This window comes from Perognathus longimembris, chromosome 5 (genome assembly GCF_023159225.1).
Source record: "Perognathus longimembris pacificus isolate PPM17 chromosome 5, ASM2315922v1, whole genome shotgun sequence".
In the NCBI taxonomy this organism is placed as follows: domain Eukaryota; kingdom Metazoa; phylum Chordata; class Mammalia; order Rodentia; family Heteromyidae; genus Perognathus; species Perognathus longimembris.
In genome coordinates this window covers 37199003-37343181 of record NC_063165.1, presented here as the reverse complement: position 1 = coordinate 37343181, position 144179 = coordinate 37199003, and the positions used below count along the sequence as shown (strand labels likewise).

The 144179-nt window shown below is 39.4% G+C and overlaps 1 protein-coding gene across 3 annotated transcripts; it reads left to right on the top strand.

The window, feature by feature from the left end:
- Positions 1–61519: 61519 nt before the first annotated feature.
- Positions 61520–112450, top strand: Cd47 (CD47 molecule). 3 transcript variants are annotated; one of them, XM_048346560.1, is made up of 11 exons: positions 61520–61730; positions 76617–76964; positions 85988–86077; positions 97476–97583; positions 98698–98790; positions 100159–100251; positions 101674–101766; positions 108089–108120; positions 109452–109476; positions 110112–110144; positions 112206–112450. In XM_048346560.1, the coding sequence occupies exons 1-11, from the start codon at positions 61685–61687 to the stop codon at positions 112208–112210; spliced, it is 966 nt and encodes a 321-aa protein (XP_048202517.1). In that variant the 5' UTR covers positions 61520–61684; the 3' UTR covers positions 112211–112450. The 3 variants fall into 3 exon arrangements, with proteins under 3 accessions (XP_048202517.1, XP_048202518.1, XP_048202519.1); XM_048346561.1 differs by lacking the exon at positions 110112–110144; XM_048346562.1 differs by lacking the exons at positions 109452–109476; positions 110112–110144 and having other exon boundaries at positions 61521–61730.
- Positions 112451–144179: the final 31729 nt, after the last annotated feature.

Here is a 144179-nt window from a genome sequence, read left to right as displayed (position 1 = left end):
AACCATAAATAGCTCTCTGACATCCATAAACTCCGCAACTGAATCCACAGCACAAAGAATTGACCATATGGAAGCCAGAATTTCTCTCTTGGATGATGATGCAGCTGATAAGAACCAGAAAATTACCATACTCCAAGAAACAGTAAAGCTCCAGGGCAGACTAATCCAGGAGCTAGTGGACAAAGACAAGAGATATAATCTGTGCATAATTGGAATAGAAGAAGGAGCCGAATACCAGAGCAGAGGGCTTCAAAATATTCTCAATAAAGTGATTGCAGAAAACTTCCCCAATCTCACAAGGGACCCCATCCAGGTAACCGAAGCCTATAGGACACCTGGCAGACCAGATCCTAGAAACACCACACCAAGACACATAATATTCAAGACTTCAGATCTCAAGAATAAAGAGCAAATTTTGAATGCAGCCAAAGCGAAGAAAGAAATTTATTACAATGGGAAGAGGATCCGAATAACAGCAGACCTCTCCACACAAACCTACCCATGCGCGAAGCGAATGGAAGAACACCATCCAGGTCCTACAAGGCAACAATTGCCAACATAAAATAAAATATCCAGTGAAGCTGGAGTTCATATTCGAGGGGAAAACGAGATCTTTCCATAGCAAAGAGGATCTAAAGGAGTATGTGAATAAAAACCCAGCCCTACAGCGAATTCTAAGAGGGGAATCCCACCCAACAGAAACCGTACAAGACACACAGACAGAAGCAGAGAGACACTACAATAGCTAGAGCCCAACAGAAAGAGAAGCTCACTAAAGACAAGAAAAAAAAAGGGGGAAAACAGCCCAACAAGAAAATGGAAGGAGAAAAAAACACTCTTATCCTTGATCTATTTTAATATAAATGGTATAAACTCTCCAATAAAGAGGAGCAGACTGGCAGAATGGATCCCTAAACAAAAAGTTGACATCTGTTGTCTACAAGAGACCCACCTTACAGCAAGGGATAAAAACAGGCTCCGAATGAAAGGATGGAGCGAGATCTTCCAAGCAAATGCACCTACCAAAATGGCAGGAGTAGCCATCCTGATCTCAGACAAGCTGAACTTCTCATTAAAATCAACTCAAAAAGACAAAGAAGGTCACTACATTTTAATACAAGGAAAAATCCAAAATCAAGACATCACGGTGATAAATGCATACTCACCGAACAAAAGAGGCCTTACATATGTCAAGCAAATTCTCACAGAACTACAGAACAAGATAGACCCAAACACAATCATAGTGGATGACTTTAATACCCCACTCTCTCCAAGAGACAGATCCAACACCCAGAGGATTAGCAGGGGCGCTGAGGATCTAAGTAACACCATATCCCAAATGGATCTGACAGATCTATACAGAATCTTCCACCCTACAGAGTCCCAATACACCGTCTTCTCAGCAGCCCATGGATCATACTCCAAAATAGACCATGTCATAGCCCACACAAAGAACCTCAGCAAATACAAAAGTATTGACATCATCCCATGTAATATATCTGACCACAGTGGATTAAAGGTAACCCTCAATAACAACGGTTACCACAGAAGGTATACAAATTCTTGGAGGCTAAACCCCACACTGTTACCGAACACTTGGGCCACAGACCAAATTAAAGATGAAATTAACGAATTCATAAGCCACAATGACAATGAAAATACATCACAAAGAAACCTATGGGACACAGCTAAGGCAGTACTAAGGGGCAAGATCATCGCCCTGAGCACTCACATTAAAAGAATGGAAACAGAGCAGGTGAATAACCTCACGATGAAACGAAAACAACTGGAGAAACAAGAAATGATCGAATCTAAAATGACTAGGAGGAGAGAGATCACAAAGATTAAAAAAGAGATAAATCTGATTGAAAATAGAAAGACCATTCAACAAATAAATAAGACTAAAAGCTGGTTCTTTGAGAAAATAAATAAAATTGACACACCCCTCACAAGACTTACAAAAAAAAGAAGAGACTCATATACGTAAAATCAGGGACTCCACCAGAAAAATAACAACAAGTACACACGATATTCAAACAATCATAAGGAACTATTTCCAGAACCTCTACTCACTAAAAAACAATAATTTTACAGAAATGGATCAATTCTTAGAGAAGTATAAACTGCCCAACCTGAACCAAGAAGAAATAAATCAACTAAATAAACCAATAACTGACAGCGAGATACAGGGGGTAATCAAGAACCTCCCAACAAAGAAAAGCCCAGGCCCAGATGGATTCACCAATGAATTCTATAAAACATTTATTGAGGAGCTAATACCAATACTCCTCAAACTCTTCCGTGAAGTAGAAACAGAGGGAGAAATCCCAAACTCATTCTATGAAGCTAATATCATACTCATTCCCAAGCCAGGCAAAGACCCAACAAAAAAAGAGAACTACAGACCAATATCACTAATGAACATAGACACAAAGCTCCTCAATAAAATATTAGCTAACAGGATCCAGAAACTGATCAAGAAAATCATACATCATGACCAAGTAGGCTTCATCCCACAGTCACAAGGATGGTTCAACATCCGTAAATCAATCAATATAATTCACCACAGAACCAAAATCAAGAATCACATTGTTATCTCAGTCGATGCCCAAAAAGCCTTTGACAAAATACAACATCCATACTTATTAAAAGCTCTGGAGAGGGCTGGGGATATGGCCTAGTGGCAAGAGTGCCTGCCTCGGATACACGAGGCCCTAGGTTCGATTCCCCAGCACCACATATACAGAAAACCGCCAGAAGCGGTGCTGTGGCTCAAGCGGCAGAGTGCTAGCCTTGAGCGGGAAGAAGCCAGGGACAGTGCTCAGGCCCTGAGTCCAAGGCCCAGGACTGGCAAAAAAAAAAAAAAAAAAAAAAGCTCTGGAGAGAACAGGAGTAGATGGAACATTCCTCAAAACAATAAAAGCCATATATAACAGACCAACTGCTAACATCATATTAAATGGAGAGAAACTTAAATCATTCCTCCTAAACTCAGAAACAAGACAAGGATGCCCACTCTCCCCACTTCTGTTCAGCATAGTGCTGGAATCCCTAGCCATAGCAATAAGGCAAGAGGAGGACATCAAAGGGATCCACATCGGCAAGGAAGAAATCAAGTTATCCCTATTCGCAGACAACATGATCTTATATCTGAAGGACCCAAAAAACTCAGTATCCAAACTCCTACACCTAATAAACCATTTTGGCAAAGTAGCAGGATACAAAATCAATCCACAAAAGTCAGTAGCTTTTCTGTACACCAAAAATGTACGAACAGAAAAGGAAATTATGGAAACAATTCCATTTACAGTAGCCCCCCACCAAAAAAAATTAAAGTACCTAGGGATCAACCTAACCAAGGACGTGATGGACCTATTTAATGAGAACTATAAAAATCTAATAAGGGAAATCAAAGAAGACACAAGGAGATGGAAAGACCTCCCATGCTCATGGGTAGGAAGAATCAATATAGTGAAAATGGCCATATTGCCCAACTTGGTATACAAATTCAATGCAATCCCTATCAAAATCCCAGTTACATTCTTCACTGAAATAGAGAAAGCAATCCATAAATTCATATGGAACAGCAAAAGACCTAGAATAGCCAAAGCAATTCTAGGCAAAAAAAAAAAAAGCAGTGCAGGAGGTATCACAATACCAGACTTCAAGCTCTACTATAGAGCCATCATAACAAAAACAGCCTGGTATTGGTATAAAAACAGACCGGAAGACCAATGGATTAGAATTGAAGATCCAGAAATAAAACCGCACTCTTACAGTCAGCTAATATTTAACAAAGGAGCTAAAGACATGCAATGGAATAAACATAACCTCTTCAACTATTGGTTCTGGGAGAACTGGGCAGCCATATGCAGAAAACTCAAAGTAGACCGAAGCCTATCACCATGCACCAAGATCAACTCAAAATGGATCAATATCAGACCTGAATCCTTGAAACTACTGAAGGACAGCGCAGGAAAGATGCTAGAACTTATAGGCACAGGAAGGAACTTCCTGAATAGAGTACCAGCGGCACAACAAATAGGGGAGAGATTCGACAAATGGGACTACTACAAAATAAAAAGTTTCTGCACAGCTAAGGACATAGCCACCAAAATAGAAAGACATCCAGCCATTTGGGAAAGGATCTTTACCAGCACAGCAACAGAGAAAGGCCTAATATCTGTCATCTACAGAGAACTAAAAAAACTAAGCCACTCCAAGCCCAATAAACCAGTTAGGAAATGGGCAAAGGCACTAAAGAGAGACTTCACAAGAGAAGAGATAAAAATGACAAAGAAACATATGAGGAAATGTTCAATATCCCTGGTAGTAAAGGAAATGCAAATAACAACAACCCTGAGATACCATCTCACTTCAGTGAGAATGGCCTATACTCTAAACTCAGGCAACAACAAATGCTGGAGAGGGTGTGGGGAAAGAGGAACCCTTATCCATTGTTGGTGGGAGTGCAAATTAGTACAACCACTTTGGAGAACAGTACGGAGGTTTCTCAAAAAGCTCAATATAGACCTACCCTATGACCCAGCCATTCCACTTCTAGGCATCTATCCTGAACAGCAGGTCCCAAGATATAAAAAAGACATTTGTACTTCCATGTTTATCGCTGTACAATTCACAATAGCCAAAATATGGAAACAACCCAGATGCCCCTCCACAGATGAATGCATCCAAAAAATATGGTACCTATACACAATGGAATATTACATAGCGATTAGGAATGGTGAAATATTGTTATTCTCAGGGAAATAGTCAGAACTTGAACAAATAATGTTGAGCGAGACAAGCCTAGAACACAGAAAACAAAGGGGCATGATCTCCCTGATATATGACTGTTAAGATGGGGTGACGGGGAGACAGTAGAGACCAGGTCTGTGAAACCAAAAACCTCTTGTCAAATGGTATTTCCCACAGGTTTGGGTCAGCAACCCTACATTATGTAACTAAAACCAAACAACTACTCAACATATAAAGGTCAAAAATTGCCCTCTCAGTGGATCACAATAACTCAAAAGCTATGTATGTACGTTCATATAAGACTATTGTTGACATACTGTCTATTGTCGACATTACATTTAAAGACCTAGGCGAATTTTCTTTGGCGTAGGCCACGTGGCTACTGTATATGTTCATGGTACATTGTGTATTATATATATGTCTACCTGACCTAGGGAAGGGAAAGAAAAGCATGGTGTAAGATAACACAAGAAATGTACATACTGCCCTACTATGTAACTGTACCCCTTTTGCACAACACCTTGTCAAAAAAATTTTGTTTAATAAATAAATAAATTTTTTTTAAAAAAAAGCATCACTCCTTTTATTTGTCCTATAGAAATTTCTTCCTTGGCTTCAAAATCTCCTTCTATCCACTATCAGAGTATATTCACATGTGTTATCCTAAAACCAGTTATTATTCTACAAACCCTTTAGAAATTTCCCTGTTGCTTTTACTGCTTTTCACAGAAGTTCTGATTCCTTCTAAGATACTTCCTTATTTCTGTCCATTGCCTAAATTAACTGAAATTAAAGCTTCTCCACTTGTAATTAAGGTGACTAGGACTCCATTACTTCCTCCTATTTAAATCACTGATCTTCCCTAACTATCCTTCGGCTCCATCTTTATTTGTTAACTCCTTTCTCTCACAAAATGTTCATAAAATGGCCATTCTACATCAAGAAATTACTATTTTTTAAATCCTAACAAGCCAAGCTCTGGTGGCTCATGCCTATAAACCTATTTACACAGGAGGCTGAGATCCAAGGATCGTGGTTCAAAGCCAGGCAGGATATGAAGGTTTCTGAGACTCTTATCTTCAATTAACCACCAAAATCCAGAAGCAGAGTTGTAACTCAAGTGGTAGAGAGCTGCTATCCATGATTGAAAAGTCTAAGGGACAGTATCCAGGCCAAGTTCTGTCACACACACACACACACACACACACACACACACACACTAATGATAAATTAATCTTTCCCATCCCTATCCTTCCTTTCTCCTGTTTCTCTTCCTTTTATATCTTCATGGGAGAAGGATGCTATGTCTGTAGGCCTATTACTGTGTTTCCTAAATGATGCTATGTCTGTAGGACTGTTTCTATGTTTCCTAATTCCAGCCCAGATCCTACACGTACCAGTGTACTTCCTGCCTCTTCCCTCTCACTTGAGCTTCTATTTGCCAAATACTATTCTCCATTTAGATTATTTTCATCCCTTCTGCAATGTTATAAACAGTGTGAAATCATTTATACTTGTCATAGATCACATGTCAACGTCTAGCATCCCTGTCCTCTTACAGTCTCATCTCCAAGGAACCCTGAGGATCTCTCACTTCCTTTTAGAGATATACATACAACCACCAAAGCAGGTGCTATCAGGATCTTCTGATGTCCCCTGAGACCCTTTCTTCGAATGACCATCTGTTCAGTTTCTCTAGAATCTCAAGGCTTTCCGAGAGGCAGGATTTTCAATGTTAAGTGTGGATAGTCTTACAAATTGGCCAACTAACCTTACCATTTACACAAACACACACACAGTGTGTGTGTGTGTCTTTCAATGGCTGCTAGCTGTATCTCCTTTTTACAAAACTTCCCTTGGGCTATCCCAATTGCTGCTCTTACTCCCCAAAGGAGCCAGAAATAACCATTAATTTACTCATTCCAGCCTAAAGGACTGCTCTGAAGCAAAGACTGAAGGATAATGGTAGGTACTCCAAAGCCTTTAACCATGGTGATGACTGAGCAGGGTTTACACTGTTTCCCAACCTCCCTGCCGAATCTAGTCAAACTACCCCTCCACTGGTCCCTCCTTGCTTGGTATCATATTCTCAGTTGGATTGCATCATTTTGTTTCCTGCCCCACTTTTCTATGATGATTCTAACTTCTCTGGGGAATATGTCCTAATAATTCACTTCCTTACCTCAGAATTTCTCTGAGGAACTCAAATATTTTGGTGATTAATAATTGCTCTGCAGTCAGCAGACTCACAACCTAGTGGTTCAAGCAATGATTTTGTGATTTCTCACTACTCAGATTAATTTGGATTGTCTTCATGGTGCATCTATGCCATGTGATGACAGTGAGGACTGTGATGGTCTAGGGCTTTACTAGGCTGGAATGTATCAGACATTTCATGCCAAGATGTTCATTGTCTACGAGCCCTTGTGAACTCTGTTCAATTCCCTTAGGGTCTTTTATGGTGCTATGATCAGATAGAAGCCATGCTACAGTTACCTAAAGGATTAGCCAGGATGATGGAACAGCTAATTTTTATCCCCTTTCCATATAGTTTCAAGGTCTTTCCTTTGCCACAGGGCCACCTGCGATGATGTGCTACAAAAGTAAAGTCCTAAGCCATCAAGATGTGGACTCTCACAGCTCATCTGGGTAGAAATCCAAAATCAAGGTATCATCAGGATCAACAGGCCTCTATATAATAGTTCTTTGACGCATCCTAGCTGCTAGTGACTGTCTACCATCCTTGATGCCTCTTGACTTATAGATGCAGTCCCACAAGGCCTCTATGTTTACCTGTTGTTTTCTTCAAAGGATACCAGTCATTAAGACTTCAGTCCACTTTCTCCAGTACCACCTCATTTAACTTGATTACATCATGATAGGCCCCAACCCCAAACAAGGCTGCATATGGACAGAAATGTAGAAGAAACATTATCCACATAGTCCCTTCATAAAGACTGTCAGAGAAAAGAATTCACAGTCATTCAAGTTTCTCAGAAGCACAAAAGTAAAACTTGTCAGGCCCTCTGAAAACACCAAATGCTTAAGTCTCATTGGCTTTATTTTACATGGCAAGATTACAGTAAAGAACAACATAGGCAAGAGGCCCCATGTCAAACATCTAGAACTGTAATCAAGACAACATGGACTATGCCCCTTACTTACAATTCTTTGAGTAAACTCTTTAGTAGCGTGTAAAGAAAAATGGGCTACATCTGACACCTGGACTCTAGTTCTGCCTTGGATTCCAGAAAGAATAAAACATAACATGGCCTACTTCTTGCTTCAATCATGTCTCTGAGCATCCATTTCCTCATTTATGTAATAGAAAGTCTGACCAATTTCAGGTCCTTCCAAATCAATATCTCCACCATTGTACAAATGGTACTCGTATAAAGTGCTTTTCTTTGTTCAAATGACTTGCCAATTTTTATCTCCTTTATAAAGTCTTTGGAAGTAACTAACACTTTGAGGATGGGTAAAGAGCAGATAAAAACTCATTAAGGGGAAGAGAAAAATAAGGCTCTTGGGAAGTTCAAGCTGTCTGTCCACTTTCTTCCGTACTTCTATAACTTTAAACTGTGACACTTGCCTAAATTATTAATAGACAGATGGTCAATTTGTGGTCTCCATCTCAACTGACCCATTTGGCAGGAGTGACAGGTTGCAAGTTGTGATCTGGGCCAACATCATATGATTTTTTTTTTAACCACTGCTGTCTCTGGCATACACCTGTTTCAAAGAGCACCAGGTGTTAGTCAACAGATGTTTCTTGGATTCACAAAGAAAAAACAGGTAATGGCTCCTCTATCTTAGCATAAAAGAACATAATGGTACCCATTATTAAAGTTTAATGGAAGTGCCCTGAGGGAAGCCCATGTGAAGACTTGTGTGTGTGTGTGTGTGTGTGTGTGTGTGTGTGTGTGAAAGAAGTCAGTAGATGAGAACACAGAAGGGCATCTTTGTTGATTCTCTTTTGTCTTGTTGTTCTGGTTTTCAAATGAGGGTTAGCATTGTTTTTGAATTTTAAATGTCTCTGCCAGCTTTACTTAACTGCAAATTGAAGACCATGCACATCACAATAAATGGGCTTCATTAAAATGCGTATTTCTAGGCTAGTCTCAGAGAATCACAACTCATAGGCCTGGTACTTAACAATTTTCCCAGCACTCCTTGAAAATAGGAGTTCCTAGAAACATTTCAACCTCCCATGTGTGTCTCCTTACTCCCTATTTGTTCTTCTAGACATTTGAGATTTCCGCTCAGATCTTCACACGTGTCCTCCTGTTAGGATCCAGAAATTGGCTGAGCTATTAGTGCCAAAGCATTATCCCCTGCCCTAGGGAATTCTCCTCCCTCACCTCCTAGCCCTCTCAAAGCTGTAGAAGCATAAAATCCAAAGATAAAGTAAAAAAGGAAAATAGGAAGAATCACCTCAACTAAGGAAGTCCTGACATAAAGGCAGATCTCTGGGAACCTCAGAATTGGGAGATGCAAAGAGCAGTAGCAGGGTGAGTGTGGTGGAAAAGGACAAGCAGCCTGTGCCCCAGGGACCATGGACTATCACCGTACACACATTGAGGAAGACCCAGCACTGGCAAAGATCAGATCACATCATTTTGTCATATGCCACTGAAAAAAGCAAAAGAATGAGCCAATAAAGGCTGAGTTAGTTAGGGGTGTGGGACTACAATGGATAGTCAAGGCATGTTTAAAAGTTCCTAACAGAAGAATAAGATTTTTGAACCAGAAAAAATTAATTACCCTAAAATTTAGTATGACCTCTCAGATTTCAATTTTCTAATCTTTTTTTCTGAGTATCTATCAAAGGTCTACAGGGAATACAATGTTCAGCAAAAACAAGACCTTTCCCTTATAAAGTTTATAATATATGAGGAAAGCAAGTCAACGAGTAAATAGTCATTTAAGAATAGCAAACTTGGGGCTGGGAATGCTGCCCAGTGGTAAGAGTGCTTGCCTCCTATACATAAAGCCCTGGATTCCACATGTGGTGCTGTGGCTCAAGTGGCAGAGTGCTAGCCTTGAGCAAAGAGAAGCCAGGGACAGTGCTCAAGCCCTGAGTCCAAGGCCCAGGACTGGCAAAAAAGAAAAAGAATAGCAAACTCTACTTTTTATAGCAGATAGATTCTGATTCCTGGTGTAAGAAAGGTGTGTAACAAAAGAACTTGACCTAACCTTGGAGTGGGACCAGGAAAAGTGGCCAGATAGAATTGACATGTGATCTAGGAAATGAAGACTAAGTAAAAGTTAACCAAAGTTAAAGGTCAGAGCATTTGGGAGGGCAGAAATAGCATGTGCAAAGACTCTTCAGTGGGATTTTTCAAGTCTAACTAAAAGAATTGATATGTGCTAAGGTACATAAAGCAAAAACCAGAATGGGATGCAGGTAAGTGTGGAGTTCTAAAGAGAGACTTATCTTTGGAGAGTCATATATATATATATATATATATATATATATATATATATATATATATATTGTCCTCTAAAAACAACAAAGACTAAAAATGAAACTAAACCTTCCAAGCATTGAGGATTGTTTATACGTTTACTTTGAATTTTTAAAATGACTCTTAGACTTCTATGTAAGAAGCAGATTAAAAGAAATAATGGATTTAAGGAACCAGTAAAGAATTTTGGTAATTTATGTGTCAATTTGATCAGGACTAAGGAATATTCAGATAATTGGCTCAAAACAAAGTAAAACAACAACAACAAAAGATTCCTAAGTATGTCTGCTGAGGGTGTTTCTGGAAGAGACTAGCATTTGAGTCAGTAGAGTGAGTAAAGCAGGCAGCCCTCACCAGTGTGAATGGACATCATCCAGTACAATGCACTGAAGGCCCCTGGAGAACAAAAAGCAGAGGAAAGGTGAATTCACTTTCTCTACTTGAGCTGGATGCTCCATTTTTCCTGCCTTCAGACTCTGGGGTTACTTGACACTGTTGATTCCATCATTCTCAGGTCTTTGTGCTGCTAACTCATCAGTTTGCCTCCATGATCACAGGGAACAATAATGTCTGTAAATCACTTCCTGAACCTTTACATATTATAATATATCCTATCCTGCATATTCTATTGGTTCTGTTTCTCTGGAGAACCTGGAGATGAGTACAAGTATCTAAGGCACTAGCTTGGATAAGATATAACGACAGCGTGTACAAGTATGGTGGCTATGCAGATGAGAAGAAGGACTACTTCGACAACATATTTCAGCAGTATCAATGACAGTGTTTAAATATGCATGGAAAAAGTACTGAAGAATTGGGATGATCTAGTAGATACCAGGTTAGTTGGTTGGGTTTTATTGTTGTTTTACCATGGTGACAAACAATTTAAAAAGAGGAATGATTTCTCTTGGTTCATTGCTTCAGAGGTTATCATTTGCAATCAACCAACTCCATTGTGCTGTGGGGAGGCAGAACATCATGATGGAAGGATGTGAACGAGAAAAGTTATTCAGCCATAAAGAGGTGGTGGGGTGGGGAGAAAGCAAATCTCAAAATACCCTTTAAGATAGGCTCCCAGTAAACTGCTTCCTTCAGATAGGCCCTACCTGCTGTTTCTACCGGCTCCTCAAATTCACTGGGAACCAAGGTTTCAACTCATGAACCTGTGAGTGATATTTCATATTCAAACCATCTGGTTCATATCATCAAATGGAAAGTGATATCCAAAATGATGACCAAAGAATGCTTAAGAAGACCTGATTTGGAATAGGAAGTAGTTGAATTCACTTTTGTATGTACTTAGTTTCTGAAACATGTAAATGGAGACCGAATAGGTAAGTAAAGTTTAGAAGTCGCCGATGCTTTGAAAACAATTGAATTCTTAGGTGTGAATGAAGTTACCGTGATGTTTATACTGGCTACACATTTTGTCTCACACCTGAAGTTTCAGCTACTTGGTGGTAGAGATAGCAGAATTATAGTAGAGGCAACTCAGGCAAAAATTAGTAAAAGTGCTTACTTGAAGCATGAAGACCTGAATTAGAAACTTTAGTACCATCAAACTCAATGAACAAATAAATACAGATTCAGAGCAAGAATCCTGAAATGAAGCTGCCTGTGTTTACAGCCTCACTGTGATATTTTCTAGCTGTGCAACCTTGAAGAAATTATTCAAATGCTCTAAACCAAATTTCTCTTATTTGTAAAAGAAAGCTAACAATATTCTCTAATATTCTCTACTTCATAATGCTACTAGGAGTATTACATGTCATAATTCTCTTAAAGCTTTTCAACATGGATATCAAATCCCACTTTTCCCAGAGGGCAAAAAGAGTTAAGTAGGACTCTGGGAAAAATTTGAGAAATTCCAATGCTTCATGGCTAGATAACAAAGAACATCTAAGTTATGACCTAGATCTGTTTTGTTCAAATCTACCTGCCAGAAAAAGAGAGAGAGAGAGAGAGAGAGAGAGAGAAAGGAGAGAGAGAGTGTGTGTGTGTGTGCCATGGCAAGAAAACTTAATTAAAACCAAATTTGGATTGGGACCAAATATATAGCAATAGAATTTACATTATTAGATAAAGTATTGATATTGGCTCGTGCTCCTAAAAGTCTATTCTCATTATTATGATAGCTTTTATTTTTCCCATTAGATTGATGAATTGCTGAAGGAAGCAAGAAGCAAATTCAACTTGGTAAGCAAAAATCATTTCAGCACACATGAATTTCTTTTTGGTTCAACCTCAGTGCTGAAACAGTTGCAGATTGGATATCAAATGGTCTCTAGCGTAGGCCATTATCAAAGGCAAACACAATACTTGTTTAAAGGAAGAAACAGTGTTGTCTGAAACCTAACCAAGGTCTTGAGAAATATTTAAATAGACTGAATCTACTTCTGAGTTTCTTTTCCCTGAGTAGAATGTTATTCTGAAAGGTCTTCAGGTTGACATTGTCTGTTTACTTATTGATTGGATATTTCCCACTGTGCCAACAGCAGGATAGCCTTAGGGATCACTTTCAATTGTACCTTTTATATTTCTTTAATTAAAACAATGTACTAAAAGCAGGTGGAAACTGAAAAGTAGCTGTCCTTCCACACATACCCATAGGTACACACATACTTCAGTGATATTCTCTTTCTCATGATCAATCTCCTTGCTGCACTGGCTCACTTCAGGAGCCCTTGCTTTTTGCTGAACTTCCATTACCTCAATCACCCATCTCATCCACCAATTCTCTGCAGTTAAGAGCCTGGTGAAGGGAGAAAGCAGAGGATCAAAGCATGCTATCAGCTTTACCCTGGGTAAAGCTAGATTGAGTAACACCAACAATTCCAAGTACAGTATTAGCTTTACGTAATGGGCCAGAGATCTCAGGACTCTTTGTGAAACCAGACAGAAAATACAACTGGATCTGCTTCTCCTCTATTCAATGTCTGTACCTGAGAAGCCACTGGACCATGATTTGTTACCTGCCTACAAGTGAGTTCAAAAACAAGCGTCTTAGCTGGACCCACAAGGCACAAACTGGCCATGTGGAGAATGGAGACAAGCATGTATAACTCCCAGGAGCACTGAGGCCTGAGCTACCTAGGATACAAAATATAAACAATAAAAAAGTTAACCTGTCTATACTTTTTATTGTCTACTAAAGAGTTGTGGCCATCCTATAGAGATTTCCCCTATCTGGCCAATCAGAAAAACCCTTACTCTCCACGCGTGGGGCGGGGGCAGGCGGATCAAAAGTTGAGCAAGCATAGAAGGAAGAGCCTTTTGTCAGAAATGCCACTGACAATTTGGGTTGCCTGTAGAGACTCTATAGTATTTTGCCACTGGGAAAAACTTACCAGCTTTATTTCCTCTTTCGTATCCAAGCACTGGTTATAGATGGCCCAGAAATCCATACTGGAATGTAATTACTGAGGTAAAGTTTAATTTTTTTTGCATTCACTATCTTGGTGATTATTAGCCTTCTTTTTCAACTGGAAGCAAAAAAAAAATTCTAGAGCTTGGCTAATTTAGTCTCTCTGAGAAGCTGATACAATTTGTTGTAAATGTGTTTTGCTTCACAGACAATAGTGCTGTGATGGAATGGTTTAGTCCATGAGTCTGTGAATAAATGAATAAATCACACACCTGTTAAATTGTGTGCTGCATGTAATAAAGGGGCTGTGATTTTTTTAAAAGCAAAATGTTGCTCCTCTCCATTTGTTGCTTCTAAACAATTTCCAAACATAATGTTTTATCTACCTCCTTTTTTAATGAAACTCAAAGTACTTCATAGTGGGCACACTTCTGAATTCTAAGCCTACTTACTAACCCTGTCCACTCTAAGAGCTGCAAATATTAATTTATATCTACTTCTTTCCTTTGACTACTTTGGCTAAGGGTTTGCAAATTTCACTCGCGCGTGTGTGTGTGCGCGCACACACACAACAATACTGGGGCTTGAGCTCAGGATCTTATATTCTCACTTGGCTTTTTCACTACCACTTGAGCCACACCTCCATCTCTGGCTTTTTGTTAGTTATTGGGGAATAGTAGTTTATCAAATGTGGTTACCTGAGCTGGCTTTCAGCCATGATCTTTAGATCTTTGTCTCTTGAGTAGCTAGGATAAGATATATGAGACATCAAAACCTGGCCTGTAAATCTTTTTGTATCTTTTCAAAGAGCAACCTTTCTATTTCATTGATTCTTTTTATCATTTTTATTCTTCATTTCATTTATTTCTTCCCTATTCATCATTATTTCCATCTATTTTCTGCTGTGGTGTTTGGCTTATTCTTATTTTTCTAAGATCTTGAGATGCATTTTATTATTTGTTTGAGGTCTCTGTTTTTTGGTTTTTTTTTTTTAGTTGTAAGCACTCATACCTAAAATCTTTCATTTTGGCATTACTTTTGCTATGTGCCAAAGGTTCTGATGAGTTGTATTTTCACTTTCATTTGATCGTTGAGTCCTCCTCTTTACTTTTTCTTTTTTCTTTTTTTTTTTTTTTTTTTTTTGCCAGTCCTGGGCCTTGAACTCAGGGCCTGAGCACTGTCCCTGGCTTCTTTTTGCTCAAGGCTAGCACTCTGCCACTTGAGCCACAGCGCCACTTCTGGCCGTTTTCTATATATGTGGTGCTGGGGAATCGAACCCAGGGCTTCATGTATATGAGTCAAGCACTCTTGCCACTAGGCCATATTCCCAGCCCCTCCTCTTTACTTTTTCAATGACTCACTGATCATTGAAGAGTATATTGTTCAGTCTGCATGTGTTTTCATATTTCCTACAGTTTGTTGGTTCTTTTTCTTTCTAGTTTTGTTCCATTTTAGTTTGGTAAAATATGGGAAGTGATTTCAATTTTCTTGCATTTATTAGGATTTGCTTCATAGCCTAAATTATAATTTTTTTTCCAGAAAGTTCTCTCAGCTGCCAAGAAAAATATGCATTTTTGTGGCTGTTGGATAGAGTATTCTGCAGATATCTGTTAGGTCCATTTACTATTTAGTATTATTTCATTCTCTATTTTCTTGTTGGTTTTTGTTCTAGATGACCTATCTAGTCATAGAAGTAAGGCATTGATATCATCCACTACTGCTCTGTTGGGCTCTGTGTGCACTTTTATACCCAATAGTATTTTTTTACGAAATTGGATACACTATAATACTCAGTGCATATATTTGAAATGATTATATACTCTGGACAGATTATTTCCTTTATCAATATAAAATTATCTTTCTTATATCTTCTGACTAATTTCACTTTTCAATCTGCAGCTTTAGATATGAATATAGCTAATACACTTTTTTGCTTTGCAGATCCATTTTGTTTAGAAAATCTTCTTTAATGTTACATTTATGTTTGTTTCTCTCAGGGAGATATAGTTCTCAAGTACAAACATGGTTGATTCTTGTGCTTTCTTTTTTCTTTTCAGTCCTGGGGCTTGAACTCAGGGCCTGGCCCTGTCTTTGAGCCTCTTTGTGCTCAAGGCTAGCATCCTACCACTTGAACCATAGTACAACGTCCAGCCTTTTTTGAGTAGTCTAATGGAGATAAGAGTTATACAGACTTTCCTTTCCCGGCTAGCTTTGAACCTCGAACCTCAGATCTCAACCCCCTGAATAGATGGGATTATCAGCATGAAGTACCAGCATCCGGCCTGTGTTTTAATCCTACCCAATAGTTAATATCTTTTGATCAAATATTGAGACCATTGACTTCTAGAATTATTATTGAGATATCTAGTGAGATATTTTTCTCTGTATTTTCATGATTTCATTTATCTTTCTTTTCTGTGTGTCTGGTTCCTTTAAAAGTCTTCTGTAGTGATGGATTACTGACCAAAAATTCCTTTTGTTTTTGTTTACCATGAATGGTTTTTATTTCTTCTTCAATTATGAGAAATAACTTTGCTGGGTACAGTAATCTAGATTAGCAGTTGTTTTCTTTCTGGGTTTGAACTACATCATTCCATGACATTCTTGCTTTACTGTTTTTATTGAGTAATCTGTCATTTTGATGGGTGACTTGATGGTTTGTCCTTTCAGATTTCAATAGTCTTTCCTTATTCTGTATACTTATGTTTTAACTATAATATGGCATGCAATGTTTCTTTTCTGACTTTATTTATTTGATATTTTGAACTCCTCCTGTACTTGAATCTTTTTCCCAAAATTTTGGAGTTTTTCCTGATATTATTTTATTGAATATTTTTTCTATGCCTTTAAATATTTCATTTCTTATCCCACTAATCTTATTATTCAAATGTTTGCTTTTTTAAAGGTATTTAATAAACATTGTGTATTCTGTTTTTACTTTTAATGGTTTTCATTATAATCCTCTGAATGTTCTAATTAATCTGTCTCATCCTCAAGCTGTCATTTTTAATTTATTTTTATTATTAATATAAAAATGATATCCAAAGGGTTAATCAAATATAATGAGTACATTTCTCTTCTTTTTTCCCCCCCTATTTCCTAGAATTCATTTCAATATCATCAGATGCACATAGGTGTTGCACCTTTGTGTTCCTCTCCTAAGAATATTCTCCTTGGGTATGGGTACTTTTCTTTTTGGACAATGTAAGCCCTTCTGTTGCTCTGTCCCCATTTTTCCCTCTCGACCACACTCACAAATTATACAGCTCATTTTCCACATTGTATCTACTGAGTACCACTGGCACATTTGTTTGCCCTCTGTCTCTTCATTTCTATGCCTCCCTTACAAGCTGTAATTTTTGTCTTCAACTTGATTTGGAGAGGCTCTAAACTGAGATTTTAATTTGACTTATTTGGATATTTGCTTCCACAATTTCAATTTGACTTTTGTTCTCAGAATCTGTATATCTTCACTGAATACTCTTTTCACATCCCACATCATCTTCCTTATTTTATTCAGTTATTTGTTCGTAATCTCTTTGAACTCATTCCAGTATTTATTTATGTTCTTTTAAACTTTATTTGAAATTCATGATAAATCTTTTGAATTCTTGTCTGAAATTTCACTCACTTTTCATCATTAAAGTGTATTATGGAATTTAGTACTTTCAGAGGAATTGTGTTGTCTTATTTTTTCATATCACTGTGTATCTGCATTGGATTTATACCTCTGAGACCAAGTCATTCTTTGAAACTTTTCATCAGCTCTCCTTTCAGCTGAAGAATTCTCAGAGCTCTGGCTGGGCTTTGTAGGGATAGTGTTGAAGTGTAGTTTTTCACCAGTTCACTGGGGGAATTCAGTAGCCAAACTTGGCCTGTATGCTCAGGGCCAGATTGTCAATACCGTTAAGATAAAAGAAAGACTAGTTGGAATCTCTTGTAGTTCCAAACATTGCAATATGAGGGATGAAAGAAGGGTCATCAGAAGTCAGTTGCCATCTGTATTTGTATTTTCTACATTTCTTCCAGGCAAGAAGTGGTTGAGTCTTACCAGTACTAAGCAGTAACAAGTTGATGTCTATTTTCTTACTAGTGTGGGGACACAGCTAAGTAATCAAACTTTTATATGAGCTCAGAGCATCAAGCTGAATGTCTAGCACTAGTTAGAAAGAGGAAATATACCTAGAGTTTCTTGTACTTCCAAGTATACAGCTTGGTGCTGTATATGAGCTGAGAGTGGGTCCAGTTAAGGGTCAGTTGTCTGCTTTGGGGCTTCATTTATTTTACAAGCTTCCCTTTGTAGATGGGGAGTATCCGCAGGCTGCAAGTTTATATCCTGGGACTTAGACATTTTCCCCCTGCCCACAATTCATGTCCCCACCAACAGCAAATGTCAATCAATCCTAGGAATGTTTCTCAACTATATTACTGTGTGAGAGGAGCAAATAAAGCACTGAGTTCTAGACTGGAGTCTGGGGTGGAGTTTATCTGAATTCGGGAAGGGAAGAGGAACATAAAAATGGTGAGACAAAGGATAAAGGGCATACTAATGCAACAGTGATATTCACAAGACAATATGTTGGAAATTAACTGTACAATGGGGGAGTGAAGATGGGAGAAAAGTGAGGGAGGAGTTAACAAGTATGATAAGAAATGTACTCACTACTTTACATATGTAACTGTAACCTCTCTGTAAATCACCTTGACAATAAAATTGAATTTAAAAAATAAACAATTCAGGCACTCCCTTTTCCAATCTCAGCATTGTCATATCCACTTGTCCTGTAGGAAAGAATGCTAGAGAACTCCCATGGTCTGCGGGACCTGAACCTAAAGCTCAGTCCTGCCGAGTAGCAACGACCATGCAGCTGATGGCAGAAGACAAGCACTCTACAAGCCACAGACTCCAAGCCCAATTCCATTGGGGTCCTCAGGAAATACTGTTCACACATCTATAGAGAAAATACTATGGGGTCACTAACACCTATTGTCCTCATTGTCCAAGCTCCTCACAGCTTCAGCTCCCCACTGCTTAAACTTCTCGGTAGGTCAATATCAGACTTTCCCTCCTTTTCTTTTATAGCTATTTCCCTCCCCAATACTGTGGCAAGATGTCCCCAGGCTTTCTGAGGCATAACTGTTCTTTGTTTTTAGGTCCCTAGAGTAGCTTGGTCTCAAACAACAGGATCTCCTTTCAAGATAGTACCTGGTTATGGCTTTCTGAGATATGGAGAGTCACACCAAATCCCTGAAGTGGGTCTAAGGCTTGGGGTTTATCTTATAAACAGGTCTGCCAATTTGCCCCCTAGCTTACCTTTTGATTTTATCTTTGGCTTCCTCTCCTCCTTAGAGAGCTGTGGTTGGAGTTAAGATTTTCCTACTTTTCTCTGTCACATTGTGGTTCCTGCTGGTCTTCTCTTTCTCTCTTCAGAATATAGTCTCTTCACCGTTGCCTTGACTCTTAGCACAGTCAAACAAGCTATAGAACATTTTGACCCTGTTCAATGTTACACTGTAAGTAAAAGACATAGGATTGTTTGAAATGATACCTGGGAAGGTGCCCATGGAAATCCATTAGATATGCAGGTTGCTGGAAGAGACATCAAAGTTTTAGTGATTTAGACCCAATATAGGAACATCTACTGTGGCTGAGATTTCCATGCCAACAATGTGGCCAATGTGTCTACTACCAAAGCCATCAGAAAAAAAAAAAAAAAGAAACCATGAAATTTCTGTAAAACTTGTTCATACACAATTTCTAGGGCTTTGGTTGTATTTTATAGTAAAATAACTAGCAAACAATGTGTTCATTCAGAGTGAACAAATTATGACATTATCTAAGTCAACCAATATTTACAACATTAATTTTTACCTTTTTTTTACTTTTGGTACTTACTATCTCCAGATCTTCAAGAGAAATGGTGTAGCCTTGGAACTACACTATTTAACTTCAAATTCTTTCTTGATATTCTTGTTGTTTGTCAAATCACTTAGCTAACTTGAATTTGTTGGCTAATATACAACAATGTACACATTAATACTTTTTATTAGTATGATAGGAATTTGCACTCAGGACTTTGTATTAACTAGGCAGATTCTCTATTACTTAAGCCACATCTCCCTTTCTGCTCCAGCTATTTTTGAGATAGGGTATTGCTGTTTGTCCAAGAGAACCAGGACTAGGATCCCTCTATTTTCACTTCTCACCATAGCTGAAATGACAGTCAAACCTACCATGCCCAGCTTTTTCTCTTTAAGAAAGGGGTCTCAGACTTTAATCCTTCTAATTTCTACCTGCTGAATAACAAAGACTGTAAATGTGAGCCACCAGTGCCCGGCAAATAATGTGTGTGCAAAGCATGTAACAATCAGATTGAAACAAATACGAAGTTGAGTCCTTTTACTGGGCTCTGTATATACTTTATGTACTTCTTACTTTTTGGTCTATCCGGTCCCTATATAATTACCTATGGTACCATCTGAAGATGTTGTTTAACCAGAATCATCATTTTTTAAAAAAAAGATGAGAAGGAAAGCAATAAAAGAGAGGAAAATATAGGAACTAAAATAAAGGTGGAAAAGAGAGAAAAGGAGTAGGACTTGAAATGAACTATAAAGTATTTCACTGAGAAGCTCCTATGGTTGGCTATGGTTGCCTAAGCCATAGTAACATTTGATTAACTATTGCTACATATAGTATAGATAGCTCTGGCATAGTTGCAGTTTTCCTCACTAAGTACTCAAGAAGACTCCCGTGGGAAAGCTTAATAGAATAATCTGTGGACTGGGATAAACTTTCCTTTCCTTCTCATATTAATTCAGCTAAGCCTTTCCTGCATGCTCTGAGAGGTTGAGTTCCTCTTAGCCACTCACGTACTCAGTATTTTCTCATTGACTTCCTCCAAGTCCACTTACTTGAAGAGCCCTTATCACAGTGGTGCAAAACAGGTTTCATACCCTCACTGAGGCAAAATCCTTCACACTATTTACTTGTGATACCATTGAAATACTTCTTTTTCATATTACTTTGTTTCCCTGAAACCTTTTTTTTTTTTTTACTATTTCTTACCTGAACATTGCATCATCACTATAGAAATAAGATTTTAATTTTTGTTACTATTTAATGCTCCTTTTGGTGAAAGGAGTTACTTCTATATTGGTGTTGACTTAAGCAATGTGTCCTCTTAGTAGATAAAACCTGACACTGCCTGTATAATTCGTGTATATTAAAGGTACCTATGTCTAGAGAAGATCAAGGCTCTACTCTTATCCATTTACAGCTAATGCTGCATGGACTTCAAAAGCTCTTGAAAGTATATTGAAACCCAGCATTTTCAGGTTTGTCAGCAGGACTTTCTAGGCTTGTAAAATAACTCAGTAGGAGGTATCAGTGAAAGCCATCTGTCTTCCTCTCCCTCACCTCATTAACCTTTTTTATGGTTTCTGTTATCTTCAGCATTATTCATTCATTCTTCAGTCAAAGATACTTACTGAGATTTCCCAAGTGTTAGATCAGAGCTGGGTGGTAGGAATTAGTATAGTGCTATTTGTGTATGAATATACATGAGAGAGTACACACACAGACCTCACAGTTGAACAGGAAGAGAAACAATTAAAGAAGTGATCAGAAAGATGGGTGCCAAGTGCCATGACAAAGAAAGCACATGGGAAGCCATGTCTAACCTGTGGGGGTGGAGATAGGCAAGAGGAGCTTTTTGGAGGGAAAGATGTTCTCAACAATCCTCTCACTGATTTGTTTGAACCATAGAACTCATTTATCCTTGTTACAATACAAACCACTGTCCACTTACCCAGGAGACTAATACTTTTAAATAATAAAGACTCTGTGTTTATTAGCAAAAATGAATGTCCACAAGCTGAAGCCTTGGGGAAATAAATATTAGAACTGTTAAATTTTAGATGGCAGCAAGAAAGAGATCATGCCCAGAGCTATGTTTAAAGAGTAGGGAATCACTTCTCTAGGGAAATGTGCATCTTCAGACACTTGGAGTGCCTTGGGGGTAATGATTGGGCTTAGGGCCAAGGCAGTGAAAGAAGATGCAGGCTACAGCAATAATTTCACGTATATTACAGTTTTGCCTAAAGCCTGCTTTACTCTGGAGCTAGTCCTTATAACTCCCACTCACCGGGAAAAATGCCTCAGCTTGACTTCTCCAGAGTGAAAGTGAAGTGTAAGAGGAAAATATCTATAAAATCTGATGCTATGTCTAAAGTGGTTGCCTGTCAAAACAAGTTTGACTGGAAGAACTCACCTCATGTTACCCTACAGGGTCTGTATTTAACCCCTCCTTACATATAAATTATTTATAAGTTTGTGATTCAAAGACTCAGCATAAAAATTGGTTATTCTTTCACATGAATATATACTAGCATCTACCCATCTTTCTTCCTATGGTACTTCAGAAGTGCTAGTAAATGAATCTCCTATTTATTGCCTAGACAAGCTTTCATGTAAAAATCGTCATAGTATAATTATACGGGCACTTGGAGATGTGATTAAAAAAAGAAAGAAAGAAACTTCTAACCCAAATCTCAACTGTGTCCTTTTTTGATCCATTGAAGAACTTCTGTCAAATGGTTAACAGGTACCCTCTGTTAAGCAAATGCTAGGAGGTGTTTTCTAGAGTTCACAAGTTACAAGTACCTAGAAATGCCGTCTTCTTGCTGTGTGCGATGCTATGCCTCTGTGATATAGGGTCCCTTTCTTTTCTCTTGCATATGTGCGTCCAGACACACACTCACATTTGAGCATAGAGGTGATTCATCCAAGAGTTGTCAGGATAGGCCACAGGCCTGTTCCTTGTGACTCAACATGGAACAGTGGAAAGGGGCATGGAAATAACAAAGTTCTCATAACATTTTACTGTTTACAGAACAATTTTCCTTTATGCCAACCACACACCTGAGAAGAAAGTAGTTTAGTTACAGACAACCTTTGCTTACCAACTTTCAATCTATGGCTATAAACAGAGCTCCACTTGAGGACACACTAGACCCTTGGCTGTATTTTTGTAATGTTCACAATGAATTGTATTTGTAGGGCTTCTTTTGAAAAGGTTTTCCAACCATCATTAGTCACATCAGGTCCAATAAAGCCAAGAGTAGTAACAATATTAAAAGACCTTGTTGAGAAGCACAATAACTGTGGAAACAAAAGAGTTTTTTTTAATTAAAAGTGATGCCAGAGGAGGGATATTTTGTGTACTTGAATTGTACTTGTGTACTTGAATTGATTCTGAGGGACAAAGAGCAAATCACAATGCACAAAAGTGCTATGCCTGCACCAAGAACATCTCAGTAAGAGGATAGAAAGAAAAACGGAAGACTTTTAGGGTATTGTGGCTAGTCACAGGAAAGGCAGGAGACTGGACATCAGAATAGTAATTGGTAGTTATTACAGAGAACAACTGCATGCCTTGACTAAATATCAGTGGAACAAATGACTATGATTTTGGAGGAAAATGTTATTCACTCATTAAAAACAAAAAGACTTTCAGATGCCTTGTATTATTGCAAGAATTATCCTATGATCTAGACCTATATGGCTCAGAACATGGATGGACAAGAACTCCAGCCTTAGCTAAAAACATTGAGAAATGGATTCACATTTCTGTTTCTGGGACAATATTTGGGACTGAAAACTTACTGTTTTTGGAATTTTCAACAAATGGATTCACTTGCACACTGCTTGTAAGTGAAACATTTCTGTATTAATGATGAGAAAACTGGGCTACAACAGACATCATAGACGTATCCCAAGTACTCAGAAGTAGAATGAAAATTGAGTTCCAGCTTGGAACCCATGTTCTTTTCTGATACATCACAATTCTTTACAGTTTAGAAGGACAAAAATCTGCCCACAAATTTCATTTCATTCATTCTGGAAAGCAAATGACAATGTCTTATATTTTATTTTTTGCATATGATGAAGACCTACTTCTAGTAACTTACTATTCACTAAAATATTTTGGCTTAATGTTGTCCAATGATTAGATTCTAACACATTGGTCCAATTCCAAACAGGTAATAGCTAAAACTTCATATATACATATATATGAATAATCCATCTTTTGTCTACCAGATGTATACTTATTCACTTTTATTGTAAAGCAGAAATGAGTAGAAGAGTCTCATATAAGCTGCTTTCTTCACTTGCTTAAAAGTATTTGAAGATCATTCTCACCTTGAGAATATACAATTATGTCTACTTTTAGATAAAGTGCCACTGGTTAGCTATCCACCAGCCAGCCATTCACAATCTTCTCTCCCTTGCTGTCTCTCACCATAGGGACTGAAAAATAAAACCTGTACTTTGTGAATGTTTTTGAGCCAGCCCCAGTCATATAATCATATTCTGGCCCATGAAATGCAGCGGGTGTCTTATGGGGGCTGCTACTTAGAGTTTTATTTTCTGATACATAGGGAGCCCTCCCCCATCAGGTATCTTCCAGCATCTTGGTAATGCTGATACCTTATGCAACTACACAGGTACCACATTGATACTGACATTTGACTATATAATCCTTATTTTCTACACAATCCTTACTTACAACAGTGCTTTTGGGGGAAAGATGCTCCAAGTCTCAATAGGTTTATAGTATTTTAATGGGAACATAACCCTTTAATTGATAGCCAAGTTCAAGTTTTCATTTTCATTATAGCTCTCCCAAACGCAAGCTCTTGTTGTCTCTAACACACACATTTGTGCACATGCATGCACACCTGCTCAAAGACCTATATTTGCCCCTATTACTTAGTGTAGAGATGATAAATTGGTTTCATCTCAGGTGCCAGCACTGATAGATGGGCAGTGACGGTCGGTATCACTATGTGGAGAATAATTCTGAGGCAGACAACACCACTCATAAGGAAGAGTGTTGTGATCAATCGGCCATGTCCACCATGGATGTGAAAAATGAAGTGGCAGCACCTGTGTTTTTGTAACAGTTGACCTGATCCAGCATATCAAATTTTAATTGCTCTGCCTACTGTAATCTTTTCTCTTCTCTTAACCTTGCAAGATAGGAATTTAGTATTTTCAAATTGGAACATTTAGTCTATGGGTGGGCTACAGTTTATTAAATAGAAAGTCAGAATAAATTTTAAAAATATACCATTGCATTAGTTAGGTTGCAAGTATAAAAAATGTAGTCACATCTTTACAGAAATGTAATATATGCTGTGTTTCACATGGGAATACAACCCTGGCTCTTCCATTTGAGGAAAGACATGTCACTCGGTTGAAAGAAATGCAGTCAGTTGACACCCTCAGCTATATTGCCCAGAAAATTCACTTCAATTTTTACACCAAGACCATACACTTCCTAGGCAGCCACAGACACTGACTGAATATGAGATTCTCATCCTGGCCATCTCTACCCAATGCAGGACTCATCTTGAGATTCTCATCCTGGCCATCTCTACCCAATGCAGGACTCATCTATAGTCTTTGTTCCAAGGCTGTCATAGTATTGATTAAGATTGGCCTCCTGGTCTGAGGCATTCTCAGCTAGATTCTGCTTCCTTCTACCTCCCTTACACAAGTGCTAGGCCGCCATCCTACCCCACCCTATTTACTCACTTTCATCCTTCAGAAGTGTGAGCCCCCCCTTCCTTAGGTCCTGGCTCCATCCGAATGGCTCCTTTCTGGAGAATCCATACTCACGACTTTAGTTTGAATCTAGAGTGTCCCCCAGAGTCCATTGTGTTAAAGGTTCCCAGTCAGTGGCACTTCTGAAAGATGGTGGTGGAAACTTTAAGAGGTGAGGAGACCTATGGGTAGTGTCAAGTCACTGAAGACATGACCTTGAGGGAATTGTAGGACTCTGTCCTTTCTTTCTTTGTTTCTTAGCTACTACAACATGAATGAGTTTTTTCCACCACACACTCCCTGCTTTGTGCTGTCTCACCACAAGCCCCAAAGCAGTGGGGCCACCAACTAAAACCTTCAAAAATGTGAGGCAAAGCCGGGCACTGGTGGCTCATGCCTGAAATCCTAGCTTCTTTGGAGGCTGAGATCTGAGGATCACAGTTCAAAGCCAGCTCAGGCAGGAACGTCCCCGTGAGACTCCTATCTACAATAAACTACTCAAAAAAGCCAGAAGTTACACTGTGGCTCAAGTGGTAGAGTGGTAGCTTGAAGCACAAAAAAGCTTTCTCAAGCATTGATTTCAAGCCCCAGGACCAGCAGAAAAGAGGAGGAGGAGGGGGAGGGGGAGGGAGAGGGGGAGAGGGAGGAGGAGGAGGAGGAGGGGGAAGAGGAGGAGGAGGGAGGTGAAATGAACCTTTCATTTTTACAAGATACCTATCTCAAGAATTTTGTTACAGTAATGGAAAGTTACCTAATATATCTCCTATGAATATATCTGCTTAAATTCATTAAGAATTTACATGAAGTCTACAACATACCAAAGTTCTGTATCAGTTTTGACATCAGAATATACTGAATAAATTCCAGTAAGTGTCACATAGTGGTGTGGAACCAGAGTCTGCTGTTTTGGTGTATGTGCATGTGTGCTGGCCCTGTGGCTTGAACACAGGCCTGGGCTTGAACACAGTCCCTGAGCTTTTGCACTTAAGGACAATGCCTTGTGCACTTGAGGCACAGCTCCAATTCCAGGTGTGTGTGTGTGTGTGTGTGTGTGTGTGTGTGTGTGTGTGTGTGTGTAATTGGAAATAAGAGTCTCACTGACTTTCCTGCCTGGGCTAGTTTTGAACTGTGATCCACAGATCCTGAGTAGTTTGGATTACAGGTATGAGCCTCCAGCTCCCAGCCAGCATCTGCCACTTTCAAATGTGAACAGCAGCAGTGATACCTGTATAAGGATTAAGGGAGACAGTGTCCATGAAACTGTTTTTTAAACTATTAAGCATTACATACTGAATGTAGTTATCACTATCACTATTATTATTTCAAGTAATTTTCAATACAATTATCAGCTTATTGGTGAACATTCTTTTACAAATGTTTACTGGGCTCTTCCCATGGCACTTGTGCCAATCTCGGAAATCAGGAGCCCAGTGTTTCTTTGCTGGCGGAGATTACATTTTCTAAACCAACTAAGTAAATATGGGTTTTATTCAAAATATGTAAATAAGCTAACCACAGTTCACAAACAGGAGCAGCCACATCCCTGGCTTAATTCAATTCTAAGAGCAGTATGGCTTCATTCCACTATTTGTCTTTGTTGATCTTTCCTGCTGAGCTACCAGGTCTTTCTGTTAGCTCCACCAACCCTGATGCTGGGAATCCTGCAGGGGGTTAACACACAAGTGTGCTAGCTTCTTCCTGCACCTATGGTTCAGCTGGCCCTGCTTCTTTCCTTCTACACTTGGTATTCTTCTTCTGCTCTTCTCTCCTTTCTGTCACCATTTCCCTTTGCCAGCACCCTGGCTCCATCTTACCTCTCTGCCTTCTGCTTCTTTTGTCTGCTTTCACTTTTCTTCCTTTGCTATCATCCTCCACGAAAGACATTCCCTTTCTCAGGTAGTTTTTTTTTGTTGTTTGTTTGTTTGTTTTCCATAGAGGGACAAACCTCCTGGCAGCAAAAATAGGAAGGCATTCCCATCCAGGAAAGTAGATCTGAACTTCCAACACTTCTTGTCACCTCATAGCCATAGGAGTCAATCTGGATCTCAGACACTGAATCCAATGCGGCCTCAACAAGGCAGAGAAAGACATGGCCATCCACTGTGGGCTGTGGTCAGAGCCAGCTGGTTGCCATGCATAGAGAAGCTGGCTGGAATGTGCCTGCCTATGCTGAGTGTTCTAAAGTTCTGCAAAAATGAAGAAATCTGAATTTCAAAACACTCATGAATAGGCTGGGGATATAGCCTAGTGGCAAGAGTGCCTGCCTCGGTATACCCGAGGCCCTAGGATCGATTCCCCAGCACCACATATACAGAAAACGGCCAGAAGCGGCGCTGTGGCTCAAGTGGCAGAGTGCTAGCCTTGAGCGGGAAGAAGCCAGGGACAGTGCTCAGGCCCTGAGTCCAAGGCCCAGGACTGGCCAAAAAAAAAAAAAAAAAAAAAAACACTCATGAATGGCTCACCATATTCCTAGCTCACTGAATGTGGATTGTTTAGACTTTATACTAATTCTGTATAGCCTGCTGAAGTCCACTGGATTTCTTAATCATGCTCTACAATTAGAAATAAATATCTGAATATATACATATATATATGCAAACATATTTATATATACACATAAATATTTGTACACCTGAAACAAAAGTTTTACAAAACAATCATTATCCTCATTACAAGCAGAACTCAAGATTATTTTAATTTGTTTTATCTATTCTTCTTTAATAACTTTTTCAAAAAGCAAATTTTAACCTAGAGGTTTTAATGCTTTTATTGGGGCATATACTATTTCTATACTATTACCCATGAGGTAACAATTATTACTTCCTTTTTGGAGTAATGTTTGCCAATGAAGAGCAACATTCAGGAGATTTATATTGAAATAGAGTCATGCCTACACCTCTTTGTGGGTGGGGCTCAGTGCTGTGAACCCTCCAAGCTAAGAGTTCTTGCATGACTAAATCCATTTTCCACTGACTACTGAGGCATAACCTGTAGTTCAGAAGAAGATTGCAGACAAAGCCCCAGAACATTCTGTAGTGATTAAATATTTCAGATACTTATTAACCTGTAATGGTCTTAATTTTCTTGTTTCCCTCCTCTATCCTTCCTATCCAGTCACACATCTTTGTCCATGCACATGTACAGGCAAACACACACACACACACACACACACACACACACACACACAGAGATGTGAGGTGGCATAGCTGGAGTGAGACAAGGCACTAGAACCCCCAGGTCCAGCTCCTCCTATGTGTTTAGCCCTACTACCATGATGGCCCCTCCATGCCAGCTCCTGTGGTTCCCTAAGAAATGCTTCAGTGGCTCATTATCTCTGTGGGATGGAGCTTCACTACCTTGCCTTTCATGGTTTCTTTCATGGCATTGTGAATTGTGAGGTGCCCTCTGCCATGCAATAATGGCAGAAGATGGTGGTGGCATAGTACAGACCCTTCGACTTTTGTTTTCTCAGGCTTCAGTGCACTTTCTGTGGCAGGTGTTTCCCTTTGATAGGCGCTTCTGCCTCCCACCCCGAGACAGTTACTTCATGTGTCACACCCAGCTTGCAGCTGGAGCTCCAACTTGGCTCACAGAGGCCATGCTGAACACACTGCATCCCCCACATGGAGCAGCTTAGCCAGGGCTTGCTGGGAGGAAATGGACTTACTGCCATAACTGAATTATGCACGTGCTTTCTCAACGGTTGCTACTGAAATTTCCTGCTGTGGTAGCAAAGTGCCCAGGGTGAACTGCTTTTTTCCTTTGCATGCAGGAAGATTGTGACTGTCTGAATTCATTCCAGGAAACAGTGATAGGAACCATGAGGTATGGTGTAGATTATAGGTTATGGGTTGAATTGTTTCCAGTGTGTGTGTGTGTGTGTGTGTGTGTGTGTGTGTGTGTGTGTGTGTGCGTGCTGTTGGAGTCCTAATCCCCAGTGTCTTAGAACATGACTTATTTGGAGAAAAAGTATATACAAAGGTAATCAAACTAAAGTGTATTTGCTAGGATGAAGATTGTTCTTTTTGAAGAAAGTGAGATTCAGACATAAAGAAAAGCACATAGAGAGGGGAAAACGATACCAAGAGACACAGGATGAAAACAGCATCTGCAAGCCAAAGAGGGAGGACTCAGAAGAAGCCATCCTATTGACACTGTCATTTCAGACTTCCACCCTGAAAAATGTGAGAGGCAAGAACCACTGTGCCTGTGTCATCTGACTCTGACATTTAAACAGGAGGCAAAATGAGTTTTCCCTTGGTGTGGCTACCTAGCAGCCTGGAGTTTTTAATGACAGATAAAAGACTGATCAGCTCCAAATTTGAATGCCCTATGACTCCAAGGGATTTAAGTTTTGTATGTTCAGCATTCTGCATTGACAAAAACACTGTACACATCCAGGGACAAAGCAGGAAACAGAGAAAGAGGAGTTTGCATTCACTTCTTCTTTGGGGTGAGAGCACGTTAGACTGTTCTAGAACTAATTCTATTCGCAGAATTCTTAGACCCAAAATATGAGTATTTTTGTTATACTCACCACTCACAATTAAAAGTAGATTTCCAGCGTTTTACCATAATGACACACATCCTATATCACTGGCATCAATCTTTTTTTTAAAGAAGTAAGAAAAGAAGAAGACAGAGAATAGAGTTTCAGGCATGTTTAATTCCCTAACTTCATGTAACTTCATGTAGGTAGGAGGACCCTGAAGCCCAGACAAAAAAATTCCCCAAGATCACAGGTAAGGAAGCCAACAGACCAGATCCATAAATCCACTCCTGTTGTCCTTCTTTCACCAGACTCGGGAACAACCAGACTAGCAAGTACATGGGAAGTACATGCAAGTATATGCTAAGTACAGGTACTAGAGAGATTCCAACCAAAGTTTATACTTCTTATTCACTCCTCTCCACTTTTCATTCATACAAAGATTTCAAAGTTAAAAGGGCACCAACCAAAAAAAATTAAAAACTTTATGTAATTACCCAAAAGAATTGAGAAGACAAATGATGACAAACATCCTTGCTTTTCATGAAGAGAGGGAATTTCTCCCAAGAGGAAAAAAATAAGATTAACTTTCCTACTCTCCTTACCATGCTAATTGTGCCTAGACTTTCCTTTTAAACTCCATCTGAAATAATTATTCCTGTATGTTAATCACCCTGAATTGTTTCTTTATTTAAATAACCAGCAAAATTTTTCTGCCTTTTACATTTTTAGGTTTTAAACATTATGTCCTTCCCCTTTATCACAATACACTTATCAAATTCAATGAACTATACCATTAAATACTGCTTGAAGTTTCAAATGAGTTACTCTTGTATGCGCTGTAGTTTTCCTCTGGATGAGAAAAGAAAATTTTATTCCACACAATAGTGCCATTTCTTTTATTATTCCTCCTGACACAGGGGAGAGAAAAGACCAAGAACTAAACAATAAGATTCGTATTTACTGCTTCTGTAGGGCTATCTTGAAGGTCATTACAAACCTCTGCTACTGTGTACTTCCATTGTCAATCAACTGTCTGCGAGGAATAATATGGCAGGGGTCTTCAAGACTTTGGAGTCTAATCCCCTCATTTCAGCATTGAAGGAATGGAGGCACATGAACCTCCCAAGGGATGCATGGTTACCTAATATGTGGGATCTAGAACCAAGTTTCAGGGCTTTCCCTGACTGCTCCATCCTACTGTCCTCTCTACTGGCCAGGAAATTACAAAACTCACCACAAGCTAGTGTTGTAACCCACTTGCATTCATCTCAGCAATATGGAGTAAGAGGAGGTAATAGTTCTTAGCTCTATGTAATAATTTGCCTAATCTAGTTTATTAATTTCAAGTCACTCCAAAACTGAACAGTCCTTATTGGTCAATGTTTCAGAATCCAGAAGTTATCAGTAAAAAGATGGGGTTCTGGCATCAGACATAGGCTAACCTTCCTCTGCCTCATTTTTGCCACAGTTACAATAAGGATACTGGTGAGTTTTTTTTGAGGATTACATGAAATAATATATGGGCTTTATTTATATTTGTGATGGTAATGGGGTTTGAACTCAAGACCTCATGCTTGTTGGGTTTGCTTATCGGGCAGGTATACTATGACTTGAACCAATCCTCTACCTTAGCTTATTTCTGTTTTCGTTTTTGAAGATGCAGTCTCTTGGACTTATGTACCCAAGCTGGCTTTGAACCTTGATCCTACAGATCTTAGCCTCCCGAGTAGCTAAGGATTATAGGCAGAAGCCACCAATATCTGGCCTGGGTTTATTTTTTTTAACAACTCAATAAATACTAATGATTGTGACTCTAGCTTCAAATGAGGAAATACATTATTCAGACATTCTAAGTCACAGAAACACTTCTGGACCTCAATTTCTTAATCAGCAGCACTAATTCTAAACTTTTAATGCTAGAGAGAAATTCTAAGAATTACGGCGTAACTAACTCAGGTTGCAACTGCACCCCTCCTCTGATAAGAAGTACTGTCCTCATTCCAACAGGAAACTAGTTCCTTGGTCTACCTCCATGTTAAAATCAATGGTTGGGCCATTACTCTGAAGTACGCTGTCCTCAAAGCAGAAATCATTCCATTCTTACCTTAGTGGGAGCCACCTGCCCATGCTTAAGCCAAAGAAGGGAGCAGATGAACAATGAATGTCACGGCAATTAGTTTTGGCAATTAGGCAGGCAATTAGTTCTGCAGCATGAAGAATGGGAGGAGAAAGTAAATCAACACTGAGAAGTGACAAGGAAATGTGAGTAAAGACTCAGGTCCCAGTGACACCCCTGTGAAGAGGCGTACTTGAGGCTCCCAGCCTCCCTGCTCCAGTACTGCCAGACAAAGGAGGCTTTCCTATGCCATCTTTAGGAGAAGGCGCCTTTAGCCTCCTGTTCTAATCGCTTTCTCAGAAACACCTCATATTTCCAGTCTTTACTGCAGCTAACAATCTAGCCTGAATCTCACCAGGGGTCCTGTCCACAATGCTAAAAAACTAGACCAATGGTTTCCTGGGCACTGCTCTTTTTCAACTGATAATACACGCGTTGCCTTTCTAGGTGCGGTAGCTATTCTCTAAGAACAAATTAATTTCTCATTTTTCCTTGGGGTAGGTGGGAGGTTAATATTACATAATTTTGTGGTATAAGGGGGGGGGGGGGATAAATCAGTGCTTTTTAAAGTCAAAAGCATGGCTTTGTATTCCAGCTCTGCTACTTACTAGGCTCTGACCTTGAGTTCCCTCAACTCCAAAAATAGGAATAGTAATAAGATTCCACTCCACTAGCTCTTGCATATGACAAATTAATTTCACATTTCTGAGGGAGGCATGTGCGTATTAAAATTATTTGTTTTATATGAAATTCAATTTTATCTAGGCATCCTCTGTTTTTTTATTTGCAACTCTAAATGTTATTAATAGTACCTACAGAATTACTGATATTAGATCAAACTCCATATTTAAAACCTCTAATAAAGTTGGGATTACTTACTTTTATTTTTCATTTTTTCCTTCTTTTTCTTTCTCTTTCTCTTTCTCTCTCTCTCTCTCTTTCTCTCTCTCTCTCTCTCTCTCTCTCTCTCTCTCTCTCTCTCTCTCTCTCTCTCCTCCCCCCTCCTCTTTTTCTTTATGCTAGTAGAGGCTTGAACTCAGGGTCTGGGCATTGCCCCTTAGCTTTTTTGTGCAAAGCTTGCATTCTACCACTTGAAACACACCTCCATTTCTATCTTTTTAATGGTTAATAGAAAATACAAGTCTTATGGACTTTCCTGATCAGGCTGGCTTCAAACTATGATCCCCTCAGGCTTCTGAGTAGGATTACAGACAAGACATACCAGTGTCTGCTCCTGATCGCAGTTTTTAAAGATGAACCTCTTTCTTCCCTCTGCAATTATCATTAGGAAGGCTAAATGTGCTCAACTCTGCCCCTAGCTATAAAGTAATGCCAGTAGCAAAGATTTTGGCTCTAGACAAGTAAAAGCCTTTCCAATGAGTCACCTCAAAGTCTGAGGCCTGAAGCTTCTTGAATGAAGGGCCAACATTTCAAAGAGTGGTCAGATGCTTCAAGGCCTTTTACAGTTCTCTCCTACCCTATGGTAGAAAATATCAATCCTGGATTGATATTTCAAGCTGCCAGTTTCTGGTGACAAGAAACTAAAAGCAGATCAGATGGACACACAAGGCAAATCAGGGAACTTGGTGATGTGTGGAACATGGAGCTCAGCAGCCATCTGTTCCTTTACCAGGATGGATTGTTAGTTATCTGTTACCAGGACAGATTCTTAGGAAAAGTCAGGGATGTAACCAGCATTGCACCATGCTCAGATGGTGTTTTGATGACCTACCTAACCAAAGGCACCTTCAGATTTTGTGAAACACAGTGCTTAACCAATTATAGGAACCTCATTAAGAAAAAAAATGCAGAATTACAAATAGAAAATTAGACATGAAAGTGAATATTTACTTAGAATGAGAAATTATATCATGACAAATTACAGGAGTGCTGGAGAATTAGGGCCCTTTCTTCTGAGATCTCTAGAAGTGATTTACCAGAAATGCTGACATAGAAAAGTTTCCTGATTATAACCCAGCTTCATCTCTCCACCTGGTACTCTGTGCTTTCAGCAACCCAGGCATTCACAAAGACCCTATATGTGAAGGGACCTGTAACTTATACCTGATTAGTTTTGTTACTTATCTTTCCTTACACCTAACCGAATACTTTCACAACCACATTTATTACACAAAGAACATTGCAACTAAGTCCAGGGGTGGAGTGGAGGACAAAAGAAAAGAAGGTGGAGAGGAAGCTCTCAAATTCTGCCATCTTAACCATCAGCTTCTTTTCTCCAAAGTCCTTCTTAATCATACTCATATGCTCAAAATTCAGGTGCTTAAAATCATGGTGGCCTTGTCTGCCTTCTGCTGCTATAGCAGCATACCCCAGGCTGGGTAATTTATGAATAGTAGGAGTTATTGAGATTGGTAAGTCCAATAGCATGGCACTGCCATAGCGCTAGTCTTTGTGATATAGCTTAATATGGAAACTGATTAGGCTTAAAACTGAGAGAAAGCAAGGTGAATACAGGCCAAAGTACTGTAGATTTTCTTTCTTTGGTTTTTCAAGAGCCCACTCCCACAATATCTATAATAGCATTTACTCATGCAGGTAAGATCCTTCCTGATCTAACCATCTCTTAAAGGCCCCAACTCAATACTGTTACAACAGGAATTACATTTCAGCATGAGTTTAGAAGGGGACTTTCAAACTATACCACATGCCTTATGTCCATATCAGACGTCATTCCATATTCTTTTCCACTTAGTATGCCATCCTCTCCCTATAGTTGCCTATCACCTTCATCAACAAGACATTTCAAGGCTGCATAATCATCTACTACCCTGCCATTAATAGGAACTCATTTTATAGAAACAAAAATTCAGTTGATGGGAACTGAATTTTAGCCTGGCTCTGGATAGTTCTAACCTTTTAAAAAACTATTTTTAAAGAATGATCCTAGCAACATTGTAATGTACAGAGGCGTAAATAATCTGTCAATTTATAAAGAAAAAAAATCAGCCAAACCAATTATTAGGTGTGGGCAGATAAAGAAAGCATCAGCAGGTTGGATTTTCACTATTCAACTAATTTCTTCAGTTAAGCAATTGGAAATCCTGTGAGAATGACCTTCTCGTGGGGTTAGTGAATAGAATAAATAGCGATTACCATGTGCCTGGATACTAGAGTGGACATTTTTTCCTCAAGGAATATTTCCTAATGGAAAGAATTCCGACTGGAGTCATACCATGCCAATTCTGTGGCAATAACTTAATTATGCCAATTAGAATGCAAATTCTTCCACAAAGCACTATGAGGACCCTCTTTCCAAGGAACTTCTGAACAAAACATTTCAATAGTGCTCAGTAGCTTTCCCTTCTTGGGTGGAAATTAGGAGTCGAGTACAATATGATTCATAACTTTATGGAACAGTTGCCGTGGGTGGACACACATCACTCACATCCCCCTTACAAGCCTAAGGCTACACCCCCTTACCTATTACTTTCTCAGCTTCTCAGTGGGATACAATAACCAAGTCATCCTGTGCAGTTTTGACTTTTAAAAACTCCATTGTGTGTGTGTGTGTGTGTGTGTGTATTTTAAGTGTGCTAAAGACATGGCAAAAGAATCCAGGGCTCCTACTCTAAATTCTCTGAGTGTCATATCAGGCAGAAAGCTCAGAGTTGAAATATATTTTTCTGTGGTTTGGAACTGTCTCCACAGCCTATCGAATTTATAAGTAAAGATGATTATGGCCCATCACAACTCACTTAGAGTATCAGACCAAGATGGTCATACGCTTTGAAAATTACAGCTAAGTCATTTTTAGGATGAAACTTCACATTATTGGACATGATTCACCATAATCCGAGCTTCCTAATATGTGAAGATTGTTGCAAAAGTCCCTTTTTGCATCGCTCATGTTCTCATTTCAAGGACAGAATGAGGATCTGAGAACACTGGTGGGCCAGGTCTAAAGGGTGATCTATTTTAGCTGAAGGACTCCCTTGTTATGATGATGCTGAGGCTCAGTTCCTTCCTCAGTCTTCAACCTATAACATCCTCTCAGATATGTAGACACCTTGCAATGAAAGGCAAGATTTGGAGGGTAGCTACAAAGAACTGAGTTGACACAGTCTCCTCAAGTATCAATCTTCCTCCTGTATTAGTGACTCACCTAGTGTCACAAGAATAGTTGTGATCCAAGGGCTTTTACCTGGCAAAGACAAAAATATATACATTTTTTTCTTTTAATTTTATGGGACCCAATGTCTATGTGAATCAAAAATAGGGATTGACATTCTGACCAGCCAATTTTCTTGCTGGAGCTTTTTGTCAAAATGAAATTTTCTTTGCTTCCTATTTTTATGCTGTCTTCTAGTGTTGCTGGCACGGGCAACCATCATACTTGGCGCTTCAGTCATGCTTTTCATCCAAAGATTTCAAAGTGCTCTACAGCAGGATTTTATCTTCTCAGTAGGATGGGGAGGAAGGTCAGCTCTGATATGCCTAGGGAGCAGATAGGCTGCAGAGAGGTGATGGAACTTAAATGCCTGCCTTGCAAAGCTTCAGGGATAGAAGCAGGGTAGCGCCGATGCCTCCTAATCTTCCTTAGTCTGCTGTTGACTTGTCCCAACTGAGGTAGCCTCTTCTTTGGAGGGATAAATATTAGACTCAGCATGATAAATTATGAATAGCTTATTAAATGCTTGACCCTAAACAGAAACTGGAAACTCAAATAAAAGAAGTTTGATTTTATTTTTTGAGAACTGCTTTTCAGTGTTTGAGACGTGAACAAACAAGACGAAAAATTTGGTACAAATCCATTGGGTGAAAAATGACTACCAGACTATAAGAGTTGGAAATATCAAAGTATTGGCAAGGACATCTTACAACAGCAATCTTATAGTCCACAGTTGGGAATGCAATTAGTATAACCACTGGGGAAAGCAATTTGGCAATGGCTTGTTAAGTTGGTTATGCACATACATGTCTACCCCAGGCATTCTCCTCCCATTTGTACATTCCAAAGAAGTTCTCATAATAGGCACCCAGAATATACACATAGATATTTGTGAAATGAAATATTATCTAGTGGTGAATATGGAAATTCCCATTCAAATATGGATATATTTTATATATAGTTCTTAGTGGAAAAAAAGCAAGACAGAGCTGAAAGATGTAAAGCTATTTTTGAAGCTTAAAAATATAAAAACTAAACATATGCTTAGAGGTACAAACATCTAAAAAGTCAGTTTTTACAAGCAAAGAAAGAATGGCAGAAGCAGAATGATGGTTAGGATTCTAAATGGTGGAAGAATATGGAGTGGATAATATGTTCAAGCACCTAGAGTGGGTGATATGTTCATATCAAATAAATATGATACCTCCTGAAGAACACACAGGCCTTCATTAAGTGTGTGTACATTACTGTGTTTAATGTTTATATGTTCATATGCTTCTTATACTGCTTAAAGGCCATAAACAGATAAACATCCTTGGAGAGTCAGCATTAAAAAAATACCACAAACAAGAACACACTAAAGCTACCAGCACAACAATGTTCATTGCAGCACAACTTGTCATAGCTAAAATATGGAACCAACCCAAATGCCCATCAGTAGATGAATGGATCAGGAAAATGTGGTACATATACACAATGGAATTTTATGTCTCTATCAGAAAGAATGACATTGCCCCATTCATAAGGAAATGGAAGGACTTGGAAAAAAAATATACTAAATGAAGTGAGCCAGACCCAAAGAAACATGGACTCGATGGTATCCCTCATAGGAAATAATTAGCACAGGTTTAGGCTAGTCATAGCAGAGGATCACAAGAGCCTAATAGCTATGCCCTTATGAATGCATAAGATGATGCTAAGTGGAATGAGCTCCATGTTATGGAAACGGCTGTTATATCACTGTTACAATTACTTTCAACATGCCATGTGAAACAGTAGCTTTCTTTGTTGATGATCCTCTTGTATCCTCTTCCTGTGGTTGTACCCGCACTATCACTGTATCTTATCTGAGTACACTGGAAACTGTATATGTTGGTATTAGAACTAGGAAAGTGAAAGGGAATATCAAAATCAAGAGACAAAGGATAAAAAGACAAAAGACTCCAAAAGCAATACTTGTAAAACCATTTGGTGTAAACCAACTGAACAACTCATGGGGGAGAGGGAAAGGGGGAGGGGAGGGGAGGATGAGGGAGGAGGTAACAGTACAAGAAATGTACCCAAGGCCTAACATATGAAACTGTAACCTCTCTGTACATCACTTTGACAATAAATAAGAAAAATAAAATTTGTCAAACTGTATTTCAAGAAAAGTATTTTAAATCAATATACATTTTTATGGTTAGTTCACATAAATAAAAAGATAATAGACTCAATATAAAATCTGAAAAAATATATGAATAATTTTAGGAAAATTCAAATGAGAAAGGTATGAAAAAGTTATAAACCTCATTAGCAAACAAAGAAATTAAGAGTATCTATGGCAATTTCTTTGTTTTAATTGTAAAGTTAGTGAATACTGAAAGAATTCTCATAGTTGATAGGAGTTGGTTGCAGCCTGGAAGTACAACCTTTCCAGAAGTACTTTAGAGATAGGCTGCAATAACTTCTACCAGGTTGCCGACATTTTAACCAGTAAGGTCCTGAAAAATTTTCCAAAAGAAATAATTACAAGCCTACAGGTGTTTGCAGCAGCATTATCTTTAATAGCAACAATTAGTCTGAATTCTGAGCAGTTGGAGAATGTTTAAATAAGTATAGGACATCTTTGATGGATATTGTGCAACCATTAGCAAAGTGATGTTTGCAAAAGGTATTTATTGACATGGGAAAAATGTATTCATGCTAAGAAAAAAAATAACACTACAGAATTATTTGTTTCATACAATTTAAGATTTATAAAACACATACACATTCACAGAAAAAAAAAATCTCATGAGGCGAATGAAAGGTTTACATGATGCCCTATGTAATTTCAGCTTATTTTTTCCTTCCACGGTGTTATAGGCATTTTTCTACTTTAATAATACCATATGATTATTAAAAAATAATAAAGTATCTACAATAGAGGGCCGGACACTTTTTGTAATTTACCAGAGTGGAGTGTCCATTATAGGGCAACCAACTGACCCTGCTGACCCAGGATTCTCCTGGTTCAGGCAAATCCTAAGTCCTGGGAAAGCTCTCTGGCATCGGGAAAAATTAGGACAGTTGGTTGTCCTAATTTAGTCTGAGAGCACCATTGGAAAAGAAACATTTCTTCACTCTAAATTATAACCATTGTCTTGGTAATTTCTTCAGTGTGTCTACAGAAATGACTATGGGGGCTTTGAAGATTCTGGAAGATTTCTGTGTTAAGTCACATCTTATAGAGCTTGTTAGAGATGAGCTATATTATACAAGCTCTGGGTTAGCTATATTATACAACCTTGGAATGTGTACTCAAATAGGTCAGGGAAAACGAACAAGCTCTTGTTTGGGGGAAGAGGAGCCTTTTTCTCTTTCATTTCATTCTTTGTGCTGTGCATATTCTTTTCTTTTGATGGCTGGGAGTGGCAGGTGTATGGTGTCTCAAAAGAAAAACTGAGCTCCGGGAAATGCTGCTTCCACGGAGAAGCCAGTTCTCCAGGTTGGAGCTAAAGCCGCATGGAAGACAGGTTCAGGGAGCCCTGCCTTTACTTATAATACCTTCCTAATACAATGTTAGACAAATCCTCTCCCACATGAAATCTCCGGGACGTTTTACTCTTTGTTTAGAAACGCATTTGGAAATATGCTAGAGCTGCTATACAGGGCGTGCTAACAGCAATGATCTCTGTGGCACAGACAAGTGCAGTGAGTGGCAGGTGAGGGGGTGGCAGGGAAGCAGCATGCCAGCCTTTGCGGCAAGTCTTTTCCACTTTCCAGTTGTGTGGATACCTTGTCCCAGCCAGCCACTTTCGATGCCTCAGTTTTCTCATGTATAAAACAGAGGTGCTTGTAACACCTACCTTACAGCTTTGAGAATTCCATGTTAACAGGTAGCAAAAGCTTGGAGCAGTGTTTATAGATGAATGATCCTGATCAAGCGGTTTATTAGGGAGTTCTCCTAAAGTCAGTCCAAGGGACAGTGAAGAGAGAGAAGCAGAATGGAGAATAGCAAGCTACTTAGTGTCGATGACATCTTGACAGATCCACAGTGAGGACCCTCCAGATCTGTCCTGAGTTGTGGTAGGACCTTCATATCCCCACAATGAGGTGGAACAATCACCTGGAGAATGAAATTAGAGACTGATGAGTAGTGTCAATTCTCAGGTCCTCTCACTCAGACCCAGGAACTGGGTCTCAAATCCATCATCATGTCTTTTGCCAGGCCACTCAGCCATTCAGAGCAATAGAGATGGTCAACACTGGGAGACAAGGATTGCTTCTGCAACTGACTAAAGAACGCCTTAAGGGCCTTGCTAAACCTTCTGAGGACCTCTCAGTTCCAGAGGATTCTTGCTTCCAGCCTTCGGTTACTTAGGATCTTCTCTGATCATTTTCCATGATTATCCAATTAACACCATTAAATGCCACCTCTGTAAGAACAAATTTTGACATTTACTTTTTATTTGGAATATGTGAAGTTTCATGTAACGCAGAAGACAAACGAAACAAAAGTAACAAACCAAACTCAAGAAGCACACACAGAGAATTCAGGTGTCATCTGCAAAGGTAGAGAACACGACAGAAGAATTGTTCTAGAATGAATGAAGGAGACTAAAGGAACATAGAAATGCCTTCGGTTGGCCAGGTGGGGAGGGGGCTGCCAATACTCTAGCAAATCGAGCAAAAATTTTTTGTGGATTTTGAAATGTTTAGAAAGATAAATTTGAGGAAAGTCATAAATACTCTCCTTGTCAAAGTGCCTAGAATGTGAGTTCTTATTTATCTGCAAGTGCAATAAGAATAAAGATAATGCTAACACTGCCTAAGGGAAGAAAGAAGTCAAGCATGAAACCTATGCCCTTATTTCTTAAATGTAAAGCACAAAGCAGTAGATGGAGATCTCTGGGGTCTAATAAAAAGACACTGCTTGAAATGGGTGACATTGATCAAGGTGAGCTATACTCACACACTGACATGTTGAACTGAAAAACCTTTGAACAACTATGACAGGATAATAGAATAAAAATTCTTAATTCTCTATGAAATTCTGGACAGAAAAGTTAAATACATGATTTGTGAGCACTTGGGAAAAAAATCAAAGATCTATATGAGACAACATATGTTCATTAAGAATAGGTCATGTAAAACATAATTTAATTAACATGAAGCATTTGAAGAAGTTAATCTTATTGGCCCTGAGATTAAAATGAAGAAATATTAGTTGTGTTGCTAGCTGAGCACTTCCTCCACATTTTCATTCCTTCTTTTGTTCACTCATTCCCTCACTCAGTACCAATCTTCTGTCCAACACTGTGCTAAAAACTACAGCACCTTGTTAAAACTAATGAACACATTAACGTCTACTTAAACCTAAGGAGAATTTCTGAAGATGTTTCTAAAATGTGGCCCAGGACCAAAAGTATCAGAATCACATATGGTGTTTGTTAAAAATGCACATTCCTAGAGTCATATCCCAGACTTACAAAATCAAAATTTCAGGAAATGGGACTTGGAAATCTGCACATTGAGCAAATGTCCTAGGTAATTCTTTGGCACACTCAAGTTTGAGAACCACTGTGAGAGATAATTCACTGCCTCCACAAAATTGCAAATATTTGAACCAGTGAGTTGTTTGAGTTCTAATGTAAAGTTAGTTGGCTAGACTTATAGTTGACTGAAAGTTGGAGGCAAAACTAGTAAGCCATATTAAGGAATCAAACTTGCATCAAAAGACCTTGGGGAAGGAGAATGATGTAATGAAATTAACAATATACCATTTAATAGGGTTAAATGTTAAGTTTTGCATGTAAGTTCAAAGAATCAACTACTTAAATACAAGGCAGGAGACCAGTAGATTGACAGCAGTTCACTCGGAAAAGATTTAAAGTTCAATGAGAGTCAAAAATTGGATTTATTTCAAAAAATTAATAGAAATTTTAGGATGCATTAAAAGAAATCAAAATTAGTGAAGGAAGTATCAAGGTTGTCGCCATCACTTTCTGGCAAAGCATATCTCTTTTTTAAGTTTCAAATTCTTACATATTTTTAAATACGTATGCTATAAACTGGATGTTGGGTCTCCCAAGGGTGGTGCTATTGGTAAGTGGTGAAGTTCTTAGGAGGTGGAGCTTTGTGGGAGGTCTTTAGGTCATTAGGGGGTTATATATGCAAGGAATATGGTCAATCCTCAGCCTCTACCTGTGTTCTTCTGTTTCCTGGAGCATGAGGTAAGCTTTATTCAACCACATGTCCCTGCCATGATGTATAGTCCAAAGCAAAGAAGCCACTTAGTATTGTGCTGGAAACTCCAAAAGTGTGAGCCAAAGTAAGCATTTTATCTTGTACAAATTAATTTCCTCAAGTATTCTGGTATGGTGATGAAAAGCTGACTAACCAAACCTATTTTTAAAATAGGCACTCAAACCAAAGTATGCATGAGGGAAGGTAACTGGTGGTGAAACATTTGAAACCCATATCTCATGAGGAATGAATGAGAAATAGACATTTATCTAGCAAAGTAAAACTTGGGCATAGTGATAGCTGACTTTATGAAACTGAGGAAATAAACTTTTGTGTTGGGGAAGAAGTAGACAAATGGTGTGACAGGAATAAATATTGGACCAAAGTTACAGGAAAGTTATTTTTGGTTGAACATTAGAAATAATTAAGAATTAAAGAGCTCTCTCTATACTACAGAACAATCATCTTTTGAGATAGTGAGGTCTAGAAGTGAGTCAAAATATCTGTTGGAGAAAATGTGGATGGAATTACAACCAATGCTTGGGTTGTTGTTGTTTTCAGTACCAGGGTTAGAGTTCAGGGCCTTGTGTTTCCTTGGCACACTCATCCACTGAGGCATGCTTCTCCTGAGATCTCATGAGGTAAACTTTGTTCTACCATACTAATCTCATGAGTTAGGAACTAGCTTGTTTCCTGAGCAGATACCTAGACTTCAGTCTTTCTATCTTACACTTCTTGCTGTAGCTGGGATGATAGGCATGCACTACCACACCCAGTTTATTTCTATTGAGATAGTCTTATGAATTAGTGTAGCCTCATATCCTGATCTTCCCGATCTCAACCTTCTAAGTAGCTAGGATTATAGGCATGAGCCACCACATTTAGAAGGTCTTGTCCTTGCCAAAATTCATTATGAATTCCTGTGTGTCCAGAAAAAAGACTGCCTATTTTCCCTCTTCACTCAACACAGATGATTACTGTGACCTCAAAACATAGACAAGAATTTCTCCCCACCAACAAGCAAGCAAGCAGTTCTGCAGCAGTGGACACCAGCTGGCCAACTCCAATCCAGATGGTCATCCTCTAATCCAATTTGATTCTAATACTGTCTTCCTGGAAGGAACATCAGATCTCACAGACTGGGGAATCAGTTTCTAAAACTACTCCCCACTTTAGATACTCAACCTCCAGATAGTTTCCTAATAAGGAACTCCCTCACTCCTTCCTTGGATTTGATTAATTTGCTTGCATGACGCATAGAATTTAGGGAAGCATTTGTACTGACCTTTGCAGGTTTGTTGCACAGGCTATCCCCAGACTTACAGATAAAGAGATGCATAGGGCAGGCTGTGGGAGAAAGGGTGCTAAGACCTCTCCAGCCATGGTTTAGGAGCTTCCACAATTCCAAGGAAGAAAAGCTCTCTGGGGCTCAACTTTTAGGGGCTTGATGGATGATTCCTGGCATAAACATTATTGTTACAAAGAGATTAAGAAGGGAAACCCAGCAAAACCTGTCTGCTGAGATTCTTCTTGGCTTCTGAGCCTTGCATTTCCCTCCCCCTCCCCTAGCACAATGGAGGATTCCTTTGGAACAATGTGAGGCTTATGACCTCCTCCCAGTGAGGTAGATTAGAAATTTATTTATGGCTAACTAAAAGGAGGAAAAGATTCAAGTTTCTATGATTCACATTGCAAGAGGTTTTAACCTAGGAAACATGGTCAAAAACGTGTGTGCGTGCGCACGTGTGTGTGTGTGTGTAACCAATTAATAAATGTGACACTTAGGGAATCATTTATGAGGTCTCTGTCATCATAAATTGGATTATCATTCTTGTTAAATGGCTCATATTTAAATGGTGTTCCTTTCTATCCCTTCTGCCATGTAATGACAGAGCCTCTCCCTCTCTGCCTGGAGAGTGTAGCAGCAAGGTAGCATCCTGAATGCAGAAACCAGATATATAGCAGAGACCAAACCTTCCAGTGCCTTTCTGTTGAACTCTCAAGGTCCAGAATTGTGAAAAACAAATTTCTCTTCTTTATAAGTCACTTAGTCTCGTGTGTTTTGTAATAGTAGCACTAATGAACTAAGACAGGAGGTTTTGTGTGACTCAATAATGATAATGGCTCAGGAAATAGGGAGTTTGTTTAATTATTGAATTAAATATAGAAAATTGCATTTATAAATGAAATACAAAACACTGTAAAATGGAAAAAAATCTGAAAGAATGCCTGTATTATATAGAAATGGGCATTCAAATGGAGATTATGTTCTTCAAATTCCTATATAACTATACTCAGAGCTTTGGCTTCAATACAAAGCTTTCTGATCTTTACTTGGCTATATCATTTATTCATCATTTCAGAGGAATCTGTTTCTGTAAGCTTTTAGCTGTTTTGGAGAGAAGAAGAGTCAGAATTCATTCCTATGGCATACTTCCTGTCTTCCGCAGAGAAAATCTGGCTGTGGTGAATTCATGAATGGATGGAACTTTGATCCTTAATCTTTGTTACCTCACCTACACAGCCAGCTTTACCAGCAATGGAAAGTAAAACAGGACAAATGGCACATAGCTGGCTGGTGCTCTCCAGGGCAGCTAGGCATACCATCTATATGTAATAGCAATAATGGTGCATAATGAGTAACGTTTTTCTCTTTGGGGGGAGTTTTGTGTTTAATAGAGAAATTAGTTGAGACATTTGCCAGACAGAGCAGAAATAAAAGATCTAGAAAGCAAGTGACTGTGGAAGTTGTAGCAGAAGCAAAAGAAAGCAGTAACCAAATGAAATGTAGAGGAATGAAATGCAAAGGATAGTTGGCTAGTGGACTGATGAAGCACTGAAGTAGATATACACATTCTTCCAGCATTACTTGAGGGCAGAGGATGAAGGGCTCTGCTGCTGACTGTTGTTGGCCAGAGCCATATGAGATAGTTGAGCTAACTCTGTTCTCTGGACAGTGTTTTAGTCTCCAACATTACCTTCAGTGCAGCCCTCATTGTTTCATATTTCAGTATGGATCCTATATAATACTTGTCTGACTTTTCCACCTACCCAAAGAACAAAACAGAATTGGTACTACTAGCAACAGAGGGCATTCCTTTGCAGCCTCATGTTGTTTTGGTCTTTAAATTTTTATGAGAAATTTGCATTCTTTTCTTGAAAAGATCTGTATTGGTTTTTATGTAAAAAAGACATCTAATCCATTGATTAAAATAAGCAGTTTAGGAGATAAGCTACATTGTTTGCTTTAGTTGCTTCCCATAATTCTTGGCCAACTGCCATGTAATCCCCCTGAGATATGGCTATGTCAGTCTCAGGAACATGATCTTATAATAAATTTGTGCTACTTGAGTTTTTCTTAGTGTCTGTTCCCTGAAGATCCAAATGAATGTACTGCCTTTTAGAAAATCTGTTTAGAAAATCTAACTGTGTGTGTGTCTGTGTATAAATTCTATTCTAGCATACCATCTGAGTTTCAAATGTCAGAAGAGAGCAATCCAGATATTTTCACTATTTGTGAATTTGTGACAAATTTAATACTTTCTATAAAACCAACACCAATTATGCCTATTTATTGATATTTTATGTCTTCCTCTATATTAAAAGTAATTTATAGTTTTGTTTTTCTTAAGTCAGTGTTGATTTTAGGTATGAAAGAGAAGTGTATATTCTTTCGCATTAGCTTCACTAAAGAAATAATAGGAGAAGAGACAGAAAGTTGACATGGGCACTACAAAGAGAATAAAAGATGAAGATTTGAACTAAAACAGCCAAAGTGTATGATCTGTGAGGAGGAATTGTTTCTATTTAGATTTTATTTGAAATTTAATTATGTTTAGAATGAAGTGTTTTTATATGCTGAAGTTCTACTGATAGGTATTAAATATTGCTATTTATTAAAATCATAACAGGAATTAGATTTTAAATTAAGTATTGATTCTCAATAAATTAAATTTAAATAATTAAGTATAATATTCATGGTGAGGGATTTCAGGAGGGGATGGAATCTATCATAAAACTCTCTTTTTACAAATATAAATCATATTATAATTTCCTGAGCCAACTTTTTGCTCACTGCTAGCATTGGTGTTCTTTACAAACTGGTTTATACATCCTAATCACTATTTACAGCCAGTGACATTTTCAGAGATCCCAAAGATAACCATTCACACGGATTCATTTACAAAGCCTTTATTGGATGTCATGCATATTGGACACAATGACAGAAGACTGACACCTACCCATGCCCCAGAAGCACACAGTCTGGAGAGAGAGGGGGAGGGAGGGAGGGAGGAAGGGAGGGAGAGAGAGATTGGCAACATGTGGCACAGCATGATGCATGCAAGAAGAAAAATGTGTCAGGAAGCTTGGAGAAGTCTTCACAAACACCAGAACCTCTGGTAGGATTTTGACAGAAATGCATCTGGATATGAAATTTCAAACAGAAGGATTTGAGGCATAAGCATTCAGGGTCTGCAGAGGTATGAAATAGCAGAGAGTATGAGAAGGACAGCCAGTGTATCAGGATGACTGGGAAAAGTGGGAAGAAATGAATCATCCAGTCAGAAAGGAACTAGGATCATTGTCAGGTTCATTTTCTTTCTCTGTGACTTTAGCCCAATGGTCTGACTCAGCAAGCTCCAACTTCCATATCTCTGAAGCTTCTTCCTAGAATTGTTGTGAAAACAGAAAGACACAAAATAGTTCAAAATTATGGACACGAGAATGGTCCCTAAAAATCTAATCCCATGGTTTATAGAGTTTGACAGATAACTTGGGAATGGAACACCATGACTGTGATCCTGCAGGAACATCTCAAACTCACTACCATGGGAACACCTGTAAGCTGGCAGACAGAAAAGAGGAGAGTCGGGGGGGGGGGGTGTGTGTGTGTGTGTGTGTGTGTGTGTGTGTGTGTGTGTGTGTGTGTGTGGTGAGTGACATGGAGAGAAAGAGATCAACACTACAAAGTGGGAAACACATTCCACCTGTGTTTTCTACTGAAAGACATGTTTCCTCTAAACTTTCTTGGACATTCATGGGAGTTTGACAGTGAAGCATGTTTATAGGGATGATTTCTATGACAGTGAAACACAATAAACTCTTAATCAAAGTTCTCACTTTATTTGAATATATTTCTGATCACTTTTATTAGCATCCATATACACACATTAGTTGTACAAGGGGTTTTCATTATGGCAGTACACACACACACACACACACACACACACACACACACACATATGTGTGTGTATAGTATCCTGACAAAACTCAGCCACTCTCATTCTCCCTTAATCTATACTCTCCTCTTGAAATAATTTCATTGTTCTATTTTCATACATACAAATAAGTTACTTCAACTGTGCTTATTTTCAACCACCCTCTTTATTAACCTTTCTCTTTCTAAACAGATATCCCTCCCCGATAGAGGCTGTTTCTTTTTGGGTTTTGACAGATTAGCCACCTTGAATTTCTGCACATTGTGCCCAGACATGGTTTCCTCAGTCAAACAGCATTAGCCCACAGTTGATGCTGGAACTTATAAATCATAAACCAAGAACTTATAAATCATCTTTTATTCTCTCTCATCCACATCTCCGCAAACTCAATCAGCATCTCAGGAAATCTAACTCTAGAAAACCAAGCTCATCCTCTTCCTTTCACTTGTGCAGTTGCTTCCTCAGCTCAAGGCTTTATGATTTCTTGACAACATAGTTGCATAAACATCCTCCCTGGGCCTTTGCACCCAGCTAAACCATTCCATGTGGATTAGGGAATCAAATACTACAAGAGCTCTGTTCAAAAACCTTTCAAGGGGGCTGGGGATATGGCCTAGTGGCAAGAGTGCTTGCTTCCTATACATGAGGCCCTGGGTTCAATTCCCCAGCACCACATATACAGAAAATGGCCAGAAGTGGCGCTGTGGCTCAAGTGGCAGAGTGCTAGCCTTGAGCAAAAAGAAGCCAGGGACAGTGCTCAGGCCTGAGTCCAAGCCCTAGGACTGGCAAAAAACAAACAAACAAACAAAAAAAAAAAAACCTTTCAAGGTAAGTCATTGTCTACAAAATTAAGGCCAAAAACAGCAGAAAAAAAATCCCACTTTTCTAACTTCATCTCAGGACATACAGCCTTTGACCCTTAGAGCTCTGATTTTACCAAGGTGCAGACAAAGCTGCTGTTTCTTAGACAAAGCTCTCCCCACTCCACCTTCATTTCCCTCTGCGAAGCCAGACGCACATGTCAGCAGCAGCAGTTTAACCTTGCTCTTTTTGAAAATGTACACTCTCAGGCTTCTAGAACCACCAAATCAGTACCCACATTTTAACAAGATCCCCTGATGACTGTGTACATTAAACTTTTAGAAGGATGGTCTAGAACTCTCTTTCCTCCTAGTGTACTCATCTCACTTGCTCTCGACTTTATAGACCAATTCCCCTTTGCATATGTTAAAAAGAGAAAAGTAACCTGCTCTTGTTTATCTTGTAATAATACACTTTATGAATAACATATGCTATCTATACTTGTGTTTTAAATTCAATATAGTGCTTTAAGTACAGTACAAAAAGGCAAGTAATATAAAATATAGAAATATGTATCTCAATGTGTAAATACTTGGGGGCATATTTATATAACAAAATGTAACCAAGTAACAAAATGTTTTCCTACAATCATTGGGGATTGGCACATATAAATGACAACCGATTCATTATTTTGATATGACATTGGTGACACAAGTACCATCAGCAGTGAAACAGTCACTGATATGACTTTGCAAGATGGTGAACAACTCATGGCCAAGTTCCAAAAAAAGAAAGCACAATGTTCTTTTGAATCACAAGAGAGTCATCTTCTTAGAAAATGAAGATTTTATTAAAAGTGTGAAATACATGTATGGTATTCTTATGTGACATGAGGTAGGTGTTAGGCTCAGATAATTATAACCAGATTTTTTTTAACCTATGTGAATGTCTGGTGGGTCATTCACACATCATGCTGGATGCAGGAAGATTCTTTATTGTATAAGATTAAGTCAGGTATACAAGGACACTCAGTATTTCTGACTTTCATTCACCAGAATTCAGGGCTGTTTTCCCACTGGTGGCCCCAGTAATGTCCCCTAAAAATTTTCAAACTCTGTGACAGGCACTACTTTTCCTGCTAGGGACTTTGCCTGATAGATGCTGCTGCTCCTTGCAAACCTGCTTACAGTCACCTTGGGTACCTTCCCTGGCATCCTTTTAGCACCCTTGTGTATCTTTCTGGCTCTACCCTCTGTGATGCACAGTCTGCGAGCAGCAATATCTCTTCTTAACTCTGCATCTCCAGCAGTTTACCCAGTCTGAAACTGGGTAGATGTTCAGCAAAGTTGTTGAATATGTCTCTGAAATGAAAACAGGAAATAAAATGAAAGGAAAAAATCTGAAAGTATGTAGATGGAAGATATTATTATCCAATGAAATGGGTTTCCCCCCCCCCCCAATTTACCACTTTGCTCTGACGATAGTATGATCAAATGGACATTTGGCCATCCGTTTTCCTTTCCTCTTCATAACATTATATATTTCTGTATAGTCTTTAGTCTTTAGTTCTATGTACTCAGTACAAATTATATGCCAGGTACTCAACTATACTTTTCTTTGACAAATTCACAATGCATCATGAGAAAAAGCTAAGTACAAAACTTGGTATATTTAAATGTGACATTATGCTTCCCCAGTGGTACAAAAGGAAAGAGTGATTAATTCTGACTAGGATATTTAAGGGGGAACTTTTCAGGGATGGAATCCATACCTTCCATATATAATGATGCAAAGGTTCTTATATTGAAGCTCTTATAAAAGGGCAATATCAAGAAATACATGATTTATTCACTGTACTTTTCAAAATCTCTCAAAAAAATAATGGGAGGTCAGCATTTCCTTAAAGTTTTACTCTCCTGTGTATAATCTAAAATCCTCTATCCCCCAACCCCTTTTCATTGAGTGACTTAAGGTTTTCCTACATACCTGAAGTCAACAGCTAAAACTGACCTTCCCAAATGAAACAGCACAACCCTAGTTCACTTCTTTTGTTTTTTCATTGTCAAGGTGATGTACAAAGGGGTTACAGTTATACACGTAAGGTAGTAAGTACATTTCTTGTCACTTCTTAAGCCGGCTATTTGAAATTATTATCAATTTTTCCCATAAATGAATTGTGCCCTGAAGAAGTTTATCACTAAAAAAAAGCATACTTCTTAACTCAAATAGCAAATCAACTAGGCTTGGAATATATTTGTATTTTTGGATGGGCTGTGAAATAGTGTCAAATTTTTTTAAAAAGAAAAACTTTTGACATGTCTAATATTTGAGAACTACAACATTGATCTCTGTTTCCTTCTGTCTTAAAATGGTCCACAGCTTTTGGCATGTGGGAACTGTATAACAAACATTTGTTGAATAAATTAATGCATATATCCATAAAAATTCTGTGTTTCTATGCTTTGAGCTTCAGAATTTTTATTGAATTTACTAGACTGTAGGGAGTAAAAAAGTTTCAAGGAGAACAACTGGGAAGGTTTATCCTTCCCATCCTAGAGTGAATGCTGTCTTTGAGGCACCAAAGACTCAAGGTCAGGGAACGCGGTGAGCTCCTGAACCCCACACAAAGGTGGCCTTTCTCTCCATTTGCCTTCTCTTCCTGGGCTTTATGAGCTGGTGCCAGCTGAGTGTAGATGGCACACACATTACACTTGAGTGAAACACTCCCTGCCCTCGGATCTAGGAGCTCCACACTGCTGCCTCCATCTGCTGCTTCTGATAAATGCCCATATTTTAAATATATTATCAGCAGCATACTCCCAACGTGGTGTGCCGGCCCAAGCCAGCAAACAGCCCCACTGGCACAGAGCCACTGCTTGGGTGCAAACAATTTGGGCTTGGAGAAGACTTAGCTGCCTAGGAGGAAAGATGAGGGGAAATAGGGGGTAAACTGCTTAGAAAAGCTACTGGCAAAGCCCATGGCTGTGTTCTACAGGAATACAGGGGCTGTGAGCATCCGCACAGAGCTCAGGCTATCTCTGAAGAGTGTGAGGATGTCTGTGTGTGCCTCCTGAGAGCACAGCGGAAGTGCAATGTGGGCTGCTTTGCTTTCCTTTGAAAACCACTCAATCCTTGTAACCTGGTCTTCTGACAACACTCAAAAAAAAACCTCCAGGAAACTGAGATTGGCAGAAATTTGCCCCCAGCCCTCAAAGCCTCCTTAGGACCCCATTTGTATGCAAGTACCCCTGTTGGTTTCAGCTGGCAGTCTCCTCCCTTCAGTGTTTCTTCCTTCCAGCAACTCATCTCTTGCCAGCATAATCACAATTGCTCTTGCGAAGACAGGAATGCAGCATGGAAAGCCTCCCCAAGGACAGGATCACAACAGAAGCTTCTAGGGAGCATGTTATGGTCTCTCAGTTGTGAGATCCGTGAATATTAGGTCTGGAAGGCAAGTTAGGGAACATCTGATCCAATTCTTTTATCCTAAGGAGGCATCGTAATGCCTCACATCCCAAATTGATGCTAATACCCCCTCCCCAGCCCATCTCCCTTCTTAAATTTTCCTCATTTCAGTAGTGCGACTCCATTCCTCCAACTAGTCATGCCCAAACACTGTGAAGTTGAACTTGACTTCTTGGTTTCTCTTATACATGTCCTGTATTTGGTCTGGCCTCAAATACTCCCTCTGCCTTCAAAATATAGTCAGGGTCTGATGACCCTATCTTGCTACCTCCAGTGCTACAGCTCTGCCTAAGCCACCTTTGCCTTTACCTCCCCTCTGCATTATTGCAATGGCCGAGGGTCATCATGGGCCAGATGAGCACAGCCGCCTGTTTGGAGAATAAGGTTTCACTGGAACATAGCCTTGCTTTTTAGTTGACTTTGTCCAGGGCTCCTTCCATGACACAACAGATGATTCAGTACATTGCAACAGCGACCTAAACAATACATACTGTCTCTATGACCACAAAGTTTTTCAATATATGCAGTGGCCTATTTATTATATTGTAAGTTGGATCCTTCACAGGCTGAATCACATACAAAGGGCTTATGTGACCTGGAGCTCACATACCCTGATCTCATGACCCACACTTCCCCCTTATTCACTCTGCCTGGCCACACTGACCCCTCCCCCACTAACATGCCAGCTCCACAAGTTAAGTCTTGCTTTTTTTTTCCTGACATGCCCACAAAGTCTGAGAATGTTCCAGGTCTTTCACAGATGGATGAGCCATGGGAAGTAGGGGTACTACAGCACAGGTGAATTTTTCTGTGTCGCAACAGGGTTTCTCCAAACAGTCTTTCTCAGAGAGACACTAGAACTCCACACAGAGACTTTTGTGCTCCCGAAGGCCTTTACTGCCCCCTTCCATTTCCCTTCCTCCTCTTACTTCTTCCCCTGTAACCCGTCTCATGCCGTGCCTTGAGTCCATGGCTCTAGTTTCTAAACTGTCTCAGGACCTACTCTTTCCTCTTGTGCATATCTTTATTAAAACGTATCTTCCTGGCTCCCATTACCCAAATTATCTTCTAAGCTGATAAACTCATTAGAGCCCAAATATTAATGAATAATAATGTCTCTACCTCCAGGAAAATAATTTGCATTTAAACAACTTCTAGTGCCTGGATGCAAAGAGGTAAGTGATGTGGGAATCGCCAGCTGCCCCAGGCCTTGACCAGCTGGAATGGCCATAGAGAGGTCTCTAGAATAAAATTCAATCACAGCCCATGGGAAGCTATCCTCTTGGTCTATGCAGGGTGAATCCAGCAATATATATATATATATATATATATATATATATATATATATATATATATATATATATATATATATATCCTCAGAGCTTGCATGCACACAGCCAGGCAGGGTGCCAATTAGAGGCATTGAGAACATCCTAACTTGCATAGAAATAAGCCTGTCATCTGTGATATATGTACGCACTTACATGTATTACCATTAATTCCTTCCCTTAGTGCTTTGATAGCTTTCTGTCTAGGTTACAGTTATACTGGCACAGATAGTTTGGGAGTGAGGGAGGAAGGAACCTGGATCAGTATAAGGCTCAGGCCTCAAGAAGGAAAGACCAGCAGATTATTGGAGCACAAATCCCAAGCACATCCCTCTTTGGGGAAAGCCCGAAGTTCAGAGTGCAATGAGGGCTCTGAAGGTGAAGAGGAGGACTAGATTGAGAAGTGCAACTTTTTCATTAAAGGACAAATTATGAAAAGCAGTCAGGGACGCTAACAGACTTTCTTGGGCAATCTGGTACTGTCAAACAAAATTACAAGAACAACCTGAAAGCAGAAGAGGGATTGATCCATTAACAAGTCTAACAGACTTGCCCATAGCAGCTCGTTGCATCTGCTCCACGCAGACGAGCAGCACTCGCATGTGACTTGTAGAAGATGCTGCTGACCTTCTCAGGACAGAGCAGGGGCAGCCGTGCCCTTTGCCTCAGGTATCAGGACCAGGTCCTGGTGGGCTGGCCCCTGTGGCTGTTGAAAATGAACACATTTTCCTTCCAATTATGATAGAATATAACTTCTTTCTCCATTCATCTGTCCTCGGCCACATGGGTTCTTCTGAATTGGCCACCTGGTGGAATGGGTATTGATCTGTCATTCCTCCAGGGGACTCCTGGCTTTGTTTACTTTATTCTGTGGACAAAGAGACACCATTGTGTAACCACATGGAATATTTCCACATTTTATCAAAAGGACATCTTTCAGGTGGAAACTCAAGGGAGATGAGTGCAGATTTCATGTATTAAATATCATGATGGACATACAAAGGGACATTTTGTAAACTAGGTTGACACTGGCTGCATCTCAACTCATAGGACATGGAACTAAATAATCCCCAAGGCTCTTGGAATTACATGCTGATTTCTATCACAGCACAGGTGGTACTATATAATGCCAGTCTTCTTTAGGATGAAATATAGGAGACTCTATTGCCTACACCAGGGATTTCATTTGTGGCTGACATGCTTCATCTCCTGGGTGCTGACATGGCCCACCTGGTGCTTGTCATCTGTATCTAGTATGCACTGCTCAACAGGCTGTGAGCCAACTAGGGTTCTGAGGGATTCTGCATTCTACTATTGAAGGATCTCTCCCATCAAAGTGGAGGGGACAGGGAAGTCAAAGACATTGACCATGATGGATTTCTTTGAAGGAAGAGCACCTATCTTCTGAGGTCAGGCCTCAAACTAGCAGCTCTCAAATGTCACTGTGCACCAGAATATCCTGGAAAAAATTCTAAAATAGAGCCTTTTGAGCTCCCCACGAGTAACTGTTTTAGAAGGTACATTTCCACCTAGTTCCCAGTTATCACTAATGATGGTCCAGATACCACTCTTCAAAAAAAAATATTCTTCAAAAACCACTTCTCTCATCTCAATCCCATGTCTAACCCGGTTCTTTCCTCCTGTCCTTGTAGTTCAGGGGCTTGGGGTTGGAGGAGAGAGGGTAGAAGTTTCAGGCCCTCATCAACAGTTAGCATGTGCAGCATCAAGTCTAGGATGCCACTCCAAGCTGATACATGGGGTAAAAGATATATGGAAATGGTCAACTGTTTTTTTTTTTTTGTTTTTTTTTTTTGTTTTTGCCAGTCCTGGGGCTTAGACTCAGGGCCTGAGCACTGTCCCTGGCTTCTTTTTGCTCAAGGCTAGCACTCTACCACTTGAGCCACAGCGCCACTTCTGGCTTTTTCTATATATGTGGTGCTGAGGAATCGAACCCAGGGCTTCATGTGTATGAGGCAAGCACTTTTACCACTAGGCCATATTCCTAGCCCTGGACAACTGTTTTTATAATTCCAAATATGTAAGTATCTCTCATCTGTCATGATGCTAGTGTGCCCACTTTTTCAGCCCACCTGAAGAGAAAGATTGCATACTTTGGTTCCCTGGCAGTAATTGGCCAGTATTAGAGACAAGCAGTTTGGCAGATATATCCCGAGAACTCATGGAGTATCAGCAAACAATCTTTACAAGGCAACTTTCTCCAGTACTTGTGCACAGATGCCCAAGTAGGGTTGAGAAAGGCACATGTAAAGAGCTGTGGTGTAGACAGAACAAAGACTTCTCAGACATTTCCTTGCTGCTGTTGGTGGGGAACTCCTCTGAAATGGGAGATGAGCCTATCAATCCAAAATGTAGACAGCTACAGTGAAGCTAATTTCAAATAACACTTGTGCATTTTTTTCTGCAAACCTTTCCACTGTTAGGGACATAAAAGACAAAGTGTCTTTAAAGACCTAATTCTTTCTATAACTTGCCTCCAAAGAGGAATTACAGTGTAGTAAAATGTTGTCCATAGGTTAGGACTAAGGAACTGTGAGTCTGCATAGTGGTTTTGGTCCTTTAAAGGATGTTTCTGTGTATGTGAGGAAGGAAGTGGGGAGCTGACAGCCTGCTGGGATGATCTCAGAAGAGTTGGGACTGTGGTTAAATACTATATATGGTAGCTATCAGGGACAGAGAATAACACATTGGTCTGTTCTTGTTAGACTCCCTTTGCAGGTCAGCTGGAGCTCTCTTCTGCTTCAACTTCACTCCTGGATCCAGGCTGAAGTAGCACCTATGGCCCAGGCTGTGATAGTCATAGAGAAGAGAAAAGAGAGTGATAAATTGCATGCTAGGTTTTGAAGCTTTTGTCTATGAGTAAGATGGAAAGAGTACCCTCTAAACTCATGACCATGCAGAAGGTAACAGTTGGATAAGAAATGTACTCACTGCCTTACATATGAAACTGTATCCCCTTTGTACATCATTTAGACAATAAGTAAATTTTTAAAAAAGAACGAAGACTGAAAAAAGGGGTTTGTTTTAAAAGGAGGGGACTTGCATATATATTACTGATCTTGGGATAATAGCATACTATATTTAGGGTAAGCCCTAAACTCAGTGACTACCATCATAGGTGAAGAGGACAGTCCACAGAGACAAAAAGCTCATGAGCAGATAGGCAGATTCTGGAATGAGATAACTCAAAATAAAGTTACACCAATGGCTTACTGGGCTTTGAAACCATTGGATGCCATGTCACCAGCTTCCCTATCTCTCTGACTTGTAGGTGATCTATTATGGGACTTCTCAGGTTCCATTAACCTATGAGTGAATTATCCTATTAAATGCCCTCTCATTCTCTAGATAGCTATATCTTTGTTCAGCTGTATGTATCTGTGGTTCTGCATTTACAGGCTTAACAAACCTTGGATGGACAATACTCAGAAAAAATAAATTCTCTGTAAGGAATATATAGAGACTATTTTGTTGTCATTGGTTTCTAAAATGTAAAGTATAATAACTGCTTATGGGTTATTTCTATTATATTATCTATTATAACTAAACTAGACCTAAAGTCCATGAGATGAGGTGTATAGATTGTATGAAAATACTACACTATGTTAAATGAAGAATTTAGGCATACTTAGGTCTTGCTACTCATAGCATCCTAGATCTAATCATAGAAAAAACATTGTACAAATAATGAGGGATGTGTATATACACACATAACATATATATTCTCATAATGTACTTTTATACATATGTAGAATACATATATAAAATATATGCATAGGTGTATAAACCCCTATATATCTATGAATGTACAAATGTGTATATGAATTTTATATGGTATGATGCATATATATGCCATATGCCACATACATACACATTGTTTATATTTCTCTTTGGATACATATGGTTAATATAGAAACAGATATTAGCCAAGTGCTGGTGGCTACTCAGGAGGCTGAGATCTGAGTATAGTAGCTTGAAGCCAGCCCAGACTCTTAGCTCTAACAAACTACTCAAAAAAAGCCAAAGAGGTGTTGTAGTTAAAGTGGTAGAGTGCTCACCTTGAACCAGACAATGTCTGAGCACAGCAAACAACAAAATCAAAGAACTAAGTAAGAAATACAGACGTAACTAAGACAGACAAATTCCATTTCCTCTGAGCTAGTGTAAGAGCAGGAGATACACACATATAGAAACAACTATATATTGACACATATTATTAATAGTAGTTTGAACCAAATGTCATAGGAGAGGTAATTTACACCCACCAAGTGTCAGAATCAGGGGGGAGCCAGTGGATTATGCATGCAATCTTAACTACTCAGGAGGCTGAGGATTGCAGCTCCAAGCTAGCCCAGGCAGGAAAGTCCTTGAGACTTTTTTTTTTTTTTTTTGCCAATCCTGGGCCTTGGACTCAGAGCCTGAGCACTGTCCTGGCTTCTTTTTGTTCAAGGCTAGCATTCTGCCACTTGAGCCACAGCACCACTTTTGGTCGTTTTCTATATATATGTGCTGGGGAATTGAACCCAGGGCCTCATGTATGCAAGGCAAGCACTCTTGCCACTAGGCCATATTCCCAGCCCCTCCTTGAGACTCTTATAACCAGTTAACTACCAGAGAAGTGGAAGTGGTGCTGTGGCTCAAAATGATAGCCTTGAGCAAAAAAAAAAAAGCTCAGGGACGGTGCCCGAGCCCTGTAAAGAAAAGTAAAGTAGGGCTAAGAAAGGATTTTTGGAAAAGATGATATGTGATTTTGGCTTTATACAGTTGAGGAGATAGATGAAAAGAACATGAGGATGAACGTACAAATAAAAAAGCAGATAATGGAAGCACAGAAAGAGTCTAGGAGTGGAAGAATTCAATGTTTGGTAGTCTACATACTTGAATATTGAACAGTTAAGTGGGTTTGGATCTCAATAAGCAGAAGTATTAACATATAACAATCTTCATTAACCAGGGAGAAGGGGGGAAGAGGAGTAGGAAAGGAGGAGGAGAAGGAGAAGAAGGGAGAAGAGGAGAAGGAGGAAGAGGAAATAGGGGAATATTAAAAGATAAATCTACATGAAATGCAGCCATCTGATAACATAGTAGAGCCAATGGTGCTCTAATAAGTTAGAATAACTTTGGGGTTAGTCTAATCATTCAGTTCACAGATGTCTAAAACACTCCTTTAGGTTTAAGACATTCCTCTTTTTATGTTAGATATAGTCTCTTGGGGTGGAAAGCTAATCCTGAAAGATGACATAAAAACAACTTTGACATTTGAAGGTAAAAGGAAAATATATGGGACCAAGGACAAGAGAGAATGACCTGGAGGAGACAGTAGTAGCACATATCACTGTGGACAAAGAGCACATTATGTTTCTATCCCTTGTTTTTCTCATCTCTAAACTGGGCATCATGGTGCCCTGCTCTGAAGGTTAATTTACTATACATAGTTAATGGGTACTACCTACATTCAGATGTTCTCAGGTGCACTATTGCCTTCCTTGGTACCCAAGAAACCCATTACAGAAGGATAAGCTGAGTTCAAAAACCAAATGATAATGTTTTCATAAACCAAAAGAAAACTTTTAAGGTGATGAAGTAGAAGAGTTGAAGCCACTCCCAGAGAAATATCCAACCTGTGCAGGTTGCTGTGGGTTTTCTCTCATGGAATCACACCCTTCCTCCCAACACGAGATGATCACTCAGGTGGCCTTTCGTGCCGTGGCCTTTCGTGCCCTGACTTCAGTCTATTCCATCTCCTGCACAAAGAAGACCAGAAGCAGTCTCAGTATCTCTCAGATGGAGACAGAGCATCACTGGATCTCTACCTCTGAAGGTTAGGGACAGTCCTTTTTCCTCACTTGTCAGCTCTGGGAGGGAGGGGTTGGTTGCTTCCAGGAACAGCTGACAGCCTTTTTTAGCCAACCAGCTGCTCTGTGATACACAATGTCCCTAATGCTCAAAGTCTGGTGCCTGATTCTTTTGTATCCACAGCAGCAGCAACAGTGGGAGGAGAATCGATCAGTTTCTCTGATAGCCTCAGGGTGTCAAGGCTGCCATTCAAATCATGACCACCATAATTACTAACCATTGTTTTAGAGAGAGGTCTGCTAGACAATTGTTTTTTTTTCTTCTTCAATCATTAAGAACAATCAAATTTCATTAGAGCAATGTGTGTGCTTCAGTTCACATCAACACATTTATTAAGCACCTTCTGTTTGCCCTGTTCAATGGGGAATCTTGCAGGAAGGAATACTAAATGACCTCCCAAATGTTAAAGAATTGATGTTATGGAAAAGACATACACACATGCACACACACAGAGGAAACAATTGTATAGTATATAATGTACTGCTCTCCTGTCATAGACAGGAGCAATTTTACTTATTCTGTGGCTTTGAGTGCCTGGGAGGAGATGCCCAGGAAACAGGAGTAGAATATTTGATAACACAGTTAATGTACTTAACAAACCTTGGTCCCTGAGTCCTTGGAAAGAATGAAGTCAAGACTAGAAATGCATGTAGTGAAAGTGGTCCGGAAAGGTATTAGAGTTATACCAGAAATTTACTGCAGCTAATCAACCTCACTCCTTGCTTCCAATATGAATATGAGAAAAAATTTAGGTCAGATTCAAACATAGTGTAAGTGATAGGAAGTTTAGTAAGGAATAAATAAACCAGAGAACGAGATTATGTGACATACATGTGCCAGAGATAGTATCTCAGTTCCTCTTTAGTTATCTTCTGCCACATTCTGGGGTACAGACATTGACCTTTGACTATCCTGAGAGTGGAGAGACTTACTGAATTACATTTGACCCTTATGACTTGGCTTTTACTTGCTTGATTAGGTAAATTAAAAATAGTTTGATCCAAGGGCTTTTGTTGATATACTTTGTGCTCTTTTGTACAACTACTTAAAAGTAACTTAGCCAGGTGCGGCTCATACCTGTAATCATAGCTACTCAGGAGGCTGAGATCTAAGGGTTGTAGTTCAAAGACAGCCAGGGCAGAAACTGAGACTCTTATCTCCAATTAACCACTCAAAAGCTAGAAGTGGTGCTGTGGCTGAATTGGTAGAGCACTATCCTTGAGATGTAGACCTCAGGGACAGCACTCAGACCCTAAGTTCAGGACCCACAACAGACAAAAAAAATTAAAAACATATTTTGTGACATTAAAGACCTTGGTGGCCTCACATTCTGGTCACCTTTGAGTTGGAAACCTTATTTGCAATCTTCTTAAAACACTGCAATCCCATCCTTTTTTTTTTAAAAGCCCCCCATCTCTTCTAACTGCTACCTATCAATATTATTGTGGGAAATTGTTTTCTTTTCCAGGAGGTAAGAGAAAAATAAGCAGGGGAATGGACAGGATCCGCACCTCCATTAGTGCAGCCACCAGAGCCTGACTTTTTGACGTGAGAGTTTTTCTTTCAGGATCAATGGTAAAGGCAGCTTTAAAAGGGCTTCTGCGTCAGGATGAGTGATGTGGCCTGGGTGATTCAGGCACAAATTCAAAGGCCTCGTCCATGTGGTGGTTGGAGTCACATCTTGAACCCATTTTTCAAGCATGTTAAACCCAAGTATAGTGCAGAGGTCTGCCCCTAGGGTAATCACACACCAGGCTGCAGCACACGGCTGGGGTGGTGGTGGGGTCCTTGGATTTTCTAACTCACTGCACAGCTGAGGTCCATTTGTCAGGATGCTTAGAAGTCTCCGTGGTCTTCGTGTTCCACCCACTAAAAAAAAGTGTTTGCCATCACCAAGGGACCCGGTTTGATGAAAACACCCAAGAGCAAAGTACGAAAGATGGAGCAGGACAGCATCTGGAACAAGGAGATGTGGCTAGTGAACGCTTCAGGGCCCTCCAGCGCCGGCCCTCCAGCGCCCCACCAGGGTCCCGAGCGGAAGCTAGTTGTGGGCAGGACCCGGGTACCGCCCTGCCCATGGCGTGGCGCGTGGGGCCCAGTAAGCCGTGGGAAATGTAGTGGTGGGGTTGCGCTCTGGGGTGCCAGAAAGGGGCGCAGGTGAGAACCTAGAACTGTCCTAGTTCGGACCATGGACAGAGGACGGGAAAGAGGGAGACCAGGACCGACCTTTGAGTTGCAAGTAAAGATGGCTAAGTGGGACCCTGCATGCGTGCCTAGAGTAAAAGTGGAGCGAGAGCACGAAGAGAGCCATGGGGGTGGGGGGGCAACGGGCGTCGCAGGGGTGTGTCTGATGCGGCTGGAGTGGGGGACAGTGGGGTCCCCCATGAACCTGGGCGCACACGATCACCCTCCCGTGGCGGACTAGAACGCAGAAACGCAGACCCCGGGAAGCACGGGGGCGGGGGGACGTGACTAGGAAGCGTGGCGCGCGCCCCTGCCCGGGAGTGGGATCCGGGGCTCCGCGGTGCGGGCGATGGGGAGGGCGCCGCGTCAACAGCAGAGGCGGCGAGGTGGAGCGGAGTGCGCGTGCGCGGCTCTCGGGAGGGGGGAGCGGCGGGCGAAGTGCGGAGCGGGGAGGGCGGGGAGGGAGGGAGGGAGGAAGGCCGAGGCGGGAGCGAGCGTGCGCGTAGCCGGAGAGCCTGGGCGGCCGCTCCCGCCTGAAACTGCTGCTGTGCTGCTGCTGCTGCTGCGGCGGCGGCGGCTGCCCGTCCTTCCTGTAACGGCAGCGGAGGCGGCGGTTGCTCTAGACGCCCGCGGCGGTGGCCGCCGCGACCCCCGGTGGCGCGGAGATGTGGCCCTTGGTGGCAGCGCTGTTGTTGGGATCGTCGTGCATCGGTGAGTGGTTCCCGGGCTGCTGGTTTCCAGGCTGGTGCTCTGCGCCCCCGCGGGCGCCCCCGCAGGCGTCCAAGCTGCATCCCCACTCCGCCGGCCAGGCAGCGCCCCGGAGCGGGTGGCCAAGGCTGGGAATGGGGGGGACGCGCGGGCCCTGCGCGTCCGGAGTGCCGACGTGGGAGGGCCCAGTGGGGAATCGGGCGCCCCCCTGGTTCCCTCTTCTCCGTCATCTTCCCTCCCCACCCCGGGGTGGGGGGAAGAGCGCTAGGCTCATCTCTTTACCCCATCTGCACTTCCAAATGCGCACACCGAGGAACTCCTGCAAACCTGGACTATAAAGAAAAGCCAGAGGGCGAGATTGGGGGGGGGGGGGGAGGCGGGGGTTGTGCAGCTGCAAAGCCCTCCCCCTTGTCTTGCACCCTTCTCCTGTCTGCGTGCTTTCTTAGCTTTTGGGGTTGCAGAATAGGAAGAGGGCCCGGGCCTCCGTATCCTGGAAGTGCGCATTTGGGCCAAGTCGATCAAGAAGGGGTTTTTGCCCCAGCGCTCGAGCAGCTGGGCGAATGGGATGCGAAAGGGCACGGGGAAGTTTCCTTCCCAGCCAGCCTTTACCAGAAGAATCTTCTGCTCGCTTATTTGGATTCTTGGTTTTTGTTGTTGTTGTTGTTGTTGTTTAATCGTACAAATAAGCTTTCTGGAAACTCTCGTGATCCCCGCGCACCACCGGCTCTCCAACAGATCTCAAAATTGTAGGTTGAAGTTTTTCCACTGTATTTGGGGAGAGCGATTTTTTTTTTCAAAGTTATCCGGATTTCGTCTGAAAGACGAAGCCAGGAACCTCAAGCCAAAAACATATGTGCAGCAAAGGAGGGAGGGCATGGGTATCTTTTGACGTCAAAGATGTCCCCTCACTCTCAGCTTTTGGAATAAATCTCCCTTTCTAAGTACGCATGCTTTTCTCTGTTAAAAAAAAAAAAAAAAAAAAAAAAACAACCGAGGAAGGAATTAGGAATTTTCATGGCTGCACGGTGATTGTCGCAGTTTATACCTATAAAGCCCTTTGTGAACTTTTGTTTTTCTATCCGAATTGAATTTAAGCAGGAAGAACAGCAACGATTACCCGGATCCTCCAACGCTAAATTAATTTAATGTTTAATTATTAGCCCCAGTGTTCCAGGCATAAAGGCTTATGTCTTGGAACTGTTTCGAGGATGCTGTTAAGTCTCTCTGTTCGTCCCTATCCTCTCTCCAAGCACCCTGGGTGCTGAACTGTTAATAATCAAGATCTCTGTTGTCTAAATGGCTGATGGTAGCTGTTTCCCCCTCATCATCCTTAGTGTGCTTGTTGCCATTGCTATCATTATAGCTGAAATGATACTACTTCAGGTACCTGTTGTGTAATAGGAAAGCTTTGGTGTTGAGCCAGATACAAATTTGTATCAAACTGTCACTAATTCAGACTGTGGACATCAGAGCTTGTTTACATAATAAATCATGCACTGTTTTTAAAAACACATCCTGCTTTCAAGTAGATTAAAAAAACTGTTGGAATGGTATTTTGGTGGATAAGAAGTCTGTTCGACCTTCTTTAGTTACAGTTAACATAACATTTAATTAACACCCATTTTGTGTAATATTAATATAATTTTCTAAAGAATCTTTAAAATTAAGAATTTGTAGTAGTATAATTGCTAATAGCAACCTAAAACACTAAACAAGCTACAGGCATTATGCATTTCGGTTGTGTTAGGTGTTAAATAGAAAACAGGAAGTGATCATTGTCATAAGATAAAATGGAATTTTGTGTTTTTAATGTTAAAAAGAACATGTGTGGAGAAATGCTGACAGTCTCAGAACACAAGTAACTATAATGCAGGGGATTTGGGAGGAGATTGAGCTGAGAATCTAGAGTAAGTCAGTCGTGGATTTATATTTTGATTTGTACCACAGTTTGCTTTTGCTTTTAGTTTCATTTATAATAGAACTAGTAGTAATCAGGTCATTTCTTTGTAACCTCTATAGTTTCAATGACCTTTATGGTTAAAAAAAAAGAAGTTATCTTAGATACCCCTTTTAGCCAATTAAAAGGAGACTTGAAGCCTACTGTAATGATTTACAAGCTGCAGAATGAATGGCTGTGTTCCTTCCCCGTAAGTCCAATTATACTTACTTTAAAAGCACATCAACAGTTTCAGTGGTGATCACTAACTAGTAAATACAATGTTAAATAAATAATGTCAGTGATACAGATGAACTGTCTAATGGTTGAATGATTCTTCTTTGTTCAAAGTGACTTTTGAAAATCAGACATAATAAAATGACTGAATTGTTTTTTTTAACATTTTTATTGTGTGAGTCTAGTAGTAACATGGCTTGTTTAAATGAGTGCGTTTTGTTTACTGCTAAAGAATACATTATTTGAATCCCAAGTTGCCATTTTAAGGAGGCAAATGCTATGTAATGTCCTTGTTGATGGGCCCCAGAAGTCTAGAGACTGTGTTAAAGCGTCACGTGAAATGCCCACCATTAGAGTGCTTGCTCAGGCTGCCATCTGTGTATTCTGGAGGTGTCTTTTCTTTGCCACTGAGGTGTTAATGGGGAATTGAAAGGCTACATTCTAAAGATGAAAAATAGCTACCCAGTCCCTACCTATTTGTAAACATTCTAAATCCAAAATGATCACTGAAAAAAAAATAAGACAGAGCTAAGTCTGCATTCTTTAATGTGAATTCAGCTATAGCTTGTTTTATAGCATTGGGTTGGTTTTTTTTAAACACAGTAATATACTTTTGTGACATCAATTTCACGCAACCATTTTGCCTGTCTTTGTCGTTTAGGTTTTTGCTGTCATAGCTTTTTATACAAGATACATTAGTACTTTCTTATATCTTATGTCTCAGCTTACCAATGTAATAATGCACTCTTGGGTTATAAAGTCACTTTCACTTTGTGTACTACTGCCAGATATTTATTCTGTGATAAAAGAGCAAGAATGATAGTGTAGGATCAATTTGACTAAATTCATAGTGGTATTAAAGTGAAAAATATAGAGCACACGGGAAATTTAATTCTGGTATACTTAGACTAAGACAACAGCCCCTGGACTTTCCCTCTTTGTGGTTACATGGAGTTGAAGCAGGAAGCTGAAGCTCCACCCTCTTCTGAGTATTTCATTCCTGATCTGTAGAGCAGTTACACCAGATTCAGGATCTGGTTAAGCCCAACATCTGAGCTTTAGTTTAGAAGAATTAATGTGAATGCTTGAATACTAGTCATATTGACCAGTTAAAAGACAAGGAAAAGGGTTTAGTGAGTACAAGGACTATCTGAATTGCTTTTTTTTTTTTTTTTTTTGCCAGTCCTGGGGTTTGGGACTCAGGGCTTGAGCACTGTCCCTGGCTTCTTTTTGCTCAAGGCTACCACTCCAGCTCTTAAGCCACAGCACCACTTCTGGCTTTTTCTATATATGTGGTGCTGGGGAATCAAACCCAGGGCTTCATGTATGCAAGGCAAGCACTCCACCACCAGGCCATATTCCCAGCCCATGAATTGCTTTTTTTATTTTTAGACACTTCCCTGGATTCTCTCCCCCTACCCCCGACCTCCCATCTCTTGACAGCATGATTTAGCTTCCTGGTATGAATTTTGTAAAACTGTAAGTTAGTTATTCAAAGGAGTTACACCATTGGAATCCTACCATGCATATACCATACTTCCAACTTGTTTTGTATATAACATGTATATGACCCTATATATGTTTCATCTATGTTTGTGCTTAGATCTAATGCCTACATATGTTTCTCTGAGCTGACTTACTTAATTCACTTGGCATAATTTTTTTCCGGGTCCACCTATTTCCCTGCAAATGATATTATTCTTCCTGATGGACAAGTAAAATTCCAGTGTGTATGTGTGTACATATATGTGTTCACAAGTGTATATATATATATACATATATGTGTTTTATATGTGTATATGTATATATGCCCATATCAGTACACATGTACCACATTTCCTGTTTTATCACTCAGTGGTACTTAATGTACTTAAAGTTCCTGGAGTTCTTGGTGAGATCATAATTCTGGCTGATACTGACTTTAAACTGCTCTGTCCCTGTGATTCTGTACTGACTGCTTCTATTCTCCCATGAAAAACTATGAATCCAATGGGGAGCAGTTGCTTTGAGTCACAACATGATACCCTAGTGTTGAAGCCCCCACTGAGGAGAGATCTGACTAGATCTTCCTTTCTGTACATAACCTTATTCAGTCTGAGATTCCAGTTCTTCATTATAGGTACTAGTCCTCAGAATAAAACTGATAAGATTAATTTCTGACAGGTATCCTCCCTCATTTTTTTTTGCTTGATTTACCATAGCAGTTTCAGGTACTCCCCACTTTCTTCTCTACCATAAAAAAATGTGGTGAGTGGTTTTGACTCTCAGCTGCCCTCTCACCATTAAACTAACTTGAATATCTTACCAAGCCTCCTCTCATTTGCCCTTCTCACTTTTAGAAGAAGTTTTGTTCTTCTATCGAATGGATGCAGCCACCATCTTGGAGACCTGCTTAATCAACTTGTTCTTCAGTCTTGTATCCTAAATTGTTCCCTTTTCATTTTTTCTTTCCCCCAAACTAGCAGCCATGTTAAATATTTACCCCATATTAAAAACAACAACAACCAAAAAAAAAACCCAAGAGCCAAAAGTTCTTGTCCTCGCCTCTACTCACTTAATTGTTAAATTTTGCCTTTCTACCTTCTTAGTGGGCCAGAGTTATTATAAGAGAATCACTTCTGCTTCTTTTCTTATTCACTTCCCCCGTGCAATTTCCAAATGATTCACTGTGGCCATTGACATTGCTACAGACTAAAAAAAAAGCTAATTTTCATGTAGCAACTATTTTTATGTATGCTATTTAACATGTATTTTGTCCACATTTAGACTCTCCATCGGTCTTCAATGGTATTAATTTTTGCCTTCCATTTGTCTTGCTTATTTACTTGACTTTCTTGACAAACTCCCATTTGACTATTAGCTCCATAAACATTGGTGTTCCCTCAGAGTTTATATTTTGCCACCTGCTCTAACTGCTTACAAGTAGTCTCTGTTCAGTCTTTATACTCATAACTTCAGTGACCAGCTATATTCCTGGTCTTTATAGTGATGATCTTCTCTCTTATATCCAGATCAATATGTTTGGACATCTACTGAACATCTCCAGTTCATTGAACCCTTGGTACTTTAGTATTCAACTATGAAATGTTGAGACCATATTCTTTTCCGATCTTTAAGTCTCGTTTTCTATAATTAATCCATAACCAAGCTACTTCTACATACTATTTTCATTTCCCCTTTTTAATCTACCTCACTTTCCACATCTGACCTCTGTTGATCTTACTGCTTTGATTTTTCCTGCCATTTTTAGGTCTTCTCTCTAGTCATCATGTATCTGGACTTTTGCAGTAGCTCTGAAAGGAGTCCCTTCCCCGCTGCCTTCTTGTCCTAAATCCCCTTTTCATATCACTGCTAATGTTATTTTTAACATGAAAATAAATATGAGTAGTTCATAATTGCTTCTGTTATCAAGCCTAAACTTTTCAGCATGTCGTTCAAGGAAGTTTAGAGTACTCTTACTCTTCTTTCCTAGAGAAAATATTTTCTTTACCTTATTTCCTAGACATCACTTGAATAGTTTTCTGGGTTACTCACTTTCTTGATTCTTTTATGTACACATTACTGACTCTTTGTCAGAGGACCCAATCCCCTCAACAATCCAAGTCATCCTTCAAAGCTCAATTTTGATATTGCCCTCTATTAAGTAAGTTTTTGAGGAAATTTTCTATTCCAACATGTGAATTGCTTGATATTTTCCATTAAAACATGCAGATTCATGAGTCTCTAATCAGGTTGATTGGAAGATTTTTCCAGAAATATGGAATAGTGGATCCTCTCTCATATGGCTTTAAATTTTTTTCTTTCTTGAAAATGTGGTTTATATACAATTCACTCATCCATTGAGAAGAATATTAGGACATTTGCAGAGAAATGGATGGAAATAGAAGATTATGTTAAGTGAAGTTAGTTGGGCTTAGAGAGACACACAGTGCATGTTTTCTCTTGTATGTGGAAATAAGATCTACGTTACAAATGTATTCTAAAAAATATAAAGGTCATATGCAGATATGCACAAACAAAAGTATGGTATACATGTTCTACACTGGGGAGGAGTCTGATGTGTAAACTCTATGAAAAATTAACTTACAGTTTACCAAAACAAATACCAAGAAGTTGGAATATGTGTTGGGGGGTTTGGGGAAGTGGCAAGAGCATGAGGCAAGAAAACTGGGAGAAAATGAGGGAGGGTTGACATTGTTCAAAAAGAAATGTATGTAATCCCTGACTTATGTAACTGGAACCCTTCTATATATCACCTTTATTATATTTTTTAAAAAAGGATTGGAAGACAAATGAAGAGGGGAATGATGAATGAATATAGTTATTGTATTCAATGTATATATGTGAAAATAGAACTTAACAACTCCCAAGGGAAGAGTAGAGTTGGGAAAGATAGGGGAGAAGGATGAATGGGGAGACAGTTATCAAGATTCACTAACATGTCCATGGGATAGCTCTATATAAGGCAACTGATTGCCCAAATAATATATGGATTTTCAGCCTGAAAATTTGCTGTCAAGTATTTACATCCATGGTCTATTCTAGTCATTTATTAAAGATTACATTTTTAGAAGAGTTTTAAAAAATTCATTGCAGTTGTAAGGGTTGCCAAAAGGAGATTTCCACATAGTTTAAGCAGAAAAGAGCTTATTTGGGAAAGCCAAACTGCCACTCCACACTCTAGAGTAGGGTGTAGCACGAACTAATGGTGGAGAGAGCTTCTATAGGGAAAGAAAGGCAAGAAGGTAATGTGTCTGCAGGGGATAAGGAAGTGACCTCAGAGCCTGAGGGATCTCCCACTGCCTCCAGGTGCCCAGAGAGCAGTTACCTAGCAGTTATAGATGTTAGGTTGAGACTTCTAGGGAGGGCCATGTACAGTTTTGCATGGAGAGAGAACACAGAGGAAGGGAGTCTATATGTGTTTCCACATGGAGAAAAAAACAAAGAGAAGGGGAGCATTTTCTTGGACAGATCTAGCAGCCTTTTGATAGTCATAAAGGGGTGCTGACTCTCTCCGGCTACTTTCTGCAGTTTAGGAGAAGGCAGTGGTGAACGTGAGTATGTGAAACCTTATGAGGTAGGGGCTGAATAATATGAAAAGAAAAAACATTATTAGAAGGCCCACAAATGGCAGAAGGAAGGACAGCAATCCATTCAGACTGGAAAAGAAAAAAAAAAAGGATGACTTGGCTAGTTCCTGTCTCTTGTGATCCAGGAGGTCCTAGAGTTGGTGGATCATACCCCTAAATATTCCAGAATAATTAACATATGGAGACTGAGTTAGGACAGAGCATGGTAGACTGGTTAAGAATAACCAGTCAGAAGCTAGGCCTGGATTGGAGTAGTTAAAGGCCTGGTGGGAAGCATTGCACTATAGATGTCTGGACTATAGGGTATGGATGAGAGACCTACTATAAATAGAAATAGCAGGTAATAGATATAAGTTCCTGCCCAGTTAGAAGCTGGACAGGTATGAGCATTAGATAGGCATGAACAATTTTCTTTTGACCTCTTGGCACTGGTTAATTTTGAAAGGGCAAGCACAAAGTGACTCTATTTAGGATCTGATACCATCCCTTCTTATCTGCACAGTTTTTCCCAACTGCCTCTGGGTGTTGCCAGGGCTAATTCTGTCCTGGTAAGTCTAGGAGGTCCCTTCATCTTGCTGGGATGATGTCCCAGTTGGCAGTTTTGCTCTTTGCCAGGATGACACGTCCGAGTTGACTGAGTCCTACATTGGTGGAAGAGGTAACTGACAGATTGAGAGTTTTTGCCAATAGCCCCTTTTTATTTCCAAATGAAGCAACAAGGAGATCAATAGAAATAGTTTTTAAGTAGGGCTTACCAGGAATATATTAATAAAAGTTATGCTTGACCAATAAGTAATTGTAAGAGTTAGTTATCTTTCTGTGGGTTTGATTGTAAAGGCAGGATCAAATCTGTAATAATAAAACTCAATAATGGTCATGATGAGAGTTTTGAAACAGCACCTGATTAAACAATCTAGTTAATTTTTAATAGAATACAGCACTTGAGGATACTAATTAATATTGAAACCATTGTCAGCTCTGTATCCAAGGCAGCTTATATACTTGGGAAACAGACATATTAGACAGTGAAAAATAGCATTGGAGTCAAAAGGTCATGTTCATTTGAAAGACCTTGTCATAAACAAACACTTAGAAAAACAAAACCTTAAAAACAAATGTTTTTCTTAACAGCCAGAATCTCTTATCTTACAGTATTTGTAAGCTGACATGTTAAATTTAAACCCCTTTATACAACTACTTAAAGATAACAAAAAAGTTTTTAATTTTCATTTTCTTTCTTAAATTTATATTTTAAACACTTTGATTTTGACACTAGGGTATGAACTCAGGGCCTTGCAAAGTGTTCTACCACTTATGATATGCCCCTATGCCCTTTTCATTTAGTTATTTTTCAGATAGAATCTCACTAAGTTCTACCTCAGCTAATCTCAAACTATGATCTTTACCATCTTCACCTCCCACCTAGCTGGGATTACAGACTTAAATCAATCATCATGCCTGGCCTAAAGTTTTAAATTTCAGGAGAAATATATTAATAACAACTTTTTGGACACTTGGAAAGATCCACAGTATTTGAAATGAAGACAGTGTTTATGAAGAGATTAGTTCAGTAAAACAGCGGTGACAATATTCAGTACTGAGTGAATGACAGCACATAGGGTGCAAAATGCACAGCAGGAAAGGGACAAAAGCAGTTGAGTGGTGTTAGAAAGGGGACACTCAACCCACTGTTGCTCAGGAAGAACTGAGGAAGGCAAACTGTAGTTGCTGTTCTACTGAGTTCTTTCCTTGTGTGTGAGAGAAGCCACAGTCTCATTGTCTCATTAAAGTCATTGTCTCATTAAAACTTAATGACATCTCTATGAGGAAGATGGTGTCACTGTTTAGGTTTTGTAGATAAAGACACTGCGTTACTGGGTAGCTTGCTCAGACTACATCTTGAACCAGGATCTGGCTGAAAATTGTGTGCTCTTAACTGCCACACACACTCTATCCAGGGAAGGCTGAAGCTCTCCATAGGCCAGGGAACAGCATGTGCTGAGGCATGGGGGTACGAGTGCATTTGCTTATTTGTGAGATTCAAGAATGTCATTATGACTGGAGCTTAGTTGGAAACAAGAAGAATACAAGAGAGACTGGGAAAGTTCTAGGAGGACCTCATTTGTATTCTACATTAAATACACTTAGAATTGGTTATTTAGCCTGGGAAGAGGGAGAGTGTTGTTAGGCAAAGAGATGCACATTTGCATTGATGCTCTCAATGTATTATTTGGGAGACTGTGAGAAATACATTGGGTTTGGAATGGGAAAGGATTGATGGAGGCTAAAAGCCAGTTAGAAGGGTATGGCAGTGGTCTAAGAGAGAAAGGATAAATGTCTAATTCATTCAAGAGACATTTGACTTAGAAGCTATTGAACAGGGTAAGCCTACCATGACTATACTCCGTGGTTGAGGAGAGGGAGAAATCCAACATGAATTTTTGGTCCAAATCTGGTTCACTGATAGATACTCGAAAATAGTTCAGCAAGGTGAGAACTTGGGAGTTCAGTAAAGAGAGATGTAGGTTTTGAACACATGAACTTAAAGTATCTTTAAGTAGTTGTACACAGGAGTTGCCATTCAACAAAGCAGTTTATGGATACAATGCATCCCAATCAGTGTCACCCTTTTCAACATTCTCACCCATCCTTCCCAACCCACCCCTCCCCTCACCTTTTCATTACTTTTTTTAAATTTTGTAGTATATACATCGAATGTTGTATGTTATCTTTCATTTTGTTTGTTTATTTATTTATTTATTTTTGGCCAGTCCTGGGGTTTGGACTCAGGGTCTGAGCACTGTCCCTGGCTTCTTTCTGCTCAAGGCTAGGACTCTGCCACTTGAGCCACAGCGCCACTTCTGGCCTTTTCTATATATGTGATGCTGAGGAATCAAACCCAGGGTTTCATATATACGAGACAAGCACTCTTGCCACTAGGCCATATTCCCAGCCCCATATGTTAACTTTTAAATAATTGTAAAAATCCAAACTGGAATCCGTAGTGATGCAGGTGGGTATGTAAGGTCTGCCATATAGAAGAAAGGTGGGGCCTGGGTCAGTACTAGTAGTTGTGGGTAGTTAAACCATGGAAAAGTGAGTAGAAATTTGTTTAGGCATGCTGATGGTGAAGGATTTAGGAACATTGACATTTAGTGGGAACCAAGGAACAGATTTCAGAAAAAAGTTAGTACAGAGTAGACAAAGACGGAGGAAATTCCTCACCAATGCTTTATAAAGACCAGGGGAAAAGAGCAAGACGAGACAAGGAAGTGGCTGTTGGCTCAAGACCACTAGGAAAGTAAAAACAGAAAGTGACCCATGCCCACATGCTTTTTCGCAGGGATCGTTGGTGATTTGGGCAAGAGCTGGCGAGATGAAATAGTGGGGTGCAGATGAGAAGCCTGGTGTCAGCCTTGAGGAGTGTGTTGGAGATAAATGCATATACTTCTTTGTCGTAGGAAAAAGACAATACGTGGGTGAAGGGTTGTAATTTGGTGAATAACTGTTCATTTTAAGAGCTTAAAGATACACCATATAAATCAAATAAGGTACTATGGGGGCTGATAACTCCAGAAAGTCCTTGAGCTAGGTAGGCAGAAATGAACACTAGCTCTCAGGTGGTCAGTTTCATTGCTGGAGATGAGGTAAAGAAGTATGGACAGCTCTGGTTGCAGGTAAGTTGTAAGTGGGAAGTGTTGGAAGTTTCTGGCTTCTCCACAAAAGGAATGAGTTTGAAGTAGGAAATAGAAAAGAGAAGGACTCCTAGGAAGTATAGGAGGAGAGGAAGTACGAGGATGGATTTAGAGCTGTTCAAAACAGGAGACAAAAGTTATTTGGAACATTGAAAGAAGTAATGGGGTGAGACAACCTTCTGTTGTTCTCAGCAGCAACATCCCTTTCTTAGAAATCTATAAAACAGATGTCTTCTGCCTATCCACAGCACGTTGTTCATACAGAGAGGACATTATCATCTTGGGCTATGTAAGTGTCCTACCTGTGCCTCCCAAGTGGCAGGAATTACAGATGTACATGTCATCACAGCTGACTTCTTTGTTGAAATGGAGTCTCAATAGTTTTTTTGGTCTTTTGTAGTTTCGTGTTTTGTTTTGTTTTGTTTCCAGAGCCGGGGACCAAACCTAGGGCCTCACGCTCACCAGGCAGGTGCTCTTCTGCTGAGCCAGATCCCCAGCCCTCAATAGTTTTTTGGCTTCAAAGCACAATCTTCCCAATCTCTGTCTCCCAAGTAGGATTATAGGCATAAGACACTGTGCCCTTCAGCTACTTAGTAGCTTAAAAAAAAAACCCACACAATTCTAGAGGATGAAGCTCTAGGTAATATCTGAGTGATATTTATTAATGATTAGGGCAAAGTTTATTTGGATTATGGTATATCCAAATCAGTTTTGCTTTAAATTTTACTAACAGTATTTATTTTAAACTGCTTCCTTTATGGAATCTTTTTAGTATAAGAAATAATGCAGTGTCATTAGTTCTTTCTCTAGTCATTAGAACATTTAGTTTTTGAGGAGAAGTTATGACACTTTGGAGTATTTGCCAGCCACTTCTTCCTTCCTCTGAGCCTCCTCAAAAAGTTTGATAGAGTGACTGAGCTTCACTAATGGCTTAACTGAAGAGTAATTTATAAATTGCCCATACAAAATAATCTTTACATTTTGAAACGACTGATACAAATATAAAATGGACATGCTAAGTGTTTGACTTCAGACCTTAATTAAAGATCAAACCAGAAAGAAGACAAAACCCTTTTCAAGGGACTTTAGAAGAGCAGACACATTTATAGGCAAGCAGAAGTGCTAAAAGGAATTTTAGTTATGGATACAAAATTATTCAGTAGACTAAAGGCAGTAAAATGAAATATTTTGGAATCCTCTTTCCCCAGATGGAAAACAGTGGCAAAACAAAATTTATATCTCTGTGGGCACTAATCATTTGCATCATCTTTAGGTTTTAACAAGTTACAAAATCCTGAGAGTCCAAAGTCAGTGGGAGAAAACTCAGGCCTCTAGAGATAGTAATTCCAAAGCATCTGTTAATCCACAGTCAGCACCCCACTGACGGACACCCCGCGTAACCTTTTTCGGACACCCCGCGTAACCTTTTTGCCCCTTTCAAAAGCTTTTGCTGCATTTTCCACCACTTGTCTTGTTTTGCCCTTCCAAAGTCACCTCTCTTTGCACACTATGGTTTCTCTATGTCAGTTCTTCTCTCAGGGGAAATAATTCACAACCCCAAGATTTTGGAGAGTACAATTGGAAGTCCAGATTTTGCCTGGGACTTCTTTCTATTTGGGTAGCTAGAAATGAAAAGAGATAAGCTGGGTACCCACAGGCTGATTCAAACAGCCTCAGGAGAATAAGGACTTGGCTCAGTCAGAGAAGGTCCAGATCATTATGTTAAATGCCCAATTGCCAGGTTTTTATAGAATCACTTTATGTTTTTATAACATAGCATTGTTTAGGGATGTTAAAAGTATAGGCAAGTGCATGTGTTCCTGCATGGTTTCTCTTTGGGTGCTTATCATGGTTTATCTTTGGGTATTCAGTTTTGATCCTTTCACTTGTAGAGCAAATCGAAGCATAGAAAAAGGAATCCCTTAATGTTAGATACAAGAAAATGCTAGTGCTAATGTTTTCACTTGAGGTTTTTGACCAAGATCCAGATTGTATTCCATTGTGCATTCTTGTATTGAATTCTTCAACTCAATGCATATTTATTGAATAATAACTATTCCTTGAATGCAATATCCCATGTCTGTGATTTTAGAGTTCGTATGTAGAAGGAAGAAATTTCTCTGTTTATCTCTCTTCTCTCTCCCCCTTTCTGTCTCTATCTCTGTATCTCTGTCTCTGTGTCTCGCGCGCGCTCTCCGTCATTATTTGGCTTAGGACTCAGCCTCAAACTTATTCAGCTTGCTTGTTCTAGCTTGTGACTTTCCACACAAGCCATGCCTCCATTCCAATTTTTGCTAGTTAACTGGACATGGAGTCTCAAGGGTTTTTCTGCTTGAGCTGGCTTTGAACTATAATCCTCCAAATCTCATCCTTCCCATCAGCTTGAATTACAAGGCATGAGCCACCAACGCCAAGTTAGAAGGAAGAAATTTTAGAGATGTTAACCCAAGTTAACATTCTATTTATGTTTGGAGAAAAATATCAACTATCTACTTAGAGAAAAGAGTTACTAAATGACTAAATAATATGGACAGCTAGAGTTTCTCCACACTCTTGTACATTCCTGTTAAATAGTGAGCATTTACATTTAGTCACTCAGCCTACCCTATATAATGCTGGTAGTTTCTGTCATTGATGGAAAATCCTCCTTCCTTCCAAACCTTAGTACTATCTGCTTTTAGTTGCAACTTGCTCCTTGGTTTTCTGAGTGCTTAAAGTTTCAGAGAGGAAGAAACAGCTGTAATTTACCTTTGGAATTTGTCTGTAGCTTCAGTGAAACATGGAGCTAGGAAAATGTCATTCAATTGTATGTAATCCTTTGTAAGACTTGCATACCAAGCATCTGCTGCTATATATTTTACAGTGGGAAAATAGCCACAGAGAATATTTTTTCTTATTAGTATTCTCAAGAGTTTCCATCCTTGTGGAAAGATGTGATTTGATTCATCTGACTTACTTTGGTTATACAGTACAGTAGAACTGGCTACCTTTTTATTTTTTTTTGAAATGCAACATGAGGGAAGAGATAAATTTCATATCAGTTTAACAAGTTCTATTTAGAAGAAGCATATAGAAGTTGAACAGAATATAATGCTTTGGTTTGGTTTTCTGTTCAAAAATTTCCATGGTAAGGACAGTATTTTTCCAACTTATATCAGTTGACAGAAATGATTACTTCAAAGCTTTCAAAGCTAGATGCTATACTTTGCATGTTCTAACACAATTGCTGAATTTATTCCCAAGATGCATGGTAATGTATAATATCTATGACTGAGAATGGTAAGGAAGTTACAGTGTTGTCTACCAGCTGTGCAACTTAATGTAGAATGAATTTTTTTAAGCTAATGAACAGTAAAATATTACTATCATGTTTGCTTTGCAGAATTCAATGAAAGCATTTACTGTGAGATTTCTTTTTTCTTTTTTTCCCCAAATAATAACATTTCCCCAAGTTGCTGAGTTTTGAATCACTATATTTACATTTAACACATTTTTGGTACTGTGTGGCCCTTCAAATCACCAAATGTAGGACATCATAGTAAGAGAAATTAAGATAAAAAATGCCAGTTGCTCTAACATCATCATAATACTATTTCATTACATACAGTAACACTGTTACTGCAATAATTGCAATATTGCAATATTTTGCAATAATTGCAATATTTATTTAATAATAACTAATAAGTCCAACACTGGTGGCTCACATCTGCGATCCTCGACATCAAGAATCCACTTTCATTTTCTCCTTATGGGCCTTCTTCTGTGTTATACAGTTTGCTTGAATGAACAATTGAAGCATTCCTTATCATAAGGATTTGAACACACGTGTGATTTATGGCACATATCTTTATAGTATCATGCCATATCTATAGTTTCAATCTTTATACTATCTTTGTAACTAATGAAATACTTCTCTTTTTGTCTTTTCTAGGTTCAGCTCAGCTACTATTGGATAAGACCAGATCTGTAGAATACACCACTTGCAATGAAACCGTTGTCATCCCGTGCTTTGTCACTAATGTGGGAGCACAAAACCCTGGGGAAATGTATGTGAAGTGGAAATTTAACAGAACATACATTTTCATCTATGATGGAAATAGAAACAATTCTACTGCAGATAGCAACTTTTCCAGTGCCAAAATCTCAGTCTCAGAATTAATCAAAGGAGATGCATCTTTGAAGCTGGATAAGGCTGATGCTGTTGTAGGAAACTACACATGTGAAGTAACAGAATTAAGTAGAGAAGGCGAAACAGTTGTCGAACTGAAGTATCGTGTTGGTAAGTGGCGTTGTTTGGAGATGGTTTGTCCCTTTTGAGACTTCTATTGAAACTCGAATGGCATTGTGGCAGTTTGGGGAGATGGGCCCTCTGGTTCATGCACTGGCTTCCAATTCTGTCCTTCTCTGTGTTATGAGGCAGCACAAGGCTCTTAGCAGAAACTGGATAGCTTTGACACCAGTCTCTGACTTCTCAGCTTAAGAACCATGAGCCAAAATGAAGATCCCACCAGGTACTCTGCCCAAACAAATAAAGCAGACTTAAGGGAGATAGTAAGATTTCTATGGATATTTCTCTTTTATTTCTCCTCCTACATCTGATGCTATTAGAAAGTAAGCAAAATGGGATTAGAAACTCCTTTGAACCCAAAAGCAGATGATTAGCAATATGTGCCAATGTAGTGATTAGACTCCTTTTACACAAATTCCATCTTATTTTCTCTTCTACTTTTCACAATAAAATCTATTGAAGATTTGCTTATTTGTGTACCAGTGGTTCTCACACACTTTATCTCCTATTTGATTCCTGGATCCTGGGTAATCTATTCCACATTTCTGTTGCTTCCATCAAAAGCACGCGTTGCTCATGTGATTCTTTTTAGGAGCCTCTTTTCATTTTATGAGCCACATACCATTTTAATTTGTTTTGCCTTGTAACATTCCACTGAACTTTCGAAGGGTTTTGGAAGTCCAGCTCCGGGCTCTGGCTGAAGGGAAAGGGAAGAGGATCAGATTAAGGATGAGGCTACTGTGGATGATTCTTGGAGGTTTTTGAGGTAATCCTTCCTCTGGTATTCTTTTCTTTGGCTAAGATGTAGGGGAAGAACTAGGAATCCAACTGAATTGGGTACAGGCTTGGTTATTGCACCTCAAATATGTCATTTGTAAACTAAGGGCTGGTGAGTTGGTAAAACAGCAGTATTAGCTGAAGTTTTCTTTCTTATTTATTTCTTGCTGTGCTAGCTTAAACCATACACAATGGTGTTCTGACTTTTTAAAGCTCTGTTTAGAGTTATGAGGCATTACTGGTCTTGAGACTGACCATACTTTGAGAACCTAGATACTCTAGGTTCTAGAACCGTTCGATTGGATTATCTCGTTTTCTTCTGTCTTTCTGGCTTTGACTGTTGGAAATGGAGTGTTTGATTTGATGAAATATTTTGACATGGCTTGGGTCTCGAAGCAGGAATTCTAAGTAACATTTTGTTCCGCCACTTACCCATTTACTTATGTGATCCTGAGAAGTTACTACACTGAGTCCCAGTGGCCTCACCTTGAAAATGAGGATGGAAGTGCAGAGTTGCTTTTATGATCTACAGAATCTGATAAGCAGCAAGTGTGATCCTTCCTGTGGAAAGTCTTAGCAAACCTATATGTACTTGTTTTCCTGGAGTACTTACTTTATAAGGTAGCAAATTGCTGCAGCTTCCTGGAGTACAGTATTGGGAGATGGAGGAATGGATGGCTAGAGGGAGACATTCTTACCCCTAGTGGAGAATGGAACGAGACATGGGGAAGTGGCTTGGGAGGTGAAGAGGGAGACTGCTACTTAAAGACAGGAAAATAAAGCAGCCAGTAGATATGATGAAGGTGAATGGAGAGGGAATGCTGGTCACCCAGATAAAAACAAATTTTGTATGTAACTTTTTAATCTTTCTTTTTTTCTAACTACCCTATTGGAATGAGAGATAAGTTTACTTTTGGAAGGACCATTAAAATGATAAAACATTACTTAGTATAGAGAATTCTACAAGAGGTTTGAGACATTGGCCTTATCCCCATCTTTACTTTTTAAAGTCATTGTTTCACAGGAAGAGCAAAGACAGGTGCTGTGTGCCTTTCATCCAGTTCCCCCTGTGGTCACATCTTACACACCTGTGGCAGTGTCACAACCGGAGAGTTCACAGTGTGGTGTGCCTATATTTGTGTGACCACTATTGCCTTATGACAGAGAGCTGTTGTGTCAAGACCACCTCTGCCTCATGCTAACACTTCAGAACCCCCTTCCTCACTTTTCATCCACCCCCAGCCAGGAAAGCACTAATTTGTCCTCTATATCTGTAACTTCAGTGTTCAACATTATTGATAAAGTTGTACAGTGACCAGTTGAGATGGCTTTTGCTTTTTCACTCAGCAAATACCTTTGAGATCTATCCAAGTACAGGTAGATAATTGTTGTGTTTGCTGTTTTATTTCCGGTTTATTCTATTTTTTTTCTGTAGAATAGTAATCTATGGTACAGGCGTGTCATAGTTTACCACTCACCTGTTGCAGGGCACTTTTATTTCTAGTTTGGGGCTGATAAATTATGTTTTAAACAATTGTGTGTAGGTTTTTGCTTAGATATATTCTAGATTTATTCTGTTTCTCTGTGATCAGAGCCTATGAGTATGTGTATAATTATTGGGTTATGTGGTAAGTACATGCTTAGATTTTTAAAGAGACATAACAGTGAGTCAGGGTGCCATTCCATAGAAAAAGTAATCTAGTTTTTCTGTCTTTGCCAAAATCACTTGTCACTATTTTACAACTTTTTTTTTTTCTTTTTGCTAGTCCTGGGGCTTGATCTCTGCGCCCGGGTCCTTTCTCTGAGCTTCATTTTGCTCAAGGCTAGCTAGCCCTCTACTACTTAAGCCACAGCACCATTTCTAGCTTTTTCTGAGCAGTTCATTGGAAACAAGAGTCTCATGGCCTTTCCTGTATGGACTGGCTTTGAACCATGATCCTCAGATCTCAGCCTCTTGAGTAATTTGGACTACAGGATTACAGGCATGAGCCACCAGCATCTGGCTACAACCATTTTAACTTGGAAAAAAAAAATCCCACAGTATTAAAATCCTCTGCATAAAAAAGGTTAAATGGGCAGGACTGCTACTGAGGAATATATTTTGGTTGCAATAATTATATTTACTCATCTTGTGCATTTTGAGGAGTTCACATTTTTGATGTTGTGGGATCTTTTTTCTTTCTTTTTTTTTTTTTTTTAAAGTATGTATAAAGGAGAAATAGAGTCCCTTAATAGGTAATTGGAATAGAAGTCCCTCAATAGGTAATCAGTAGAATGTAGGTGCTGGTAATCATTTATTTTTTGAGCACAAGTACTGACAAGGTGAAAATGCTATCTTTGGGACATAGTTTCTATGTCTCTGGCACCAATGCACCATCCGTTGCTATGGGAAAAAAAATGGAACTTGAATTTAGAAAAAGCTGGTGTTGTTTCTTTGTTGGTTAGTCTGTTTGTTTGTCTTAGGAGAGAGAGTCTTATTATGTAGCCTAAGATGACCTAACACTTTCTGTCACCCAAGCTGGACTGGAACTCAAGATCCTCCTGTCACAGCTGTATAAGAATGCCAAGCTCTGCCTGTCTTAAACAGTTGTTTGTTTATGCTTCCATCACTTCCTCACTTAAGAAAATCCAGTCTCTCTGGCCCTCCATTTTTGTTAGTAAACTGAGGGGACCATCTCTACCACAGGAGTGTTGGAGTCACAAATAAGATAATAGCTCTCTTCTTTAACAATGGCTTATCCAGTGCCTACTGTGTGTCAGGTTCTGTACTGGCACTGTGGATTTGAGAGGATGAAGATATTGTCCATGAGATCAAGGAAGTGATTGGAGTACAGATAAGAGCAAAGTGGTTTCACACTTACTTGAGCACATTCCAGATGCTTTTGTACATCATGGCTTGTGCTCTCTAGAACTCTTACCACATCACACACATGTGCAACTCTTAAGACCCTAGGGACCCCATGAGTCACAGATTTTAACTGAGATCTCTCTGGCTCCAAAGCCACAATAGTCTATATTTTCTGGGAAAACACAACGTAAATAAGAAAATAATAGCTGGAGGTAATAGTATTTATAAAATTAGGTGTTAATATTTCTTTGTCTTTCCATTATTAATGACACATAACATATAGAAACTTAACATTATTTTAATTTATCAAACAGAAGTTCCAAGTCTCAGCATTGGGCTTGATCTCAGAACCTCAGGGCCTGTGTCTGTCCCTGAGTTGTTTTTTCTTTCTCTGTCTCATCTGTTGCTCTGTCTCTCTGTCTCTGTCTCTGTCTCTTTCTTTTTTTGCTCAAGGCTAGTGTTCTGTCACTTGAATCACATATCCACTTCTGTCGTTTTGGTGGTTAATTAGAGCTAAGAGTCTTATGGACTTTCCTGCCTGGGCTAGCTTTAAACTGTGATCCTCAGATCTCAGTCTCCTCAGTAGCTAGGATTAAACATGTGAGTGAGCCACTAGCACCCAGCTTTAATATGTTTTAATTGTAAATATGTAAACTATAGGGATGTTGTTTAAAAAGGTCTGTTAGAGTTCAGCAGAGCTGCCAATTCCATCTCTGTTAAAGTGATACACAGTCTGTTCAGATTGGTAACTTGAAGTCATGAGGGGATTCTTGTGTTAGTTTTCTAGTTTTGTGCAACAAATATACACAAACACCACAGCTTAAAACAATACCCATTTACTAGTTCACCGCTTCTTAGGTCACAACTTTGGTCTTGAAGTGACTGATCCTCCACTCACACTTTTGTAAGGCTAGCATCAGTGTTGACCAGAATATATTTCTGGACGCTTAGGTCTTGTTCCAAGCTCATGTAATTGTAGCAGAAGTCATGTCCTTGTCATCACTGGACTGAGGTCCCTGCTGCTTTGCTGGATGTCTGCCAGTGGCTTCTGATGGCTCCTGGAGGCTGATTCCATCCCTTGCCTTGTGGTCCCTTGAGTATTTCAAGTGAGGGCAGACAATTCTTCATCTCACTGAATCACTCTTATGTGTTGAATTTATTTTTACAGAAGGAGTTCAGGCTTATTGCAAGTATTACATGATTAGACCAATCTTCTCTCCCTCAAAGATAAGGTCTCTTTCTGAACTTTAACTAGCTGGAAGTCGTAATCATATCAAAAACACTCAGTTCCTGGTGATGTGATATACTATAGGAAAGAAATCCAACATATCATAGTCTCACACACATGGGAGAGGAGTAACACAAGACAAAGGTTGACTGTGTAGAGGTTTGTGTAAGGAGAGACATAGTTGATTGGAGACATTCATTCACCTTTTTAACTTGTCTCACTATAATTCAGACAAAAGAAGTGAGTTTGAAATAAAAGTGGGAACTTGGGGAGTATGAGGACAGACTTGTTACCCCTGCTTGGGTAGAATAAGAGTGTGAATGCCTGTGATTATCTTTCCTAATCCTGAGATGGAAATATGTCTTAGACTGTTCTTAAGCCATTTAAGGATTAATTTATTTTCTTACTCCCATAGAAATTCAGAGCTGAAAGGGATCTTAGAGAAATATTGTATCTTGTGCTCCCATGAGAGAATAAGAGTTAATACCATCTGACAATGCTTCATAACAAATCAATAGCTGAAAAGACATATGAGTGGTTTTATATGAAACATAGGGGTCCAGTCCCAGTGACTCGATTGTTTCTTATTTATTTATTTATATTTCTGCCAGTCTTGGGGCTTAAAATCAGGCCTGGCACCGTCTCTGAGCTTCTTTTGCTCAAGGCTAGCACTCTACCAGTTGAGCCACAACCCCACTTCTGGCTGTTTCTGTTTAGGTTGTACTGGGGAATTGAAACCAGGGCTTCATGCATACTAGGCAAGCACTCTACCACTAAGCCACCGTCCCATTCCTAAGCCGGTTCTTTTTTGTTACTGTTTTGAGTTTGTTTTTTGACACAGGTCTCCTCAAGTAGCCCATGCATTAGCCTTCTAAGTGTGTGATTGTAGCCATGCACCACCACACTTAGCTCAACTGATTCTTAAATGTCCAGTTCCATGATTCTCATTTTTTTCCTACCTTAACGAATTAGAGAGAAAGGTAATACATTGTTGATGATGAGTGCTAGACTAGCAAAAGTCTTCTGCAGTGATTTGAAAATGAGATTCATGGCCACCCCTCACCTCTCCTAATTACCATCAGGACACTGAAGTATGAAACTGTGAGATTCATAATCATCCACCACTCCTCCTAACTACTATCAGGTAATCTCCACATGGTAGTTAAGGGGGAGAATTATGACGCTTGATGAGCTGCAGCTAAGAGTCACTTAGACAATAATATTTTGTCACTCTTTTGTCTCATTGAAATATCCTCTTACAGTTCTCATATTTCTCCATAGAATCTGGAAGGCATCCAGTAGCCATCTCGTCTTCCTCACTATCTAGTTCATCATTTACTTTTCACACACCACACCACAGGCAGTTAGCCATTCCAAGTTGTTACCTCCACAGTAGGCATGAGCAGACACTGTGACTTCCCAAGGTTCTGGTCTATTATCAGGCAGGTCTAGGTCTTCCTGATGCCCAGCTAGCACATGTTACCTTGTAATTCTCACTCACTGGAGGGCTGCTGTATGTCTCCCAAGTTTATTCTCCAGTTATTTCAACCATTGCTGCTGGTTTCTGGTTCCCAATTCTAGTCATCTTCCTTTAGAGCAACTATCTGTTGCAATGTTAAATGTAACACATAAAATTGAACTCCAGGCAACATTTGTTGGTGACATCCTCTCACCTCCCAAAGTGATTTCTGTCATTACTTTCTGACATCTGCTTCTCTGTGATCCATTCTCCATACAACTGCCAAACATTTTTTAAGGTCACTTGTCATTACTCCTAGAATAAAACCCAAGTCCCCTGAGCAAGCCATGAAGACCCAACATGATTTTGTTCCAGCATATTCTCACCACTTGATCCTCCATCACTGAATTCCAGCCACAGTGGCCATCATTTGGCTCCTTGAACTTGCTGTCCCTTTTGGCTAGGTCCTTTCCACTCATGGCTCAGCTCCAGTACTCTCCCCTTAGGTCATTTCTCACCCCACCCTCAGTGTCTATTCTTCTGACACCACCTGGAGTTGAGGGCCCCTAACTGTTCACTCTCTAGTACAAAGAGGAAAACCTACCCATGGTGGGTTTTCAGTGAATGCTCATGGGGTAAATTAAAGTTAGATGATGGGCTAGAGTTGGAAGCACTTCTTGGTTTTATTCATAGGTTTCTATTAATATATCCCAAGATTGTTTCATTGTGTAGGGGGTCAGTAAAAGGATATTTCACTGTCAGCACGTCTTATGAGATCAGGTACTGGCTGCATTTGAAGGTAGATCCAAACCAACTATATGTGGATGGGGGAGGAAATGAGGCATCAAATAGAACCCTATAGTCTTTCATCCTGAGCAACTGGAGAAATGGAGTCACCACTATGAAATGATAAAACCTAAGAGTAGAGGTTGGTGGATGAGGTAAGAGGAGGATAATGAGAGTGATTTTGGAATAGGAAAGCATAAAATGCTTACATTTCATAATTCCCCATGCCTCTATTTCCTCATCTATAAGGAGTTGCTTAGTTCTCATTACTATGAGGATTTGAAGGGTATATAACTCAAAGCAAAATACAGAGGAAGCGGATAAGGAAAAATAAATTGATTAAGCCCAATTATTGTTAGGTCATAGAGGATTTGAATATTGGATATGAAAACCTAAGTCTCATGTACAAACTTTTCCTGATTTATTTTAGGCTGTAATGAGTGTATAGGATGATTGTGTTTAGGATAGCATTTAGTCATGATGCTGGAAATTAAGGTATTTGTTTAGCATATTTAAGAACATCTCTGTCAGTACAGATATTCATCCTAGAAGCATCAAAACTCACATTCCATCCTTCCACTCAACCTTTGACTATTGTAATCTTCACCAGCAACCACAATGAGTCTCTGTTCTTCACCGGGCAAAATGGCGGATTCTGCAAAGCTAATGTCACTAAGATAGAGTTTATAATATTGTTATATTTTAGGGACTTTTGTGAGCATTTATGCATTTAACATCATACACTTAGTAAAAGAACTACATGGCTGTCATTATGGAGCAATGATATCACGGAGCTCCCCACAGAGCTGCTCCGAGGCTGATGCTAAGGGCAGGGAAAAGGATGATTTGAAGGGAGAGGGGGCTTTCCGACACCAGTACTCTCTCAGGACTATGTCCATAAAGAAAGCTTCAGGCAGCGCATCTCTCCTGCCCAGGTAGATGTTCCAGTGCATGTACTTGGCTTTATTATTGGAGATGAAATCTCATACAGCCTTAAGGTTTTATGAGATTCAATTAAACTTATTTTGTTAAGTTTCAACAAATCTTATTTGAAGCCTTAAAATCATAATTTCCTTTATATCAGATGCGTAGATCTATTTGACTCTATGAGTAACATATGGCCCACTTAATAACAGTTCCTTAATAAGTGAATCCCCCTCATATTTTTATGCAAGAGTCTTTCTGAAGCATAATGATTCACAAATAAGTTGTCTGTTCCAGAGACAGGTTGAGAGATGGTGGAGCTCATCTCTCTTGGTCTTAATCAGAGTAAGGGGAAAGATACAGTGGTCCTGAAAGCTCCTTCTGTGTCCTCTACCCATCTCCACAGACACACTTCAGTGTTGGAGGTAACCTGGGACTTAATACCCAGCTATTGAGCATACAGCACTAAATAATAATTTCAGTCATTAGTGACTTGGTGAGGGCCCACTTTTGTTTTGCGCCTTTGGTTATGTTTACCTTGTCCACAGTCCCAGCAGTCCTTCAAGGTGGAGGTCATTATTTCTGGGTAGCAGCTGAGGACAGAGGTGTTTGAATGTGAATTGTACAAAAAGTCAAATTTCACACTGGGGCACCATGGCTCCCAAACTCTGTTCCCAGCTGCTGTACTATGTTGTCCTTCATGACATGGGGTGGAGAAATGGGGTGAGAAACACTTAAGTAACTGTAGCTTTGGGTTTCCTAAGGAACAGTTACTATACAAGTAATGTATATGACACAGAAGAAGAGGAAGAGAGAGAGAGAGAGAGAGAGAGAGAGAGAGAGAGCAAGCCCACACAAACTCAAACGACAGACAGGTTTAGTGAGCCTTTCCTGTATATAATGAAAAATGTATTTGAGATGCTCAGATGTATTTGAGACCTTTAAAGTGATCATAGTCAATACTAATTGTGATTTTTGTTCTTTCTCCTTAGTTTCCTGGTTTTCTCCAAATGAAAATATCCTCATTGTTATTTTCCCAATTTTGGCTATACTTCTGTTCTGGGGACAGTTTGGTCTTTTAAGTAAGTATTTATTTCTATTTTTCATTTGTGTTTAGTGATGAACTTGTTATTTCTAGCAGGCGAAATGTTTCTAGCCTGAAATGTTCTGTGTAAGTTCATTGTGTTAGGATGCGATTATTGTGATAAATAGGAATGTGCAGTTGGAATGCTAATAGTCTTCTGGAAGCATGTAGTATTCTGTAGTTTGCTGCAGTTCACTACTCTCCTAAGAAGATGAATTATATGATACATAGCTGTCTCATCTCATCTCTTCAGAGTTAATGGTGGTATAGACACAAGGGACTCACTCATGTAATCATAGCTGCTCAGGAGGCTAAGATATGAGAATCCAGGTTTGAAGCCAGCCTGGGCAGGAAAGGTTGCGAGATTCATATTTCCAATTTTCCTGCAAAGAGCTGGAAGTGAAGCTGTGGTTTATATGATAGAGTGCTAGCCTTGAGTGAAACGCTCAGGGACAGTACCCAAGCCCTGAATTCAAGCCCCAATGCCAACACAAGGAAGAAAGCAAGCAAGCAGGTGGGCAGGAGGGAGGGAGAGAGAGGGAGAGAGAGAGAGGGAAAGAGAAGCAAACAAGGAAAGAAGGAAAGATGGGGGGAAGGAAGGAAAAGAGTACATGCTAGAAATGGCCACTAACAGTGAAACTTTGTGCATTATTTTCATACTTATATGTGTCATCTTGTCAGGTACACAGATGTTAGGCAGGGCTTCCTTTGTTGAGGACAGAGTCACTCTTATTCTCTGGTGCTTTAGGATGCCCCTAGCCTGGCTTTCCCAGGGTTTTCTTTGTAGACTTTTGTTCACCTGTGGAAAAGCCCGATTTGCCTCATGCTTAATCCTCAGGGTACATCTGGGGAGAGCTGTGCCCTTTCATTTCCATTTGCCAAGATAACCATCTAGCCAAACCCTTAGGGCAGATCTCCATGCTCTACCCATTTGGCATCAGCAGTCTGGAATTGTCATTCAAAGGTAAACCGTTGCATGTATTTTGGGTTGATGTTTATACTCAGCCATATTTCTAATTTTGTAAAAGAAATTTATTAACAAGTGAAGTACTGAGATGACAGTCTTAACTTTTTAACGAATAAAACATCAGGTGTATTCCTAAACTTCATTGAATACCAGGAAACATCTAAACAGGCAAGGAGTAAATAGAGCTCATTTCATTCTGCAATCTTTACAAAAGTGAACACCGTAGTAGATGGCCTGTTTGTACATTCGAGAAGTTTCCTTTCATCGGGAGTTGAAGCTATAGGCATCCTAAGTGATAAATAAAAATGGAAGAAAGATGGCTGATGTATTTTAGGAGCTTTTTTTTTTTATCAATGTATAGTACTGTGGAAATACTCATTTCTCATTCACCTGAGTCAAAAATGCACAAAAGGGAACAAAGGCTGATAGTGGCAATAGCCCAGACGTTTCACAATATTACCTTCAAGATAGTGTCTAGACTTTCCTCAGAAGTTACCCTAGGATTTCTTTAAGCCTTTTATTTGAAGAAAAAGACTTGTGAGCACCAGGGTCTGCTCAGTCATCCCTGATGTTAGGGAAAGCTTTTCCTATAGTGGGGAAACCAGAGCTCCAGAGTGCTAAGGGATAAAATCACAAGATTAGCAGGGAACTGTGTGTGTGCTCATACTTGGACTTGCACTTAGGACCTTGAGCTCTCACTTGGATTTTTTTTTTCAACTCTCACAGCTGGCACTCTACCACTTGGGCCACAGCTCTACTTCTGACTTCTTGCTGGTTAATTGGAGATACAAGTCTCATGGGTTGATCTGCCCAGGCTGGCTCAGAACTCTAATTCTTAGATCTCAACTCCTGAGCAGCTACTGTTGTGCCATCGGGGCTTGAGAGAACAGCCTTTTTGTTAAGATCATAACATTATTTCACATTCATGTGATTTGTTGAGTTTAGATTGGTAGAACAAATTTACTGATGCTGGCATTAATCATTAATGACATTATTTTTAGTAGACTGAAAAATGAGGTTATATTTTTACAAAATAAACTTGAATATTTCTCCTCAGACCAGACTCAAGTGGCTTACATCTGTAACCCTAGCAACTCAGGAGGCTATGATCTTATAATTGCAGTTCAAAGCCCACTGGGGCAGCACAAAGCCAGAAGTGGTGGTGTGACTCAAGTGATAGAATGCTAGCCTTCAGCAATAAGCTAAGGGACAACATTCCAGCTCTGAAATCTGAGTTCAAGCTCCAGTACTGGCACAAAAACAAAAAGTAACATACTTCTTCCTATATCTATGGGAGTCGGTACCAGAGCCCACTTTGCATTCCAAAGTCCACAGAGGCTGAAATTCCTTTTATAAAATGGCACAGCATTCCATTAATCTACACATCCATTTGTGTATCCATTTGTGTGTTCAATCTTCTCTAGATTACTTTTAGCACCTCATAAAGTGTAAATTCTTTATACATATTTGTTATTTTGTGTTGTTTATTGAGCATGGGCAAGGAGAAAATTCTGTTACCATGTGATATATATATATATATATATATATATATATATATATGTGTGTGTGTCTAAAACCTTTATTTTTAAGACTTTCAGTTTATTCCAGATTGGAATCCATTGATATGGAACTAAGGGAAAACCTTGCGTACTGCTTTAGAACAGGCTGTCCAATCTAGAAAGTTATAGGGAAAAAATCATCTACAGCCTCTATACTTAGAAATAAACTACTGATCTAGTGATTTCCTATTTCCTTTTTTTCTTTTTCTGTTTTTACTATCTTTAAAAATAAAAACATAAAAAGAAAACCATAAAAAATCATTATCAGCTTATATACCTGTACCTCCTCATTTTTCTTGTTATGATTACTTAACTCACTTTGATAGTTGTTAAAATAGTTTCCAATCCATTTGGTACTCTGAAAGTAACTCTGCTGAGGATAGTTGAGCTAGAGACAGCAATGATGTTCTAAGCTACTAGATACTCCCGCAGTCAGTGTGTTCCTGAACCTTTGTGTCATTACTGGAACTGCACGCAAGCATACCTGCCTTTCAACTCACAGTCCTGACCTCATCACACTTCTAAATCCTTTACTAATTTTCTGGGTGAGGAAAACATCTTGTTTTAATTTCTACTTTTGGCTCTGTGAGTCTGACTATTTTGGGTAGTTTTTCTACCAGTCATAGTTTAAGGGATGTGTTTATGAACGTAAAAAGTGTTTTAATGGAAACATTGGCTCATCTAAAACAAGTACATGTGGCTTATGTGTGAAGAAACAGTCTCGATACTTAATTCTCCTGGCCTGCACTCACATTTAAAGGAGATGATCAATATTATGGAGCTGATGCTCTGAAAGATGAGCACTGTGTAATCTGTTTTACACCTCGCCTCACATTCATTTCTCTGGGAGCAGGTGCTGTAGTTTTTCCCATTTTGTAGACAAGAAACTGACACAGTCACACAACTCTTTCCTATAGTCCTGGGGTTTGCAACTGCTATTTGCCATTGTGCTGCCCTGCCCTCCCCATGTGAATACACACCCTGAATGGATGCAGCAGTTAGTGATAGAGCAGAATGTTGGCCTTATTTGTTTCTCTGTTCTATTGGCACAGTGCTGGGCTCAGGGCTGTGTGGAAGTGAGCATACATGGCCACCCCGGATTTGCAGCCCTCACTTGTAAATCCTCACAGCCGAGGAGACCTGTGTGTCTGCCTGGCTGGTACCTGGTTGGGATTTAACTTTTCTTTGGTGTGCCTCTTGTCTTACAAAGACACATCCTGGTTATGGCCTGAGCACCTCACCATAGCACAGCACCTCTGCTTTTCCTGTTTTCTTAGGATCCAGCATGCCCTGGTGTTATGGTATTAACAGTAACTCAGGTCCATGGCTTTTACTTTGGCAATTTCTATTTCTCCTGAACTTTTCCTGACCAACCTTGGCTACAGATTTCTCTCGGGTTTTCTAGCTCTGCATGTTTTTGTGGTCCAATATGAAAGCCAGGCCTATGCTTGGCAAAATTTTCTCTAAAGAGAGCAAATTAAGTGCTTCCTTTGAGAAGACTTCCCTCACACTGGAGCTGCGCCTAGCGTTGAGTCTCAGGCAGCCATTGGCTCTACTGAGGGAGAACCCAAGAGGACTTCTCAGCCTCTGGAACATGCCAGTACTTGGCAAGCCCCAGACCACTGTTGGAAAACAAAGTTCTCTTAAAAGAAACTGTTACTAAATATCTTTGCCTTTGGCTCACAAACATTGAAGACAAGTCTTGCCACTTAGCAAATAAGATCACATATCGCAAGCATCAAATACTGAAACGGAACCAATAGTGTTGCCTTCTGACACTTTTGTTTTTGTTCTGAACTGAAGCAAGTCCGAATTTGTCACTCCACTAACAGTAACTTCACTAATTAAGTCCCAGGCTGCTTTTCAGGGTCTTCTTTCTTATTCTTTAATGTCATAACAGGCTTTGTCATTTAGGTTGTTAGATAATATCAAGGGTGCCCACCTTGTCCTGAGAGGTTGAGATCTAGTCAGAAAGAAAGCTAGCTGACATTCTGTAGCTCTCTGCCTTAGGCCTTTATTTTTTCCCTCTTCCTTGAATTTTTGTTGCATGTAGAAAGTTTTACTTTGCATAAAACTGAGATCATGAACATGTCCACAAAAGTGAAACTTTGCAGTTTACTAATGAACTGGAAAAAATTGCTATTTAAACTCTATTGATACATAAAACAACATATTGTGAGTAATAACTACATTGGAAAATAAAAAAGTTAAAACTAATATTTAGTACACAGTAAATTGAAACATTAAAACCAGGGGGAAAGAAAGAATTTTCTCAATCATAGTTTGAACAGTATTGGATTTCTGTTGTATAACTTTGAATACAGGGCAAGCATTGTTTTTGTGCCTCCATGAATTTATCAGACTACTTCCTAAGTTTGGATTCGCTGCCAGTAGTTTACCCTTTGCTCTTTCCGCTTAGTAAAAACACTGGGAATGCCTTTGATGTGACCAGCTCTTGTATCTTTTGGGTTTTTTCTTTTTGCTAGAATTACTTCCTCTGAGACAGTTTCATTCTACTGGTCATTCACCCCTCACTTGCCTCATTCATGCCAGTGAGTTCACTTGCAATGAGTTGCTCTGGCTGCCTCTTTAGAGGCTCTGACGCAACAGTTATGTCCACTTTCCCATATTAGCTAGTTTTCTGGGACTCCACTTAAGGTTTATTCAGATTTCACATTCTGAATTCTTGCTTGTTTCTTGTTTGTTTTTTGGTTTCGGTTTTGGTTTTGGTTTTTGGCTGTTCTGGTGTTTGACCTCAAGGCCTTTCACTTGCTAGATGGATGTGCTACTGCTGTGTTCCCAAGCCACCTACCTGTCCATCCCTGTATTGTGCTAGTTATTTGGGGGATAAGGTTCATCTTTTTGCCTGGACATGCACCTGGATCGTCATCCATCTCTTTGGGGCTTCCTATTGTAGGTAGGATGAGGCACACACACTACCAGTCCCAGCTTCTTTCTGTTGAGATGGAGTTTTGTGGACTTTTCTATTTGGGCTATAAGTACAGTTCTGATCTCAGTCTCCCAGGAAGTTTGAGCCAGCCCACTCCCGGCTTCTTTCTGTTGAAGTAGGATCTAGTATGTTTTGCTGCCGAGGCTGGCCTGGAATCTTGATCTTCTCCAATTCCAGCCTTCGAAGTATCTAGGATTACAGGCATGAGCCACTGGCCCCTGAATCTCACTTATCAGTTCTTTGCTTTTTTCATCTTTCTTGCCCGGTTTTCTCTTTTGATAATGTATTATCACTGGAGGCAAGGAGATAACAGGGCTGTGCACCTGGCTGTCTGTGCATGAACTGAATAATAGACGTGCAACGACTGGTCACCAGCATTCTTCAAAAGAAGTGGCATGGCCGATCAGTAACTGTGATACATACTGCTCTTCGGCTGTTCATGGAGTGGCTTGTGGGCTAAAAAAAATAGCACAGAAGGTTTTTTTTTTTTTCAGTTATTCAGTTACTGAATTTTGGTGACTGCTTTTTGGGTGACTCATGTTATTTAATTAAACCACAGTCACGAGGATTTCTGCATGTCAGAACCATGCACAGCAAGGACTGTTGTAATTTATTTCAAGTTGTGTATTCTAGGCATCTTTCACTTTCTCTTCTAACTTTTGCATCCCACGTCAGGATTATTCAAGGGCTTTTGCTACTATTCAGAAATGTTTAGATGTTCCTATAGAAATTATTGCTGGCAAGTAAAAGGAAATAATTTCTTACTAGCCAGGTATGGTGGTTCAACTCTGTAATCCTGGCTACCCAGAAGGCAAACACTAGGAAGATTTTAACAAAAAGTAAGCAATACCTCATCTCAACCCATCAAACTGTTCAGGAGGGCACATATATGTAATCCCAGCTATGTGGGAGGCATACATAGGAGGACACTGGTCTAAGGATATCCCCAGAGAAAACACAAAATTCGATCTGGAAAAGGAAATCCTATAAGCTAAAAGGGTTTAGCAAGATTGATGTGGTAGAGTATGAGCTGCTAAGTTCAAATCCCAGTGCAAAAAGAAAAGTGACTAAGAAAATAAATATCACAATAATCTTGAGATTCTACTAAGCTCTCAAGTCCTGGTGTGAGGCCTAGCTTACCAAGGAGAGTTGGCCCTGGAAACACACTTAAAAGAATTGAAACAGCAGATTATTCTGAGGAAGTAAGGCCATATACTAAGTTAGTTATACTGGAAGGTTTGTCTCCAAGGAGGTAACTTAACATGTCGATACATAGTAATTCCACGAATCATTTTGTGGCCTAGTTGATGACTCTCAGCATTAGGACTTTAGGTTTCCAAGGTTAATGTGAACTCTTATCTGATGGCCTTGGTCCTGTCCACATTCTGATCATATTATGGAAGTATATCATGGAGTTACCAACTGTCAGGGTTGTCCAAGGAACTGAACCAGACTGTAGGTCACACTTGTTTATAGAAATGGAGTTATTCATTCCTGTGTGTTTTTCAAACCCAGATCAAAAAGGAAATTTCATTTCTCTTCATTTATATTTAAATACTTGCTACCCAAAGCCTGGCTATTTTTATTCCTTAGTCCTGTCGGCAGGGAATGTGATGTTTAGTTAGTATTCATTTTGATAAAATGGTTTCATCAGAGAAGTGGGTAGGGTATGGAATTTGTTTTTAAATGATTTTACTTGCCAGAAGGCAAGTAGGATAGTTTGTAATTGGCAATTCACTTTTCTCCAGCATTGCATTTCCACAAAGCCTTCATTTGTGTGTATATGTGTTTTAAATGACTGTTAAACGTTTAAAAATTGTAATACAAATAATATTTTAAATGAGATTGTAATGTGATATTAAAAGTTATCAGATGTAATTTGTCCTACATTGAAAATAATATTGGTTTATAGCTCAATAGATTCCAAAAGGTTTCTAAATTGTTTTTCTGCAGTTATCAGAAAACAGTACTTTATGATCTATTCTTAATCTGACACGCATTTTATCTCACTGGTAAGCCTTTCCACCACTTTAGTTACTATTTTCTGAATGTCATGTTTTTGAACAGCACTGAATTCTTGGATTTAGGGTTTTGCCAGGTAGACTGCAGTTTAAGTAGACCTGTGTCGGCCTTTCAAATCTAGTCTCTAGGGTATCTAAAAATTTAACATGATAAACTTGATTTTGTCTGCAAGTTGGTTTGGTAATTTGGCCACATCTTATCAGCTACAGCTTGTTTTCTATCCTATGTATGCTCTATATCAGTCGTAAGGGGATCAGATCAACCTTGAATCTATCCATTCATGTCATTGAACATGTCATTGGGATATAACATTGCTTTGTCACATGAATTTGAAAGGTTGGCTACATGCAGAAACTTTTTTAGACTAGACTAGATCTTCATCTTTTATGTAATTGGGAGAGATCTAGAAATCCATACTACTGCTTTCGACTCATACACACCCACCTGCACAAAAGAAACAACATTAAATAACCAGTAGAATGAATGTCAAGAGATTGTTTGCCTTTTTTGTGCATCATCCACACATTGAATAGTGGATGTCACATGGCCCAATAGTGCTAAATCGACTATTGTTGAAGAAAATCTTCCTGTTCTTTAATTTGGGCTAATAACAATGTCTGGTACAGTATAGATATATGGTAGAAATTTGGAGAAAAAGAACGATGAAGCAACCTAACACATTTTTAAACAGAAGAGAAACGCTATGTGCTAATGGCTTACATCTATAACACTAGCTACTCAGGAGGCTGAGAGCTGAGAATCAAAGTTGGAAATTATCCCATGCAGACAAATATGACAGACTCTTGTCTACAAATAACTAGCAAAAGAAAATCATAACTGGAGGTAGGGCCCAAGTGGTAGAGCTCTAGCCATGATTGAAAAAGCTTAACTAGCTCAAGACTCTGAATTTAAGCCCCAATAGAAGCACAAAAGGAAGAGGATGAGGACGAGGAGGAGGAGGAGGAAAAAGGAAAATTGAAATTTTAGAATTCCCAATTTGTGGATATTTTAAAAATGGCCTATTATGTCAGGCATAGTGATGCCTTCCTATAATTTCAGCACCCTGGAGGCAGAGGCTGGAAGATCTCATGTTTGAGGCCATCTTGGGTTATATAACAAGTTGAAGACCAACCTAGAGTATATACCAAGACCCTTTCTCAAAAAAACACTAAAATATCATACTGTGTCTTCTGATGTTCCTGTGTCAGACAGCACTAAGGCTAAAGGTTTTTAGTTAGCAATACAAATACTTTTATTTCCTGTTTGTTTGTGTATTGATTTCAATAATTTGTCAGAATCTTTACAAATGTGCAGATTGTTAAAATTATGTAAATAACCTTGCTAAACAGCCAAAAAAGTACTGCTGTTAAGATTACATTAAATTATGTTTATGTTGTTGCTAAGTATTTGGGGAGCTTAATGTTCTAATAAATTTGATAAATAAGGTTAAATCCATTTCTTAAAGGACAAGAAAAGATCACCAATGAAAAGCTTTTGTATTTACTGGGTTCTGTAGTATCATAGAGTAGCTGAGAGAATTGGCAATTGTGCAGATTGTGAGATACCTTCCCAATCCTTGCTGGGAGACCTGGTAAAGTGTGGCAATTGTGAACAAAGAATACAAGCTAAAAGACTCCTTATGAAATGCTTTCCTGAAGAAAACATAGACTTTTCTTTCAGTGAAGTTGAACTCACTAATAAATTTGTTGCCAACAGCTGCTTATTTGAAGGAAAAGTTTAAGATAACTTTAAAAATAAGTAGTAATTGACCAACCCATAGGATGTAAAACTACCTTGAAGAGACGGTACACTTACACTCAAAAGGAAAAGGCCATTTTATGGTAGAAACTGCTGATTGTAGGATTTTATGGCATTTTACTTTTGTTAGTATGGTTGGTGTTATTTCTCTTATACTAGCAGCCTAAGGGGATTGGATTATATATGAGGTTCAAACTCTTATTTTTGTTAAGAATGGCATAATCAGCCTTTTGCATGAAATTAGACTAGTCTAGAGTGTAAATTCTTGTTGCTTGATCTTAGGACTCATATATTGAATTAAGCCTGGAAGAGTTATTAATGACTGTTTGAATAGTGAGGTACATTTGAAATATCTTCTATTTTAAAAACCTTTTGTAGAACTTTCAAGCTTTAGTTAGATAACAATATACATGAGATTACAATGAAAGCGTGACATACATCTAGAGGAAGTTTTCTGTCTTCTTTTGATCTGTGAATTCAATTTCATGCTAGATTGTATCTGAGCCTAGAAATGAGAAAGCTGTGAAAACCATGCCATATAAGGAGGCAGGGATAGGACTGAGAGGGAGCCACCCAAACTCTAGATCTTGGGGAACTCATCATATGCTTTCTGGTTACCGTGGATTTCTCGTTTCTGATCCATGTGGGTGTGAGTTACTCAGCGTCACAGAAGATTATTGCTCAGACCTCTGTCTCCTCCTAAGCAGACTACAGTTGACGTTATAAAATATGAGTAGGTAGAGATTCAAAATATTCACCCGAGGCCCATAGTATACCTTATGCATAGATTCTTGTGGTGATCGTTTAGGAGTTTATTTGTTGATTTTTACTATGTTTAATCTGTGCATCATTTTAGTAGAGGAAAAATACAGCATTTGCAATATCTCCCCCTCAAGACCAGTCAGCCATTGATTACTGGCATGGAGAATATCCCTGTGTGGATGGGTATATAACAGAGTTTCAACCTCTCAGTCTGACTGTAGGTTAACAATTTTAGGCTAACAATTTCTTGGTGAAAAATTAATCTCAATACCAGTGAAAACAAGAAAGTCACTAGAAAATAAAAGGTAATATTCTTAGGCCTGTTCATTACATCATTCCCTCAGGGAAGGTACTGGGTACTTGACAATACACCTAGCATCAGCAACAGTAACATAACTGATGAATCCTGTTGAGTTTGTGGTTTTATTTTTATTAGAATATTTTAGGTGAAAGTTTTAAGCATGTGTCTCCATCATGTTTTTACAAGGTGATAATGTTTCCCATGTTTGTTCTGTTTTGTTCAAAACAAAACGTTCATTATTTCCAGATGTTTTACTAATTTTACATATGGAGAAACTTAATTCTCTGCCAATTAACAAGCTATTCCCCATCAACAAAATGTGTATCAGTGTTATATTCTCAATAAGGGGTGGGTTGCTCATCAGGGGGCACTGACAATGTCTAACAGCATTTTGATTACCGTAAGTGGGGGATACTATCTAGTGTGTAGAGACCAGGGATTCTGCTCAGTATTCTGTAATGCACAAGCAGCCCCTTCAGGAAAACCTAACCTAGTCTAAAAAGGTATAAGTGTGTCATTTAAGACAGTCTGATGTTGCCAGGGTGCTCAATCCTGTCATCCTAGCCACTCAGTATGCTGAGATATGAAGACCACAGTTCAAAGCCAGACTGGGCAGCAAAGTCTGTGAGACTCTTATCTCCAATAAAAAACTATCAAAAAAGCCAGATATGGAGCTGTGGCTTAAGTGGTAGAACAATAACCTTGAACAAAAGAAGCTCAAGGACAGTGCCTAGGCCTTGAATTCAAGCCCCAGGACTTGACTGGTGTGTACATGCACATGTGCACACACACACACACACACACACACACACACACACATACAAAATCTGCTATATATTGCTTTCCTTTCTAGAAAAGTGCAAGGAAACATGTCAGTTATGTACTCGGCCTCCTCCATGCTGCTGCCATGACCCTATTTATCCACTGGCTTATGTGAAAACACGTGAGGTGTCTTGGTGATAAGAAAGAGTTGTTCCTTCAGGGTTATGCATGTCAATGACTTGTTCCTTTGTCTTTGCAGTGGCTTCCCTTGTAATTCAGTTTATATTTATATAATTCTTTTTTTTTCCTTTTAAGCACTTAAATACAAATCCAATCGTACAAATAGGAAAATCATCCTCTTACTCATTGCTGGAGTAGTACTCACCACCATTGTTATTGTTGGAGCCATTCTCTTCATCCCAGGTAAGCTGCATAGGTACTTTGAGGGATGAGGGATACAGGGCTGATATCAGAGGTTCTTCCAGAGGTTTGTAACAGGTTATAGCAAATAGGGTGGCTTCAAACAATAGAAATCATCTCACTGCTCTGGAAGCCCTAAGTCTGAACTCACAGTGTCATCAGTGTCTCACTCCACATCATGATCTAGGGGAAAATCTATTTCCTGCCTCTTCTAGCTTCACATATTTGCAGATACTCCCCAGCATTTCTTAGGGGTAACAGTAGAGCTTCATCTCTTCCGGGTGTTCACACTGTCTCCTCCTCTCCTCTGCTTCTTTGTGCGCCTATGTCCAATCTCCCTCTGCCTCTCACTCCCAGGGTCACTTGTCACTGGAAAGAGGGCTACCTATTTAATTTAGAGTAAGTCCTCCTTCAGGATCCTGACTCATAACTTTCAACATATGATGCAACTTTTGCCATGTAAGGTAATATTTCTGGTATCTAGGCAGCGGGAGTCATGAATGTCCTTAGACCAAGCATGCAACCCACTATAGAGGCAAACTTTATCGGCCAAGATGTGGAAATGGGAAATACCATGGGAACGATATCTATCTGAGGTGGGGGATGGAAACATGAATGGGAAACAAGGATGGGAGCACTGGAAAGAAAGGGAAAGACCTGCCGCAATGCAGAGTAGTAAGAACCCTTAGAATATTATGTAATTATCATGGTTAGGAACATAGATCTAACAGCTGTATTTGCATCTGCATTCGGTGAGGACCTGGGGAGGCGATGAGATCAGAAGACAGCTTGAAAGAGAAATGATTTCACTTTGGGACAGATTGGATATCGCAAAGGAAGGAAATGGGAAAAGATGACTAAGGCTTCTCATCTGGAATTCGTGAAGGTTAGGAAGGAGGTAGAGCTATCCAAGGGCTCAACATGTAAATTAGTTTGATCTTAAATCATTGAAAATAATTGCTCATCTATGGGATTTTTGGAGAAAACATTTTTAAGCCTTTCATAGCTTAGAATTCTAGTACTGAAATTAATTCATTTAATAAATCAAGTACCTGCACTTCACAAAGAAGAGGAAGTAGGTAAGAAAATATGTTAAAATATTCTTATTTATTAACAGGAGAATATTCAGTAAAGAATGCATGTGGCCTTGGTCTCATTGTAATTTCTACTGGAATGTTAGTATCACTTCAGTACAATGTATTTATGGCAGGTGAGTATCTTGCAGCATGATTTTGCCTGCCTTTTTCATTTTAAAATAGCACTGTTGGTGAAAGTGTGTGTGTGTGTGTGTGTGTGTGTATAATAAAAGTTAAATGAAAGCTTAATAAAAGTTGGTTTATTTAAAGAGTGTCTATTATAACCTTAGTGACATTTCCCCACACAAATTGATTTTAAAGTTATATCAATCTTTAAGAGAGTTAATTATTTTTATAGAAAATAAGTTTCCTATGTAGATGCCATTCGGCATAATTTTAAAGTTTGCTGTGTAGTGTTTAATGGTTATCAGCTGCTCTCATTTCATTTTTGTAGTTATAAGTAGTTGTTAAAAGCATTCTTTTAGAGGGGCAGTTTGATCAAAATATCATATGTGTACATGAGGAAATAACCACAGTGAAAGCCCCTTGACAAGTAACAGGTGTTCTCTTTTTTTTAAGCACTTTTTCTTTTTTTTTGCTAATTCGCTGTGAAAGACTAGTTCTACAAAATGGATGATAAATCACAAAACATGGAAATAGTTTTTAGTTATTGGCAAATCTTGACACTGATTTTAAAAGATTATATGAAGCCAGGTGCTGGTGCCTCACGCCTGTAATCCTAGCTACTCAAGTGGCTGAGATCTGAGGATCATTGTTTGAAGCAGCCCAGGCAGTTTGGGAGACTCTGATTTCCAGTTAACTACCAGAAAACCAAAAGTGGAGCTATGGCTCAAAGTGGGGCGGGGGGAGAATCTTAGGGACAGCTCCCAGGCCCTGAGTTCAAGCCCCACAACTGACAGAACAACAAAAAAAGAGTATGAATATACTAACTATATTAAGTATTATGATCTCTATATTATAAGAATAAACTCCTAACATTTTTGTTGTTATTATCAAAGAATCCCACCTAATAGTGGGTCTTAGAGTCTGTAGGTAACTTGCTGTCCAGCCAATTTATGATAAGATCCCAGACCTTCTGACTGAACAAAATAGTGGTCATGGTGTTCACAATCATGTTTGCTAACAACTCTCTCCACCAGACCAACATTGTGAGCTCAGGAGAAGCCAGGCCCAAGAGCCCTTCATGAAGGAAAACACACACAAACATGGTCAATTGCAGCCTTTTGTTCTCCAATCTGGAGCAGAAACTGCCAGTCCTTGCTCAGTTACTGTGACAGTAAAAGGCTGCACGAGTGTAACTGGAGTAGACACTTGATTAGAAGGGCTAGGGCACTAGAAAAACCTTTAACATCTGACAAGAAGCTGCAGCCAGTCTTTGGTTATAGGATCTTACCTTGATTGTCACAGACGCAAGCAGGAGTGACTGACTACTTCATCAATATTCCCCTCGTGCTTCCCTAATGTTCTTTTCCTTCCTGCAGCTTTTGGGATGACCTCCTTCACCATTGCTATATTGATCACTCAGGTGCTGGGCTATGTGCTTGCTGTGGTTGGATTGTGTCTCTGTATCTTGGGTAAGAGTCACGTTCTTCTGCAGGCCCAATTTTGATTTCTATTGGACAGAGCCTTCCTCCCCACCCCACCCCACCCCACCCCCGTTCTATTTTTATTTTCTTCTTCCTCTCTCCTTGTCCTCCTCTTCCATGTATAGACTTTTGAGAGCAGTTTTTACCTTCACAGCTAACCTGGATTTCTGTACTCTCCCACCCTTTCCTTTCTCAAATGCCACACAGCCATAGCCTCCCATAACATCTCACACCACTGGTACATTTATCAATATGGAACCATTGTATGTCAGTGACATGGCACTGACATGGCACGTACAATCTCCCCAGCCCCCACCGGCTAGAATTATACAGAATGGATTCACTGCCCTGACAGTCCTGTGTTCCACTTTTATCTCTGTCTCACATAAACCCCTGGCAACACTGACCTATTTACAGTCCCCACTGTTTCACACTTTCCAACATGTCTCAGAGTTGGACTCATACCGTCTATATGAGCTTTCCATGGGCTTCTTTTACTTAGAAATAATCTCAACTTCTTCTGTGTCTCTTTCACATTGTGATTATTCACATACTTTGTAGTGCTGAATAATCTGCTGTAGGAAGTTACCATTAATTTGCTTATGTAGTCACTTACTTCAGAACATCCTAGTGATTTTCAGTTTCTTGTGACCATGAATAAAGCATTCATAAACATCCATCCAACAAGTTTTTAAGTGAATATGGATTTTCAACTCATTTGGGTATATTCCCAAACACTGCAATTTCTGATTGCTGTACCAAACACCTTTAGTTTTGTAGTAAACTACCAAAATCCATTTGCTGCTACCCCCAAAATGGGTGCAATTTCTGTTTCTCCACACACCTTGCAGCATTTGATGTGGTGGGCTTTTCTATTTTAACCCACTTTTCCCCAGAGAGGGCAGCGGTTTCTACGTTGCTTGAAGAGTGTGGGCTATATTTGGCTTGTGGGCTGATGGTTCTAATAGCCAAACTGTTATTCCTGTATTTACAGAAGAACTTCTAAAATATCCAGGCTCTAGTTGATTGGAAGGTTGGACTTTGTACATGATTTTCCACCTTATTGTCTTGGTCCAGTAAGTTGTTGAGTGGGAAGACTTACTTCTTATAATGTGGAATTATTTCGCTGAAGCTAATAATGAATATAATTTTTATTATCTGTAGATGTCGAGCATTTTTATTTATTGGTCACTAAGACATGGCTTCCTCTCCTTAAAGCTTGATATATGCTTGAGGATGTAGCTCATTAGGGGAGTGAGCACTTGCCCAGCATGGAAGAGGCCCCGATTTCAATCCCTAGGACGATAAAAAAACAAACCAAAACTAAAGAACTGTTAATATTAGTTTTTGTTGATACTGCTAAAGTGTTCTATCAGCATTTCTAATGAGAGATTTCCTTTGTTTCCACAGCATGTGTACCAGTGCATGGCCCACTATTGATTTCAGGTTTGGGCATCATAGCTCTAGCAGAATTACTCGGACTAGTTTATATGAAGTTTGTGGGTAAGTCAAAATTACTTTCAGTATCCTCTGCTGACAATTTCAGATATATAACTTAGAAATGCTTTTTGTAGGTTTTTCCCAGTTTAATCCCAAAGAAATGTATTGATAGCTCTAACAATGAGAAAATAAAGTCAGAATGGAGGTCATAAAAGAGGGTAAAATGATTATGAATTAATGAAAAGTCTAAATTGTAACCTGTTTTAAAAGAAATTGCATATGAGCATGCTGATGCACACATCTGTAATCCCAACAACTGAGGAGGAGATTAGGAAAGATAGCATGGGCCCACAGCCAGGCAGGAGAAAAAGGCTAACAAGACCCTACCTCAATAAATATAGCAGACATGGTAGTGTGCCTCTATACTCATAGCTAGTTGGCAAGCATACTTTAGAAAATCATCTGAGGCTAGCCCCAGGCAAAAGTGAATAATCTAGATGAAAAACAACTAAAACAAAAAGGGCTACCTGTATGGTTCTAGGCAGAACCATACAGTGCTAGCAAGCACTGAGTTTAAGCTCAGTACCGCCAAAACAGAAAACAACAAAAACAGAATCAAAACAAACAAACATGGAAACCAAACCAGAAACCCCTGAAGAAAAAGGTTGGCTTTATGTGTTAGAATGTATAGAATTTTTACTGTTAAGTTCAGGGTAGAAAAGGTTCTGAAAGCAAGGAGTGTTCAGGATCTAGCCATACTATGAGAATTTCAAGTTTCACATTTCACATTATTTCCAAGTTTAAGTTTGTAGCCTTAATTGTAATACTTAGAGAGTATAACTGTAAATTTTACTTCCTGTGGTTTTTTTTGTTTTTGAAGTTCAATCTTTTTTAATGTTTCATTTTAATTACTAGAAACGAGTTTTTAATTTTTTTTTTTAATTTCTATGGGAGAGCTCCTGAGCAGAACCAGTTTCTCTACATAGTTCATACACAATACCAAAGGAGATAGGAATTGGATAGTAAAATCTGTCATTCCGCTAAGCTAAAGAGCAGTGACCTCCAGGGCATGACTTGAAAACATAAAGTTAAAATCGATATAGTAAAAAATAAATAAAAATGATTTTACACTTTGGAAGTCAATTCCTACAAAGTGTAGAATTCACTTCATTATCTCTAACCTTAGTATGCTGTCAGTTTTCAAACAGCAGATTTTTTTTCATAATTTTATTTTTGAATCTATAGAGAGAAGTAGATGCTTTTTCTAGTGTCTGAAACTATTATGTTGTCTTGTCTAATGTGTTCCTAACAATCCGATTCAGTAATCTCTCTTCAAAATATTTTTATGAAGTAAACTGAACTCTAAAGCAACTCCATCATTTACCAGAATAATAAAAAGTCACAAGTTCATGAAATTATTTTTTAAATCCATTTCTGCTTTATTTTACTGTATGTTTCTTAACTTTACTGTGTATTTCTAAAAACTAATGAAAAACCCTAAATTTTTGTAGTCAAGAAATTTTCCATAGGATGACTTTTCAAAGAGATCTTACTTTTGTTTCTGAATTTTACCTCTCAATGACTGATAATTCAGTTTGATTCTGCTACATATTTCCTCCTTTTAATTCACGCTTATTAGGTAAACAATTAAAGCACTCAACCAAAACTATGTATCTTTAGAGTGCATGTGTTCCTGAGCCTTAGTTGCTGCTCAGTGAAAGTTCCTAATTTCATGTCACAGAAGTCTTTAAAACACAGCTAAGACATCTGGAGCAGAGTGGTATTCCATGGTAGTGATAGGAAGCGTCTTGAATGCAGATAGGTTCTATTTTCGTCAACTCTCCCAATCAGCCTGTGTCTGGTCTGTAAGGATGCTGCTGCTGACTCGCTTGCTCCCCTGAATACCTAAGAACCGTGTGTGACCTGCAGGATTTGTAAAGCTGATGAAGTAGAGAGAGGCCTCTCTGGCTGATGGTCAGCAACCTGGTCATTTTCTCTCACTATTTGGAATGCCTCTCCTTTATTTTCGTGCCTCTCCATGCCTTCCCTGTCTGGCAAAGAGTGATGGTCAGCACAGTGGGCCATCAGGGCTGAGAATATGACTGCCCTTTGACCTTACTCCTTGACCTTGATGGACTGCCTCTATCATTTACATCCCTAAGGAATGTGACCACTGTGGCTGCAGATGTTATTGTTCAAAATGAAAATAAATGAAAGCCTTAGAAGTACCCCTAATTTTTTTTCTTTATCATGATTTAGTATCTATTATATATACTTTATATAAGTTAAGAATTTAGTCTACTATTATTGACATTTTTGAGGATATGTAAATTAACTTTTCATATCAACTTGTCTGATGCCAGAGTGCAGAGAGATGCCTTCGGTCAGTTGAAAGGTGAGAAGAGAACAGGTACAGGAAAGCTGCTCTTTATGTAATATGGTAGACTAGGAAAATTAATGTGCTTGCTTCTCTGATCTGATGGTGCAAATATAAATATGTAACATTAAGATTGCAAATTTGAGCTTTGTACCAGGAAGTAAAAGTTGTAAGTGCTTCCAAAATAATTTTCACTCATTGCAGATGAAGTTACAGAAATGCATGTGCATTGATTTAAATACAACAAAATTCTCAGGTTTGGGTTTTTTTTTTAAGAAACAAAGAAACCTAGATCTCTCTTTGAAGTGAGTTAAAGAGAGGTTAGGACCCAGCTATCCAATGAGAACTTTTAAGTTTTACATTTCTCATTACTTCTAAGCGTAATTTTATCACCTTAATTGTAATTTTAAAGAGTAGGACTTTGACTTTGACTTCCTGTGGCCTCCTTCTTTCTTAATTGTATTGCCTTTTGTTTTCTTTCTTACTAGAAATGTCCTAATTTTATAAAATGAGTTAAGTGGCTGGGCAAAACTTAATGTGTGAGCATATGAAAGACTAAAATGTACTACAAATTGGGCTTGTGGTTTATATAGGGGGCCTACATAGATTGTTGACTTAATATTTGTTCATCCTTAAAGACATTGCTACTTAGTTCACATAAGGGCTTACAATAATATTTTCATACAGTCAACCGACTGCAATCAGAACCCAGTTTACAACATCTCAGATACTTGAGAGTGATACAGAATCATAGCAAACAATATACATATATGTGGTGTAGATATGTATTCATATATATTTTCTTGCCTGTTGTTGTTGAAAGTAAATGTGTTTATCACTACCAAAAGTATTTCTGAAGAATTGGAAACCTAGAAAAATATTTGTGGTAGTATGTGATCAAATGGTTAGCTGTCTGAAGAAAACCACATAAAATTGCAAATAAGTTTATATGGAATGCTTAAAGCCTTGTTACAAAGTATGGACCTGCAGTTCCAGATACGCAGGAGGCAGAGTTTGGAGGATCATGGTTCAAGGTCAGCCTGGGCAAAAGTAATCTCAACAAATATTACAAGTGTATGGTATGCATCTATAATCCCAGCTGCTTGGGAAGCATAGTTAGGAGGATTGATGTCCAAGGCAGGTACCAGGCTTGAGGCCCTATCTGAAAAATACCTAAAACAGAAAAGCTATGGGGGCATGGTTCAAGCAGAACCATCAGGAAGCACGAGGCCCTGAGTTCACATACCAATACTAAAGAAACAAAAAACAAAACAAAGTTATAGCTGTCAATGCCTAGCCCCATGATAGCAACAGACAAATCATTCTCTTGGGGCTCTTACCCTACTGGAGAAAATTAACTCATGAGAACTTTAACTTCTCTAGTGTTGAGGGTTTTTTTTACTTTTAAATGTTCACAACTGGTTGGTGTCCTTCTGAATCACTCACTATTCCTCACAGATCATTTTTGGTTTTTTGTTTTGTTTTGCTTTTGTTTTTGTTGTGGTTTTTTTTTGCCAGTCGTGGGTCTTGGACTTATGGCCTGAGCACTGTCCCTGGCTTCTTTTTGCTCAAGGCTAGCACTCTGGCACTCTGCCACTTGAGCCACAGCACCACTTCTGGCGATTTTTTACATATGTAGTGCTGGGGAATCGAACCCAGGGTTTTATGTATACAAGGCAAGCACTCTTGCCACTAGGCCATATTCCCAGCCCACAGATCATTTGTGTTAATTGGGCTAGCAAAGGTGACATTCTCTGGGACTGAGAGATGGAACTTAGAAGCCATCTCTCATACAGTGTTAGGAGGAAAGGAAGGTCACATGACTGCGCTTCATAATAATTGTATGCCTATAAAATATTGATATCTGGCCCTTCCTATTACCAACCAGAAATTGAGATAGCTATTCAGTTCTCTTTTCCTTTATAATAATTAGCTATCAGGCATGGTTAGCTGAAGTTGTATTAACATGGTAACTGTCTTGTTGACCCCTAACCATTCTCTAACTCTGCTTGGGCTATTCATGAGCGTGTTAAGCATGAGTTAAAACCCACATCACCCTCTCCCACCTCGAAAGGAGTTTGTGTTTATGTTCAATCCAAGGAACAAACCATTCCCCAACGTATTCTCAGTGAGGGCTCTTCATTTAAAGGCCCTAACAGAGACGGAGATCGCCTAAGAGTTTGCACATAAATGGGTCTCACTGTGTGAGACAGAACATGGTTTGGAGTTGAGAGAGACCAGCACCCTGTCAGGACCATGTGATCAGATTGCCCTTGTAACTGTCACTGGTTGATACTCTTCTGGCAGTTGTGTTACTGAATCTTCTGCTTTGATTCTTCCCTAGGTAGGCAGGGTAGACAGCCAGCTCAGCCTCTGCACTTTGTCTTTTCTTCTCTTCAGGTCTTCTCACTGACAGAAGTCTTTCTTATCTCTGAGCTCCTAGCTCCCCTTGCTTACTTCCTGTTCCTTCTGCACCTTCCCTCCTATCATCAGTTGTCTAGTCTTCACTCTGTTTCTCCTCTTCAGGTTCCAATTTCCTGCTTAGGAACCTCATCAAGGAAGTCCATAGACTGGCTGGCTTTGGATCAGAGCCTACCCTGTTTCTCATCAGTTCTAGAAGCTTCATGAGTGGTGGGAATGGTAGAAGGCAAAAACAAACAAACAAACAAAAAAAAACATGTAGACAAAACCAGGAAGTAGTAGTCTTGAGCCTGTATTAGTCTGATCAAGCAAACTAGGATGTCTTCTTGCCAGTTTATGTTACAGTAGAACTTAGTAAACATAACATACTTTTCTAGTTTCTTGAGTTCAATTTGCATGACTTAAAAATGATTGTGCTTTTGCTCCCATCTCTTGTTTAGTGGTATTATATATTCCCTGGCTGGTTCCTATTTGCATGTGTATTCTTAAATATTTTAGTAGGGTTTCTTAAACTAAAAGAGGTAACTGGGTGGGAAGAGTCTGCATAGCAGAAGAATCTTAAGCTGGACAGGGTGGTTTACCCCTGTAATCTCAGCCATTAGGGAGATAGACATCAGAAGCAAGTTCAAAGCCAGCCTGCGTGAGCAGAATGTTAGTGAAACTCCATCTCTGTCCCCATACTGACAATGGCAGTTATATTTACAATCCCAGGTGGGATAGAAGGATTGAAATCTAAGGCAGGCCTGAGCAAAAATTACAGACTTTATTTGAAAAATAGCAAAAGCATAAAGGGCTGAGTATGACTCAAGTGGTATATATATTTTAATAGGAAGTCCAAAGCCTGGAGTTCAAACCCCAGTGCTGCCAAAAAGGAAAATAAATTAGAACAATACAGTATAACAACATTGTTGGTGAGTGATTCTGAGAAGGTTGTTGATGGTATTTTCCTGTCTGTAGGACTCTGATCTGTGCATTAAGGATTCTTCAGTGGCTCAGGGGCCGTGTCTTAGTCTTGTAAGGAAGTAATTGTGCTACACAGTTAAAGTAGTTGTTTTGTCACCTTGTTTATGCCCTGTATTCCTTCATCTTCACTGAAAAGCAGTGAAAGAAAAACTCAGATAGCTAAGGAGGAAGACACAGAAAGACTTGGTTGTGGCTGGGCTGGATGCCTGAGAACTGTTGAAACACAGAGGATATGATACTTTCTTTAGATTATTAGCTATCCAGAGCTTTGAAAACTGGGATGATAAAAGAAAAGAGAAAAAATCTGGGCCACCGGAAATATGAGCAGTGGGGGTAGGGGTAGGAGAGAGAGGTCAATCATTGCCACATTCTGACCACACCTAGGTGGAGTGTAATAGGGAGAGATGCAGAATACACACATGGGTGTGGGTATATAACAAGTGGTTACTTATAGTCACAGTCACGAATACTCTTTATTTTTGAATAGTTGCTCAAAGCAAGAACTCCTTCAGCAGAGTCTATGGCACCGTCTAGTCTTTTCCCTGAATATTTTATGTTAAAACCAAATATGATATTGTCTTAACCTGTTTTTACTCATTAAATTTTTGTTCTTATTTACACCAGCTTCCAATCAGAGAACTATACAACCTCCAAGGGTAAGTTCAAATTTATAAAGTGAATTGAGAATGATTGCTTGACAGAGTGGAGTGAGAATTGGTCATAAATGAATTGAGGATGATTGCTTGTTGGATCAGAGCGAGATTGGTCACTGGAAGATTAAACTGCTTCTCTCTGTTTAGTGTGTAAGATCAAATTAAGATAGTGTTTAAGACATTTCATGACCTTTACATGAATGAGTCCAATTCTCCCTTAAAATTTAGGGTTGCTTGCTTAAGTATTAGTGGAATGGAATGAGTAATTCCTTAAGAATTTAGCAACTTCTCATCAGCAGGACTGAAATTCAGAAGAAGGAATAATGCCAATACATTTCCTTATGTGCGGGATGCACTTGACGTGACTATATCCAATGAAAATTTCAGCATTGACAGTGAAGAATAAACTTTATAGTAAACTGACCTCACTAAAAATCGTAGTCTATAAAATAAATGTAAATATTGCTAATTGTTCTGAAGTATGAATCATCTCCCCACTCCTATTTTGGAAACAGTTTTTCTTCCTGAAAACTTCTCTGCATATTTTACTGTACTTTGGATACCTCGCTGAGACAGTTCTAAGAAAAGGAGCAAATTGAGAGGGTAAATGAAGAGAAAAAGTCATTATAAATATAGACTCATCACGGTGACAAGCCTAAGAGCTATGTTACACTGAAGAGGAGAGACTGTTCTACTTGGCTTCCTAGAAATGACTGATAATAGATGTGTCTGGAACCAGCCATGAGTCTGTGGCAGGAAGTACCTTTGAGTCTATAGAAAGCCGCAGAGGGCACACCCAGTGGGTAGGTTGACACAGGCTGCCTGAGTGTCACCTCAGCCGTTTGTTGTGGATTGGTGCCATAGCTATGTTAGTCACACATAGTTATTCACACAGTGCCTTAGAGATAATCCAGCCGTTGGACCTTTAGAGCCTAACAGTATTCTTTTCCTGTTACTGAGCTCAGTTTGCATAACTTGAAAATGATTCTGCTTTGCTCCACTCCTATTTAACTGATTTATGTATTTCTGTTGCTGTTTGCATGTTAGCACTTTACAATTTGGAGGATTAAGTTAAGATTTCTTTAACTGAGAGGAGAAGGTGGGGTGGGAAATTCTGCATAGAATATGAAAAGAATAATATAGTCATTATTAAACTATTAAATAGTTGAAGACAAGCTTGGTTTCCACCTTATTAGTTTTACTATAGGGCTTACTAGTTTATATGTTAGTATATATTACTTTTAGCATTAAAAAGATATGCCATAAATTTTGTTTTACATTAATATATACTTTTATTGTTATACATAAATATATATATTTTAAATATTTTCCAGAAAGCTGTAGAGGAACCCCTTAATGGTATGTGATTATTATAAAAATTATATTTTCTTCTTGATCCTATATCAGATCATAATTTGAACCAGCCCTCAAAGAAGTTAGAATGCTCACCTATGCCTTGGGGAGAATCTACTTGGGAGTTTCTTTAAAAAAAAAAATTCTCTCTGATTTTGATTATTCATCAGGAATTAGAAATATTGGGTTTATAATGTTATCACCTCCAGGGAAAATACACTGTTCTTTACCCTGTAAGTAATTCCTTACCCTAGCCAAGTGCTTATTTGGGCCAGCAGACCTTTGCCCTTGATAGTAGCCAGGGGAAGGCAGGGCACCCCGGGGAAGGAAGGCCCAGCTCCTTCCAAATTTCTCATTTGTAAATTCTAGGCTGAAACAGTCTATCCCACAGAGTGAAACCAATGTGTTTTGCCTTCTGTCCATGCAAATAGAAATCTGCATTCCCAGCTAAGTGTGTTTCCTTTGTGGCTATGACTAAGATCCATAGAAATGCTTTGTAATAAAGTGGCCTTCAAAGGAATTGAGCTTTAGAGTTGTGAGATAGCTGGCATTACGCTGCTGCTTATATGTGTTTATTTTGGAAGTGTTCTCTAATCATGTCACCTTACTAACTTCCTTCTTGGCTTGTTACTAATTCATAGCATTTAAAGAATCAAAAGGAATGATGAACGATGGTAAGTATAAACTGCACCTGTGATTATTGACTGGTTGAAATAATGGTATTGGAAAGACAGCAGAAAGCTTCTTGAATGTATGACTTGAAAGGAACACTGTCAAATCATAAAAGTTCACATTTCCTAAAAGATGAAAAACTGGCAGTAAAGTAGGCCAGACTATATTACACAAGTCAGACTCTCCTCAGTCACCAGCGGAGATTCACTGTGGGTAAAACGATTTCCAGATGCTTTCTATAGGGCACAAGATAATCTGGCACCATCAGGCAGCAGTGGCTCACGCCTGTAATCCTAGCTACTCAGGAGGCTGAAATCTGAGGATCATGACTCAAAGCTAGACAAGGCAGAAAGACTGTTATCTTCAATTCTCACAAAAACCTGGAAGTGGAGCTTTGGTTCAAGTGGTAGAACACTAGCATGGAGTGAAAATGCTCAGGGATAGCACCCAGGCTTTGAGTTCAAGCCCCAGTACAGGTTTAAAAATAATAATAATATGGCATTAATCTTTATCATTTGACAGGGTTTCTTCTGCTGTGGTAATTTCCTGTCTGCTCTCTACTTTCCCAAACAGGAACTTAGTTAATAAGAGGGGAAGAGAGAGATGCAGTTCTAAGATACTTAGTGCTCACATTCTTGTTGATTTTTTCTTAACATGCTATGATTCTTTTTTTTTTTTTTTTTTTTTGGCCAGTCCGGGCCTGAACACTGTCCCTGGCTTCTTTTAGCTCAAGGCTAGCACTCTGCCACTTGAGCCACAGCGCCACTTCTGGTCGTTTTCTGTATATGTGGTGCTGGGGAATCGAACCCAGGACCTCATGTATACGAGGCAAGCTCTCTTGCCACTAGGCCATATCCCCAGCCCCATGCTATGATTCTTGAGATCCACTGGCATTTAGTTGGAAGTTTTGTCTCATTTTCAAAATTCCTTTATACCTGCTACATCGACTAGGTAGTCATTCCTTGCTCCTGTAAACATTTTGCTTTATATTTTACTCTTGCAAGGTTGTGACCTCTGTGTTCACCTCTTTAACAAAAGGAAACGGTCAACTCAAGAGGCTTTGTCCCCCAGAGTGCAATTAATTTTTGCATAAGATTCAGAACTCTTGGATCATGTGTTGGGGAACTAAATGTAAAACAATATTCAGGCATGTGTTCAGGAGTCCCAGCATGATCCCATGGTTCTAATAAGTGTTTAAATTCACATCTTGTTATTCAAGCTACTGCATTCCAAAAAAAGAAAAAATAGTGTGCTTAGTGGAAATGAATTGAAAACGTTTTTAAGTATTGTTATCTAGAATTACAGCATGGTTTATGCATATTTACACCCAGCATCTAGTTTTCAACTTCTTTGTTGTTTTTATCCTACGGTAGTGTGAGTTTTCTGTAGATGTATGAAGAAACTTCTTTTTCAGAAAAACATGACAAGAACCTGGAGTGCCTCTTTCTTTGCTCCTTTACCTTGATGTGGTTTCTGTAAAGTGTTTGAACCACTATGTTAGGAGGTCTAATAAAGCCATTTGCCTTAAATTTTTGTTTGTTTATGACATTTGAAGTCTTTGATGACCTTTGAAATGCCCTTGATTTTGCTACTATTTAGCTGGCATGCATTTATTTTTTGAACATCTGTGTGTTGAGCTGTTTCTGCTGACACTTGCTTGGTGCTCATAGTGCAACTCTCTAGTTAATCAGCAAGGTTCAGGGTACATTTCCAGGTGCTTTCTCTCTCACCTGTACCTAATCGTATGTCTGTTTTATGTATATTAACTGACATTGATCAAATATTACTCAAAGGTCAGTATCTTTTGCTTTGGAAAATTAGCATCTCTTAGCTTTTCCTTAGCATACCTAACAAGCCAACGTTATCAGACTGTTGATTTTTCACTTTGCTTGGCATTGATATTTTCAAAACCAAAAAGGCAAATGATTTGAATGGTTTCTGTCTTAGATCATGGCAGATACATGTTTTAAAATTGAAACAATTCCAAATTTTAAAAATGTATCTATTTCTTCTTTGGGGAAAGGCATAAACAGTTACAATATATTCATTTCTCCACTTTCCAGAATAACTGAAGTGAAGTGGTGGACTCTGATTTGGAAGCCGTAAATGTGAAGGAATACAATTATGTTTAAGTACCATGGCCTTGATGAGTCACTGTTGAAAAGAAGAAAACAAAAAAGTAACTGGTTTTCATCTATGAGAGAACATAAGTCATTGATCCTTAAATGCTTATTACAGTTGTTTATATTCAAAGAAACTGTCACTTAGTTAATAAAAGAATTATGATCCGTGTTGTGTGCCCAATTGATATCCAGTCTTCTGATACTTTTTATTCAATTAGGGGCAGAAATAGATGAGGCAACTTCCAAGAATGATTCCCTTCAGATCCTGGGGTCTCTGGGCTCTAGGTTTAAATTGGTTTTGCTTAAGAATTACTTAGTACTGACCTGGTGGGTTACCCAGAGATTTCCATGAAAAACAGTGGCTCTTATCAAGCCTTCCTGAAACTCAGGTCCCCAGAAGCTCTGGCTAAATAATGTGTCTGCCACTCTGGGTTAGGGGAATAGTAACTTCAAGTAAAGACAAGAATTGGTTTGGGAACATCTTGTATGATGCCTGGGTGTGCTGTGATACTGCTAGAGATAGTAGTATTCATTCTTGGGGGTTGCCATTCACATAGAGTCCCCCTTTGACATTCCGTGTCCTTCCCAGATCCAGAATACTTTGGTTGACAGATGTGGTTTCCTTTGATTCACACAACCCTTTGAACCCTGTCTTGTCGCCCTGTTAACTTGCTTCTGCTGTATGAGATGTAGCACCTTTATTTTTTCTTCTTCTTTGAACATGGGCCAGTGATGCAATAGCATCCTTGCAGAAAGGAGCTGGCTTGTTCTCAGAGCACTGTGTTCATCCTTTTCAGCAAAAAATAGCTATGGTTGTAACATATGTATTCCCTTCCTCTGATTTTGAAGGCAAAAAAAAAAAAAAATTCTACAGTGTTTCTTCACTTCTTTTCTGATCGGAGGCATGACAAAGCAAGACTGAAATCCGAACCCTGCGAATCCTGCATGGCTACATAATGTGTTTCTCCACCAAGGCCCTAGCCAGCCCTGGGAGGGTGGCTTCACTCTTGTTGTGTCTCTGTTGCATGAAGAACACTCATCCCCTTCCTCCTGTCTCCCACCTCTTGCTTCCCTCTCCCAAGGATGAAAAGTAAAAAAAAAAAACCACCATTATTTCCTACCCCAGTTAGAAGAAAATCAGCGTTCTGACCGTTGTGATTGCCTGGAGTACTTTAGATGATTAGCACTCGTTTTTTACCTTGTTTGTGGGTGTGTGTTTGTACGTGCACATGTGTAAGGTAGGCACGAGCATCTTTTGTTTAAGTGGCGAACCTACAGGAGAGCAGATGCTAACTTCGTGCTTTTAGTAAATACATTTAAACACAAAGGTAGGTCCTTATTGGGTGGAAGTATATTTGATGCAAATATTTGATCACTTAAAACTTTTTAAAATGTCTAGGTAATTTGTCAAGCTTTTTGACTGCTCACCAGTGCCCTCTAAAATTACTAGCAATTGTTCCTGTTTGTGTAATGAGACATTCATATTTGTGGTTAAGTGTAACCACTGATCAATAACAGTTCTTTCTTAGTCCATTGAATGTTTCCATGTGCCTCTTGAATGCCAAACTTATTGTCATATTTCATGTGGGACCAAGTGGTTTGCCTAGGGCAAACCTAAACTTAAGACCTGCTAGGCCTCTCAGAAAACTGAACACATTATCAAGGCAACTTTTCTTGGAGAAAAAAAAAATATATGTAAAAATTTCCCTGAGTATGTAGTTCTCCAAAAATATTACCATATAGAGAGAAAGATGGTATTACTTTATACAAATCTCATGGCTCCTGCTGCTCTTTTTCCTTCTGAAAGTATTTACACTTTCCTAATATTGTTTGTTACTTTAGAAGTCAATTTTGATTAAAGAAAAGGGTCTGGGGGAAACAGATAGACTTGAAAAACTTCCAAATTCATAGTCTCTTAAGAAAGGTATGAAAACCTTTGTAGTCCGATTTTTTATGAACTGAAGTTGTACATTTTATTTTTTTTTTATTTTTATTTTTTTTGGCCAGTCCTGGGCCTTGGACTCAGGGCCTGAGCACTGTCCCTGGCTTCTTTTTGCTCAAGGCTAGCACTCTGCCACTTGAGCCACAGCGCCGCTTCTGGCCGTTTTCTGTATATGTGGTGCTGGGGAATCGAACCTAGGGCCTCGTGTATCCGAGGCAGGCACTCTTGCCACTAGGCTATATCCCCAGCCCCAAGTTGTACATTTTAATACACAGTAAACTATTTGGGGTTCAGTCTTGGGATCTGACCATCTGGTTTGATCACCTTGGGACTGCCTATCTTTTGAGGCGTTCACTGCCCTAGACAATGCCACCAGAGCTAGCAGGGAAAGTGCCATGTGAAATCAGCCCTTACTCGTTAGCTTCTCTGGATAAGGAACCACAGCAACAGGAGACCTCTTCCCTGGGCATCATTGGGCCAGTTCATTCTCTTTAAATCAGACTCATAATAACTGCCGATTCTAGTCATATCAAATTTAAATGGCTAACAGTGTTTTGAGCATCTGATATCCATTTTACCCCCATAATATACTTTTCAGTCGCTGATACCAGTTTGGGCTGTCATCTCCTTCATTCAGTTTTTATTTATTATGCTTTTTCCATTTGTACAACAGTACAGAGTGATACCATTTGTCACTTTCTGCAGCAACCTTTCCAGCCTTTTGGACCAAATCACATTTTTCTCCAGCCCTTTCTCCCCCACTGGCTGTCCTTTGCAGTCTGTCCACATTTGTCTAGCGATCTCCTTCATCTCTCCCTTACCATTCCCTAGTACATCATATATCTCTGCTTAGCTTTATTGGGTTTTTGTCTTGCTCTTCTTACTGAATTTTAAAGTTCTTTCTACAGCAAGAGCTCCCCCCTTTTCTTCTTGCCATGGTATGTATACCTTAGAAACTCAATGCATAAATATGATGGCTGAGAACTGGCTTTGTTTAGATTTTTCACTATTTTTCATAGAGTGAGCTAGAGAGTATTCTTTTTTGACAAATACCACAAGTTCTGAAAACATTAAAAGGTAATGATTTTTTTAAGCTGGAAATCTTAGGTTCATTCTGTTTAAGTCCTTAAAATGTCAGAATTAAAATAATGGGGTATCTCATAATAAGGAATATTGCTGTTCTTAAGACATGATAATCAATTTAGTAAGTGACCAACCAAATTGTGATTTGAGCTGGTAAAGCTCAAAAAGTGATGTTTATTCCTGCATCTCATTAATAAAAATTAAACTTATCACCTCTAGACTTGTCTTGTCTTGCAAAAGGGTCATAAATAATGGTCAGTGGTACAGCAATGGAAATACAATTCCCTTTATTTGCCTGTTGCTGGAAACAGGAGAAGTAATTGTGTGACAACTCTTTTTCTTTTTATTGTATTCTGACTGAGGGATCATAAAAATATAAGTTTTACATTTGTGTCAAAGTCACTTAACTGCCATCACCTCTTGGCGGGGGGGGGGGGGGGTCCTCATAAGTCACTTTCTCGGTGGCAAATAGGGATGGTCCAAGTTACATATAAAGAGATGGACAATACCCAGGAAGTTTTCCTGTCTTTACCTTAGGTAGCTCTTAATTATGATCTAGTCATTTGAAAGAAAGAACAAAGATGTGTGTGGAATAAACCTCTCTGAAAGATGGCATCCGTGAAGTTTTTAAAATGTGATGGGTGAGAGAATAAGACATTTTTGTTTTAATTAAGCAAAGCATTATTTACAAAAAGCCATGTTGAGAATTAGATCCCCATCATATAAATATCCATTAACCATTCTAAATAATAGACAGAACTCCAGTGTTGCTATGTGTAAGAAGCTCCCCTTGGGGGCCTTTTTCATAGCAATTAAAGGTGTGCTATTTGTCAGTAGCCATTTTTTGCAGTGATTTAAAGACCAAAGTTGTTTTACAGCTGTGTTGCCGTTAAAGGTTTTTTTTTTTTTAATATGTATTAAATCAATTTATCACTGTTTGAAGCTTTGAATATCTGCAATCTTTGCCAAGATACTTTTTTATTTAAAAAAACATAACTTTGTAAATATTACCCTGTAATATTATATATACTTAATAAAACATTTTAAGCTATTTTGTTGGGCTATTTCTATTGCGACGACAGACTATAAGTGCATATCTGAGAAAGTTAATTTATTAATGTTATTTCCAAGTTGTCCATGGACTATGTAAGGATGCAAAGAATGACTTACAAGATTAAGTATGTTTATTTTTAGAGTGTGATGCCCAGTATATAAACTTTCACCTGAGGTAGCATTTTAGTTAAAAGTTTTAAATGGGTCCAGTGTAGTTAATAACTACCTTTCAATTAATTTTCCAATGGCATTATGAAAATAGCACAAGGGTGGAGGGGATGTGGCCAAAAGGGAACCCTACTTCATTGTTGGTGGGAATGTAAACTGGTTCAGCCACTCTGGCAAGCAGTATGGAGATTCCTCAGAAGGCTAAATATAGAACTCCCCTATGACCCAGCAGCCCCACTTTTGGGTATCTATCCAAAAGACCACAAACAAAATCACAGTAATGCCACCAGCACAACAATGTTCATCGCAGCGCAATTTGTCATAGCTAGAATCTGGAACCAACCAAGATGCCCCTCAGTAGACAAATGGATCAGGAAAATGTGGTACATATACACAATGGAATTTTATGCCTCTATCAGAAAGAATGACATTGCCCCATTTGTAAGGAAATGGAAGGACTTGGAAAAAAATTATATTAAGTGAAGTGAGCCAGACCCAAAGAAACATGGACTCTATGGTCTCCCTTATTGGGAATAATTAGTACAGGTTTAGGTAAGTCAGCAGAGCATCACAAGAGCCCAATAGCTATACCCTTATGAACACATAAGATGATGCTAAGTGAAATGAACTCCATGTTATGGAAACGATTGTTATATCACAGTTGTAATTACTTTCAACATCCCATCTGTATCTGTAGCTTCTATTATTGATGATGTTCTTGTATCACCTTCCAGTGGTTGTACCTACACTATCTCTGTAATCTTATCTGAGTATATTGGAAACGGTGTATACTGGTATTAGAAGTAGGAAATTGAAAGGGAATACCAAAATTGAGAGACACAGGGTAAAAAAAAGACAAACAACTACAAAGCAATACTTGCAAACTGTTTGGTGAAAGTGAACTGAACACCTAAGGGGGGGGGGGAAGGGAAAGGGGGAGGAGGGAGTGGGGTATGAGGGACAAGGTAACAAACAGTACAAGAAATGTATCCAATGCCTAATGTATGAAACTGTAACCTCTCTGTACATCACTTTGATAATAAAAATTTGAAAAAAAATAAATAAAAATATAGCACATGGGAAAGCAAGAGGTCTGGGTTCTGGTTACTGTATCCTAAGCAAACAACATACCTGTACTCTTTAGTTGTTCTTTCCTATAGAATGGGGAGACCCTGTGCAAAAATCAAAATTATGGCACTTAATTTTAATTGATTGTCATAGCTTTTTTGACAAGTTAAAACCCAAGACTAAAGGGGGAAATGAGATCTGCTGGCTAGTGTGACATGAAAATTGAGGTAGTACGTCTGAATTCTAAGCATCTGTGTTGTGTCAAGGACCCAGTGTCTGTCAAGCTTTCAGCTTTTATTTACCTATGACCTGCCTTCCTTGGGTTTCCGGTGATGGCAAAGGGCTGATCCCAGGCCCACCATCTCCTAGGCTTAGGGAGACTCAAGGGGTAAAAGAGAGTGTATGTCTCTTTCTCAGTCATTTTGTCCACTCTAGTTTGCACCTCTAACTGGGTCACTTGAGTTCAGGCATCTTTTGCCCTGATGGGCCAGCCTTACTTCAACAAATTGCCTGCAGTGGAGGTGTAGTCTGTCTTTGAAGCATGTTGAGTGGGCTTTGGGTAGAAAGTGGAGGGCAGCCTCATCTGAACCAAAATCCAGAACTATTTATATTTATTTATTACATTTAGGTAAAGGATTCTTAGTCAAGTCTGCTATCCCTTCAGGACTGTATTCTCATTCTGTGTTATGTGTGATCGTAGACCACTTGAATAGAAAATAATATTTGGCAGCCAAGTACCATCTCATTCCCCACCTCATAGGCAATTTAATTTTTATGCATTTATGAGGACTTTTTCACTCTCAGCAGGAGTAACTAATGGAGTTCAGAAAGCATTTAATGGCCTACCTCCTGCACAGAAAGCTGCTCAAGGTAGCAGAGAAACTGTACTCAACCTGATTAGAACTCCCATGGAGGTATATGCTTCCAAACGCACCTGGGCTTCACTTTTGTATGGCATCTTTCCACCTCGAGACAATGTTAGAAAACAATGGACTATGGAATGTCATCAGGGTCACGACTGTTCATAGATTGCACAATTAGCTGTCTGGTTGGGCCAGAACTCTCACAGATAGTCTATTCCTCAGCTTCATACTTTGGTCTTCATCTACCACATGAGAGGCAAGTATTTAACACTGAATTACAGATAATTGGACTGGTTATTTAATACTGAAGATAGCACCACCGATCACACAGAAGTGGTCTGCACTCTACTTAATAAAGAAATTCCTTTTTAGTCATCTGACTATCAGGCCACAACTTTTCAGTTCTGATAATAACCAGCTGTGAAAAGGAAGATAATCTTCCTAATTTGGGTAATGATAAGTGCTTGGTAAGTATTGCTTCTCTCCAATTCAGAGAAAAATGTTTCATAAATCTGCAACTACAATCTAATGTTAGTCCTGGTGACAGATTGTTTGCTAGTTTTGCAGATGGGCAAAAGTATTGCCATTACCTCATAGCAAAGAACTAGGTTCGTTGAGAGCCTCTACTTAAAATTATCTTATTTCATCATAGACCTGTCTTACAAAACACACAACAAAAGCAGTAACTATTTAGATTTTCCAGATTTTCTTTGAGTAGCCTGGGAAATTCCTTCAGATTCGAGTGACATCTGTAAACATGTAAGACTTTGTAAACAGCATTGTTTGAAGCCTTTTAGGAGTTCTATTCAAAACACAGCACTCTCTACTTAAAATTTGCACTCATTCTTAATAATACATCATTTGGAAGTACCACAGTCTATTTTTACCCTGATGAAATGTACTCTTCCAGTCTGTTCAGGTATGGAACAGATTTCACAAGGAAATAAAACTCTGCCAGGCTAAGGAGAGTGACTCTCCAAAGGAGCCTGAAAAGGATAGAAAGGCCTTGGAGCAGCTGTTCAGGGCTGAAACCTTTCATCTCCCCACCATTGGCACCTCCTCCCTTACCTTGGGTAGAGTCCCTGCATGGCAGGCCTCCAACTCCACTTCCGGTAATTGTCTCTAGTAATGCTGCTCACCCTTCAGGGAGTTCCCCACCCTTGCTCAACAGAGCATTTTTAAGATGTGACATTCATATGCCTTGCTTCTGCTAGTTCGCAAATACATATATTTTGTTACCTAAAGAAGCCTTCTTAGCACAGTGTTATCCAGTGTTTTCTCTCACTTGGATTGGTCAGCTGTGTGTGTGTGATATATATTTTTTAGTTTGATCATCATGGACTCAGTAGAGTCCATGTCTTCTAACATATTTAGCCCTGTGCCTAGCTACTATTAGAAATGGTTCCAGTAACAACTATTAGTAAATGGAAAGATTTTTCTCAGATATGTAGGAATGTATTTGAAAGCATCAACAAACACTGATTTTTCTAATTTCCATTCAAAGAAAGTCAGAAAATTATGGAACTTTCATGCTTTACATCTGTTGATAGGTAGTGGGTTATTTGTTGTCCATAAGAATTATGTTTGAAATTACACCAAAAATGTATCCCACTGTTATTTTTGTCAAATATTTTTTTTAGTCAAAATAAATATTCTTGCGTGATAAGGAGGCCTCTGGGAAAATGTTAAATATGTTCTTTAGGAAAGATATTTGCTTGAAGGGTTGACTGGAATTGTTCACCCCATCTCATTCCTAGACACCCTGGTTAGACTCCATTTTCTTCATGTGTATAGATACCTGGACCTAGACTGGGATTTTCTAAAGCCATGAAGTCAAAGAGACCTAGAATTCTCAGACTTTAGATTCTTATTGAGAGCTGGGGGCAACTCATTTGCTGCTCTCTCTAGCTCTGTCCCCGCCTGAATCAGTTGGTGGGGTGTTTATCTGAATATTCCTTACAAGACTGAAAGGGCCCTGTTTGGGTCAGGCCACTTTACCTTGAGAAAAGCTCCTGTTTTCTCCCACAGCACAAGGCAAGTTGGTGTGGGCCTGGAAGGAGAGTAAAATGTGGTGGGTAAACATCTCTGCAAAGCCTTGTCTCTTAACTGCCTTGCTCAAAGCAGTCTGGTCACAGATACCAAGAGGTTAATTTGCTCATATTAAGATCTATTTCTTTTCATGTTTTCTCTGAGAAACATAACCACCAAAAAATCATTTTCACTACATATGGAAAACAACTTTTTTTTTATAAAGGAAAACAAAATTCTTGAATCCAAACATTTGAAGACCCTGGATGTTGTCCAAAACAAGCTGGCAGGGACCACAGACACTGATAAAAAGCATTTTCTGAAACTACCTGCTCTGGTCTTCCTGGGTATTTTTATTCTTCCAATGGAAATTTAAAATAATAATAATGATAATAACAAGGGATGGCCTCTTCAGGAAAGAAGGCAAAGAGCAGCATGTGTTCTTCAAAAGACTCAATAAGATAATAGATTATTGCTGAGTGTAAGTTTTAGGTTCAAAGGGTTTCCTTTTTTTTTTTTTTTAATGAAATCTTCACAAGCAATAGTGAACAAATCTAGAACCCCTGGGGTTCTGGTTAGAGTCCTGTCAGGGATTTAAATCTAATTATTAGCCTGAAAGTGAAGCTGAGAAAGACCAGGCCAAATGTCACCAAAGAAAACAATAATAGCCACGGTGTTATTAGCAGCCCCATTATTAGTGCCTTAAAGAAGAGCTCAGCACGTTTATCCTTGCCCTTGAAAGGCCACAAAAGGCTTCACTGTTTGCTCATAATGATTCCTGTTTTTCAAGGAGCTTCTTACCATTACTTCTTATCTCTTCTGGTCACAGGAAAAGAGGCATTGAAGTCTGCTCCAGTGCACCCCCATGGGGAGGGCACTGTGTGACCTTGCAGTTAGCCTAACTTTTCTGCACCTTGTTTCTTCATTTGTAGAATAGAGACCAAATTGCAAGATTACATGAGAGAAGGTATAAAATAGCACAGTACCAGGATTAGTAGGTATAAGAGATTTCTTTTTTCCTTTTTTTTTTTTAACCTTTGGAATTCAGAGCATCAAGCTGGCTTGACTTGCTTTTTTGGCTGGCACTTCTGAACCACATCATCAGCCTGGCTTTTTGCTAGTTATTTTGGAAATGGAGTCGCATGGTCTTTTTCTGCTCAACCTGGAATCACATCACTAACCTACAGACTCTTGAAATGATAGATGTGAGTCATTAGTGCCTAAGATTTTCCCTTTAATCCATTGGCCAAAGGAGACAAAACTAGCATAAAGAATCTAGAGGTGAACAGAACCAACAATGAAGTGTATATCTATTTCTGTAATGGGTTATTGCCAAAGAACCAAACAACATGAAATAACTGAGAATATACAATAAATAGTAGTGTCAAATTGTAAATATGAGTTCCAGTCACAATATTCCTGCTAGCTAAGCAAAAGAATGGAAGGTGACATTAGACATAATGCTATTTACTAGTGACTTGAATGTAAAGGTAGAGAAGAGCTTGGCCATATACATAGGGAAGGTCTTTGGAGCCTCTGTCTCCCAACATAGCTCATGCATTTATTTATTCATGCCAGTGACTTATTCTTAAGACTTAAGAAACCATATTAAAAGTAGAGCCTTTCAATGCACTAGACATGATGTGCTTAAGAACTGAGATCTGTCCTTAGGCTAATAGCCAGCAGAAATGAAGTCTATGAGAGTGAAAATAGGTATTAAAAATATAGAACTTTCATTAATACTATTTCACAAACAGGAATATTTCCTCTAGGGATTTTTCTAAGGTTTAGATTATCCTGTAATCAGTCAGCTCCTTTCTCTGAAATCAGTCCTTTCAGATAACCATGGAATGTAAAGGAATGGTTGAAGGATCAGGGAGGGAAGCAGGCAAGCTGGGGATGGACTCTGTCTGACTTGGAAGTGACTTCTGCTTACTTCTTCTCCACCTACTTATATGGCCAGGGATAGTGTCCAGTTCAAGTAGAACGAAAACACCAGGTAGACTAACTGGCCTGAGTCCTTTGAGCAGAGTACCAAAATTTGCTTAAGACAGAACCTGATTAAAAGCATCAATTTCATTTTAAAGCATAGTTTTCTACTAGCCTTCAGCACTTACCATATTATATACTTTCCATAGAGACAGAGTTTGAAGAATCCTAATGTGTTGGCATTTTACCTCCTAACCCTAACTTGGCCAGAGATGCATGATGAATCAATGTGTCACATCGCATTAAGCAACACTTCACTGTTTATGTCAGTTTGGTGTTTACAAACTCAGCAACTATATCAGACTCCTTTCTTAGTCCATCATCTGTCACTGAAGAATAGAAAGTGAGACAGACACCCAGTCATAGCCCTGAAATTATACCAGAAGTGAATATTGTGTCCTTCATCAGAAACATTGCTATCTCCTATCTACCAAAAGAAGAATAATATATAGGCATCTCCTCGTCTTTCTTCCTCCAAGACAATGGCGTACTAACTTCTACTAGGAAGTTGAAAGTGCTCTGGGAATCATGGCTTTATCAATGAATTTTCAGTGAAAACAATGTACTGAACAGTGAAAAATATAAATTTGACCTACACTGGAATTACCTAGGAAGTAGCAAGATAAACACAGCACCCATGCATGTGCACGCATGCATGCACACACAATTGCATCCAAGCAAGAGTAACCAGAAAGAAAAGCCAACAGTATTAATGAAAATTTACCAATATCTCAGCAGAACTAGTAAGTAAATAAATACATATCTTTATGTATAACTAAAAGCAAGGCCTAATTATGCCTCACTTCTTCCTGAGCTGTTTAAATCATCAAGGAAGTCTAATGTAAAGTGAAAAAAAAAATCAACTCAGGACATCTTGTCATCTGCATTTAATCAAGACTTCTGAGTTTCAGATGAGCTTTTAAGCTGGGTAGTGACAAGGTTGTACTTAGGAGCCTCCTCTAAGTTTCCAATAACATTCAGTTTTTAGTTCTATATATTTCTTGTTTCAGTATCGAGATTTATAAAACCTATTATAAAAAGCTGAGCTTGTATCTATAACTACAGCTAAATTTATTAGCATGTTAATTTATCCAATAATAAAAACAATACATAGTTAAGTCCAAAAAAAAAGCATGTCGCTGAGATTTTTACTTCTTTTATTCTAATTTTTTTGCAATATTCTAGACGCTGCAGTACATATTAAAGGTCAGGTTATGGGAAATGACATATATAAGAGACTGTCCTATCCACTTAGTCTAAAAAAAAAACATTTTCCAGGTTGTTTTGTTTCCATCTACCCAATGAACTACAAGTCCAAGTTGAAGTTTGACTTCTTCCTCCTCACTGAATGGAGTGACAGGAAGTGGGGGGGTGGGGCAGGAGAGCCCCAGGGCTCCAGGAGTGAAGAAGGAGCCAGAGCAGGAGCAGAGTGATGACGCCAGTGCTGAGGCCCTGCAATCTCACATTTGGTCTTTCCCTCATCATTTCTTGCTTCATTTTCCCTTGTCAGGAATTTTGCCAGGACTCGTGACAAGACAAGTAAGAAAATATGTCAAATACTATAAAAATCCTTGAAAGAAAGATGTACTGATACATAAATCAATGTCATTTTTTGTTTCACTGTTAATTATGAAGAATTTTTTTCTTTTACTTACCAACAGGGTTGTTTGTATTTTCTCCCTCTTTCATAACACTATCATTTACTGGCTCGTTCATCATGGAAATAATACTATGAGCCACTATTTCTGGGACATTTATTTTGTGTGAACATTGTGTAAGAGCCTAAGTATGTATACAACAAGTTTAGAGTTCATCCCAGATATAATATGGGAATTTATTGTTTCTGTCTGCCTGTCTGTCTGTATGTTCACAAGCACGTATGTACTGCATCTTGAACTCAAAGCTTTGCCTTCTAGCTTGGCTTCTTCCACTCAGGGTTCAAACTCTACTACTTGAGTCACACTTCCACATGTCTGGCTTTTGGCTGGTTCATTGGAAGCAAGAGTCTCATGGACTTTTCTGCTCAGGCTGGCTTCCAACTGCCATCCTCAGGTCTCATTTCCTTCTGCAAATGCATTAAGGAATATATAAAGTATGATTTCTAAAAAAGCAAAGTGGAGGCTTAAAATTTTCTGAACTAAGCCTCAGAAATAACTTCATGTTTGATTGCAAAAGTAACTAAGACTTAGTTTACATCATTTTTAATGACTGTTTCAAAATACAAAACTTAACCACCCAACCATAAGCAGCCAACCAACAAATACAGGATTATATGTCTAGGGAATTTCCAACAGGGTACATTACAAAAGGAAATTTTGTAGTTGCAACCAATCAAATAATTTCTTTCCTTAGCTGTTTCCAATACCCACCATAAATACAAGCCTTTGTTGGTTTGTCATCAGAACACTAAGCCACTTTCATTCTCATGTTCCCCAATTCATCAATTGCTTCCTATTCATTTACTAAAAAAAAAAAACTCTAAAAATTTATTTTGCCCTCAATTTTTCTTGTACATTATGAACATTATAACTCTTCTCTCCCTTCCCTGCCATACTTATACGCAGAAAAAGAAACAATATCTACATGAATACATTTCTCAGACACTTCTGAAATTTTTCCCCCCAATGGATGCCACTGAATTAGAAGTAAAAGCTTTTAGTTAAAAAAAAAAATAATTGAGTACAAGCAAGTTATTTAGGACAGCTAGTCCCAAGTCAGACTTCACAAGGCCAACAACTGGTTAAGCCCAACTTTCCCTGCCAGACACATGCTATCCAAGAGCAATGAGAAGCTGGACCATTTGAGTCTCAGGCACATAAGGGCACACCCTTAGGACTCCAGTTTCAAGGAAGAGGCAAAGCAGCCCTGCTCAGTGCTCTGACCCAATCTTCTTTAGCAAATACTGGAGATGTGTGGTAAGGTCCATGCCACCTATTCACCTGCCCTGAGGCCCCATAGGTACCCTGGGCGTTGCAACCCCAGACCCTGGTAACTAAATCAGATACAAACCCTTCTCTGGATGGATCTTGAGTGAATTTCAATTTACTTACTTCCAGAGGACTATGAGAGTGTTTCAAAATCCTCCCAAGTTTTTCCCCTGGCCATAAGCAGTTCTTTCATCTTCTGTTCTGAAGCTCGGTCATTCATGGTTTTAATCCTGATTGGACTCAAGAGGAAGCCAGACGTTACTGAATGCATGTAGTGGAGGCAATGGCCACTGAGCACATGCAGTGGAGGCAAAAGCCACACCATATGAACACAGAGTCTTATCCCTTAACCATCCTGGATGAACTGTGCTATGTGCAGAGTACACACTGTGTTTTTCTGCGTCCCAGCTTGTTTAGGTATAAAAATGAGGGACTGGCCAAGATGCTTCAATGGCTATCCCTGCACTGCTCATCTATCACTTCTTCCACACAGTGGGTCAGGACTCTAAAGCTGTGTTTCTTCTCTACCCTCTACCAAGCACAGGTTAGGAGGTAACCTGTAGAAGGACCCAGCTTCTACCTCACCATAATGAAGAGACAACCTCCATCCCCCAAAAGATAATTCTGAGTCAAAAGATCATCCTTCTTCCCAGCTTGAACTAGCCTTTTGGCATGCCCTGATGATGCCAGGCCTGTGTCAGGATAAAAAGGATCTCAAATTAGAAGGAGGCCCAGAATACCTTCCTTAAATTTCTTCAATATTCAGAGTACTGTGTAGAACATGGATTCAGTCAGGCCATAGGTGGATAGGTTTTATTTTGTGTGTATAAAGTGTTTATGTATTAAATGAAGTAGAAAAAGGAAAAGAGAAAATAAAATTAGATTATGCATATTTTAAAATCTACATTCCCAGCTTATATTAAACAATAAAAAGTAGATATGTCTGCACTTGGCCTGGGTTGTCTCTTCCTCAGTGGTCAGTTGCACAGCATTGTCTCTTTGGAGAAAGGACATGATCCTCAATTCTCTATGACTCCTTCCACAGTAGCTACTGGAGCCTGTACTTTAGCATTTTGCTTGATGTAGAGAAATATTTCTCCATACTCCCTCCTCCTAAATCTACAAACAGTGAGAAAACAGAACATATACCCCAAACTGTGTTTTACCAGCAAATGGAGAAAGCATCTTCTTGGAAGGGAGCAACATTGCTAACGTTTACTACACAAATCCCAAGCATGCTCCATTCATTTACATTTTCTACCTGGCATTTTATTTTGTTATTTTTACCTGGAAAAATGGGAGGATAGAAATTCACAGAGAGTCTGGCAGTATTCATCCAAACCCTCCCCCTTCCACAGGTGATGAAGTCCTGTCCTTGGCAGCCTACTTTGGCAAGAATTCTGTTGTATTTAGCCTTTGCTTTACCTGCAGCAAACGTAGCAAGTCTTACCCATCCATCAATGTTTAAAGAGATAGGATTTGGGAAAGTAGCCTCCCTTGCTCTCCATATTGGGTAGAGGAAGGAAGCCAATGGCAAAAAAAGAAAAGAAAAAAAGAAAAAAACACTGGGGAGGCTTCTAATCTTCCTTGCTCATGAATATCTTCTGAGAGGTTGGGGACCCAGTTTTCATGATGAGCCTGCACTGGCAATGGACAACCTATCAGGGACTTCAGGCACCAGATGGCTTCTCTCCTTGCTCTGATCTAGACGAGGTGACACCGGAAGCTCCCGCAAGGAGCTAGCCACTTGCAGCTGGAGGGCTAATGTGGGTGCACACTGCACAAATGCTGGGAGAACAGGAATTGAGTCTTTTTTCCCATAGAAAGAATAAGGAAAGGCTTCAAACCAGTTGATACTCCAATGCCATTCTTAGGGCAAGTTGTTTACCTGAATCTGAAGCACCTCATCTCTAAGGAAGATGGAAAAGAACATAACAGAAATGCATGCTATTAATATTTCAAGCAAACAAGCTAAATGTTACTTTTCAAGATTTGCATGTAAGCATAGAAGAGGAGTAAAATAATATTCTAGGAAAATCTCCTGGAACTCCTTCTCTGTGTCTCTCTATCTCTCTGTCTTTGTCTCTGTCTCCCTCCCCACCTCTCTCTCACGAATAATCATCCCTTCCATTAAACTTTTACATGAAAGATGCTATTCACTTGTCCACAGGTCCAATGGATGCCACCTGTCCTCTCCCCTTCCCCTCCCCTCTCCTCCTCTTTTCTTCATCTCTTCTTCTCTTTTCTGTTTTAGCCCACCCTCACCCTTGAATGTATTCTCTCTCTGAGAATACATTAGTCTTCTCTCTGAATTTATTCTCCCAATGTAACAAGAACCCAGAAACACTGGGTTTCTCTGTCTCTAAGGCACTCCTCCTCCATTTACCTACCAGCAATGCTAGTATCAGTCAGAAGATGAGACCTAGACTTATGGAGACTCACTTTTTTATTGTTGGTAGTGATGGTGGGTTTTTCTTCAGGAATCAATGTAATATTTTATTAAGTAAACATTCCTAAAACACTTCCATAAGTTGGTGCTTTACATTATGCACAAGGGAAATTAACACATAAATCAGTCTACAAAGAGTCATCTATTTCCCACAATAGTCAACAGCATGTTTCTTCAATCACATTCTATCCATGAGGCTGAGAGAGTAGAATGCTTGCATACCCCAGGTCATTCTGTTGATATGCAATACAGACAGGTTTGCATCCAGTTCCTGTAGCTCAAACCCCGTTATTCCTACAAACAGCAGTGCCAAGAAATACTGCTGGAAAAAAAAGGGGGGTTGGTTTCAAACTGTTGAAACCCCCTTGATTTCTGGAAAGCATTTTGAACTACCTTCAAACATGTTTTCTACCACTGAATTCCTGAAGAGCATGCCAAGAGTTACTCCTTGTAATATCTTCCAGATGACTAAGACAAAGCCTGCTGGTGATAAAACTAGACTATTTCAACCCAATGTCCGTATTCTGACACACTGAAGAAATAAACAGCAAAGGATAAAACCCACAGTTATGATCAGCGCAACCACTATTTACTATAGAGTCAAAGGAAAATAGGAATTACCATCCTTTATTGAGCCTGAGAGATATAGGATAGTGTGAAATCGGGATGTCTAAAAATCAATGTGTCATTTTAATGTGGTAGTTTTTCTCTTCCCTTTTTCTCACCCCAAGTAGGCACTGACCTTCAAGTTGAGCGATTTTAAAAGCTGCAATTAAAATAATTGTCTTGAGATCCATGGCATTTTAGAAAGAAGAACTATGAAATGATGAAAAGAAGACTGACCAGAACACTAATTTGTCTCTATAGCCCAGTACCTGCCATACAATATAATTCTAACACATTTATTACAAGAACAAGTACCTCAACAAAATAGATACTGGGTTTTATTTTTATTAGTCTAGAGTCAGTACTTCATCCAACTTCAATATTTTTACCTCATGACTTACCTTGTTTCTTCTGCTCCTACCCAACCCCTTGCTGCCCCCAGGTAAATTCCGAAGCAAATCTCAGATGTAGCAGCCTTTCATTCCCCAGTGTAAAGGACAAAGCCCATCCCTTAAAAAAATAACTCCCTGCATCATCACACCACACACCCACATGCGTACACATGTACACACACACACACACACACACACACACACACACACACACATCCCCAGAGTTCCTTCAATTAATAGTGGTTACATACCTTAATAAAATATCAAATCAAAGTATTTTGCATTTACTTGGTTATCCTAGAAATAGCCTAAACTTCTTTTCTTTTCTATTTTAGGCTATTTGTCTTAGCATAAAAATAAGGCCAACATGTTTGGTCCCCGTGTGCTCATTGTAGTTGTTGCAGGAAGGTTTTCTTGTCTAATAGTGTTTCCCACATTTTGACTTTGAGTAACAAGATGCCTATAGTGAAATATGTGCCCTTTCCTCCTGATCATGGGAACTTAGAACTGGAGTTTTGTTCAGGTTTAGCTTGAGTTGCTTTCTCTTTTTTTTGCCAGTCCTGGGCTTGGACTCAGGGCCTGAGCACTATCCCTGGCTTCTTTTTGCTCAAGGCTAGCACTCTGCCACTTGAGCCACAGCGCCACTTCTGGCCATTTTCTGTATATGTGGTGCTGGGGAATTGAACCCAGGGCCTCATGTATACGAGGCAAGCACTCTTGAGACTAACTAGGCCATATCCCCAGCCCCTGAGTTCCTTTCTAATATGATCAGGAAATACAGAATGTCTGGTTGCCTCTGGAAGTTACTAGCCATTTTTTGATGATGATGGCATAAGTCAGAACAGGCACTTTTGATATACTACCTCATTTACTGAAACTATCCCAAATATGCATTAAACACAATGAATCTGAGAGGTTTGCTACGCCAGCTATACTTTTGATTATAAGGCAGAGAAACTTTACTGAGTTGATCCAAGTCACAGTAGGCTCTATTCCAGTGTTTTCTTCAGTGACATGAGAGTTGTGTTTCTGGGCACAAAACAACACTGTGGACATTTGATTCAGTTAACGGTAACAGCAACAACAAATGGAGTGGTGACTGCAGAAAGTTCTACAACAAAGGCATTGTTTATAGCTTCATATGCAGCTAGAACATTAAAATAAATGTAACAACATATAGTACATGGTTGCATTTAGCTCTTAAGACTAAGACTCATGTCTTAAACTGTCACCAGTGCAGAACTTCTTACTCAGTTCTATGATTTTTCTCATAAAAAAGAAATCATGGTACTTAAAATGTTTTTTCCCCTCTGCCCATGTAATCTATTTGAATATTCATCTTAATAGATCCTGAGCCTGGCAACAGTGGCTCACACTGGTAATCCTAGCTACTAAGGAAGCTGAGATCTAGAAGATTCGTTTGAAGTTAAGCAGAAAAGTCTAAGAGACTCCACCTCCACCATGGGGGAAAAAAGCCAAGCTAGAGGCTTGGCTCAAGTGGTAGAGTACCAGTTCAACAGTCAAGTGCAAAGCCCTGAGCTTAAACATGAAACAAAGTTTCTGTACATACACACATATTCCTGAATCTGTTATATCCCACTTGGCATACAAAAACTCATACTTTATAGACATAGGGTGAAAGTGAAAATGACATAAGCATTTGAGAAAAGAGCTTTGCGGATGGAAAGATCTAGAAATTAAGTTCCAATGAGATGCCCTTTTCTTTTTAGTTCTAGCCACCTTTTATCTCAGGGTACACTAACTTCATGACACTTCATAGCTTTGTAGAGGAGGACAAGCATCAAAATGACCCAGTACCTACAGTTAGACCTCTCCGACTTTTCGGGCCAACGTTTAATTCATTTTCATTATACGCACACAGACATATGAGTATATGGGGGGAAGGAAAAGATAGATAGCATGTATATTTTCTTGGAAATTAAAGTTTTACCCATTCCCATCTTTGTTATGTGTGATATATTCTGGTACTTTTTTTCTACACCTTTTAAAAAAATAATAAAATAAAAATGCTAGTTGTGACCCACTAAATTTACTTCAAAACACCCAGGTGGGTCATAACTTTTATCTTGAAAGCCACATCCTCTAGTAAAGCTAGAGCCTGAAGACATCAAAGAAAAGTTCTTGGGAAGCAGACTGATTCCAGCTGCAAGAGTGAAGACCTGTAAGAAACTGGAGCATCATTGCATTGTGAATTGGATCAGAAATCAGAGCAAGCTTCTATGTGTCACATGACTGGGCATTATTATGTGACCTAAATCATCAGACAGACCTAAGTATGTAATTTGTGATCAAGTTAATCTGGAAAGAAAGTCAATATCCTACACAGACTCATCAGTGAGAGACAAGCCTTCTGGTCCTTTGGAAGCTGGCCGGAGCCCTCCCTCTCCTATTGGAGCCTTGATGGATCTGTAGCTCCTAGCAATGGTCATCCATCATGCCAACCCAATTCTATTTTTCCAACTCCAGAGCACACTGTGCTCTCTGAAGCTACAAAGGAGAGAAAATATTCCCTCCAATGCTCCTGGATGATAAATATTTCCACCTCTACAGAATGCCTTGCTCCCTGGGCAAGGCTTTTTGGCTTTTTGAGTGTACTGTCTATGATAGGAGAGCTGGGATGCACAATAATAATGCTTCTACTGTATCCAACTCATGTTGCCTTACATTTTGTTACCGTTTTACTTATATACAGCTCCCAGCTCTAAGGGAGAAAAAAGATAAGAGAGAAAGGAAAACCCATACAATATCAGTAAGTTTACCCTTGGGATCCAGTCACTTTCTCAGATGATGTTTTCACAACATAAATTTTTTATGCATCATGCTTAGATTTTAGGTTGGGTAGAAAGAAAATTTTCCCTCCAGGTTTTTCTTCCGCTTAATCAGAGCTTTGTTTCCTGTGCACGTACATGTGTGCATGAGTGTAACTGTGTGTACGTGCACACACACACACACACACACACATAGGGAAAGTGATATCTATGACCCAGTTAATTTCCCACTTACCAGGAACAGAGAGCTCTTTTTCTAGAATGTGATTAACTTCAAGGCACTAGTGTATGAGTTTACTAATATTTTTGGTAACTAAGAAGAAGGAAGTAACCCATGAGTCATGAAAAACCTGAAAAGATTATTCAGATGTTTGTTTATCTAGAATGAAATTTGCAGAGAAATAAAATCACTCTGGCAGCTAAAACTGCACACACTCACATTCTTTTGTATGAATTAATTATACATAACTGCTCTGTAATGTCCTGATTAATTATTTCCTGTTCCAGTCAGTTGATTGTGCATTTTGATACGAAACCTGCATCATGATGAGACTCTCTAACCTTATTCCTCATTTTGCTTCAGGCCCCTGTAGAGCTCATCTGAACCACTTGCCCCTAAGAAAGCCCTGTATCTTCACAGGCACACTGGAAGGGTTGTGATAGACACAGGCAAGGATGGTGGAATGGTATATATGGCCCTGGGGCATGGAGTCACTGCTTAGGCACAGGCTGCAGTGAGCTGAGGCTTCTAATGCTGCACATTTTATGGGAAATATGACACTGTGTCCTGCATGAACATTGGTGACTTGTCTTGAACAAACAGGATCTCCCATGGATTCAGAGTGATGGGGGTGGTAGAAGATAGGGTGGACAAGTTCAATTACATCCTAGAGACAGTAGCGGACAATTGCATCTGTTTCCTATAGTTGTGATACCCACCCCCTCCAGTATGTGGTGTAAAGCAATGCAAATGTATTATTTTACAATTCTATATGCCCAAAAGCCCCCCCCCCCAAAAAAAATAATAAAGAGGCTAGCAGGGCTGTTTTCCTTGGGAAGATCTAGAATAGAATCTCTTTCTTTGCATTTCCAGCTTCTAGCTGCTATCACATTCCTAGGTACATGACCCTTTCGGGCATCTTCAAAGCAAAAAGAATATTATCTTTAAGTTTCTGGTCTCTACTTCCATTGCCACACCTCTTTTCATTCCTCTGCTGCCTTCTCTTCCTTGTGATTACAATGGGTCCAGATAATCCACAGTCTCCTCTCCAAACCCAGATCCTTAATTTCATCCTATCTGCAATGTGGCTTTACAAAGAGACCGTACAATAGAAGGTCCTTATTTATAGGTTCTAGGGATCAGGATGTCGATATCTGTGGAGAGTCAACTGATGTTGAGACTGAATTAGGAATCCAGTGGTATTAGGAGATGGGACCTTTAAAAGGTAGCTGACTTTGACCTTGTGAATAGTTTTAATGTCCTTAAATAAAGGGCTTTAGGGAGTGAGTTTCCTTCTGCCTGTGGTCTCCCTCACCCTATGATGGCTTTCTCTGTGTTCAGGAACAGCATGAAGGACCTCACTAGCTTTAGCCTCTTGATTCTAAATTTCTAAGCATCCAGAACTATGAACCAAATAAGTTTGTATCATTTATAATTTACTCAGTCTGTGGTTTCTGTGATAGCAACACAAAATGGACCGAGACAAGGGGTCATTACTCTGCCTACCACATTAAGTATACAACTGAGTAGGATCCACTGGGTAGGTATGACTGGGCACACTGTCACTCCAGTGGGAAGGTACTGTTTAGTCCGGGTTACATATGTGCCATCAGTGAGAAGCAAGAAGCTTGTAAGTTCAAATTCTTATCTTGGCACTTATACTTAAATGATACCCTGGAGTAGCTCTACTTTTTACCTGATTACTGATGGATTTGCACATTCAACTTTCCTGAAGACCTTAGAACTACTACAGACAATTCAAATGGCTTTGTCGGTTTTGTATTACTTTATAATAAATATAGATTTTTTTGGGGGGGGAGGGTCAGTTGAGGGGCTTGAACTCTGGGCCTGGGCACTGTCCCTGAGCTCTTCAGCTCAAGGCTAGCACTCCACCACTTGAGCCACAGGGTCACTTCCGGTTTTCTTGTGGTTAATTGGAGATATTGAGTCTTATGGACTTTCCTGCTTGGGCTGGCTTTGAATCAAGATCCTCGGATCTCACCCTCCTGAGTAGCTAGGATTATGGGAGTGAGGCACTAGCACCCAGCTAGATTTAATTTTTACAGTGCTAGAAGCAGGAAATCCCAGGCAAAGGGTTTATATCTGTTGAAAGTCTCCTTACAGATGATGAGAAATCATAAGAGAGAGAAGGGGTACAAGCGTATGCTTTTTTTTACTTTTCTAGAAACTCACTCCTGGGACAACTAAGCTACTCCTACTGTAACAACACATTAATCTATTCATGAGGCTAGCACTCTTGTGGCCTCCATACCTCTCAGTAGGCTCTACCCCCAACATCGTTGCTTTGGAGACTATATTTCTAACATGTAAGCTTTGGGAATGCATTCAGACTATATAGCATTAAGGCAGTAACTTAGTCTGTAAGTGTGGGGCAGCCTGGGAACAGCAGGGAGTTGCCAAAACAATCTGAACAAGAGTTAAATTACTAAAACCAATGCAGGGGACTGATTCCATGATGTCGTACGGCAAACATATTCACACCAGGTGAACGGAGGAGGATAAGAATCTGGTGGGTTGGTGAGCTGTGAAACAGAAAAACACCAAAAAGTCACTATGTGCCCAACCTCCACATTGCCCCTTTCCCTGACAAGCCCACCGAGCCTGTCCCCACCAGAGACAAATGCATTGGACACACAGGCCAATGCCCACAGACCTTCAGGTCATGTCCCCACCCGCTCTTTTCTCTGATTCCAGACTTAGACCCTAGAATAATGAGGCTTCTGAGGGAGGCCCCTACACAGAGAGAAGAAAAGCTGTCAATCTCTGGTCTATTTGACAGATAGACTCTGCTTCTCATAGAAAATTAACAAACCGGCATGCTGGCTTGCATATATTCATGTCTTGGGAATTTAGTTAGCATGAGTCAGCACCTCTAGGCTGTCAATCTCTGGTCTACGTGACGGAGACTCTTAATTTCTCAGGAAAATGAGCAAACAGCTATATGAGTTAGTATTTATGAATGCTTGATGGGTTTGGTTAGCATGAGACAGTATCGACTCCATTCAGGCTCCCAAGTTCCTACAAGGCCTGGATTTCAATGAATGTTGCCCTTTGAAGTCACTGTTTTATACTCAGAGCCCAGCATTTCCTTTTCTTGGATGATATCCTCATTTGCCATTGATCTGTCCCAACCCTGAAAGTGAATAGATGTGCTTTACTCATTCTTAGATGCTGGTGCCTAGTACCTATAAGTACCTGACAAAAAGTAGAAGCTCAATAAATATCTGTGGAACAAATCTATAAAGGGGATATCGTCCTGACCTTGGCTTGTGACTCTTTTTCAACCACAAGAGAGTAGAAAATGGGTGCTAACACAATAAAAGATTTGGGAAGAGATATTATAAATTAAGGAAAAGGTCACTTTCAAGATAAGACAGAGGATTCCTTTGTGAAGTGAAGAGGAAGCTGTCTTCTAAGAAGCAAGGAGAGTCAGCCCATTAGGCCAGCCTGTGTCTGGATAAAGCTGCTATGGTGACAGGGCAGCAATGAGGCATTTCCAACAAACATCTGGGCGCTTCTGTCTGAATTTCCTGACAGTCCTTGCAACTCAACATGTCCCAAAGGAAGCACATCATTCTGTTTTTCAATCTTGACTCCCCTGTGTTTCTATGGACTGGGCATCTCCGAGGCCCCTCACTTCAGAGGGAGTGGAGCTCTCTCTCTTTTTAAAGTTCACACCAGTTAATGAATCAACAACTTATATAGTTATCTCCCCTGGTTGCTGCATACCTGGGCGACTACAACATTGTGACTTCACTTCTGATTTCTGCTCTCTCACCATTTTTTTTTTTTGGCCAGTCCTGGGGCTTGGACTCAGGGCCTGGGCACTGTCCCTGGCTTCTTTTTGCTCAAAGCTAGCACTCTGCCACTTAAGCCACAGCGCCACTTCAGGCTTTTTCTGTTTATGTGGTGCTGTGGAATTGAACCCAGAGCTTCATGCATGCTAGGCAAGCACTCTACCACTAAGCCACATTCCCAGCTTCTTTTCTTGCAATTCTGCAACCTTTCGAGGCTCTATCTCCAGACTGGCTCCTGAACTTCTGTGTTGGCATTCACCCTATCTCCTACATGCACAACACTGTACCCTCCCCTTCCATTCCCAGGCCACTATCTCCAGTAGGGCAGGCAAGTCTCTCTTTTATTGATGCCTCTCACCCCTGCCCCAACACTATCTTTTAGAAACTGTCTTCTCTTCTCCTCAGCCCCTTTGAAATACTATCTAACCTTATAAACCTGATAGTTTCAGAGGCTTTCATGAAATTTTCCTTGGTGATTGCTGTTGACATACACAGACTCACCAAGAGGTGGTTAGAAAAGTTTTATACCTCTGATTGTAGTCTCCTTTTACATCTGGCCAGGGTGGAGGGGGAGGGGGATGAGCTGGATGGAGCCTAACCTTTCCTTTCTGAAGTCAACATTATTCTTTATCGTTCATTGTCACAAGTTATCATGGCTTTCCCATTAAGAAGGTTGACCCCAGAACACCAGGGAATCTGTTAGGCTTCTTGTATGGCAACCTCAATATCTTACTCAGAAAGAGGTTCAAAAGGTCTCAAACCATGAACACCATGTGAAACACAGAAAATGAGCCATGCAAGCATGAGGAAATGGAAACAAAAGAGAATGAATTTGGTCATGGGTATTCATCCTCAGGAGATAAGGTGGCTAATTCTCTCTGAATCAGCCCACTATGAACTCATCTGCTCACCGGGTCTGACATGACTCTCAATGGAGCTGGTCTCAAGTGTGTCTCTCAGAAACCACAGTGCATTAAGCAGTGGACCCTCCAGAAATACAGTTAACTTCCAAAAGATGTGGCTGGGATATATTCTGGACAAAAGGATCTTTGCAGATGCAATTAAGGATCTTGAGACAAAATTATCCAGCACTACTCAGGGGATTGAAGATACCATCTCTATATGACACAGAAAAGAAAGCATAGAACAGATGAGACACCATTGGAGTTATGTAGTTTGGGAGCCAAGGAATATCTAGAGCCAACAGAAGGTGGGAAAGGTGGGGGTGGGAGGTGGATTTTTCCTTAGAGACTTTCAGGAGAAGTCAAGAGCACCTCTCAGATTTCTGATTCTGAGGTATCATGTCATTAACAAGTATTAAGAATGAAAAGAGAGCAAGAGATCGTAATTCCATTTGGAATCTGTTGGTAGAGAGTGGCCTGCAGAGATAGCTGAGCAGAAATGCACATCAGGCTATTGGAACTTAATAATGTTCAAAGGATGTGATGAATCTTCTCATCTGTAAGAAGAGTATTTTCAAACAGATCAGCAGAAGGTAGAGGCCCCTATAGGTAAATGATTTGAAGCCTAAGAAAATTACAAGTCTCTCCACAAAGGCCTGTAGGCTTATGATTTTGTACCACTTCACAAGAATTTGCTTCCTATAAAAAGTGGATAAAAGAAACTCTGGAACTTCCGGGGAAGGACCCTGTTTACAGTTAGTTTACTTAACAAAGTAAGATAACTAATCCAAATGTGCAGTAGTCACTATCTTCCTAAAACACACAAACAAACAAACATAAGAAACCTCACACTCCTCCTTGTAGAACAAGTAATTGGGATGAAACCAAAGCAGTAAATCCATTTAGACAACTAAGTCGAAACCAAATGCTGACACACCTAATAAACCTCACCTAACAAAAGAAATGTTTCTTTTTCAAAAACACATTCTCTTTGTTATAGACACTTGAAATATTTCTGTTAGGATATGTTTAGCTATAGAAATCATGACATCGTTTTGCTTCTATTTAGTGGGGGAAGAAAACCTCAATTGCTGCTGCTCTTTTTCCTCCTCCATTGCTTCCTCTTCCTTTTTTTTTTTTTTTTGGCCAGTCCTGGGCCTTGGACTCAGGGCCTGAGCACCGTCCCTGGCTTCTTCCCGCTCAAGGCTAGCACTCTGCCACTTGAGCCACAGCGCCGCTTCTGGCCGTTTTCTGTATATGTGGTGCTGGGGAATCGAACCTAGGGCCTCATGTATCCGAGGCAGGCATTCTTGCCACTAGGCTATATCCCCAGCCCCTCCTCTTCCTTTTTAAGGTGCTTACAAACTCTGAGTTTCTAAGAGTTATGGCTCATTCTCAATTTTTAAAATTTTACTACCAATCTATAAAGGCCAGGGCCCAGATGTACCTAGCTCACCATCAAATTGCCACTGGACAGCACACTACAAAGTAGGCACCCAGTAAACATTTGATTTTTGGAAAACAAAAGCTTTCATTCCATTGAAGTAGAGAGATAGACAACTAACTACTGCAGTAATTCCTGATAGCTTTTTTTTTTTTTTTTTTTAATAAAGCCTGCAGAGGGAAAGAGCTGGTGGCTATGATGAAAGACTAACTGGGAGGATGTAGTCTGTTCCGGAGAAACACTTAGCTGAGGAAAAATCATTTGATCTGAGATCTGAAAGCTGAATAGTTTTTACGAAAGGAAGCAGTAGGAACAGAGGCCATGGTTGATTAAGTGTCATGATGGGGACAAGACAGAGTGACGTTGGTAGACTAGGAATAGGAGACTAGGCAACGTCTTCCTCAATTTTTTGAGCTGCGAAGGGGGCTGCACTCTGAATTCTAAGTGCTTCAACTCTCAGTACAGTCTGATAATATTATGTATATAGGTTGAGATAGTCAGGACATTTCCATGAAGGACTTGGGAGTTAAATTAGACTGTGAAGATAGTTTAGGCTTAAAGAAGAGGTGAAGGGAAGTGAGTGGTAGAAATAGTCTAAACAAAATTGCAGGAACAGGAAACCAGCCTGAATCTTCTAGATGGAAGAGTGATCAGGCATGCCCATTCCAAAGAGACAGAGAAATTTAGAGAAGAAGGAAGAAAGAATATGGTAGAAAATACTCAATCAAATAATTCACTGAGCCAAGAAAGATAATGTCACTTTGCCTCACAAACTCTGTGAGATTGAGACTTTACATTTCCTGTCCTAATTTTATAGATAGAAATATTGAGAAAGAGGGAGATTTTATAGATAGAAATATTGTGACATAGAGAGGTAATAGAGCGTGCCCAAGACACATGACAGTCAGTTGAAGGCAAGTCAACTTTTTAGCCAGCACCAGAAAGGGAGGTGATGAGTGTCTGTGAGATGTATTTCTTAGTATGATACACTGGGCACACATAATTAGACTCTTAACAGCTCTAAACTGAAACTAAGTGAAAATTTATTAATAAAGGAATATAGCAAGCTACTACACAAGCAGAGGGGCCCAAGTGAATGCAATAAGTATATGTAGTCATTTTATGAGGAAGAGTTTGAATAGCTGTGCCTTTTTCCAGGAAAGGGAGGAGACTCAGTGGGCATGCTCCACTTTGCAAACAGTTCAAAATGTGCTTCTTCCTGAGTCAAAGTTCCACCTAGCTTTCAAGGATATATTACTGTATTAATGTACTCTAATGAGGTGTAATGAGGCTTATGGCCAGACCTAGATCACATCTGTAGCCTGCTTGGTGGTCTTAACCTATCATCCCACCGTTTTCAGGTTTCGTTCATCTGTTTACATGGCTCTGCTATAGTTGCTCCTGCCAGTTTTCCTATTGCATCATCATAGCCTTGACAGGAGCCTCAGCTCATAGTGTGATTTGGAGTTGTATGTCCTTTCTCCTTCGTCTAATTGGAATGTACCCTCCAAAACTGCAGTTGAAATTTAAGTGACATCACAATGGTGTTAGGCAGTGGTTAGGCAGTTATGAAGACATAGAGCTCTACTATCCTCAATGGGTTAATGTTATTGAAGCCAAGGTTTAGTTACCTTGGAAGTGGGCTTCATAAAGGAGGAAGTTGGATCCTTGACCCTTCATCTCTCTGCTGTGTACTTAACCTTCTACCAACCAAGTAGTATATGAATACAATGAATCTTGATCATGGTCATCCCTTTCCTCATTCTCCCTCATCTCTCCCAAGCCTACTCCATCCCTCAATTTTCTTATTTGTAAAATATGCATTAAACTTTATGACTGCATTTTTCCTCCTTCTTTTTATTTGTCTATCCTCTACTACTCCTGACCCCCACTTTTGAGTACTCATGCCCTGGTGTTTATTTTGTTGGACTGTGAGTTAGTCTTTCTAAGGAATTATATCGTTTGAGTTCTCCCCCAAATCTACTATATTTCTGTGAATACACTTGAGCATACATGGATACCACTCCAAAGTGTACAGCTTTGCATTTATAAATTAATTCTGCCTTGAAATTCTTAAGGGACTCTGTATTTTCATTTTGCACTAGGTTTTATACATCATGCTGATGAAGGCAACCACAATGATATAAAGAAGAAAAAGATATAAGGAAAAATAAAAGTGGAGGCACTTGGGCAGATGTAATAAGAAAAAGATATAAAGAAGAAGATAAAAGCAGAGGAACTCGGGAGGATGTGATACTGGGAGGTTCTGATATTTCCTGCCCCTCTTGTCCTCAGTATACCCTCCCATCATAATAAGTACACATTCTGTCTGTTGCCTCCAAGGCAATCGATTTAGATGAGAAAACATAACACTTTCCATTTAAAATGTCCATGGTTGTTCCCAGTACCCTAGGATCAATACCTCATCTGATCAGGAACTAAATTCTCCCTAATGTACCTCTCCTGGTGTCAGAGATGATAGAAAGAGCAAGTCCCAGGCTTGGAGCAATCCCTCTGGAGTATGTTTGTGTAAGGAGCACCAACAAGTAATGTGTCGACCACGTAGTCACCAAAGTGTCACCTCTCTCAGATGACCATACACTATTGCAAAGCTTGAAATACTTAAAAGTGAGTGGGAAGTTGAGATCTGCAAGGGTTATGCTGGGAGAATACATGCTGGGTAGAATGAGATCTGAGATGGAGGATACTATAAAGGAGATAAAGGTACTGTTACTGTAATCTGTCTTGCTGTATTGCATGTGTTTGAGGTCAGAGCTGCATTAAGACAGCAAAATGAATGAGCATAGACTTTCTTCTGCCCTTTTTCCAGGCAGGGCTCAGCCTCTCATTCAAACAAATGTTGAATAAATATTTTTTTAAGCAAAGGTTTAAAGGTTGCCTTGGTCTAGCTTTGCTTATCCACTTTGCTCTCTGTCTCTGTCTCTCTCCCCTAACCCCCTTTTCAAAGGTTCTGGGAATTGTTGCATTGGGACCTTTGTAAACTCTTTTTTTCTGTTTAGAAAGTGTTTTCTTTCCTCTGTATCTGTGGTCCAATCATCATGGCTACAATGGCAAGATGAGATGGACAGAAAAAGGTTCAGGAACAGCAGGATTCAATGGATTCTCTCCATTTCCCAAAACAATCTCTAACATCACAAAGAAGACTAATTTCTTTCTACAATGCCCTCCAATGATGTCATGCATGTCTCAAGGATAGGGGTCATCATATCCTAACTATACCTCTTCCCTCCCATTCTCTCTCGCCTCACCCTCCTTTCAGTGTCTAAGATGAGGTGGCAGTTTGTCCTGTTGGATTCTTGGCTTCACAACTGTGAGTCCCTGAGTATGATACTTTTGTTTGAGTTTACTTTTTTTAAATCGACGTCTATGCCTGTTTCCCCATTTGGATCATACAGTATCAGCAGTACAATATCAACTACAGAGGTGATAGGGTTCAATGAAACAGTTCAATACCCAGCACCATAATTGCACAGCATATTTTAATTATTAACATAATACCTGACACTTAATATTGTTTTGAACTGCTGAACCCAGTAAGTGCTTAATAGATATTTCCTTCACTGAACTGAAGGCTAAGTCCCAGTGCTAAGCTCCTCTTGCTGCATCCTCACCTCTCTGTAACCTCTCTTCCCCTTTGCCAGGACTTCCTATTTGTAGTCAAGATAAAAAGGAAAAACAAATGATCCAAATTCTCCATTCCCAGACCTTATCAAACACTTTGAATTGCAAACAGAGGCACACTGTTTTCATGATGGAATATTTGACTATTATTTTCCTGAAAGACTATTTTTAAATATTCATCTACCCTACTTAATGAAAGACGGCCAGTTTGCAAAGCAGGTTAGCAATATTATGGGGTTCTCTCTTGAGTAGCAGAAGACTGTCAGTTTGTGAGAAATTATTGTGTGCAGTTCATGGGGCCCCAGGGTCGTGATGTTGGCATTTAAACGTTAGCAAGAATAGCGCTGAAAGCAAAGCTGACGCATGGAAGAATGAGTGAGCCCTGTGCTGCCTTTTTGTTCTTGCAGAAAGATCATAGCATATTAATGGGAGCTACTTCTGATTCTTCCTTGGTGGCTGCCACATTAGTCTGAACACACCATCCTTCACTCCTCTGGATTGTCTGTTTGGTTGTAATGCCATGAATTTTAACAGGATCTTTCCTCCTCCTCTCTTGCCTCCCTCGTCTTTAACTTTCCCTTTCCGTTTATTAATTCACTCAAGAATATTTGAGGCCATCTGCCACAGGCCACGCAGTGAACTAAATTGACTTGGAACTTATCCTTGTGCATCTTAAAATCAAGCAAAGATTTCACCAAGTCTAGCAAAGATTACAGATCCTGAATGTTTGTAAGTTACACTTTTCTGTGGGAGTTGGGTGTGATGACTCAGATTTATAACCCTAGTTCTTCCTGAGGCTAGAAGCAAGAGAAGTGTGGTTAGAGGTCAGCCTGGGTAAAAATGAGACCCTACTTTATCCAATGAAAAGTTGAACATAGTGGCTCAGAAAGTTGAGCTATATGGGAAGTGTAAAGAGGATCACGGTCCAAGCAAGACTAGGTAAAAAGTGTCACCCTATTTGAGAAGTAATAAAAGAAAGAAAATATATGGAGACATGGCTCAAGTAGTAGAGCACTTACCTAGAAAGTAAAAGGCCATGAGTTCAAATCCCAATAACACACACAAAAAAAACAAGCAAGAAAGGAAGAGAAGTTACTAATAGGATTTTAAAAAATGATCAGATCCAACCTGGTTCACAGGAGAGACCACCTAGAACATAATATTCTTCCTGTGAGTAGAAACTGGCTAGGGAGAGGAGGATGTGGAGAGGGGTAGGAAAGGGTGGGGGGCTAAGCCACAGAAAAGTTGTACCTAGCACAATATTGTAATTCCTTTTCTGTCTCTATTGTTAATACAAACAAACAGCAAACTACGGAATGTTGAAAATGCTGGTGATAAGGAAAAGGGGACAAACAGCTTCTTAAAGCTGTCTTTATCATTTCAGTTATGAAGACTCTCATAACTTGAATTCTTCTATTCCTAAACAAACACAGAGCAAAAAATGTTTTAAATAAAGCAAATATTCCTTGGGAGGGAAAACCTATCGAGTTAGTAACACTTACTTGTTTACTAGGATATTTTCATTCTGACAAGAGAAATGAGGGAAGCACACAAGGTATGAATGTCATCAATATTAGAGATGGAGAGCTAGAGATGATTGTGTTAAACATCATGGCTTTCATCATGTTACCAACTCATTCACATTACTCTCCAGTAGTCTGTCTGCTCCACACCTATCTCACATATCCACTTACCATTAGCTTAAAGTAGTTGTTTTTGTTATTGTGTGAACTATATTCTTAGCCCTTTGCTATAGATTTTACCTCCTTCAAGAAAATTTTTCAGATCCCCTTCATGAAAAATCATCTGTACCCTCTCTTCTCATGCTGTGTGGTGACATCTTTAGAATTAAGGTCTCATCACATCAGTCCTATCCTAAAGTTAATTAGATGTTCATCTGCTTCCCCTTCAAAATTGTGAGTTCTCAGAAACTGTAGCTCATTACTCTGTCTCTCTCTTGAGGCCTAACCCTGTGATGTGTATGTAGTAGGGGCTTAATAAATGTTTAAAGACTTGAAATGAAAATATGCTGTTTTCTGGCTTGGGTAAATCTTTAGTAGGAATTTCTCCCTAAGTAGCCAAGATGAGAAGTTTTTGCAGCTTGTGTCTTTGAAGGATTGCTTCAGCCTTGATGAGTTTTCTTTGATAGAAAAAGAAATGTAACCCAAATACTCTCTCCTGTGATAAGAGTCATCATTTCAAGAGACTGAGCTGTTCACAGGCAAACATTTCAAATTCTGTACTATGTTCTAAGCCAATTAGAAGCAATTGGATTTATGAATTTTTTATTTTCCTGATTGATTTTCTATTTAGTTTTCCTGAATAAGTACTTAAAAATCTTCCCATAACATTCACCCTCATTGTTGATTTCTCGCCCTAGAGAACCAACCTTTCAGCAATTACATGAGCCCTTCACACATTTTTTTTGCCTTCCACTTCTTTTAAAGTAGTTTATTGAAATCCTCTCCAGATAAAAACCTTGAAATCATTAAGCAGATCACTGTTCAGAGTCACATTAATTCTTCTATTTT

Bases quoted from the DNA above. Each gene is read 5' to 3' on its own strand.
- Cd47 (XM_048346560.1), top strand. From the start codon at position 61,685: ATGTGGCCCTTGGTGGCAGCGCTGTTGTTGGGATCGTCGTGCATCG. The intron at 61,731-76,616 runs GTGAGTGGTTCC...TGTCTTTTCTAG, and splicing joins GTTGGGATCGTCGTGCATCG to GTTCAGCTCAGCTACTATTG. The intron at 86,078-97,475 runs GTAAGTATTTAT...TTTCCTTTTAAG, and splicing joins GGGACAGTTTGGTCTTTTAA to CACTTAAATACAAATCCAAT.